General features: G+C 38.9%; 7 protein-coding genes across 7 annotated transcripts; 4 read left to right on the top strand and 3 right to left on the bottom strand.

The window, feature by feature from the left end:
• The first annotated feature begins 52,924 nt into the window (after positions 1–52,924).
• slc16a1a (solute carrier family 16 member 1a) lies at positions 52,925–59,523 on the top strand. Its single transcript, XM_080495801.1, has 5 exons — positions 52,925–52,960; positions 54,910–55,159; positions 57,516–57,659; positions 57,864–58,637; positions 58,754–59,523. The coding sequence occupies exons 2-5, from the start codon at positions 54,943–54,945 to the stop codon at positions 58,987–58,989; spliced, it is 1,371 nt and encodes a 456-aa protein (XP_080351927.1). The 5' UTR covers positions 52,925–52,960; positions 54,910–54,942; the 3' UTR covers positions 58,990–59,523.
• Positions 59,524–61,383: 1,860 nt separating this feature from the next.
• sycp1 (synaptonemal complex protein 1) lies at positions 61,384–67,851 on the top strand (the record flags this gene model as incomplete). Its single annotated transcript, XM_080495387.1, has 17 exons — positions 61,384–61,512; positions 62,019–62,183; positions 62,270–62,337; positions 62,414–62,487; positions 62,581–62,639; positions 62,725–62,791; positions 63,439–63,500; positions 63,859–63,929; positions 64,014–64,095; positions 64,831–64,941; positions 65,026–65,088; positions 65,192–65,266; positions 65,369–65,452; positions 65,534–65,680; positions 66,645–66,749; positions 67,537–67,602; positions 67,720–67,851. The coding sequence occupies 17 exons, from the start codon at positions 61,384–61,386 to the stop codon at positions 67,849–67,851; spliced, it is 1,560 nt and encodes a 519-aa protein (XP_080351513.1).
• A 2,252-nt stretch (positions 67,852–70,103) lies between these two features.
• Positions 70,104–75,360, bottom strand: slc5a8l (solute carrier family 5 member 8, like; the record flags this gene model as incomplete). Its single annotated transcript, XM_080495386.1, has 15 exons — positions 70,104–70,217; positions 70,310–70,395; positions 70,489–70,598; positions 70,738–70,928; positions 71,045–71,131; positions 71,235–71,302; positions 72,218–72,330; positions 72,501–72,589; positions 73,173–73,302; positions 73,379–73,519; positions 73,652–73,806; positions 74,081–74,148; positions 74,317–74,368; positions 74,637–74,702; positions 75,007–75,360. 15 exons carry the CDS (start codon positions 75,358–75,360, stop codon positions 70,104–70,106), a joined length of 1,824 nt encoding a protein of 607 aa, XP_080351512.1.
• A 2,243-nt stretch (positions 75,361–77,603) lies between these two features.
• tshba (thyroid stimulating hormone subunit beta a) lies at positions 77,604–78,711 on the top strand (the record flags this gene model as incomplete). The annotated part of the gene is made up of 2 exons (XM_080494526.1): positions 77,604–77,765; positions 78,430–78,711. 2 exons carry the CDS (start codon positions 77,604–77,606, stop codon positions 78,709–78,711), a joined length of 444 nt encoding a protein of 147 aa, XP_080350652.1.
• A 4,268-nt stretch (positions 78,712–82,979) lies between these two features.
• On the top strand, positions 82,980–87,991 carry slc25a55a (solute carrier family 25 member 55a). Its single transcript, XM_080495237.1, has 10 exons — positions 82,980–83,065; positions 83,762–83,869; positions 84,110–84,235; positions 84,569–84,624; positions 85,800–85,890; positions 85,981–86,099; positions 86,196–86,391; positions 86,524–86,678; positions 86,761–86,836; positions 86,924–87,991. The coding sequence occupies exons 2-10, from the start codon at positions 83,850–83,852 to the stop codon at positions 87,081–87,083; spliced, it is 999 nt and encodes a 332-aa protein (XP_080351363.1). The 5' UTR covers positions 82,980–83,065; positions 83,762–83,849; the 3' UTR covers positions 87,084–87,991.
• A 2,347-nt stretch (positions 87,992–90,338) lies between these two features.
• Positions 90,339–103,380, bottom strand: tspan2a (tetraspanin 2a). Its single transcript, XM_080495501.1, has 8 exons — positions 103,255–103,380; positions 99,843–99,945; positions 92,641–92,738; positions 92,321–92,395; positions 92,138–92,224; positions 91,981–92,052; positions 91,376–91,459; positions 90,339–91,277 (listed from the first exon to the last, which is right to left on the bottom strand). Exons 1-8 carry the CDS (start codon positions 103,321–103,323, stop codon positions 91,212–91,214), a joined length of 654 nt encoding a protein of 217 aa, XP_080351627.1. The 5' UTR covers positions 103,324–103,380; the 3' UTR covers positions 90,339–91,211.
• An 8,602-nt stretch (positions 103,381–111,982) lies between these two features.
• ngfb (nerve growth factor b (beta polypeptide)) lies at positions 111,983–112,588 on the bottom strand (the record flags this gene model as incomplete). The annotated part of the gene is made up of 1 exon (XM_080495645.1): positions 111,983–112,588. The coding sequence occupies one exon, from the start codon at positions 112,586–112,588 to the stop codon at positions 111,983–111,985; it is 606 nt and encodes a 201-aa protein (XP_080351771.1).
• Between the last annotated feature and the right edge of the window lie 31,591 nt (positions 112,589–144,179).

Here is a 144,179-nt window from a genome sequence, read left to right as displayed (position 1 = left end):
AATGCTGCATTATTACATAATAAGAGGACAGAACAATGGCGCAATATGTAATAAATGTTCCAAATATGTGAAAAGTTTGGAAGTTGACAGCAACGAAATTGGAACAGTGCTCCTTCGTTGTCTCTCCTCTATTCTCGCTTGCCCTGCATTTCAATGACTCCGCTCATGTGACAGCACAGAATTCAGCAGGAATGATCTGGGAGAGGTACACCTGTTGTATCCTCCTGCAAAGTCATTCTTGGAGGGCATCTGTAACACCGACTGAAATTCTCTTCCTGTGCTTTCGGAGCAGAGTGCCAAAATGGGCTCCAATAATTGCTTGATGGTTTGAAGTATAGGCAGTTTCTCAGTGGCCCCCCTACAGAATGTGGAGGGGCGGATGGAGAACAGGTATTAGCCCCATAGATCATGTAAAATTAGCAGCAGGAACTCCTGTCAGCCCAGACATTGGCACTTAATCTTGGACTTTTGGCAGACTGTTGCCTTAACAGGTCAAATGATATCTATAAATCAAGGATCCCCTGGCGGAGAGTGAGATTGAGCTGTGGAGAGCGGGTGAAACGCATAGAGCTGGCACTAAAACTCTAGGGAATTAAATCCTGGCTATAAAACCTAACCCAAGGAAATAATCCAGTCTATTTCATAAAGGATTAAAACCTTTAAAGAAGATTGATTGCCTCTTTTTCCTTTCCTAGCCGATGTAATCCTAGATTATGGATACCACCAGGGGTTGGATTTTAAAGAAATTTGCACAGGATTAATGGAGAGGAAAGCAACCATTCTTGAGATTGGCTTGTTGTTTTCTCATGGAAGTAGACGTTATTTCAAAAGGAAGGAATGTTTTTCCAAGCCGCTTTCTGTGTTTCAAGCACATTTCTTTAATTCTCCAGCCTTTTGGGATAAAGAGCACTTTTTCAATACAAGCTTTTTCTCAAGAATCTTACCCTGTCTCCATCAACAGCTTGTCTCAAACCTGTCAGATTAATCTGTCAATTACCATGGAATTAAACTCGACTCAAAAAGGTAAAAAGAAATTTTAAAAAAGGGGTTTGTTATTGTAATTGAATATGTTACACTGCTGCATACTTGGAACCATTTGAATTGAGTGCAGTTAAATGGCTTTTATTCGGATGTGAGAATTTGGATTCCTGAACATGGCGTCTCAATACAAACAAAGTGCCACATTTCTTTAACGGCCATGATTGCTGTTGACCAAAGATTTTAAAAAAAAGAATCCAGCAAGTTATTCTGTGTAAAAGATGGCAACATTTCTCATCAAAGCCTTGAGAAGATATTTTCAACAACACAAACAAGTTTTGAATAAATCTGAACAATATCCACTTTATTTATTTATTTATTAATGACCATGTAAAAAAAATTTAATAAAAAAGAAATGACTGAAAATAACTGAATTAAAAACAAAACAAAAGAAAATCATCCAAATGAGTCATGAAGAGTTCACATGACGCACAATCTAGTTTTCCAATGTGAGTGTTACATGTTCATAAAGGGACTAGGAAGCAGTTTAAGATGCGATTATATGAAGTGATTATTGTGAATATTCTGTTTTTTGTAAGAGATTGTCCGATCTGCATTATCATGAGTTCCTCGTAACCAAGGCCTCGTTTAAGGCTCACTTAGTATCTGCTGTATATGTATGCAAAAAATTTTCCCCACACGATGTAAAAGTACATCACATTGAAGAAGTGTTATGAGCAGCATAAAGAATGTCTGAATCTTTTGTTATTGTCAAACCTCTTGTACATTTGCACAACTATTTACTATATCCACAATGTGCCAGTCCATTATCAGTGTTTCAGAAAACTTCCACCTTTGAAGCCATTTTAAAAGAAAATGTTAAGTGAATCTGAGCACCACTGTCGTAAACGGACACACAAAGTGAAACCAAAGTTTTCTACTTTCACTTGAAAACACTGTGGCGTAAACAGGGCCTCAATGTGAAGCAGTTTTTATTGCTGATTAGGACCTGCAAGTCTGTGGAACTTAAAGCAGTTGGGAGGGTTACAATTCAGAGTGATGAGTGCAGTGAGGTGGACCAAAGACTCAACTAGTGAGGATTCTTTATATAATGGCCACCCACATTTAATTACAGAGAAAAAGACAAAGCTCTCTCACTTAAACTGCAGATGGTACTCTTGGTGAGGAAGTGTCGATCCGGGCATCTGATAAGGATGCCTCTTGGTCACCCTCCAGTGGAAGTGTGCCTGACACAGCCAAATGGGTGTCCACGTTTGGCCAAGGTCCGACTGGAGAGATTTTATCTCTTGGATGGGCTGTGAATGCCTTGGGGACAAACTGGAGAAAGATGCAACGTATGGTGATGTTTCAGCCTGTCTGCCTTCCAACTTGATCCGACAAGCCCATGTGGATTGAGCAGGAAAGGCAGATAAACTGATCTGCATGTCACATCTTTTGCTTTCAGTCATTATGAAGTTTATTTAGTGAACCAGGCTGAGATCTCTGCCAAACCTTGCAGAGGGCCATGGCCAGTTATGCCACCATCAAAAGTTATAGACAGGCTTGAGACAATCTAATAACAATGACTGCTGCAGGTGAACGAGTCAGCACTGTTTTGCAGTCTCGATAAATGAAGGTCATAATTATTGAAAGAACTGTAATTTAAAACAATAAGGTGTAAAAGCAATTACTATCAGCCACACTAAATGACAAAGGTGTACACTAAAATCCTGTGAAGCTGAACGTAGTTGTGCTTCTCCCGTGTGTAGACTGTCTGGTTTTCATGGGACAGGAGGAGTTGTGTGACAGACAGGCCAGAATATCAGGCGAAGAGGGACATTAATGATATGTAATCACAGGGTCTGGTTGGCAGTGGCAGCCAAAGCAGAGGAACTGGAGGTTGTGTGTGTGTGTGTGTGTGTGTGTGTGTGTGTGTGTGTGTGTGTGTGTGTGTGTGTGTAGACCAGACCTGAAGTGAAATGCTCCACCACCCATGGAACTAATTTAAAGTCCTCGTTTAGAGGCTGTCACACGAAGGGCTCTGATGACCACTGATCTCTACACATTTACCGGCACAGGCAGCTGTCAGGGGGTTGACAGACAGGACCCACTACTGACTGATTACATACAGGGCCAGAGTGAACTGTGATCTGGTGAACTTTATTTTCCCTGGCAGGTCCAACGTGCTGTGCATGCTTCAGTTTGGTGGCCATTCACAAGTCTGCTTCACTCTCCCATCTCCTCCATTAACACCACATACCCATTCGGTGAGAGGTCATAATTTATTAAATTTGATGATGGATGTTCTGCAACACCTTTGAAAATGAAAAAATAAACACGTGTGGGCACTTTTAGAGGCATCAGAGGTAAAAGCATGAAAAACTCTCCTCCATGCTCTTATCTGTGGCATTGACAGACTTTACATAGGCATTGGCACTATTAATTTTACTCACTTGTATTTTTAAAGTCTATATTCTATCCATATGAACCTTTGTGTGTTAAATGGGATTCATCATGCGACTGTGTCAGAAACTTTAAAATGTCAGAATGTTTGCCTGTGCTGTAGTGATGCTAGTCTGCGTGAGGGAGGATGGAGCAAGGCTATTTTAAGAATACTCAGATGCAGATTTGTCTGCCTGGGGATGGAATAATCTGAACTAATTTCAAGATTAATCAGTAATTACCTCAAAACTGCACACTTCCCAGGTGGGCGCACTTTAAGCGGATTCTCTCCAATCATTGAGCTGATTTCAAAGAGCCAGCAATCTGAGTTTGAAATAGAAAAACAGAAGTAATTGTAGAAATACCTTTTTAGAATACATTTTTCTTTGACAACCTTCAAGTTTGTTTTTTTCAATTTATGTTCTCTTCAAAATGCATTGACGCTTTGGTAAACACTTTATTAATCTAAATCAGTGTCCCCACGTCGCACTGTCAGGCAGGTTCAAGGACGGCTGTTGTCGTTATCTTGCGGTCAAAGATTTGTGATAAAATTCTGAGTGTCCGAAATTTTGGAGTGATCATGGCTGCTGCTGCGGCCTACGACAACTAACTAACCAATAGAAATGCAGTATGAAATGACTTGCTGGTCAGCGCGACGCTGGCTCGAAACCTAAAAAGATGCATTGCGACAACAAAGGCAAAACTCATCTAAAAAGTATGTCATGTAAACAAAAACTTTTGTAGGATTTCTCTCCAAACCCATACACAGGGACGAAGGCTCCGTTCATATTGCGCCATTTTCTTTTCCATGAATGGAAAAGTGCACACTTCTGATGTTTAATTCTTGCACAATCATGTCGGCTGCGATGTCGGCTTGAGTTTTCACCGTGCATTCGGCACACAGCAAACTTCATGTCGTGCCCCTGGAGTTGGGTAATCTTAAAGCTGCACAGCTCTCCTATGTCCTTTAAATGTGGGTAGTAACAAAGTGTGATCAACCTGGAGGAAATTAAATAATTTGCTAGTTTTATTTGACAAATCTTACTGAGCGAGTTCAATTTGTTCAGTTTCAAAATCGAACAAAAGTCATGTGTGTATGTTTAGTTTTTCCCCCCATTTTAACAGTCCTGTTTTCATATATAATTAATATGCCTGTCAACTGGTGATAGTTTCCATTTATCCATCTTTTTTTTAATATATATATAAAGTTATATCCCAGCTGACAAAGCGATAAGGAAGTGTGTGTGTCCCCCCCCAAAAAAAGGAAAAAAAAAACAATCTGTGATAACATCATTAACAAACATTTAACTTGGATGCTCCAGTGAGGCTGTTCACTCATTATAATCTAATCTAATCATCATCATCATCATTGTTATTCTAAACCAACATTCTCTACTTTCACTGGAGGTCAGAATAAATACAAATGCAACTTTCTTCATCTGTCACTGTGCAAAGGAGGCGGCTGACATCTCTCTCTGCCTGGAAAAAGAGAGCCATCAAATAAGAATTCCAGCCTGTCTACCTGAAAATCTCCCTCCATCTGTGGATTAGATTTAAGTCCTCCAAAATCTTGGGCTGGTGCTACATCAGAGGATGTGCGATGCTGGGGAAGTTACGTAACTCATTAAGACCTCACTGTTCTCTCCTGGGCTGCTTCCTTTATCCCTCTAAACTTGCAGTCTTTGAGCAAATAAAGCCACATAAGAACGTTGAACTATAAGACCCCCGCCAACTCTATAAAACTTTCTGATCTAACGACTCGAATTCAACTTGAGGGCAGCCTATTTGAACCGCGTCATTAAGCATCATTACACCCGTTGTTCTGCCTTTTAATTAGCAGTGTTATTCTCAGCCTATGCACTATAGATTAACAGTCAGTGAGAGAAATATTGGTGCCAGGAGGGCAGATGGAGATTGTCTTTATATAAAGAAAATATATATGTATATACTTACTGTATACACATATACTAATGCACTCTACGCGATACACTCGCTCACACACACATCAAAAAAACACCCTCTATGTACGGCATTACATTAATATCCAATAAAGCAAAAAAAAAAAAAAATGCATAAAGTGTGTAATTTCTCTACCAGTATTCATTTACATGAGCTTTTCTTTGTCCTTCTCAAGCATTTTGGACTTCCATTACCTGTCCTTCATACTGCACATTAGAACAACATTGCTATGATTGGCATTCTGCATTAGCCATCCCCTCTGTAGCCTTTTTTTTTTCCTATTGTCATTCCGCAGCAGTGCCGGGCTGCAATGTTCTCCCTCACTCTCTCTGAACTGCCATGACAACGTGCTGCAAAAAGCCTGACGAAGCCCGAAGGCCTCCTCAGTCAAGAGGGCTCTGCTCCCCTCTGCAGATGACTGCACGCTTTCATTTATTTTCATGAAGGAAAACAAAAAGCAAGATTGAACAGGGGATAAGGCAGCCACAGCTAAACACGCCTGAGAGACTGACCCCACATACCGTAGCTGGCGGCACACAATTTGCCACAGGAATCTGTGCTGTCTGCAGGGACCGGAGATGATAGAAATATTTCAGTGTGGGTTTAATTACAGCCTCGGCGTCGGTGGCAGAAGAGATGGTGCAGCTCATGAGCAAAACTGGCTAAAAGTTGCGTATCAAATCTCTAAAAGTGCATTTCTTTATCCATACTTGGGGAAATGCTGTCTTGCTGGAAAAGAGTTAGCGATTGTGTTTTTTTGGACTTTCAGGGAAAATGTTTGTCTTTTAATATGTGCTTATCAGTGTCGCCACAGTTACTTAAAAAACTCATCTGATTATTACTCCTTGAAAAAATTACTTGGTTACTTCACCGATTACTTGTTTTTAAAAGTAACTAAATCAGATTACAAGTTACTTTTTTAGTTGCTTTCAGCAGCTGCCGACACTACCCCCCCATCGTATGAACATAAAAATTACAACCAGTTTTGTCAAAAACCTAGTTCTGATCACTGCCTGGCCTCCTGCTGGTCCCCATTTTAACCTTTGACCTTCGTTCTTTGTTGCATCTGACTCACGGTTTTATTATTGGATTTTTTACTATTACTGGTATTAATTTATTTACCTTGTGGGACGATACAATAGTAACACACAGTGACTTGGACAAGTACGGTAACTTTAATATGATTAGTGGTTTGGAAACGGTAATGATTTAGATTACTCGTTACTGAAAAAAGGTCATATGAGAGTAACGTGTTACTATTTAACGCGTTGTCGGCATCACTGGCGCTTATGCATGATATAGTGAGATGAGAGGATCTATATGATTTTAAGTTTTATGTCTGTCTGTTCAGTGCGGGGCTAGAGCCAGCAGATGATTAGCAGGTAGTCTCATGTTCTTTGTATGTGCCATGAATTAGAAAAGTTTACTAGTGCTGGTTTTTATTACAGCATATGAATGCTCATTTTAGATCTAAAATCTTCTCCACATTTTCATCTGGATTGATCTTAATGTTGTACTTTGGCTGCTGTTCATCACTTAGAGCTTTTACAGTAACCGATAATGGATGGTTTGCCAGTTTTAGCCTATTTATAGGTACGTGATGGTTCACGCTCAATGGCACTTCAAAGAAACCTCAACATCACGATTTTCTGAAAATCCAATAACCAACAGAATACTGCTTAGATTGACTGCAAAAATGTCCACTTTCGTGGTGCACACTCAAACAGAGAACGTTGCAGCCGGTTGCCAGATATCCTTTGGAAGCGTTTGACCATTGTTTATCTTAGGGTGTAGGAATGAATTTAACATTGCGGAGGACACATTGGAAACCTGACAGATCCATAAATAGTTTACACAGAAATTTCAAAAATTAACTACATCGCAAACCACTAAAAAAACCCACTTGTCCCTCTTTCTCCACAACAAAATGGCTTGAGTCTTAAACAAAGCATAATGATTCTGTCAAGTTAAATATTTCAGTAGCACAAAGAAAAAAATTGCAGCACACATGTTAAATTCGATTGGAGTTTGCATGTTCTCCCTTTTTCTTTGTAGCTTTGTATTATTTTCTTAGATTTCTTTCATTTTTTTTATATTTTGTGAATTTAAATTACGGCTTATGGATTTCATTTAAATCAAATTGCATCGTGTTTAATGAAGTCAATTTTGAGTGTGCATCTTGTACATGTGCATCTTGTGACGCCTGTGAATATAAAGGATGAATACGGACAATTTAAGTCTGACCAAAAAGGCATCCTATTGCATTAAAATAAGGGCTAAAACAAAAATTCTTACTGGATATATTAAAGATTTGATAATAGCTTAGTTTTGTTGACGAGGTACTAATCTTGTGTGAAAATGTTTCACATGTGAGAATTTTCTGAATTATTTATGGGGCCTGCATCTATGTGTGTGTGTAGGACCTTGTATTTTTTGTCATATAAGACAGATGTATCTATTTTCCTAGAAAGAGCCCCATTAAAGGGAAAAAAAAAATGTGTTTGGACAAAGCAGCTTCATAACTTCAGTTGGTAACATATTTAATTTACAGAATCCACAGATCATACTCTTTATCAGCTCTTCTCTTCTGGTTTTGTCATTTTCGACGGTGCAACATAAATGATTCCCCTTTAACTTTTTTACCAAAACAAGAGTGAGATAAAAGAAGAGGTTGGAAAAACAGATGCAGAGGACGTGTGGATGTTACTGTCGATAATCTTGGGGATGTGGCTGCGAATGTGCTTTTAGTCAATGTACCCTCTGCCTCAACCTTGCCCGAAGCAAGCGTGGAGTTAGGGCAGCATGCCTGAGGCCTGGCCATGTCTGAGTGATTAGATAAAGCGAGAGAGGCCAAGCGGTGGGAGCCACAGCCAAGTTTATGCTGCACTGGCCACTCTGGAACCGACATCCCACCGCCGAGCAGCACGACAGGAGGAAGTCATTGCTTATAACCATCCACAACACCTGAAAAGAGGGCAAACACAGCGACTAATCATGTTGATTTGTGTAAACAATTTCATTTTCGTGATTCATTTACCAAAAGAAAGAGATTTTTGCACGTTTACGGCACTTGCATGGCCTCCACTATGAGCTACGACAGCCCAGCTGGCTGGGGGACACTGTTATAAATTTCATGCTGTGTAAGTGTGGCTTTTTCTCTTCCTGACTTTATGGTAATGAGATTCACTGAGGTGTCAAATACCGCTCAGGGCATATTCCCATCTCCCAGTTCAGGTCAGAAGAGACCTACGCTCTGACAGCTGCAGATGTAGCCATATCATGTTTGACATGACTGTGAGGTTTGAAAACACTGCAGCACAACAGTTTGGTCTTATATGCAAACAAAATGTCCTTTAAAGACAGGAAGGCAACATAAATGAAAATGGCTTCTCATTTAAAACGGGACAATTTTGTTCCATGCACATGAATCCATTGGGGCCATGTTATCTATCCATCCATTAAATCAACCCCTCGGGTGCTGAAAGGCGTTTGGGGGAAAAAAAAAAAATTTGCAAATCTTTGAAACAACAACAATATGCGGCACTGTTGCAACCACCAACTTATTTCCCTGAAAGCTGACTATCAAGCAGAGAGGAATGTTTTTTAATGGGATTCACACTGCACCAAATCAGCAGTCACGGGCCTCGGAGAGGTCCACAGTGGAAGCTCAGGGGACAGATAAGGGACGAGACGGCTCCTCGCCAAGGTTTCCTCTCTTCTCGATACGGTAGTTGCAGTGCAAATCTTTGTTGGTAGTCAAATGACTAAGTTTCCCCCGTGCGAATGTGAAGACATGCCGCTCTGTTCATGTGCAAATCCAAATGTATGCAGAATCCAGCATAATAAAAGTCGCAATTTCCTTTGGAGGACAACGAGACACAAGAAAGCTTTACCTTTGATGTAGTGGCGTATTTCTTTCACAGTTCAATGAAAAAAGATAACAAGCCCAATTGTCTTTCTGGGGGGTAAAAACCCAACGCTCCATGGATTTGAAACACAGTGTGTTTTGATATGACAATTGTGAAAAACAACATTTGTTACACAGATGCCCAGCTATTTTCAGACTAATTGACAAGTTATAATGATGGAAAGTTATTTCTTTGAATTACAGCCAAAGTGCAGCCACACTCTGATGCCCACAGCTAAAGTACCATCTGTACAGCATTTCATAAATGTTTCCCCATTTTCATTTTTAGACAAATGTGTTCTTGATGAGCAGGTTTTGTTTCATTATCTGCCTTAATTGGTCAAAAGGTTTTGTCCACCAGTTTAATGACATGTTCTTAGCAAGCTGTTGTTTCTATCTATATATCAATCTGTCTGTTTAGAAAGCATTCATCCATCAGGTGAAGGAAATGTGCCACATTCGGTTCCTAAGCCTCACCAATTCCAGGTCTTTTCCTTTGCAAATCTTTTCGGATTATGTTTTTAAAACGTAGCAACACTCCTTTTAATCCCCTTACCTTTCCCCCGGGCAGATGTTTGCTTTGGTTGGCTTGCATAGCGGTAATTTATTTCTCGTAGAAGCCATAATAGTGCTGAGCAGGTAAACAATATCTGCCTTTTGAAATGGCCAGCAGGAGCTGATCTAAGTTAGAAGGGTGGAGCAGAACGAAACGCAACGTCTACTTGTGATGCATTCATGGGCGAGTGTGTTTGTCATTGTGTGCTGTTGTCCTCATGAGAACCATAGCACGGACAGTGCTCCCTCTACTTCACAGATGGAGTTTGCAATTGGATACCTCCAGTGAATAATCTTCTCATTACTTATCATGATGAACTGTGGCATGCAAATATCAATAAGGGACTGTGGTGAAGCAATCCAATTAAGGCCCAAAACCAGGAGTCTCATTAGTGCTGAGTCTCTGATAATGCAAATGACATCGTACAAGTAATCAACCTTGAATATAGATGGCTTCGGCAAATCCACCGCTACAGGTGACTACCTGGATGTGATAAAAGATTCAGATCAGCAGAGCTATGTTTGAAAGTTTAGGATAAAAAAAAAAAATGCATTTCCACCCTATATAGTCTGGAGAAAAGCTGCCTGTAAGAAACTGGAAAATTCAGCCGTTGCCTCAATTATTTATTTATTTATTTATTTAAGACATTAAAGGCTGTTTGTTTTGTAATTAGTGCCTTCAGATGTATTGACATTTTCAATCCAGTTATCTGAAAGGGACATGATTGTTGATGATGATAATGCTAAAGCACAGATTATGTCCAGGGGAAAACAAGTATATCTTCTGGGTGCAACTGGTTTCAGAAGGAACGGAGGAAGGAGGGAAGGAAGGAAGGAGGGAGCTATAAGTGATATCAACATACAGAATGCATACAAGATTTATAATTGTTTTGCCTTTTAGATTACCATTAATTTACTGATCATCACAAAATGTAAAAATTTTAAAAACCTAATTTTCAAGTGAAACACAAAAGAAAACAGGGATGTGACTCAGGAATGATTTAAATAACTTGTGGCTACATAAAGATTTAGATTGGATGTAACATTTCTGTGACAAGTAACGTAAAATGCTATCAATATTTTGAAGGAGGGTGAATCAAATTAAATCTAACTATTTGTTTAGCACATTCAATTATGTTTTGACTTCCACATTCGTGCTTCATGTGTTTTTTGTATGATATGAACGCCACAGTGTTTTCAGGGTTTATGTGGATCTACACATTTCTTCATGTGGTGTGTGTGTGTGCGCATGGCATGGTGTATGGTGTATGGTGTGTGTTTGCATGTGCCTTCTCCCCTCCGTACTCCTTTTTCTGCGATCACCCTTCGAGTGCTTCCACCTGTGTCTCATCAAACCCTCCCTTCTGATGTGTCAGTATGTCCATGTGATATCTTGGAAAATTGGAAAATCTTTGTCAGTTGTTGAGGTAATAGGGCAAAACTTACATGAACCTTTGTTAAAGGGCAGAAGTTTAAGTTTTGCGCATGAACCAGTCTTTAACATCTATCCGACACACATCACTTCCAACAGAGAGCTCTTCTTACCGGGCCATATCACTTGACAATGAACACAAATCGTTTTGTGTGGAATCATCGGAGCTGAAGTAATTTCCAGGATACTGAGCTGCATCCTCCATTTAGGCCGAATTGGCTCGTCGCAAACTGCAACGGTGTTAACAATTGCTGCCTTCAGGTGTCAGCCCCTCCGTGTTTCCACTCCGTGATGATAAACGCAGCCGGCTCTCCAGTGCTCGCATTTTAACCGCAGCTCCTGTGAAGAAAACAAGAGTGTAAATGTCTCTTCGGTCGTCATTGGCTTTTAAACGGTTAATGGCATCATTTTATGGAGACTTAATGCAGTGAGGAGGATGGGTCAGCACAAGCAGCCTCTCAGTAAAGGGGCAAGAGAGACATGATGCAACAAAAATGCAACCTGACAGTGAGACCCTCGGAGCTATTGAAGTCTGCCTGGTGCTCCCTGTGGCCATTTCACGCCAGCTGTGGGGGCATCTCCAGCTTCCCGCTCAGACGGACATGATGGATACTTTCCACATTCTTAACAATTAACTGTCTGACATGGAATACACTGTGCAGTCTCGGGACTTGTTTAAATTCTCCACAGAACTTTGTGCACTTGTTTATTTACCATTTGTAACAGGCTTTTATGATATTTGCACATAAGCAAACTTTTTTTTTTCAAATTTCTTAAAGTTGTACTAGGCTGTCTATAATAGGGTTTTGTTTGTTAAGAAGAGCAGTTTGGTACACTAGAGATTTGAGTTGCTTGCCTGAAATGCATGACTTCTACCGAGTTAAGTTGCGTGTTCTCCACCAGTGATGTTCTTGTTTTAATTACGAGCTTGGTTTTGGACAGAGATTCGGGTAATCCCACCCATGTATTTGTTTTCACCAGTAATGAGCAACAGAATGGATATTCATTATTCAGTATTTATGTGATGTGGAAGTAGGAATTATTTTGGTGTTTAGTTACATATGTTATTTTATCCAGCATGTTGCCTTATCTACCTAATGACTAATGAGATAAATATTTGGCATTTAACTTGGACTTCACATAATTTACTTACATTACTCTTTGTTGTTAAATGTGTGAATAGTGTCTAATATAAAGTAGACAGTCATGATACCAGCAAATACTCTGAAATTGTTCACTTTTTGTGCTTTGTTAGAGTTGTCATTTTGGTCTAAATAAGCATTTAGAAATTTTGAAATCATGACAGTTTTAGAAATACAGACAGTGAATACCAGCAATAAACAAAGACTGCTTCAGAAATTCTTTTGTGATTTGCCATTATGGCTTATTTTCAGTGGATACATACAATAAGGGACGATAAGGTTATGTGTACAAACGTACACATAACATAAACCTGTCAAACTGCACAAACTGTTGCATCGCGGATAACATTTTGTGTACTCTCAGCAGACTACTTTCAGTAAAATGTGTTGTTTTTTTTGCTTTCAGCTCTGCTCTGACAAAGATCCCCAGAGGAGACGAGTCTTGCCAGCTGACGTCGTCCAGCAGAAGAAGTCTAGAGGCGTCTTTAGCAGTGAGGCTTCATTTTTCCTCCATAATGTCACAAACTGGACATTTTTGTTTATTACATTGCCTGTTTAATGTCGAATATTTCATACTTTGATCATAACCTTTATAGTAATTTTCTATACACTATAAAGTAGTTATGATTTGTGTATTTATCCCCCAAACTATTATAAGTTGTGGTTGTGTACAACAATAATTCTGATTTAGAAATGCACTTGACCGGATCCAACTGCACTAATATCCTATGACATGTAATATATTGCATATGTTCATCTGTCGTAACACTTCTTGTTTTTGGGACAGATAATATATGTAACATCAAAAATCTCACAACTTGAACGTTCACTGATATTAGGACAAGCAGGGAATTTTTCAATATGATCTCAATGATATTCGTTTTTTCTTAAAAATATTTAATAAACTACTTTATGTATATTATATTATATATTCAAATTGGCAGAATATAAAAAACACATTTGTCTTCCCTCAACATACCATGAAACAATAGATGCTCACTTGAAAGTCAATTTTAAACAAATCCTAGAGTCCCTCAATATTATGTATGTTGTCAAAATAGTAAAAAATAGGGGCTTCAGCCAAAAATGATAGCCTATTATTGATTATCACTGTCCACACTGTGAGTTTAGAGTTTCACTACCAATGTCAAAGTTTTATGTTGGTTTTATGAGACATTTATTTCCACTCCTGCAGGTTTAGCAGCTATGAAGGTGAAATTAAATCCCCGTACCCGACTCCACCATGCCAAATCTCACCTCTCTGCAGTTCAACAAACTCTAAACTCATATTTACTGATGCTCTGCAAACAGCTCACACACCACACTCCTCTGAATATTGTTACTCATGATGTTCATCATTTCATAATTTTACTGTACCAGTTTTCTAGGAGTTTCTTCCAGCAAAGTACCGTAAGCTTATTTATGTCATTCAAACACAAGGCAACTGACAGTCTTTTACAATGCGTCCGATAAGACAATAATAATATGAGGAAGAGAACTACATTAAAAAGGAAATAAGTGGGAAATGCATATAGAGCAGAATAAAAGTGCGGTTTTAATTATGGAAAAAAAAAAAAATCAAAAGGATATATTCTTATTTATTGGTCAATCTGAGTAAATGTTTTAAAAGAAGTGGGTGTGTTATCAGTCTTCGGATGTTCATGGAGGTTTCTCCACAGGTGAGTAACGTAGGAACTACAAACTGCTTCACCTTGTTTGCTTGTTCAGAGTGAAAATCACTCCGAGGACCTCAGGGCTCTGAATGTTTCATATTGTACAAGAGAATCAAAGGTGTTTTCCAGGACATGTGGGACATAACATTATAGAAAAGAAAAAGGCTGGGATGGTATTTTATTTCTAATAAAGCAGCAGTTCCCCAAACTAGCTACAACCAACAACAAGCTCTTCAAAGTGAGGTCAAGTTGCCACAAATGAAAAGAAAAGACAGTGGTACAAAGCCACATGGGAAAGAGGTCAAATGCAAGAAGCGCTTTAGCTGCAGTTTGTCTTTCAAAAAGGGTCTGAACACAATTCCTTCGTATTGCAGTTCAAAGTCAGCTCTTTTAAAATGCACCAAGGCCTGGCCAGCTCACAACTCCAAGAATTTCCAAGAGAGGGGAGCAGTCTAACCTGAAAACAGATGTATTTAGACCAGTGACCATTCAATGCTGTACAGACAAATAGTCAAATTTGAAAATCAATTCTTTGGCATACAAGCAGCTAGTACAGTAATTTGAGCACAGGTAATTCGAACAATATGCAAATATCACCATTCCATTTTACCCCCACTTACATCCTTAGTTTATCTGCCTGTTCCACATGAGCTTTTTAATGTGTTCTGTTATCAGTGTAATTACATGGGTTCATTGTATTTATTGTTGAATGTTCCTTTTGTGCCACCAGTAGAAGAAATATACAAATTTGCTAGTGATGATCTTATTAATGTGAGCCGACTGTTCCATGTGGGAACAGGAGCTGCTGGCTGCATTTTCCCATAATTCAAGAGTCCTCATCTTGAGTTGGTCTTTGAAGGCATTGTTGGTTTGTGCTATTTATGCAATGTATTCCTGCCAATTACTTATTTGATTTAAGGTTTGTGTTTTTCCTGTGTTAATGTTTGTGAAAGAAACTTTAATGCATAGTGACCACATTGACTTGTGAAAGAGGCATTGTTTTCTTCAATCAATCTTTATTTATATAGCACTTTTTTATACAGTGAAGTAATACAAAGTGCTTTAGACCTTAACATGACCCTTTTGGACAAAGAGTTTCTAAATTCCTTTACGTTAAGTTTAATGACTTTTAGGCCTACAAAACCCTGTATAAAGCATCCATTTCTTGGCAGCATGTATGCGTTTTCAGTTTTACCCAATGTCAATTGACGATATAAAGAGTGAAGCTAACCCTCTTCTAATCTGACAGTCAACTCCAGCAAGGCATTGCAGGTAGAGGATTTCTGAAGCACTTTTATTCTGTTTCCATATTTATGTTGTTCAATCTACCATACTTAATTAAAAGTGGTCAGATGGTGTCCATAATCAGCTCCGGTTCTCCTCACAGTACTTGGTGCCATCACTTCAAAATTACAGGCCAAAAACTAAACCACTATCTTCACTTTGTGCTTGTTTTTGAGTAAATGCCCTCTAATACAGAGAACTGTTTGAATGAATGGACTCATGGATTAATTGCAGCTCATTTCTTAGCAATGGTCATAGAGGGGTTGCCAGGCAACCATCATAGATGCTGTACAGAAGTGGTGGGCGAATGGATAAACCATTGTTCCTTCCAGATGAGTTAAATCGTGAATCTCTCTTGGAACTGCAGGATGTCATTACTTTCATATGCCGGGGGATTAGACAAACCATATGCAGGGTGTTTATTAGTCGGGTGAGAGATGCTGTAGATGTGTTCTTGACCTTTTGTCCAGTCCCAGGGTGGCTGGTTGCGCCGACCTAATGCAATGATTCCTGACATGATGCACAGATTCCTTTAAGAAATCACCTTCACTTTAATAAGAAGCACTAATACTGAGTGCTATCATTTACCTCCACTATTCTCACATTAAACCTCCTGTGCTTTTTTTTTTTTTTTTTTTTTTTGCACCTATGCTGTATTTTTACTTAAGAATTATTGTTGTCTGAAGCCAGGATCACGTCACGTTAGATAGTGACGTATGAAATCATGGATTTTTCCAGGAAAAGCTGGCATAACTGATGACCATTCTCTGTATTACAGTCTTTTGTATTCAGTAGATATAAAATAAAGCAAAGCTGCTATTTACACTCTTATTATTAGCCTGGTCCGTCCCTAATCCTGTGTCACACAGTAGTGTGGTGGATACATGACCTTCTTAATAACAACCTAATAGTATTTCCCAAGATGAATGAATAACATTGATTAACATTGAATAACAGTGACACAAAATAAATGTTGTTTTCCCGGTCCCAACAGATCAACTGATTTATCTATTGGAGGAGCACAAATGTGCACAGGGACAAATTAAGTACACTTTCAAAGTAATATTTGAACTGGATGAATATATTGACAGTTTACAAGAATTGTTATTTACACAGATACATTTGTTATTCCATTTTTGAATATCTATTGTTATTGAATATTTTTGTATCGACCCATGTTACACAATAAAAGCAGGTATAAAATTTATAAACTTCTCTTCTGCAGTGGAGTCTCTTGGCTCTGCCACGGGTCTTGGGAATACAGTGAATATAAATGCTCTTGAATACCTTTTGGTTCTACTCGCCTTCTTCTGCTCACTCTTACCCAGCTTCTCTCAAATGACTTGGGCCAGAAGACTCGACACCGGCACAAGCCAAACTACAGCCGTCAGGTTCGGTCTTTTAATGCAAACCATCACGAGGTGAAAGTTTTCTAGGATTTGGCAAGAGTGACATCAGAAAATCATCCCGCCAACAGCCGATGGGGGCGTAACACGGGAAGGAAGAAAATATATTTTGAACAAATCCCCACTCTGAGATTTCACATCAGCAGACATTGTCAAATTCTTGTGATTTTCTTTTTTTCCTTCATGTTCCCCAGTGCTGCAGGTATCTGAGTTTGACATTCCTGTGGTGCACTATCACCTAAACGCATGCTTCTGCTGCCCTGCCTGAGTGTGATTCAATGGTGTAAAATATAATTGTGATAAAACACAAGTCTCAGAGACCGCACTGTGGGAGAAATCACACTGCTGTAATAGTTCTTCATGTATTGCAGCATTAAAGCAATTTTCAAAGCACTTTAGATTGGTAACACTTCAGATTATAGCTACCTACTTTTGTAACTGCGGAACCGCCATCTGCTCAGACGTCAGCAGCATCAAGCAGAGATATGACTCCACTTCATACATCACCTTATTACACATGTTCATAACATCTTTAAAAATATCTTGTGCTGAAAAATGTCATCAGACTGTTTGAATTAATCTCAACAGATCAGTGTGTTATTTTCCTCCAAAGGTGGTGCTAAAATCAGTACTACACCAGCAGTGGCATATTCGGTATAAACTGCACTACGCACATAACCTGCCCTGTTTAGTGAACTTAATTTCTCTGTTTGGAAGTCTATGATCCTGTTTGTGTGTGTCGTTCTCTCTACAACTTGTAATGTAATTACATCATTCTTAAGGCAGGAAGTCATTTGCAGTCAATTTGCTCAACAATGAATTATTAATTATGTATATGGATGGGGGGGTGTTTACTCTTCATTAATACTTTACAAGAAATGGGAAAAGACTTCCACCCGGAAACGAGGAAAGTTTATGTTGCACAAGGAGGCTCTTATATCACTCTCCTCTCTGTCTGATGAATTTTCATGCGATCCAGCAAAGCTTGATGAAAACAGCTGTCAGTGACAGCATGTGACCAGACTATTAAATTATTCTTTATGCTAAAACTGTATATTTTGTAGAGGCCTCCAGTGGCGAGCCTTCAACACATGTTAGAAGCAAAGTGGAGCTCATTAGCATGATGTATTCTGAAGAGGAGCGATTCGAAGTGTCAGCTATAGGTGTTAACTTCTCAGGGTCTTCACATTTCATGCAGCCTGCAATTCTCCTCCGACCTGCGAAAGCTGGATCCTAACGGTTCTTGATTTTTCCTCCATGGCTGCATATAGCATCACTCTCTGGAGAAGCCTACTGTTTTCTCATTTCTGCTCCAGTAATGATTGCTGTTCTGCATACAAGACTCTCCAGTGTCCTTGCCAGTAAACAATGTGTCCGTGATTATTTTTTGTTTTTCTTTACAGGTATACAGACAACTTTTTTTTTTTTTTCCAGATGGCTGAAGTGACAGATAGCTAATTAAGCAAATTAGAGTTGGCTGATAATGCTCGAACTCTCCTGACTGACTAATTAGATTTCATGTGACTGGTTTCAAAACAAGACTTGTGCAAAAGTCAATATAACATAAATTATACAACACAAAAGGTTTAATGTCCAAAGTGGAGGGTAAGCTCATCCTGCAATTCATGGCAATTTATGACAATAAAAGTTAAGTTACATTTGCAATTTTTTATTTCTTTGAAAAACTAGTGCCTTAAATTAGCATCTTGCCAAAGGAGTCTAATGTTAGACTGTTCATATGCACACAGATGTCTCTGTCAAACCAGTTTTCACTTCAACGTCTTTGTTGTTTTGATCAGTGCTATCATGTCATGAGGTGAAATACTATATCAGTGTAACAAAGACAAATGTGATGAGATGACTCACACTCTGGTGTGGATAAACAAAAACGATTTGCCATACATACGGTATGTTGCATGCAGCATACTGAAGTTACTGTAAACCAGATGCACCACCTTTTTGTTTAACAAAGCTACTTTAGAGGAGAATTGCATAATTACATTATAACCCAGCCTATACACAGTAAAAGTAGTGGATTAAAACCAGGGTGTAATATAGCCAAGTATCAGTATTAGCATAGAAACGTGGTCATGTGGTTATAATCACGGTTAATTCTGCTTTGACTCAACTTTTTAGAGATGCTATTAAAACACATAACTCTTTAAAATGTTTAAGTATTGCATTTTGTGCCACGCACACCATTTCAACATATTGAAAAAAATCTGGTCTGCTAGAACTGGTTATTTTTTATGAAGACTAGACAGTCATCATTCAGTGTATGAGCACATATATCATTTATTTATGTATATATAATATAAAACAAAGCATGTAGAAATGATTGTATATGGTATATCAATAAAATTGAATTGAATGAATGAGTGAGCTGTCTATTGAGTGTTTAATGGTACTTAATAATGAGACCATTTGTCCCAGATTTGTTTCTTTGTGATAAGACACGTTCCCTCTCGTTCTACTCCTCCCCCCGTCTCTCATGTCTTCCATATAGCACTCACTGTACATACTGTGAATCCATTTAAATAGCTAAACCTCCTCCTGCTAAGGGTTTTCTATGATCGCACAGTCGCTGCAGTCTGACTTAAGTTATAGGCGGGCACCTGCAGAGGAGGCCATTTTTCACCAAGCTCACTCTCAAGATCAGTCGGCTTACAATCATTAATATGATAGTGGGCCAAGACTCCGAAAAGCTTTGAGCAGCCTTGAAGAAAATCCAATTATGATCTTTGATTCCTCTCCAGAAACAGATTACCTATCTCACTAATGACATTTTCCTTCCTATTCATGCCCTCTCTAAATGTGACGATTGAGAGACTGTGTGGGTGTTCCAAATGTGCAGGGATGATGATGATAATCTATTCCTTACAGGTCTATCAGATGGACAGCTCACATTATGTATAAATGCTTTTCTTGAGATTCCCAGCTGCATGAGATGAACTTTACAAGGATTATTCAGACCTCTCCACATATTAAGTGAGGGCAAAAAGGAAAAGACGGTTTCCTTTCTGTCTTTGTGAGCATGTTTAATCCGAATGAAATGAAACCCGAATGAATGACCAGAATAGTTTTTATTTAAAGCTGAAGGACTGATCATCAGCTGTTGCAAACGGCGCAATGTCTGTCTCTTCTTCAGAGCCACCGCTCGATGTTCTAGTGTCTCTTTATCTAAAAAAAAAAAAAAAAAAAAAGTAATTTGTATTTTAGTATGGTGTTATTTCAGTTTATAAAATAAATTTCAATCAAAACATATATTTATTTTTCGTATGGAGTTTCTTTTTGTAATTAAACATTTTTACTGCATTTTAAGTGATGAATAACCCATATCATCACAGCTTCTTTCAGTTACTAACAATTCGAAAACCCTCAGGGCATCACACTAATAATTAGATCCTGGAAAGCTGCTTTCACACTAATCATTCTGGGATCAAACACTGCAGAGTCGGGAAATGATCTTGAGCTTTTTGTTTCCTAACTATGCCGATTGCTTCAGTATTGACATCGGGTCAACCGAGGCTTCACAGAGCCACTTTCCAACTTCAGATAAATTACTTTTTTTTTTGTCCACATGCAGATTAAAGTCACTATCATTACATATTATTTTAAGGGCGAAACACATAGGTTAGTGGTTTTCTCTCTTGATATCCTGTTTCTTTCTGTGTTTCAGGTTATTCTATTCCGTGTGCAGTTTTCATGTTCTTCATTGTGGGTTTTTTTTTGGGGGGGGTTGGCTTTTTTTCCATAACTGAAGATGTGCCTGTGTTATCCTCCTGATGGTCTGGACTGATTGCCTTCTGATTGGATTGCCCTTAAAAAAAATCGATGATATGAAGTTTTGGGATAAAACTGAAAAAAAACCCCACCTTTTTTTGTTCAAAGTTTTCTGTTTTGTCTTTTGAGATTTCATGTGGCGTCACATGACGTTGCTGGAGGACAGCATGCCTCTCTCACTGTAGTCTACCAAAGTGTAACTGCTGCACCTGCACAGACTTCACTGCCAGTGCCCCTCTGATGCGACCACCGGAGCTCTGGCAGCGTTACGAGCGCATTGGCTCTCAGGTGGAGTTTTCACTGCCAACCATTAGAGCTGCACACCTGAGGCTAAGTGAGCAGCAGTCCCACAATCCCCTAAAGAACCAGCTCAGCTTTTCCAAGTGGAAGTGGATTGGCTTTTTTTTTTTTTTTTTCATTCAGACGACAGCAAATTACGTTTTTGTTTTTTTCATGCACTTCTATTTGCTTCTGCGTTGACTTTTGCATTGCAAAATACAGAGGGTTTGGTGTGCGACTGTACAGAAAATGTCAGCAGTATTTAGTAGCGATATCTCTAAAACATACACAAAGACGCGCATGCATGTAATTTCATGGGGGAATCCTGATGGTCAGAGGAAAAGATGGGGAGATGGATGGATGCAGAGGGCATGGTTACCTCCTTATTTCTTTTTTTTTCTTCCCCCGGTCCTCAATGATCAGAGCCTTCATTGGAATTCGACAACGTACACGACCGGGTAGTTAGCATGTCTCCAAGGTTAACATTTTTAATGCAAGACTGAGGGATTCAGAGAAGTGCTCCTTTGAAGTTTCTTGTTGAGTCAGAAGGGAGGCTGCGAGGCTGTTGAAGATTGTCTACGATATTGACATTAAAACTCAACACATAGAATGATGCCAATTGAAATTTCATAGTGTTCCCTTTGGGAAGCTGGGGAGTTGGGCATGCCAGTGTGAGATGAATAATGAAACTTCCCTCGCTTTGCTCATTTTTTATTTAATGTGGAACTCTCCTTTGTTGCTCCCCTGAAGCTCCACGGGAGCCGCCGTGCACGTAATACAGGTGTAGAGTCAAAAGAAAAGAGTCAAGTTCTTATTTTATATATGCATGAAATTGGGCATGAAGGTTAAATGATTATGAACAGTCTTTTGTTGGAGATTTATGGATCACCGGTGGCTTTCACTATTGTTTGTCATCACATAGAGTGGATGTGTAAAGCTGGTTTGGGAATTTGTTTTTTTCTTTTCTTTTCTAAAGCACTGACAAAGACACCTCAGGGTATGATTGAGTCATACCATTGAAAACACACAGCGAGATCGTGGCATGTAATTTTCCTCCATGTGTTTGCACGTTGAAAGCAGGTCACTTGGGGTTTCCCATTTACTTACTGCCAGTTTAGCCCACAGTTTAATGGATGTGGTGTCACTTGAGGTTGCCCACATTTAGCAGGAAGCGTGTTTGCCTCAGTCAGCAGGCACGGCACATCATCTCTCCAGTGGTAATGGCTGTCTTGACTTGCATTTTGACCACTTTAGCTTACTTAAATAATCTGTGAATATAGGGGATATAATGCCAGACAGATATACCTTGGGCATAGATCAGAGAAAACATTGATACCTCACTAACAAGCACCCTTTTAAAACGTAGTTCAGTAACAAGAATACCCATTGGCTCAGAATGCTACAAATATTAACATTAGACACAACTTCACAGCAGTGAATCTTTCATTGCATGTGTGCATGTTGGTATTTGCCAAAGGCCAGTTGCCCACACAATGTGGTGAATGTACGCCTATTTCAGATTTTTGGAAGAACTACCTTATAAATTGATTGCGCTGAACTTTTTTTCAACATAGATGACGAGATGACTTATTTTAGTATTTAGTAATCGGTTTCTACCGAGTGGGAGAGTGTAGGTAAAATAGGAAACTCTGGCGTAATTAAATACAGTTTGTTTCACAGTAAGAAAACCGATTCTTTTTGCATGTGCAGGTTTTGTTCCAAGTACTCTGGCCCCTCTCACGTCATCCAAAGACAGTAGCCCATGTCTGTGAAGTTAGCTGGTCACTTTAAATGGTTGCTGGCTGTGAATATGTGTCTGCGGTATCTTCTCTTTAATTGTATTTCCCTGTGGTGGACTGGGAAGCTGTTTAATGCTTGTAGCACCACATCATGTAATAATGGTGTGATATGTAAAGATGTAATACATTTCCAACTCATTGTGTAATAACTCTACATTTTGTAATAATCTGCCACATTTTGGAATAAAATTCTTGAATGCATTTTCTGACAAACTTTGCAGGATTTTGGAATAACTTGTTACAAATTGCAACAGTTACTACAAAATGTGGGTTAAATGAGTGACATAAAATTGTAGCCCAATTGAATCTTTTATCTTATTTTCTCTTATTATTAAACATAGAACCATCTATACAGATGAAGGTCAACAGTTATTATGTAATGCATCAGATTATTTCATTTTCTTAAAAAAAATAAAAGTGGAACACCCACATTTTGTAATAACTATTGCAATATGTATCAAGTTATTACAAAATGTGGTAAAGATTTGAGAATTTGATTACAAAATGTGGCAGATTACTACCGAGGGAGTTGAAAATGTGTGACATTATTAGATATTGCACCGTTATTACATAATGCAGCGTAACAAGGCCGCATCTTTCCACCTTCAGTATAGGAGACTTTAGATGGTACTTGGTTCCACAGATTTCTAGCCACTATCGGATAAGTATAACCATCATATTGGTCTTAAAGAAACAATTCTGGCAATTTAGTCGTAACTACAGTTGAAAATCTCAGTACGTGACTAATTTAGACTGGATGACTCAAGCACCACTTATAGATACAGAACATCAGTGTCTTTCTTCCTTTTCATCAAGGTCTTTCATCAGTTTTTCATCATTTATAAGCAGCTAACTATGAAATTAATTGCAGGGGATTCGATTAAGAATTAAATGTCCTTCCTCAGTTCTATTTGTTATTCTGACGATTCAGCTTTGATAAAATGAAAACGATTTAAAAAGTCCCACTCTCGTTTCCTTATTATGTTATCGCCTAACCGTCTTACCAGTTTCTTGTGTTTGTTCAGAGGAAATACAGCGGGATGACTTGGTGAAGCATCACTAAACCTCCTGAAAAATCAAAGAGCTTTTGCTGCATTAAAAGTGAGGCTGCAGCTCCTGCACAAGACGGATACACAGGTATTGATGTATGATACTAATATCTACCCTGACAAAGTTGCACATTTGTTTTTCATTCCTCCGTGAACACTTGTCTTTGGCTTTATGCATTCAGGCAGTGACACCAAGATTCAACCCAACAAGACTTTTTCAAACCTCCATTTGTCACAAACACCTGCCCTACCTGCTCTCCTCTCATCCACCCTTCCCTCTCTTCCTCGTTATATGGCCTCTGTTCCCTTTTCAGTACTGAGTCAGTATTGCAGTGCAGCCTCTGGGGACTCCATTCCCACCTCTGAATCATAGCTCACCTCCCAAAAGGTTAATAACCTAATGAAAAGTCAAGGGCATCTGTTTGAGTCGCGACACAGCTCAGTGCCGGGGAAATGAAAGAGGGGAGGGAAAAAAAAAAAACAGGAGAGAAACTGCCAGGGCATTGTATTGGATTTTGATTTAAGTAAACAAAAGTGTTCACCTATTTCAGCCTGAGGAAGGAGTGACTGTCGGAGCAGTGAAGCTTGGCGCTTTTTGGCTTTTGCCTCTTTTTTTTTTTTTTTTATGAGATCAGGAGTTCAAGGGGCAACAGGGTTGTTTGTGTCTCCCATTATGATATTGTCTCTGAAGTATTTGATGGCCGTGGAGGTGGTGTACGCTGCCACATATTAGGTGATATATGATTCCAGGCCATGCTGCCACATGACAAATGATTCTGTTAACCTTTTGTGATATGGACACAATTCTTCGCTCCCACTGGTGTTGGTCTTCTGCACGGTGCCACATCATGAGCCACTTTTCATTTCAGCTCCCAAAACTAAAAAAGCAGTTCTCACATTTAGCGGGAAAAAAAGGAATAAATTGGTATTAATTGAATTTTTCCCTTTTAAACCCTTCAAGAGAGTGAAAACGACCCACCTGTGAGACTGTGGAATCAGTGAGTCATGCTAATTAGTAATTACATCCACAATCACCCATGTTAATTCACTTAGCTGGAGGTCACTGTAATTCATTCTCATTTTTTCAGAAACCAGGACTGGCATCAAATTAATACACATGAAATAAGTGGTATTTAAGAAGTACAGGCTTGCACACACGGGGGCCGCCACACAAAGTTCCAACTAAATAATTGTATTCTTTCATTCAGTACCTACACTCACATTCACTTTTACGCTCTCTCTCTCTCTCTCCCTCCATTTGAATAGCTACCTCCAGCAAGCACTATTTTACTACAAATCTAATTTCTCTTCAGTAGAAAATACTCTGTCTATATCGGCATTGTTTCTTTTTTTGCCCTGTATCGCCTGCCTACACAATTGCAACCTTTAACATTTACATCCAATGTGATCTTCAGTAAAGGACAGAGTCAATATTATGAGTTGCGTAAAAGAAAGACAGCAGCTGACACACCATGCAGACTCTCATCCAGACTGTGAGAATAACAATTGTTGAGACATGAATACAGACTCACCTAAATGAGATTTACCACTATTACTCCTGTTCTATCATTGCTGGCAAGACTATATGCACATGTCTCATAACTAAAAATCCCAGACAGTTTGTCAAAAAACAAAATGTATATATATATATATATATATATATATAAAACTTTCAGTAAACAGAGAAATAGAGATTTAAACAATTAAGACTTTTGCATTACAGTATCTAATCACAAACAAGATTCACCAGCATGTCACATATTTGCAAAAACAAAAAGAGTTATATTTCCAAATGCTTTGGTTTGAACTTGTCTTGGGAATAAGAGTACATCATTTTTTGACAATTCAAGTCATTCAAAAATAAATAAATCCATGTGTCAAAGGAACAGGGTGTTTTCGAGGATATTTTTTAGTGTTTTTGAAACACATTTACTTTCTTACCAAGGACAACAATACGCCAACAAAAACGGGGAAGATTTATATTTCACTGACTTATCAAGATAGTATTGATTGCTCTAATTTAGAAAGAAAATGAGTAAACAAATAACCTGAAACATTCAGCAAGAGATAGTTGCTGAATCAATGTCATTTTCCATTTAAAATTGCTTATGAGACGACAAATTGCTTTGCCGACACTCAAGTAGTCCCACTTTATGCATTCACATTTTTCACAGAATTTAGCTGAAAATGTAATAAAACACCACTGTGATGCTTCACAATGAGCTGATGAATGCATCAAGCCAATGCACACCGTCACATAATTTGAAATAAATATGAGGAATTGCAACTTAAGAAGAAACAATCTCTCAAGATGTATGTTTTTTTCATAGTAGTGATGATACAGTTCAGCTTCATTTGATTTGCATAAAAAAGGCCAGAAAATAGTCACAAGATCCTAAATCAAAATCCGATGAAATATCTTTGGGGGAAACAAAGATTCCTTCTGTATATTCTTTGTCTATACCTAATCGCAAGGAGCAATTAAGAATAAATTCAGAGTGAAAAAAAGAACAGCATCCAATCCATCAAACTGTTCAGAGAGATTATCAAGAGATTCCTTGATAAGTTGCCCTGCCTAATCTGGTTAACATGGTAATTTTTCAGATTTTAACGAATCATTTCCTCAACAAAAGCCCCGTCCGTAGACACTCTTGCTTCAAAATAGCCACACTGATCATAGTCACATACAAATTACTCCTCATTGTGTGTGGGGAAACTATTGAGACAATTGAAGCATGCTGCAAATATTTGGTTATTTTAAACCAGTTAGTGTAATTATTGAATTATTGAAGCACACCCAAAACAGCACAGTGTCATTCACACACATCCTATGAATCTTCCCATCTGGGTTCGTAGATAAACAGAAAATCCAATCCACAAGCTTTTTTGCTTTTTAAGCCCAGAGTTCAATTCCAGCTGGCAGATTCTGAGGAGATTTTGTTTGCGACCTATGCTTTAACCATTAACCACAGAATGTGAACCAGCAACCCTGGTCATGGAGTAAATTGCACGAGATGCTATCATCAATCTCTATCTGTTGACATCGTGTCTCATAAACGTGCCAGAGCCGAGAGGCTGGAGTCGTGCAGTATCTCGGTCTCAGACGTCTCTCCACAAAGTCTTGTGTGACAGGCTGTGAAAGACCTCCGCAGCCCCGGGGGCGTTGATGTTTTCCAGGAGAAAAAAACAAAACAATGGAACAAACTACTGCAAAGTTAATTCGACTGTATTCTTCTTTGAGATTGTGTTGCTCTCTGAGAGCTAGGTGAGTTAGTCTGTCAACAAAAACATTATCATCAACGACTTGGATATATAGTAATCTTCATTTTAATGATGGAAGAATGAACCATTTTAGATTGATTTTGAAAAATAAAAGCACTTGTACATAAAATGATCTTTGAAAAGATAGTTTACCCTTGTGGTCTCTAGTACTGCAGTGGATCAGTAGAAGTGTCTGTCTACATAGAATAAAGTAAAAACCATCCAGACTGCTAACCAGACTGTTTTTGGTTTTATTTTAACATGCTGGTGTTGAAATGAATACATTAAACACAGAAAGTCCATCTATTGGCCGGGCTTTCAAATAATGATTGGTTCATTTTATTACTTTATCTTGTTTTAACAGTCTTAGGTTTCGTTACTTGAAAAAAAACAACCTCTTCCTTCATTGTCTGATCATTTATGTTGCATTGGGTTTTTTTCCTCTCGTTATCACTTCCTGTGAAGCACATTGATAAAAAAGAGTAGTTATTTGATGTTGTAGAAAGGATTCCACTGGTTGGGCGAATGCTGTCCATACTTTAAAAAAAATTGTTTCCTTCTCTGTACATGTTTATATTTGATTCTGACTTGATTTTATGGAGACACCAGTTATCACATTTTTATTCTGAAATGGTCAAAATGACCTTGCAATGTTAAGTTGTGGGTTGTTTTTTTTTGGTTTCTTTTAATGTTCATATATTTTCCTTTCAGTCAAGTTGGAACTCACTGTAACATCTGTTGAAGTCTACATTCATAAATATTTTATATGGGCTTTTTTTTTTTTTCTTCGATTCATTCATAATAAATCACTTACAGTGTTGTGAAAAACAGGTACGGTATGGTGTGTGTGTGTGTGTGTGTGTGTGTGTGTGTGTGTGTGTGTGTGTGTGTGTGTGTGTGTGTGTGTGTGTGTGTGTGCGTGCGTGCGTGCGTGCGTGTGCGTGTGTGTGTGTGATTCACCTGATCGGTTACGACACCAACATACATGGAACCTTTTTCTCCTCCTTTCCTTCAGCTTGGCAGTTTCTTATTTATATAACTTGTCATGTCTGAGAACATATAAGAAAGAAGAAAACAGTCATCGAGAGGGCTTCCAATCCGTTAAAACCTAACCACAGACTGCGTTGCAGTCAGGTAATTACATGATGCCACACTCTGCCGTATTCTTCTGGCGTTTGACAAAATTGGAGATTAGATGATTATTTGTTTCTTACAGCTTAAATTGCAAGGTTTCCTGAGATGTGTCATGTGCAAACAGCGGCTCTTTTCCAGACCCTTCATCCTCTCTCTACGTTACTTAAAAGCTACTTTGTGTCCATGTCAGCTTGACGGTTTAAAAACCTTAATCTTTGATCGACAATTATTTTTTTTTAAAGTTGGGGGGGGGGGGGGGGGGGGGGGTTAAGCCTTTGCTCTAAAGAACATAAAAAACAAAAAGAAACGAGCAGTCTTTTTAATCAGTCTGCTTTAAAAGCCCTTCACGGCTCCAAAACAGCTACCCGTAAATTCATTAATGATCTTCAACCGGCTGCCAGTGTTCAGGATTGCTCTATTTTAATCCCTCTTGATCTTTACACTTCTTCTGAGACGACTGATTGCTGCATTACGCTTGACAGAAAATGAGCGGACACCACTCTTCCAATGTTCATGCATATAGTACTATAAGGTGCCTTTTTCTACATCCTCGCAGTTTACATAATTTGGAAGTTTATCTGATAAAGTTAATTTACCTCTGAAATTAAATTTAAGCCACAGATATTTAGGCCTGGACTCAGGTACATTATTTGAAGATTTTATTTATTGATTTTATTTTCAAAGTATATAATAGCAGAAACTAAAATCATTTGTGCTAGTTATGCAACATTGTCTGGCTTTACAAAGAGTCTGCCCTCCTCATCTGCCTCAAAATGGTTTCATACCAGTGACTGTGGACCAATGGAAGTGTATCAGAGTGAATAGAGTGGTGTCTTTATATTTAGATTAATAATAAACCACATCAAAATTTTCCTCCCCCTTTTTTTTTTTTTTTTTTCCCCCAATCTTTAATGTCTGTCCTTTACGTGGTATGAGTGTGTGTGCGAATGTCTATGTTTGTATCGTAGGTTTGTGCCATGTGTCCAAGGTTATATGACCTGAGTGGGGTGGGTGGGTGAAGGGAGGGGGGCATGAGGGGCTTTACTATTTTTGAAATGTACCATTTCATTTACATTTGTTTTGAAAAATGTCAATAAAAAGAGTTGGAATAATAATAAACCACATCAACACTTCAACCAGACTGCATGTTCATCATGAGGCTGTAAAATTTTCTAGCAGCTGTACAGATTATGAAAATCAACACAGCTTACTGAATGTTTTCAGTTTACTATGCAACTTCCCGACCAATATTTAAAAAAAAAAAATCACATCCTTTTTTATATAGTGATTACAAAGTCCATTGTTAAATCTCGTGTCCTGTATAAAGCGTTGTTATTATGTGTTTAATTAACATGTATGAGTGTACACAACAAACTGCAACAATGACATGGAGTTCCTACCTTCATTACAACTGAGCAAGAACAATAGATCCGTCAACTGTTCAGTCAAAGGAATAGTGAATGGTGCAGACTTAATCATTGTATTTAATCATCAAATCTTTGATCTGTCAATTTTATGCCTTTTGTTTTGTCTGAAGTAATTATGAAACTGACAAGATGAAGTCTTCCCCAGCTTGAATGAAATAGTTTTTGTTTTTGGACTTTTTGCAATTCCCATTTGGAAACGTGAGTATCTTATTCGGACTGTAGTTCAGTCATTGATGGAATTATGGATGTCACTGGGATCATATGTATTCACTGAGGATACAAACTATGGAGCACTTTCTCAATTGTGGTTGTAAAAAATATTTCATTCCATTATTGGCTTCATTATACTCAAATTTGCCTCTTTTTTTAAAATACATTACTCACAGTAATTTTGTTATTGGTCATTAGTACATTAATGGCTGCTACTTAGCACACTTCATCTACATGGATTGAAGTTTCTCTATACAAGTTAAACAATGCAGTTCCATGTTATTTCCACAAGCGATAGAAAGTGCTCCATATGCGTCAGCATTTTCTGAAATGCATACTGTTATGCACAATTTCTGATCTGAACAGTGGTTTCTCATTATTTTTAATTAATCATTCAGCATTGATTTCCCTGGAATTCCCACAGAGTCCATCTGTGAGTTGAAGTCCGTATGAGTCTGGTATGCCTGGTGCCAGCACGCTGTGCTTTGGGCAGAGTTTTGGCACTCAAACGACCATGTGAATTCCACCAAGGCTGCCCTCGTGCTCGCTGTCGATGAAATGAGCCTCAGTTCAGCGGTTACTACCTGCTCCACGCCGTCATCCCTGAGAGGATCAATATCCAATTCAGACTACATCGGCTTTTGCAATAACCACCTTACAGACCGAATCACTTGTCTTTAAAAAAAAAAAAAAAGTATGTCACGCCGCACCCGTCTGTGAGTGCCCGGCCTAATGAGACATCTCTATGACAACACCAGCTCATGTGCCAGCACCGCCACCATAGTCATCGTCACTGTGCTGAGAAATAATAGTCACACAATCAAGGGCTAATATTTTTTTATGGCAATAGTAGCTTTTTACATGCAGTGAAGTAGTAATATTGCATTGAGGGCTGAAACTATTCCTGAGCAGGTTATTGGCTTCTTGAGGGTTTCACCAAAGAGGAAAGTGGCACTCCAGTAAAAATCTCTTAAAATTTCTTCAGACACTAAAAAAATGTGTGATAAAGTAATCATGAAAGAGAACAGTGTCTGTTCTAATAGCCTTAAATGTGTAGACATCATTCTGAATGTTATTAAAAAAAAATTACAGCAGTATGATGTAATGTTGTTGGAAGCTGATAAAATGCTTCAGCAATTGAGATCCCGACAATCAAATTCCCAGAAAAAATTATTTTTGATGAATAACACGTACACTCTGGAGTGCAGTCTTTGTCTCCATATATTTGTTCAATGCAATGCAAACGTCCCATGATGCTCTAAGGTAGTTCATGTATAAGATGTGGAAAATTCAGTCTATAACCATTTAAATCCATCAGAAATGTTTACTGTTTAAAGTTTCAAAGCATGAAAAGTGTGACATTAATGTGAGGGAGAATGCTTTTGTTTGTTAAGGGTCCTAATAATTTAATCAGTGTGAAGATACCTGAGAAACTCTTCTCCCAAAATGGAGCTGCTGAAAAAATATTGTGACAACAAAGTTGTATTACAGCACAAAAACCAAAAAAAGAGAACATTTGCCACCACACGAGGGAGACAGAGAGCCTCCTAAGTCTTAACCATGAACACCCATGCCCATCCAGCATGCTGAATATATTTTCACACCAAGATTGACAGCCAGGATTAGATTTCTGTACAATGTGAAGAGATCAGAGCGACAGCTAAGGCTGGTGAGACGTGGCTCTAGATGACAGGTTGAGATTGTTTGGACATGTGCTGAGGAGAGATAATTGATATATTGTACAAAGAAGGTTTTAGAATGAGCAGGAGGAGGAGGAGAAGAAGACCACAGAGAAGATCTCATGGATCAGGAGGACATTATGGTGGTTGAGGCCGGGGATAAAGGATGAGATGCCGTCTGATGATCCGTGGTCGCGACCCCTGAAGGGAGCAGTCGAAAGATCAAAATAGAAGTCACAATTCAAAGAGACTGGTTGTTGTTTTTATGTGCTGTTGGTGTATGCTTCCATTTTAATTGTATCTGGTGCCACTTTGGGAAAAAAAAAAGAAGAAAAAGTACTATATTCACTGAGCTGCTGTCTCTGGATTCCCCCTGCTATGACCCCTTCCCCGTCTGACAGATATCCTCATTAAAGTTATTAACTGTATGCTTTCACATTTGAGGTTTATATACAAATTAGTTCTACAGCAACAACATAGCGGCAGCTTGTTTGTACTGGGCTCACGGGAGCTGCAATTGCAAGACTGTATGCAAGTTTTACATCAGCACTGACATTTCTGGCCAGTGGTATATGACCTTTTAACTGAACTGCCTTTGGTTCTAAAACAAAGCCTGGAACAGAGGGTTGCCTACAGATTATGTCTAATTTATTTTGCTTTTCACCATTTGTTTTTCCTGTACTGATAACAAGTTTCGTGGTTACATAATGTTAGACGGTCTGAAATATCTTAACATATCCTTCTCACAAACAGTGAATAATGTATAATTAGGTTGGAAAACACAAACATGTACACAACTGTGTCTATGTGGATATAATCCAGACAAAACAGACATATTTCATGTATAAATTATTGTGTATTTTCTTGTTTACTTCTGATTTTCAGTGTCTTAGCTCATGCTCAGTATATTTCTGGTTATCTTTTTCCTTGTTGTTGGGTAAAGTTAGAAAAGTGAACCGACACTAAATGAATATAAACATAAAAAAAAAAAAAAAAATCTATTCTTAATGTCTCAAAAATATTCATACATCTTGAGCAATCAGAATTACAAATGGATCTCAAATGCGCGGTCTTGACTGTGAGAGGAAAACACACACACACGCAAACTCCACACAGCAAGGCCCTCAAAGAGATTCAAGTGTGGAATATCCTTGCTGTGAAACAAGAGCGCTAATAACTAACCCACTGTGCTGTCCTTTATATACACTTACCTTTAAAATCTAATTCCTGAACTTCCTGTGAGGACAAAAAAATAAAGATATCACAACTCCAGCGACAGGCGTCTTCCAAAGCTTTGACTCCATGATGCTGTCTTCACAGATGCTTGAAGTAAAAACTTGATGAGGCTAAAACCAAAAGTCAGTAACACTGGACGATTTTGAGGAATTCTTTGTTTTATTCACAGTTGTGTTCACCAGAGATTTCTTGTTTTTAATGCAGAATTCACCTAAACATGAATTATTGTGAGACAAAAATAAAAACGGGATAACAATATCATTAAGATACAGATCTCCTTGAAGGCTATTCGTGGGAGGACAAGTCATGTTTTTAGCTTCTGTTTTCCGGGTTCACCGTCTGAGACACTGATGATTCTCAACAGCAACAGAGATCATCTGGTCCCAGGTGTGTTGAGGATGCGAGGAGGACCTTTTGAGTCATTTTCACTCATCATATATTTATTTCCTTGATGGCAGCAGTGCACGCGACAGAGGCCCTGAGAAACCCCTTTAGGATGAACTCGGCCATCAAACCATTTTTTAAAGGGGAGTAACTCACCGTAAATGACCTTGGAGGAATTCACAGGCTCAGGGAAGATATCAACAATACATAAAGGACCCCCCCCCCCCCCCCCCCCCCCCCCCCCCCCCCCCATCCCCAGGACGTTGTTTTCAGAGTCTGGTCCAGGTGGACCCCCAACCTGCTGCCCTTTACATATTTCCTTATTTAACATCTAATTCAAATGAAAAGCTCATCATGGAGCACCGCCGAGGCCAGAGAATGGGCCATTTATTTGAGTCATGAGTATTGGAGCAGGGAGACTTTTGAAGCAAGGAAAGGAGTCTCCGAGGACCATGCAGGGTTTGGAAACGCTTTATGGAAAGGCATTCTTTTTCATTTTAAAAGACTATCTAATGCTGGAATTAAAATGTAAATTGATGGCATTTTCTGTTGCATATGACATGTAAAACAAAGATCATGGATGGAGGGATGAGGTTGATGGCTGGATCACACAAAAAAGCCTTTATTCAAGAGACTGGAGATGCTTTGAATGAATGCATGAATGAATGCATTTTTCATGTCATCCAAACAGCTGTTTCAACCTAGATTAGGATAATTTCTTCATTTTATGTAAATAAAAAAAAAAAAGGTTTATTATTGTAATATTTATAACAAATGTCAGAGTGTAGTCCTACCTACTCTTCATTCACAGGTGAAAGTAATGATTTCGTGTCATCCGGGAATAACTCTTCAGACTTTTTCTCTCTAGGATATTCACCTGTTTAACTGTAGTTTCTCCTCCACTGTCACATATTCATGGTCATGAAAATTTTATATTGCCATCTTTGAAACACTCTTAGGTGCTTTTTTTTGTCTTTCTTTTTTTTATTTCAATAAATAACATTGACTTGACTTTGATAGATGGATTATCAAGCTCACCATTGGGCATAATAGTGATTTAGCAATGACCAATGTGATTTGACTTTGAATAGGCTCACTATAAAAAATGTTGTTTTGGTTTATTGTTGACATTTTCTTGTTCCCAATTCACAAAGGAATGTTAAATATCAGTCTTTATGTGCAAACAATGTTGGCCAAGCTTCTAACATTGGTACGTGACATGTGCATGAATGTGTGTGTGTGAATGGGTCATTCTGGCAGATTGTGTCACGGCTTTGTGACTGTAGAAATAGTTAAAGTGGCTATTAGCGACGTTTGTTTACCATCAATCTCCATCTCATAGTCGACTGTTGATTTTTTTTTTCTGTGTGAACACTTGTTTAAGTTACAATACCTTGAAACTTTGAACACGCAGCATGTTGAACATGGAATACCAGATTGGTATACAAATGAGGGCTTTTTAGAAACCGCACATAGCAAAGAAGATTTAGTCTGTGGTGTGATGACAGTGGATTCTGAATGGATTTAAAGTCACAGTCACACTGTGATTATTCCTGCTGGAGGGAAACAATCACCTCATGCTGAAACAATCTCTAATATGACAAAAATGTAAAGTCTTTTGTTACCACCCCCCTTTTGTACAGTGACCTTTTCTGCTTTGGGTTCAATCAAATCCAATCCTCAGATCCGGCTCATCCACCTGATCTCAGCTAGCTGTGAAAAGTAGGAGTCATCATCTGACACCAGCACCGGAAAGCCGGATCCTGACATTTAAATAAAAGATGGTGCAATTCAGAAGAAAAGCCAGGCTTCATAGAAAATCTGATAACACGGAATAGCTCTTACCCTAGTTTCATAAAGAGGTCCTCACTTGAAGGAGGCATTATTTTTATCTTGTGTGCTACATTTCTGGGAAATTAAATATTCATGGGCTCCTTTCTCCATATTTACATACAATGTGTTTTATCTCAATAGGTGAGTGTTTTCCAAGAGCAATGTTTTTATCACAGTGATTCACTAACCTCTAATTTAATTGTACTGTTAAATTTCAAGTGTCTACTTTGCCTTGGTACTTGAGCGCTGAATGAAACAGAAATTATGTAAGATGAACCTGAACCTAGGATCAAACCACCATGTGGAGTTTCTATGTTAAGTTTGTACTTGAGGTGATACAAGTCCGAGATTGTCACTAACTCATAGCGATCTGTAAATGAAATTGTGTTGATGGCTGTTTTCTTCATGTTGAGCTCTTTCGGTTTTATCCTGCATTTAGTTAAATATCAGTGACTTCTGGATCCTTTACAACCCCATAAATGTGTTAATTGATGATGGATAAATTGGTGGATGGATGGAGCCAGTATCAAGCAGGCTTGTAAAGCCTCAGTGGTGATTTAGAAAAAGATCAAATGAAATAAGTTTGGCTTTATCGATCACAAAAAGAGAAGCAGAGGATTGTAACAAAGTAGCTGTGGGATAGTAGTTGATCCCAAATTTTCACGACTCACAGCACAAGTGCCATTAATAGTAGCGGCTGTCCAGATGCCCTGTGCACTCGTTTGGCTCATCCAGTATGTACGACACATACCGGACCGCATGGCCTGCATTCACTGCTGCCTTGCTTTGCACCAACACTGTCCTCCCCAGAGGCTCCTGTGGCATTATGAGGTATGAGAACCACGCCTCACAAGCCATTTGGCTTTTTGCAGAAAGGTTGCCTTTAAATCCGCCATGCACAGTCTGGAGAAGCTGTGAAGCATGCCAAGGTTTGAGATGAGATTTGTTGAAGTCATTGTTGTTGTTGTTGTTTTTCTGCCAAAAAATAAATTCTAAGGCTATGAGCTGTTGTCCCATGCATCTCTTTTTTTTTTCTCTTAATGAATATTGCATGGATTCCAACTTGACTGGCCAGCCACCCTTAATAAAATCACTGTGAAATAGTGAAGTAAATTATGCCATAACTGCAATGGCACCAGTTAATTATTCATGAGGAGGTTTTCAGGCAGTCCATGCCTGTGTACCTGTACTGACAATGTCTTTGACGACTGGGGAGAATTAGCATTCAGAGAAAGTTCTGTAATGCAGAATAAAGGATTGTATGTACCTGTCATGGAAACAAATGTATGAAATGCAAATGGTATTGTACTAAAGGTTTCTTCACCTCCTCAGATCTTTGTTTACTTGTGTAAAACAAAAAAAAAAGTAAATGAAAATTGTGAAATGATGGATGTGGCTGTGTTGCAAGCTCCCGCTCTTCATGTAAAGAGGACAGGCATATACAAAGCAGAAAGTGGTGCATATTTATGATATTTTTGTAGTAATACACTGAGCAAAAATATAAATACGACCGATGCTTCATGAGCTGAACTTCAAAGATCTAAGCCTTTTTTCTTGTTGTACACAAAAGGCCCATTTCTCTCAAATAGTCACTCACACCTGTGCAATATTCCTGCTGTCTGATTCTGACACACCTGTGAGGTGGATTTAGGATCCTGGCAAAGGCGAAGTGCTCAAGAACACAGATTTGGACAAACGTGTCAAAAATATAAATAAGAGAAATCAACCTTTTGTGCATACAGAGAGTCCAGCTCATGAAAAATGGAAGCAAAACAGAAATGTTTTTTTTTTTTGGGGGGGGGGGGTTTGTTCAGTGAACATCGATGCATTCAGGTTGTTAATCAAATAACTGCACAGTGGCGAAAGGCGTGGGCGATGAAAATCAAAAGCATTGTGGGAATTTGTTTATAAATCTCGAAGTTTTAAATCCAATTTACTGCAACTGCACACAAAACGTTTGCAAAGGAGAGTGCTGTCGCACTTCTGCCACACAATCACTTATTTTGCTCGAGCATGCACAGCAGTTTTTATGTCTCTGCAGGAAAGATGCTGCATCCTAAATTTCTCCACTCACTTCAGGACATTAATGAAAGCATGAACGCTGATGCTTTTTTTTTTATTTTCAGCATGGACGCTTGGGGGTTTCTTGTGTTGTTAAAAAAAAAAAAGGCGGGCATGCCGTACCTGCGCCACACTTTGCTGCGCCGTCTCTAACCATGTGTGTGCAAAGTGCTGCTACTTTGCATGGAGCAATTCTAAGTCAATTTTCCCAACTTCCTCAAGCGGAAAATGAGCCAAGCACAGATAAGATGCAAAAAAAAATGCATTGTCTACCATGTCGTATATCAGCTTTATGATGGCACACAGTGAAAATCCTGTAGACTATCAGCAGGGAGCCTGACGGCAACTTCAATCACATTACATAAATATCCCTGCAAAATCTCCACGGTGATGTATGTGGCTCAACCGACCATTTCAGGCTCTGGTTTGGTTTTGTTGTCCTTTCATTAGCTTTACTATATACAGCCCTGACAAAGCTATATAGTTACAAATTCATGGATAAATGGATTTACTAAAGTCGGAATAAATGCTTGTGATGCCGCCACACCATTGCAAAGAGACTAATGGATGCGGTTAATACCAACTCATGACTAGAATGAATGAGTCATTGATCCAAGCAGTCGCACAATGATGGCATTTGAATTATAATAAGAGCGGAAAGGTTTAAAACTGTACAGCAATTGGATCAGCAGTGCATCACTAAGATAGCTGCCAGGGAATTTAAAACACTCACATTATTTTTCAAAAACACCACCCATTGTCAGATTTTATTCCTATATTTTTAAGCCACACGAGCAGCAAGGCAATAAAAGAAGTTTGACAGGGAAATGGCTGTAAAATTTAGCACAGCCATTAATGGATCCCTGTTGATGAATCCTAATGAAGTTTGGTGATGCGCTGACCTTTTGTCTGCGGACACCAGCAGGTTGATTGTTTAGTTTGTCTTTTACAGACAATTGACAGCTGGCGGATGAATTAAAGAGAAATCAAGCACAAACATTTACGCCCCCGCAGATAGAAATTTGCAGATCCTTTAACATTTTATCTACCACCACGTTTGGGTCAATAGGTAAAACTTTATTGCACTTCACTTTATGACCAAATACCTGCTGGGTGTCTCATCCCCTGCCAATCTTAACTCTCTTTGGAGGCTTTGTCTGTTTCTTGTTCTCTCTTCAGATTTCTGTTGATTATTTTAGTTTCTTTCATCCATTCAAAGCATTGTTCTCACATGGATGCGAGCCTAAAGGTCAGATCTCTCCCAGACTTTATTCTTTTACTTACCTCTCATCATCTTTTCTTTCCTTCCCTCTGGTTCTTTCGGAAGTTTTTCTTTGGTTATCTTCCTAAATTTAGGCACTTTGTAGAGCTTGAATGGTAATACTTGACTGATCTCTGTGCCCCTGAACTTGAATTGTCTTCATTTAAGACACACTTATGCTTAATACTCTTAATTCATATCACAATATCAAAATGTTATAAGTGAATATGTTTCTAGTGACTTCTAACCAAATAAATAAATCCAAAACAAAAAAGTCACTGAGAGGCTGAAGATGGAATTGTGCACCGCTGGCTCGTTCCAACAAAGACACAACTTGCACTCTTTCTGATGTCCAGGTTTTATTTGGATCGTCATGCAAATAGGTAGGAAAAACGTCTCTTTCACAGTGCTGTCCAAATTATGATGATATGATTATATGAATTATACGATGATAGATAGGGTTACAACAAAATTATGCGATTCCAATTCACCCCCCCATAGCTGCTCTTCCTCTGTCACACATGTGAATATAAACCTTTCCAATAAACCAATAATGGCAACACCCACCTGACCACCCACAAGTGACATCACCAAAAACATAAACAAAAACATTGCAGGATACAGCTCCTAACAATGTTTATGTGTATAATAAGAAAATTCCGATTCAGAAAGTTCAAAATTGCTATTTTTATTTGACTGACAGCAAACAGAGGTGTTTCCTTTAAAATAATTGAACATATCTGGCAGTTTTTTACAGGACTCCACATTTATTTAAAGTTTTAGACACTCTGTGGCCATGCCCTTTGCTGTTCTTTTGCAGATATATTTACGAGTGGATCGCTGTCATATTTTCACCACTTTTTCCACCACTTTAGTACAGTGTGAATAGGGTCGATGATTAGGACGAGGACAACATGGCAAAATCCGTTCGTTGCGCAGTGTGAGCCGCTAATGGAGATAATGCAGAAGGTTTGACACACTAACAAATCCAATGAGCGACTCATCGACGCTGCCGCAGCTTCTAAATAGGGCACAGTGTGGACGGGCTGTTACATTTAGAAATACATGAAGCACACCATGTTGGCAGAGCAGATGTTTTAACGTCACTGGCTCGGCTAAAGAGGCTCCCGAGCCTGGCTTTTCTAAGGACTCTCTTACTGGCAAAGGACAGGTGGTCGAACCAGAGCATCAGCTACAGCCAAGCTGATGGTGTTGAACACAAAAACAGGCATTGCCTGAAATGAGAACGTCGGTCCTCACCCCTGCACCTGAACTCTCCTTACAAAACAGGAATGATGTACTCAATCCAAATAACAGTAGGGGCTATGCTGGGAGGGGGGAAAAAAGAAGCAATTTAAAACCCACTCAATGACCCCCAACACCAGTGCCAGAACAGTGGTCATAAAAGTCGATGCTCACTTTACACCCGAGAAGCACAAAGAGAAAAATGACCCATCACACATCTGATGCCCCAGACATCATTCTGATTGGAAGCTCAGTAACGAGACAAAAACATCTAACAGTGTCAAGTACCGGGGTATGTTGATCCCTGAAGATAGCAGCAGTTGCCAATGATCCTCTCTCCACAATTCAAGGATCAGTGTTTATTCTATGTTCTTTGACATTCTTTGAAGAAAAAAACTGATTCTTATGTCCTGAATAAAGACTTTTTCATTGCTCATTTAGAAAGTTACATTTTGCAGAAGTCTATGACACTAATGGCTGAAATCAGCTCGCATCACTCATGAGATTAATCGTCACACGATGGGTTTCATCTAAACAGCTTCCCATTAGTACAGTTTACTTGGGGACAAACCTACGTCAAACTCTCAGATAGCCAAACCAAAACAAGAATGGACTGATAAGGGTTGAAGATAAGTGGGGGGGACAGAGTCAGACAGCCTGAGCCACCACTCATCCTCCAGAGCCTTTTCTCCTCAACACTCAGAGGATGACTTCATCCAAGTCAGCAATTCGGTAATCCTCCACCGCAACCACCATAGAACCAGGTTGAGGAAATTACTTTAAGACAGACAGCATGCTGCTTCCCTCACACCTAATCGAGCAAGTGATCATATTCGCTCACTTCTGCATTTCTTCTTGTTTGTTTCAAACTAAAATGATGGCAGTCATGTAATAAAACATTCCATTCCTTTGCCTATTACAATGAGATAGGAGCTGCAGAAGTATGTATGTTTTGTCCCTTTGCTCCTTTAGAACATGTTTTCCTTCAAGTCAGTACACCTGATCGATGCATTTAATTTTAAAATCTAATCAATTGTGAAAAACTCTGTTTGAGGAAAGCACTGTCGAGGTCATCCTTTTTTTTTTCCCCATAGAGCCAAAGCATTTAGTATTTAGGGTAGTTTTGAAAATAACCAATAACCAATAACCATAACTGTGCCTGATTTAGAATCTTTTAAAGCTTAAGGCATTAAATGATGTGTGACTCTGGTCAGTGTAATGATGTTCAACATATTTTGTGTAAATGGCTAAATAAAGAACCTTGATTTTATGTGTTTCACCAACAGCTATAGAATTACTTCCCCCAAAGTTCTATTTTGCCGGATCAGTTAAAAACTTAAAAAGTGAGGCAACGCTCATTTAATCTCCTTTTAAGGATGATTAGGAGTGCAGGCTTTTAAGTATGGCGCAGTGCTGTTGGGCCCTTCATCGTATCAGTGACCATTTGCGTTGATAACCCCAAAAATGTCTGTGTGAGAATACTTTCCTATACCTTGGACATGTTTGGACTTTCACAGTAGGTGACACATCTCACACACAATAAGAAACACTTTTAAGGTATAATCATTTCCAAAAGCACAAGACCTCTGAGATGGTGGTGCATTGTCTTTTCTTTATTTTCATTTAAAATTTTTATCAGTATCGATTTCTTTAAAAATTGTTACCATCCCTGACACCAATAAAATAACAAATGCAATTACAAAACATCATGTAGTAATTTTCAGGTTTATTATGACGTCTATAGGAAAACACAAAAAAGAGAGTAAAAGACCTTATTTTTTCTCTGAGATCATCAACAAAACTATCAATGCATGTATGTATCAGCATCAGTCCCTGAACCAACATTTTTTCACAAACTAATTGGAGGAGTACCTTAGATATACTACCGAAAGTCTTTACACACATGTTTAAGTATAGCATCAGCTACACTACATGTAGTCATCTGTTCATCTTTAGTCGGGTCTTTTTTCTACCTGCAGTTTTATACTTGGAAGTCAACGCGCTCCACATGACCTGGTCCTCAACACATTATGTTACCAGCTCTGTTTGTCCATGGTGTTTTATTTTCATATTGACTTGCGGCTGAGGAAGAAAACTGCAGAACATCTGAACCAGGCTCAGTCTTGCCGGGGTGGTAGCCGGTGCAGGACGGAAAAAAAAATAATAATAATGAAGGGAATTCAAATGTTGAGCTGGAGTTATGTGCTTGTTCCAGCCTCAAATGAAGCCAGGACACAGGCCAAAGAGTCTCACGGTGTAACAGTGCTCTTGTCTCTCAAATTTTATCACGCAATAGACCTGCCATCTGGACAGTCTCAGAGGGGCAGAGAGACAGTGATCCAAAATAGAAGCAGTAATAGAAAAGGTCAGACACTGAGTAAAGGCATCTGTGACATTATTCTCTTGGCATTACAGTGTAACACAGTGACAGATTTAGTACAGATATTTAATGTGTGTTCCTATACAGGGGAGGAATATGCTTTGGTCACAAATGAGGGTGTTCATTTTTATTGCCCGTAATAATAACATTAATGCCTATATCCCCCAGATAATTGCATGTTCCATGTCCTTGATGTGTAACATAATTGGAAGGAACATTGTGAAATTGCCTCTTAAAAACCATTTGATTTGGACGGGAGCCAAAACGGGAAGGCCACAAATAGCCGGAGACAAATCCACTGATGCACGTTTTCCTGCATCACAAATCCTCTTGATTACACGCCCCTTGTATGTTTTGTCTGAATGATTTGTGAGGCTTGATCAGCGGCTCACTCATTCAAAAATGGATCTCTCCTAACCTCTTCACCATGAAGGCACGAACGGGCTTGAAAACTCTGATCTATGGTACTGCAGCAGGAATTGACCCTCATCGGATAAACCGCTCCAAATTGCCTCTCTGATATATAGCTAGCCCTTGTTACCGCTCTCCCCCCTGTCAATTCTCCCCATTCCCCTCAAGGTCAGCTCTCCGTGCTGTTGGACAAAGTAGCAGAGCAGCGCTGCTGTTATACTGCCAGCCCGCCGTACATGCAACTCTCCACCCCTCTGCCCCTCTGCTCCGGCCACATTTCAGATGCGCTAATGACTACAACCACCTTCCTGCAGCACCACAGGGGTTAGAGGGGAAAGAACATGTTGATGACACAAAATGGCCCCAAATTATGGAGGGGCAGTGGTGTTTAGAAACACTATTAAACCCTCAAGAAGTGAAATACACGTGATATCTCACAAGGTTAAAAAAAAACAACTAAATTGGGTAATGAAAAAAAGTGGTGACTGTCACTTTGTATTCCCATCTGGCTGTAATCACCTTGATGTAGACTTTATTTTTTCTTTATATGTCATGCTGCCACACCGGCACCTTCAATCGTCTTTGCTCGGTTGCTATATTATTTGTTTTTATATGAGAAACATGAGTTGCTATACATCTGACACAAATATTGCTTCTTTTTTTGTCAATTTCACTCTGAAGTATTTCTCCTTCAAAGCATCAATTCAAACATATCTACATATAACTGAATCCTGAAAGTTTTCTGTCTTGATCTAAACATCAAGGAATCAAAAATGGAGACACAAGCTTTTAAAGAGTGAATAACAAATGATGAGATCACTTAAATACAAGGTTTATGTCAGTGATGTTGCTTAAATATCCCAGATTGACTTCATTGTAATTTACAAGAATCATGTTAAGATGTTTGAATTAATTAGGCCCATTTATTTAATGCCTGATCAACAGAAAAATCATCCTCGTAATCACAAAGATTTTTATTTTGATTGTTGTGCCTGAATTTGTTTGTTTTTCAAAAATTTTAAAAAATGAAGAAACAAACAAGTAAGTTGCTTTCTTCTATTGATATGTTTCCATCAGCACTAAGAACACTTGATAATTAAACATTTCTATTTCTTATCCAGTATTTCTTTGTAAGAAACAAAGTGTTGCTTTGCCAGTGGTTTGGTGGTATATTATTTCCTCTTTCAGGTACGGTTGCATCCTGCAGTCTTCCTGATTTTTCTTTATCTTTTTTTTTTTCTCCTTGTGATTTCTCAGAGGCAAGAAATATTTCATCATGTAAACCCCTATGTAACAGCAATTTGCTGTGTTTACACTTTGCTTTGGGTTAATCAGATACAGGGTGTTAATTAGAGAGCTTCAGAGGTGCTGGTTGACCGATTCCCTGACCTTCAGATGAAGCTGGGCTCGCTGCTTTCTGTCTGTTTCCAGTCTTAATATTTAATGAGATTTAAATCCAACCATATTAAACACTATACTCACACAACAGAGGTGTCAATCTGCACATTTGACTCTTGGCAAGAAAGCTAATGACTGTATTCTCCACAACATGTCTTGGCAGCGATCAGAATTTATAATTGTATTTTGTTTAAATAATAATGTATGTATCTAATAGCATTTAATTGGACAATAAAGAATGATCTGATGTTTAATTGGCGCAATGATCATTCTCTCAAAAGCCACTTAAAGTTTGTCAAATGTCTTAATATAATGAAAGAAGCAATACATGTTTTTTTGAATGTGATGATGAGAATATCTTCTTTTTTTCTGCATTCTAAAGCTAAACACTCTCCTTTCAAGTGATTTATGACAATGCCAAAGAGCTCTGTTTGTATTGTTCAAAAACAAATCCCAATAATTTAGTCACAACATGAAAAGAAAGAGGAAACAAAAAATCAAAAGGGACTTTGTTGCCCTCAATTTACTTGATAGGCCGTCTGTTGTGGGGGTCCTCACTTCACTTCCTAAAATACTGCTTCATCAAACAATGGGACCCCTGCTTCGGCGGAACACACCACACCATAGTTTGTGCTTACACAGGAAGCTACTCAACAGTGTTTGATGTGCTCTGTAAAAATCTCCAGGAGGTTGTGTGCCCCCCCTCCAGAAACATGATAGGCCAAGTTTTTTTTTCAGATTTGAATGTTTTCTCTTTGAAAGTTTGCATGTTTTGATGTTTTTATTTAGATTCCATCATTTGGCTAGTTGAGTGAGAACTAATGAAATAGTCCCACAAAATTATTCCTTCATAATCTGCATAATGTAATGCATACATGTACAACTGTATATATCAGCAATAAAGTTATGCATCCATCCACTTGACTGTGTCCTTGAAGCGCATATGTCTGTTGAAGTAGACACATTTAAATTCCTCATACATTAAGATGTGCGGTTCCACATTATCCTACATGTCCTCCGATAATACTTGATCACTCATAAGGTCAAAACCAGCAATACTCTCTTATTAAATATTGATGGCTATCAAGAAGGCATTCACCAGAGACACTCTCTCCATGTAATAGCCTGAGAAACACAGATGAACTGTCAGACCTCTGCAACAGCTTTTTGTTTTCATCAGAAAGCTCTGCTGTGAGATACAATGCAAAGCATTTTTTGTTTGTTTTTCAATTCAAAATCTACTTAGATGATTACTACCGGTACTTTGGATTGCTTTAGACAAATGTCATTAAATGTCTAACTTGACATTTAATGCCATTTAAAAACAAAAAGAGGGACCACAAACAAAGCTCTGCCGTAAATAGCACTAATCACTTAAAACAAATCATATTTTCTTGTGACAACTACAAACACCCTCCATATGAATTGGTGTGCTACAAATCAAATGCAACTAACTATAATAAAATGAAAGAGGATACCGGGATCTGACATTTTCAAGCAGAAATCTGAACGCTTGTCTTTGTCTCAAAGGTTTAAAATGTGTATACATTTTACACTTCTCTACCAGGCGTTAAGCATTTTAGAGCTTTCTTTAAGAGTTAATTTTCAACCCTTGTTACTATAATTAGATTTTAGACTTCCAGTTCCATGGCAACCATTGTCAAAGCCATGCCCTCAACTGGCGTTATGATTAAGAGTCATCATGTGGCTGTGATGATGGCCGGTCTCTAATCCAACATATAAAGTTTGTCCAATCCAATATATATTTCAAAATTTAAGTGTGCCAATTTCCACAATAATTAGCACCCCCAAATTATCAAAATGCTCCACGAACCTGACGAGGTTTTTCACAAAAAACTATGTGTGTTCAAGCCCTCAAAAATGTAGTTTATTTTCGCAAAGTATCTAATCTAAAGCTAATAATCATCTGGAGAAGCATGTTGAATTGGTAGCAGAATGTTTTGATATTTGTTGTGGAGGAAGTTTACGACATGATTTGTCTGTTGAGTTGTCAACCAGGTGCATAAGGAGAAATATCCTCTCTGTTCCCTCACCACCTGTACTCACGTAGACCTTCACTTCCCCCTGCTACGCTGGGCTCTAAAGCCATTTTCACACTGATTCAACAACATACACAGGGTAGAGTGAGGCGGTCTTGTGATTTGAAAACCAAACATTCCTGTAAAATAGTTGATTTGTCACAGGCTCCAATCATTACAAAAATTTAGTTAACTGGTCAGTTTCAGTGTGAAAATGACATAAATGATTCTTTAGTAAATCGTTTCCAGACAGCTCAGTTGACAATACAACAGCTGTTGTGTAAAAATGGAGAATGGATTTCACTTACAGTATAGCACTTTTTCACAACTTTCACAACTTTCACAACTCACAACAAGAAGTCCTCAAAACACTTTACACTTAATCACATTCATCCATTCACACACACATGCCCACACTAATAAAAGCAGCTCCCACACAAGGCACTCAATCCATCCATTGGAATAAAAAAAATAACTGAATCGTAAGTGTAAGAAAAACACTGTTAATTGTGATTACTTCAATTAGCAGATCAAAACATTTAATTAGTTGACAGTTTGCATTTATTGATTATTTGAAATTGTCCCGGGGGACCACAAAGAATGTCTACAGAGAACACCAGTTGCCTTTCTCTATGGAAAAAAAAAACTGCATTACTTTTAATGCTAAAGTGTTAAATCGTCTTCAGCGTACTTTACTTAAGCCTAAGAAACTAATAATTACAGAAACCTGCAAGAACAATAATCCAGCTTAAAGTGACCCTGCAAACCTCCATGAGCATGCCTCCTCATGTATTTATGCAAATATGTAGTGGTTTTAAATCATGCTTTTGTTTCACAGTATATATTTATACCACTGGTTTTACTCTTTTCCAGCTGGGGACAGGGAAATAATCCCCCAAAAAACAAATTATTTTTACAGCATACAGATATATTTGCGAGACCTTTAGATTGTACTATCATTTTAACATTTTAAAAGAGAATCATCTGTTGTATGACATTGAGAAACCACCCCAAAAAAATATCATTCTTCAGATTGTGCTGGAAATGGCAGGTTTACAAACCAGTTCTGAGCAGAAGTGGGGGGGGGGGGGGGGGGGGAATGAAAATACAACACATAACTTAAAGTAAGATAGAAGTGAAACATTTATGACAGGAGGTATTGTGTAGCCAGATATCTGTCAACAAAAGGAGTCCTTGAAGTACACCTAAAGAGAGAATATATCGTTTGTGCATTTAACCTGCTTTTTGTGTACCACATACTTTAAAGAGTTTCAAATAATTAATAAGTTCAAGTTGACCATTAGGTTAAGTGGGTAATTCCGTTGTGATAGCTCAGGTCAGAGTGAAGGGTGAGGCAATGTCGAGGTCAATGAAGGGTGGACCCACGTAAAATGCAGCTCAAGTGTAATGCTTGCAATTCTCTCGTCGTGGGGTCAAATACTGGGAGCACAAGGCTGAGATGTGGTGACTCAGAGCTTTACATGTTTCTGTGGGCAGAGGTGTTACAGTTGAGCTTACAATTTGGTGACAGTTTGTCTGAAGGTTATAGTCAGAATTAAGGAAAACGCAAAGAAATATAATGTCGAGTGGGAAGCCCAGAGAAATGGAAAATGTGTCTCTGTGATGAAAGTAGAGGCAGCTTGTGAACAAAAGATGAAAACGAGGCTCGTGTGACGGAGGTATTTATCAGAAACCACTCTACAGCTGGACCTTCCGACCATTTCGCAGCCACTTCAGTGTGTGTCGCTGTCAACCATGTGCAGCTCCAGTTCTGCACGATAACATTGAAATGTGTTGTGACCAGGAACAATGCTTTCAAATTCGCACCACAATGCTTTGTAATCTGGTAAAACACCTCTGTGAGAGACGGTGAGGATTTGGCATGGACCTGTTTGTTCACATTAGGATGCATGGCCAAGCTGTTGTTGAGCAACACAACACAATAATACAAATGAGGAAGATTAAATTGTGTTCTGACATCAGGTGAGTCTAGAAAATAAATGACCGTTGTTCCTGTTATAATCATTACCCCAGATATGCAACACCAAACATGGACACTGTTGGCTGCTGAGATACACGATTCAGTTCATTGGAAGATAAATGTTGAGCACACCTGATTGTTTATTTTTATCTTATCTTAAAGTTTAAGGTTTGAAAATGGACAACACTATTAATCGTCAGAATTCCATACTGTTCAGGACAGTTGTTTCTTCTCAAAATTTGCACAATTCCCTTTGCGTACAGTTCCATTTTTTTTTCATACACTGTTTTCCCACACCCCTGAACCGCTATCTTGAGCAAATTATGTTTTTCCATCGAAGTCAGAACAGGCACATCTTTAGTTTCTTTCAAAACTGGGCGTCTCAGTGACTCTGTGGCTTGGCCTCGTTCCACTCTACGAAATATCTGCCAAATGTCTTGGGAGGTAGCAGATATCCCGGCAGGTATCACTGGGCTTTGAGGTGGGGGAAGATGCAAAGACTCGGACGGAGGTGCAAAAGGGACTTTTTGCACATTGTACCAGGTGAGAGCTTTCTTGTCACTGCAACTTGTATGTGTGAGCTAATTGGCTTTAGCAGCATAATGCCCTCACTGTGACCCTCATGAAAATCATGTTCACTCTCCCTTCACCAAGCCAAGATGGTCTCCACTTTAAACAGTGCCACTCTGCCTCTGCAAAATATAATTGCCTGTGACTTTTGACCTGTGAGTGTCAATTTTGTGGGCCACTGTAAATTCGACTTAGTCCCAGCGAAATTGGAGGTTCGATGGAACTAAATATGATTCCTAGTTATATTGTTGGTTTAAAAAAAAAAAAAGTGGCTTTTGAATGGCCGTCATTCGCTTGCTGTATGGTCAATCGTATTCATTATATAACATCTGAGTTAAAGCAAGACATAGCTGTTGTAAGCTTTTGGAATCTAGGACTGCAGTGACTAATGCTTAAAAACAAAAAGACAGCTGCTTCGCAAATCAGTCAAGTAATGAGCAAAGAGCGATGCCAGTGCAAGTTGACGTGCATGAGAATGTCCTCATTCGATGGAGAACTTACAGCCTTCTTACTGCAGCTTATATCATATTGGAACAGTGGTTCACATAGCTGCGCTAATAAATTTTAATCCCTGTGACAATGTATAAGGTCTTTCACAGGCAGCCATGGCTCCTAAACCTATGTCTTTGGACCTCAGAGCATTTTTTTGCAATGGAAAACATTGGGAAAAAATATACACTCAAACTATTATTTTTTGCCGATATCAGCTTTTGTTTTAATTTATCACCACTTTCCAATTCCCATCGAACTAACACACAACACCTTGAATTAAATAGGTCATGGCCATTCAACACCTTCCACTCAGATTCTTAAATCTGATATCCAAGGGGAAATTTGTTAGTTGTTCAAACATCTAAAATTCCCACAAAATGTTTTTCTTTCCAAAACATGCTCACTCCATGCCCCCACAGGTGTGAACAGCTATGTTCAGATAATAAAGAAAGCAGTTTCATTTCATTCCTGTAATTTTCTTTACCATTGTTAAAATAGTGATATCTACACTTATCAGTCTCACCACAGATATAAATGTTTTTCTATATGTTGTAGTACTTTTTTCATGGCTAATGTAACTTGCAAACTGTGATTAAAGAAATCCCCACCTCTCTTCCGGATTTAAAGCTTCTCTGCATCTTAAGTGCATGTACAATAGGATTAGAACAATTGATTGCAAGGCAACGACAGGTCCGACACGTAGACACAGACAGGCTGACAATCCAGGATGGGAAGGGAGAGAAGGTGACGTCATTGCCCCCGAATAGTTTTACACCAGAGAGTTGGCTCACAGAGTGATTATGCTGATGGAGTGAGCAGGTCGTAGACCTCCACATAGTTGCTGCATGATGGAAAAAAAGGTATTAATTCTTCAATGTGGCTGCAAAAGGAAACGAGACGGGCTCTGTTTTGACAATCACAGTTCATACAAAAGATATACTCGGGAGAACAAAGGAAAATCCTACTGAGGCGGTAAAGTTAAATCCGACAGAAACACTGGAGTCCTTGTTGGATCGGAAGCAGACACGTCAGTGAACAGTGACTGTGCATGCCGAAACAAGGCTGGAACTCCACAGTCATGCAAACAGCTCTGAGGGGCTGCAATATTGGGGCAGCAGTACTTTAATCCAAATACCAAAGGTAACATGTGCCCTCATGTTAGTGTGATGACTCTGAGCATACTGTGTACTTTTTGCTACTCCAGCATTGAGCAGGAAGTACAGCTGAAACTTGAAAGTCTCAAACCAAACCATCAGACATACTTGGGCTGGATGATAAAAAAAAAAAAATTGCCTGTGGAAGTAACATGACAGCAAAGCTGCTTGTAACAACCTCACAGGGTTTATTTGGAAATGTTGAGTTTTCAGTGTGATAAAGTTGATGATTAAACATTCTGGTCACCGTTGACCACCTTATTACCATAAATGAGAGGAACAGACAATGAGGAACACCTTTTGATTCAATGCTGTCTGTTGAATGAAATCAAAGCTGCATAGCGTTGAAAGCAAAGAGAAGGAAATTTTAGGCATGGTCCTCAGTTTCTCGTAACATTGAAGGATCACTCATCCATACTGACAGAGGCCAACATACTACAGATGTCTGTCCAACCTGCATCTTCAGCCAAGGTAAGACTTTAATGATAAAAAACCTCTATGAGCAAACAGACAACATGGTTTCTACTGTTTCTACTGCCAAGACATTTTGTACAGGAAAATATTTATGCTATAAAGAACTGTTGGGTTTATTATAAACCGTTGTATCTCGTCTCTGGATTCTGCAACAGCTTTTTTTCTAAAGCCACTGAGACCACTCCATGAAGAAAAACCTATATTTTGGGAGTTTTGTTTTCACTGCAAGTGTGTCACTGTTGGGACTTCCATGTAAACTATATTTCTGATGACTGCACCGATTGTTGATTTCTCTTTCAAAGATGTTTGTTATCCTTGAACTTGGGAATAAAGGATGTCCTACTTCCACTGATATTAGCAATTGTTATGAAAATGACAAATTATTATATTTCTGGGGAAAAAGTCAACTGTTTGGTGGGAATGGATTTATCTGAACCAAATGTTGAGCCTGCCTGTGAAGCGAAACATATTTCCTGTGAAAATTGTGATATACAACATAACACCGGGGGATTAACAGCTTAAATATTTTAAAAAAAACCTTTAATGTCTTTTAGATTGCTTGTTCATCTTAAAGTTAAATGACTTACAGATTTATAACTTGCAAATGACCATAGATTCAGCTCGATGGCCCTGTGTTTAGAAATTATTAAATTATTCATTGGTTGTCGAACGTGGCAGATTGTATGCATGCGTTCCTATAAGCATGCATGTGTTAGTCTGCAAATATGAATGCTTTTCCGACAAATCCATTTTCATGCCTCAAACTCTACCCTTGTGAATAAATGGCAGCCACGGAAAAATACATAAAATTGCATCCTCTGTTTGAAAAGCAATAAAAGCACCGGAGAAGAAAAAAAACGAGTCGAACAACATAAAACAGGCCAACATGAAGAAAAAAGTGTTCAAGGGTGTCAAGAATTTGAAGGCACTCTGCAAGTACATGCTGTTTGAATACCTCATGTACTCAGGCCTTTCCTTTCCCAAGCCCTGGTTCAGATTCATTAATAGTTCCTGAGGGACTTTTGGAGAAAGGCTCAACCAGGACTGACCCCTGAAATGTTCGAAAGTCTTTCTTTGAGGTATTTGAGCTGAACAATGTCCGTTGTTTCAATAAAACTAATTTTTTAAAGCTGTTACTTCCCATATTCAATTGAATAGCACTGATAAATCAGCTGAAACAGGAAATCAGCATCTCGCAAAGCATCTTATCTTTTACAGTGCAGGCATTTCTATATCCTCTTTCACCACTACGGTGTTGTGCAGTGAATTACTCTGACCTTGTGGGAGTGCTGTGCACATGACAGAGGGGTGGGGAATGTATTGTAGGGGCTTGGCACTCAGTCTCACACAGCCAATAAGAACTTGTCTGACCTCACTATTTTGCTCCACAGTGTCCAGATCGTCAACTTGTTTGATCTGGGCACTGAATGGACTCAACTTTTCAATTTTACTCAGCTGGAACATATGCAGTCTCGTGTGGAGGTGTCACTGGGAACCTTTAGACATAGAGCCGGTTTGTTAAGTATCTGTGAAACAAACCCAAGTCACATTCAGTGATGTCCGTGTTGTATTAGTGTGAAACTGAGACTGTCTACAGAGCTCACCTGTCCCTGTTCAAGAGCTCCTGCAAAGGTAAGATGCTTCACACAAACACCGAGTACATTGAACATTTGCCGGGCATCACTTTCAACCCTTTTCAAGTTGGGTATCGATAAAATATGCATTACTTTGTCAATGTTAAAATTAATCTTGTAATGACTGCATCATGATTCCATATGCAAATATTTATCTTATCTATAAATAATCAGACAAATCTGCGAGATTTACTCACAGATAAAAAGCCTTGGGATCAGGAGAGCCCCACAGCATTGCTGCAGGGAAAAATTAAGATGAAGGAAAAAAATTATTCAACAAAATGTTTGTAAAATGTGATGTTCTTATTGGTTTATTTAAGATACCTTTTAATGTGATGCGTGACTACTAGCACCATGTACAAATAGATATATCTAAATTCAGTAACCATGAAAAGTTGTAGCTGTGTTACTTCTCACAGATCGGATGTGTACTGATGATGCTCTGATGACGTATCCGTAAGATCAGCAGTGAAACCGGAGCATTTGGGGTTATTGCTGTAGGGTGGATTGTGTTTGCCAAACAAATATAAAGTAGCTCTGGTCTAACAATTCAGCTTTGTGACCTTTACGCATGGAATCTAGAATTTGTTGTACCTCTGCTGGGTCCACCATGTCTGGTATGTGCACTGTATGTTGTCAAGTGGCACTTTGAGGGCCGCCCACTTGGACTCCTTTATTTAGATGTTTACTCTGTGATAGCAGTTTGCCTTCATGCCTCTGCCCATCAGCTCAATTAATCTGTTGCTTTATCAAATGTAGATAAATTAAATTAACTTGCATTCAAACTGAAGTGTTTGGCACTTTGATCTCAAGCTCTTCTTGAATGAAGTTATCTTTTTTAATTAATTATTTCTGCAATTTTGCCATCTCACCTGAAGGTTCTTCCCCCACTAATGTTATAGAAACCTTGTCTCTGCTTTTGCTTACAGGCCTTCCCAAATCAGTGTCCTCAGAGAGTAAAGCAACAGTGGTGAAGTCCGGAACAGTCACGTATGCTTTCTATTAAAGGTGAGAACAAACCTCTTACATCTGTCAAGACTTTCATATAAAACCAGTGTGTCTCTATTGTAACCAGCCCTATTTTTAACGGCATCAATATCCAGTGAGAGTATCCTCCCTAAAGAAAACATACAAACATCATTGTCAAACAATGGCAGGATGTATATGTTGTTTCAAGGTTTGTTAAGACCATTAGGAAGCTGTAAACTTAAACCTCTGGGCATAGATGCTGATTGCTGAACAGCTTGATTAAAACAAATTATATCAGCTGAAGTATCTGTGTTCCACAAGAGTCTGCAACATGGTTCCCATTTTATAAAGAAATTGCTGATTGATGCTTGTTTTGCAATGACATGAAATCATTTTAACCAATATCAATCTGATCTACAAATATCTATTAATGTGCATTACAAATAACAGGCTGAAACAAATCAGTAGTGACTTTATGTGACAATGAGTAGAGTTGAGACCAGAAGATTTCAGCACTGAGCTCTCCTTTTTCTTAATTTCTTCTGATGTGTCGACGTTCCCAAAAGTGTTGTACATCAACAATCCCCTCAAAAGATTGTTTCATTTATGTGGTGACTGCAAAGTGAATCAATGCCACCGAAACAAATCTCAATCTTAAGTGATAACACTGACTAAAGTAAGAGATATAGCTACAGTTGTTTTTTTCCCCCCCTGTCATACCCCTCGATCGCCTATAGCAGCTGGAGAATAATGCAGGAGGCACATTTACAGCTGCACTGTAGCACCTAAAATCCCAGCTCAATAACAACAATTCCTTAATGCATTAAATATTCACTACTTTCTGAGCTTATCCAATAAGTTTTCAGAGCCCTAAACCAATTCATCAACCAAATCAAGTCCTCCTTGGCTAAAAAACATTATATCATCACCCACTCCAGAGCATAGCCCTGAGCTATTGAATTCAGCCTGTGTTCGTGGTCTGATCGATGTTCTCTCCGGACAGTCTCCCCTGTGTAAACAATACAGTAAGGTGTTTGACTGTGCAGATGGACTCTTATTCATCACCTCCAAGCTGAACTGTGTGAGCTCAGCAGGTGGGAGCTCAGTGATTACATGCACACAGTAATTCGCAGCTAAGCAACACCATAAATGACATCTTTATTTTTAAAGTTTGCGAGTACCGTAGGTTAGGGAAATATAAGTTTTAAAATCCTGTTCCCTTTTCATATTCACAGTAGGTAACATAAAAGCTTTGGATACTCATCACATTTTATTGGTTAGTCGAGAGGGCACACACTGACTTTCACATCGTGAAATACGATGAATTAGGCACAGAGTCTCTAGATGCCAGAAACACCAAAGTGGTTACTTCATACAGAGATCAGCATTGTGAAACAGCCATTGATTTATAGTTCATCTCCATAATGAGCAAAATATACAAAGCTGAAAGCCTGGGTCACAAGAGTATCTGTCAAAAAAAAAAAAAAAAGATGTTGTTTGCTGGTATGATTGAGAACTTAAGGAATGGAAAGTCTTACAATTTTGTTATTATTAATATTTATTCATCATCCATTTGATACAAACAGAAGAAGTTACAGTCGTAGGGGTTTTTAGCACACTAAAACTTTTATGCAGTACCCCCACATTTCAACCAATGATGAAATTAGGATGGGAAAACCAGCTTTTAAAAATAAACATTCAGTGTGCTGAAAACAGAACAGCTTTGCAGAAGCTGTGGTATTAGTGTATGATGGAATCTCTGAGGAGAGACTGTACCGCTACAGTTCAGACACGGCAAACAACAAAAATAAAGAGAAAAGCCAATACTTACAAAACTAGGTGTTTTACCACCTTTTGCATACTTGTAAGATTTCCTGTGAGATCCATTGCACATTATTGCTAGAACAGAAAGGGAGAAAAGAGTTCATCCATCTATTTGATCGTTAAACTGTAACTAAGCAAGTAATTGTCTTTGTTCCTTCCTGAAGGTTCTTACATCTGAATTTGAAGAAGAAAAATAAATGGCACCTGCTGTTGGTGGTCCTGTGGGCTACACCCCACCTGAGGGTGGCTGGGGATGGATGGTGGTGATTGGAGCCTTCATCTCTATCGGTTTCTCCTATGCATTTCCGAAGTCCATCACTGTGTTCTTCAAAGAGATTGAGGTGATCTTCAATGTGACAAGTAGCCAGGTGTCCTGGATCTCCTCCATCATGTTAGCTGTCATGTACGGTGGAGGTGAGCTACAACCTGAAAACACTGAATACACATTTGGTAACACTTGACATTTCACACGTTTACAAAACCCCCCAAAAAAAACACACAAAAAAAAAAATATATATATAATATCTTTTTTTTACTTTTGACTGAACTGTAAATAGATTTATCACTGCAGTGTTCTGGAAATCCATATGCTTTTTTGACGTACAGGCCTATAGACTTCCTTTTCAGACTGATTGTGTCAACGGGGAGGTCAAAGACTCACAGTCATTGTGTAGATTAACAGCTCCTGTACTATAACAACAATATGATTCCTCCTTGGAAGTGCTGTTGCAACGTTATCTGTCTCTGGAGATCACAAAATGGGATTTGGGGGCCGGGGTTTGTACTCTCAAGCATTGTTTTCCCATGCGCTTTGAGAGCGGGGGGACCACCAGGGGGTTTGGCTTGAGTGCCTGCACAGATGACATGAATGAGCTGATGTCACACGGGTCTGGCCAGTCAGGTGACGATAAACCTCTATTCATGTGCCTGATATTCAACACAAATCGAGCCCAGTTCAAAGAATCACTCCTCGTCCCTCAAGACCATCTGCTTTTGAATCAAAACACTGCCGCTCTCTTTACTCTAATGCATGATTAAACAGGAAACAATGATGACTGAGGCACCTGATTTTTAGAGATGTTTCCTGGAACTTACTTTAGTTTGCCAAATGTTTGCAGAGTAGAAAACAAAGCACTCTCTAAAAAAGATTTTCTGAAAAAAAGGCTGTTCTTTCATTTGTGTACAATCTCCAGATATTTCAAATGAAAGTAGAAATCTTTTCTTGTGAGTATTGGCACTCGCAATACTGCAAAACATGCTGCAGTTTACTTTATTTCCCGTTAAATCCTATAAATACAAGCTGCCGCACTTATACTCATTGACTTAAAACACCAATGCATACCAAAGGGGGGCAAAGCATCACCTCCAGCTTAAGCCAACATTACTGAACAAGGGAAGTATCGTGTTCCCTGTAAAGGAATCAATGCTGCCTATTGTTCCGAAACACATTCCCTTAACAAGTAGCTGTAGAATGACACGCAGGCAGTAGTTAATCTGACTTTCACTTTATAAGGTGTTCGTTAACACTTTTTCATCAGCAGTGTAAATAAGCTTTTTTGTTTGCAGCCTTTTTCTTGTCACCAAACTTGTATCATGTGGTCTCGTGATCTTTATACATGTTCAGGTACACTTTGTCTATTAATGCAAATTATTGCAAGTAAACACACAAAGAGGGAAATCAGCTCTGCAAATTAATTGAGATCAAGTGAGTAAATGTCTGCGCGTGTTGTGAGTAGATGTCAGTTGATTCTGTTGGTTGGCTATTCTGAGCACGTCAGCAGGAGAAGTTCATTACCAGCCTACTGTTGCGTACCTCTGTACTCCTTCAATTTTTGATTCATTACGTTCATAATATTCTACATTGGTTTGTCTCCAACCTTTTTATCCTAAGCAACCCTCCCAGCAAAGCAGAAGGAAAGAACTCATTGTTTGTGCGGAGACTGCCTGCATTACAATTTAAGAACCCTTTGTCTTGTACCATGCTGGCAAATGAGTCTCGACAACCTCTAAACAAAAACTGCCAGTTTCCATTTAGGTTCATTGGGGTGGGTGGGTGGGGGTGGGGATGGGGGGGGGGTGGTGTTGGGTTGGAAGCAAGGCAGATGTGTCTTCTTTGTGGATCCTCATACTCATTTATTAAGCTTGTTGTTCTATATGGTGATGGTGTTTTGTGACCTGAACCCACTATGCACCCCAGCCATTTGTCTGTGGGTTATTGCAATTTTCTTGAGCTGATGTTCAAACCTGCAAGTACTCATCTTAATAAGTGAATTTACTGTTGCCTAGTTCTGAAACCAAGTTCCAAGACAAAAGAAACAACAACAAAAAAAACCCCAGAGAAAATAAGTGTAGCAGGGTTTATTTTTTCCTCCTTTTTTTTTTTTTTTATCCCTCATACACATGCTAGTCAAAATACCCTCACAATAACACACTTATCCAAACTGACTTACTTCCAATAATCATGTGTCAGGAATAGATTAAAAAATCCCCACAGAGAAATTTTTCGACATTTTTTTTTTTTTTCAATCTCTGGACCTGATAGATTATTCTTTCATTGCAGCTTTTTGGGGGGGTAGTTTTTCTGACAAATCGCATTATTAATGGCACACGAACACATCCACTGCAGTGCAGCACTGACAAAAATGATTGCAGAAGTTTCCTGTATTTGCAGAGCCACAGCCGTCACAATGAAGCCCTCTGGTGGTTACATGTTGAACAGCGAAAGTCACTAATATCTGTGTATTTATTTGTGCATTTGTTTGTCCTTCAGGTCCTATCAGCAGCATCCTGGTAAATAAATATGGGAGTCGTCCTATTATGATGTTCGGTGGATGCCTGTCTGGAGCAGGCCTCATTGCTGCCTCTTTCTGCAATACTGTTCAAGCACTCTACTTCTGCATTGGTGTGGTGGGAGGTACCTAATTTCAAGTTTGGTCATGATTCATTCTTATTTGGACTGTGCACTGTTGCCATCTAGTGTTCCTAAAAAATATGGACACCAAAAAGCTATTTGTCCAAATGCTGTTTTAACCATAAATGTGGCCGTTTTATTTATTTAAAAAAAAATAATTTTTGTTTAAAATAAAAGAAACTTACACTTTTAAACTGATTGTTTTAGGTTTGGGATTGTCCTTCAACCTGAACCCGGCTCTCACAATGATTGGGAAGTACTTCTACAAGAAGCGGCCAATTGCCAATGGGCTTGCTATGGCTGGCAGCCCTGTATTTCTCTCCACCCTGGCTCCTATTAACACCTGGCTCTTCGACAAGTTTGGATGGAGAGGAAGTTTTTTAATCCTGGGTGGCCTTCTCTTCAATTGCTGTGTTGCTGGGTCCCTGATGCGACCAATAGGACCGAAACCCAAACCTCCAGAGAAGACAACTGAGAGGAGGACCGTTATGCAGACTATCAATAGCTTCATTGACCTCTCTTTGTTCAAGCACCGTGGCTTTTTGCTTTATATTACAGGCAATATTGTCATGTTTTTTGGTCTTTTTACACCTTTGGTGTTCCTCTCCAATTATGCCAAGAGCAAAGACATTCCCAAGGACAAGGCAGCCTTTTTATTATCCATTCTGGCTTTTGTTGACATGGTTGCACGACCCTCCATGGGCATCGTGGCCAACACCAAGTGGGTTAGGCCCAGAGTACAATACTTCTTTGCTGCCTCTGTGCTGCTTAATGGTGTGTGTCATGTTCTGGCACCAATATCTGTTGACTACAAAGGGTTTATTCTCTATGCCATCTTCTTTGGTTTTGCCTTTGGCTGGCTGAGCTCGGTGCTGTTTGAGACCTTGATGGACCTGGTGGGAGCTCAACGTTTCTCAAGTGCCGTTGGGCTCGTCACTATTGTGGAGTGTGGCCCTGTATTGCTCGGGCCCCCACTGCTTGGTGAGTGAAACCAGCTCATTTTCAATTTATGCTTATGCAGCTAAACCTAACAGGGCCCAACAGTTTTGTTTCCTCCCCCCCTAAAATGCCACTTTCTTTTTTCTTTTTCTTGACAGGAAAGTTCAAAGACATCTACAATGATTACAAGTACACATACCAAAGTTGTGGAATTCTCGTCATCGTCGCCAGTGTCTTCCTATTTCTAGGAATGGGACTCAACTATCGGCTGCTTGAAAAAGAAAGAAAGGAAGAGGAGAGGAAAGGCAGGATGGGTGTTCGAGAACAGAAGTCCAGCCGGGACAATGCTGTCAAGGAGGGTGCAGAGGCTAAGAACACAGAAGACACAGTCTAATGTTCTGTACCTTGTCGGCTTACATTTTTGTTCAATTTCATGCTGTCTGTGAGGTGCCCATTCATGAAACATTGATGCTTCTGTAAAAACATCAACATTTCTCCTCTCTTTCATAATGCATTTGTTTTTGGAGACTGCCATAGAAATCATTGCCTCACTTGCAGTTCAATATAAAATATTTAGATGCCTATTAAATCGCTTTAAGCTAATAAATAATCTACTCTTTTTTTTTAATCTCTTATATTCATGCTGAGGCTGATAAATGCCTTTCATAGACTGTTGAACTTAGCTGGGCCTTTTATGCCACTTAAATATATGTCATGACATTTATTTAAAGTCAGTTTATATCACAATAATGTCTACAAGGTTGCAGCACCATAATAATCCTATTCTGAGCTTGTAAAATGTATGTTATTTGACACCTTTATTCCCCTTGATGATACACGTTATCTGTCATGTCAAAACACGTTATGCACCTAACTTTGCTTGAGATGTAATTTCTGAAAGCTTTTTTTTAATAAACTTTATTCATCACAAGAACCGGTCAGCAAAAAGCAATTTACTAATGTCTTGAAAATGCTGTCATGGCATTATAGCCTTGTTTATTTTACAAATATATTCATACTAATTGTTTGTGAAACCTAATTTCATGGTCTGGTTTCATGGTTTTTTATGATGGATGGTGTCAGTTGACAATAATATCGAGGTTGTTAAAAACTTGTGTGTGATATTACCATAGAATATGTGTGTTTGATAAATCATTATCAAACACAGGTTTTGTTAATGAACAACCATTTGACAATAAGATCAGAGTTCACTGTTTTCAATTTTGGGATTAGCCTAGATGAAAGAAGTAAGTAATTCAATGACATTATTGATGATTGTATAGTAAGACAAATCCCTCCACAGTATGCAATCACTTTATCCCAAAATGGATAAAGTAGCATAAAGGATGGATGGGAGAAAACTGTTGAGATTACAATTCGAAGCATCCTTCCATCTTCTGTAAGGTTGTATTAAGGCCGGGTATAGACCCTGGAGGCCAGCCCATCACAGACAATCACACACTCAAATTAGTATCTGCAAGCAATTTAGGGTCACGAATTTTGTGATCAAACCAGTGTCCCTCGAACTTCCTGTTCAACTCACCAAGCCACAAGGCCACAATCTATGGCATTGACATCCTGAATTAAAAAAAAAAAAAGCACTAATAAACGCATCAGGGAATGTTTCTATAATGCTGGGAAAATAAGGCCACAGGGGATTTTTTTAATGTCTTTTTTGTGGGTATTTATTGGCATGGCTTGTTCCTTTTCTGTGTCACTAACAAGGTCAAAGAATTACGGTTAAATATACTACATAACATATATCCACCAAACACATATACCTCAAGATTCCTTTTTGACATCCATAACAAATAACTATGCACTCCTTTTAATCTCAATATTTTATTAGGCAAATTGTATATCCGTAAATGTTAATTTAAAAATTATACTATATTCTTTAGGCTGTTTCTGATTGGGGTCGATTATTATTTTGAGTCACTTGATGTAATAAAAAAAAAGTATGTCAATTATTAATCCCCACAAAGAGGTATTCTGATGTTTGTCTTTTGCCTCATGTTACACGAAATACCACAATGAAGTCTGCCACATTGATTTATTGTTGTTGTTTGATTTTTTGTTCTTCCTTTATCTGTGCTATTTTGTTTAAAAGAATATTGCTGCTGTTACAAAACCTTTTATAGTTCATTTATTCATTTATTTATTTTTTTAAAGGGCCACAATCTCAATATAGACCTGACTGTCAACCGAGACAAATCTTAACTTTTGTTTGTTTTTTGTTTTTTTGTTTTCAAATCTCACAAACCGATTGTGAGTGGTAAAGGTTCCGTTTGTATCTTTCACTTCCTACAACCGTAAAAGGCAAAAGCATCATGTCCGATAATGGAAGCACATTGATTGGACACAAGAAGTCCGATTCTCACGACCGTTAACTTTTTCAGAAGCTGCACGTGCTGTGCGAGCTGACAGCCGGCGGCGCTCTCCCTCAGTTATTACTGTGCAGTAAGTCCGACAGCGAGGTCCATACTCCCAAAAAAATACTTCAGGTATGTATTCAAGAGAAATTATGTCAGTCACAACCTGCTCTTTGGTTAATTTTCGTGAGGCTCTACCCTAAATTAACTTATAAACGATGCAGGTGTTCCCAAGCAGCTGCGGCTAATTTGCTAACTAGCATTAATAGCATTCACTTTATTTGATTCAATTGTGGAACCGCTTTCTTACATTTCCTCACACATTGTTTCCAGTATCCCTGAATTTTTCAATGGAGCATTTTTTATTTTTTTGTTTTACGAGTTAAAAGGGGCTATTATTACACTGCCATTTCAGAATGCAGAGAGACCATGGCTTTAGCTTCAAGCTGTGGATGCCACCCAGGGTGAATAACGGACAGACATCTGGAGAAAAACCCCAGGAAACAGCTGAGAACTGCAGTGATATTAACAGCATGCAGCAGCTGGTAAGTTATTGTGTAAAATCTTCTAATACAAAAAAAAGAATACGCTGCAGAAAGTTTTAATTGTAACTCGGATGACCTGAACTTACTATTGTGTGATGGCAATCATGAAAACATGAAGAGAATTTAAACATGATAGTATTGCTCTTTTCCACCAGGGTTACAGCAAATGTCATGAAAAAGAGCAAAACATGCCTTTTTCCAATACAAGCCTGGTTGCACCAACTAAACCAATCAGAGCAGGTAGGTTTTTTTTGTGTTTTTTTTAAGAAACTCTAATTTATTAAAACTACAGCTGAATGATTCCAAAACAAAAGTTTGCATCTAAATTTTCCATTTGTTGTTTTGTTTCCCCAAAAGACTTTGCCAAAACAAAAGTTGTTCCACCAATGGAAAAAGAGGTATTATTTCAATTGGGAAAACATTCATGAGGAATCACTTCACCACTGTAGGATTGGTGTATATTTTGATGCAGAGTGTAATTGATTGTCATTGTGAATATTTTGTAGATTGACTACACTTCCACTCAAGTTTATTTCAAGGTATTTGAAGAGGTGGAGAAGATGAAGTGTTGGAAGGTCAAAGTTGACTCTGACATTGCACAGAAGGACAGGAGGCTACAAGATAACAACAGAACAATTGAAAGCCAGCGCAAAGCCATCCGAGATTTACAGGTGTGTACTTCAGTGACTTCTTTGGCAGACTGTCAATAGCTTTTATTTTTAATTTTATGTGTGATTCTTTTCTTCTTTTGTTTCAGTTTGAAAATGAACGTCTGAGCACAAAACTGCTGGAACAGTTCAGTGAAAATGAGGATTTAAGGAACAGGTATTGGTTTTGTGTGACTGTTTTTTAAAAGCTAAACTTGACAATCCTGTAAATATTTTTAACCTTTCAAATGCAGAAACAACACAACAAGCAACTTGTGTGGTATCCTTAAAGAAACGTTTCAGCGATCAGCTGAGAAAATGCATTTATGTGAGTAAAAATCATCTTGGATGCTCCAAAAGTAACCAGCTTGGAATGTGCCGAAACATTTTTAACCGAACCGTTGTTTTTATTTATTTTTAGTTGAATCTGAAAGAGAAGAAACTCATCAACTCTCTGTGGAAAACAGTGACAATATTAAGGTGAAACGCAACTAAATTTCAATCATAAGAATGTATGGGTAAAAAACTTGGATGGGTGTTTGATTTTTTCTGCTTCTCTTTTTAGAAACTAATTGCAGCATTTGACACCCTTGGCATTAAAGCAGAAGACAATCAGCAACAGATGCAGAAAGGTACATACGATTATTTTAGAAGCTTCAAATGTTATAGTAGTTTTAAGGTTAAGACAAATTCTTCTGCCAGATTAGAAACAAAAAAAACAATATATACATGTCCACTAACAATAGAGCTGCTTTTATTATGTCTAAGTGAAAGAGGACTTGCTGCTTTATGAAGATTTAAAAGAGAAATATCAGCAAGAATATAAGATGAAAGAAGAAGAGGTTAGTTCAAAAAAACTTGTTTCCTTCTCAGGTGCTTTTCATTCGCAAACATGTTCCCACAAATAACTAAAGGGTCACTCCTGTTTTCACAGATTGCAATCCTTCAAAGAAACGTTGAAGACAAGGAAATCAAACTACAAAAAACCCTAGATGAGCTACATGAAACTAAGAAGCAATGCCAACAGCTACACGAGTCAACACGTAAGATTACTGTGAAAAGATCATGAATGGATAATTAGCTTCAGTCTGGGTATTTTTAGATTCCGGCATTTAAAAGATTTGACCTATTTAGTGTTTTGTTGAAATGTCATATAAAAAAGTTTCTTTTGTATAAATGAAAATACTCAATATGTAAAGCAAGTTGCATTGGTACGATATATGTAGATGTTTTATTTGATGCTTGTTCATAATCTGAAAAAAACTGTTTCACTGCACAGGAGAGGCCAGCGAACAGGCTGCAAAGAAAGATGAGCTGATTAATACCCTCAAAGATGAGCTGGTCAGGAACATTTTATTGTTTTTCCAAATAATTATTTTAATCAACCAATAAATACATTGTGAAGAGTACTGAATACGACTGTTGGGTTGTTTAAGGACATAAAATCTAAATCCATCAAATCTATTGAGGCTAAGATTGATGCCAGCGAAGACAAAATACTGGAACTTTCAGCTGAGCTGTCAAAGAAAACTGAGGAAATCCACAAATTACAGGTGATGAAATTTTTTTTTTTTTTTAATAAGATAGAAAAGTAAGGTCAAGCTTGGACGCGTAACAAATTTGACATAGTAGGCTATCTGTTAGGGTTCTCAATACCAAAAGTTAACATTTCTATATGAATGACAAATCTGAAACTCAGGTGAGTGAGGAGAAAGCAGCAGAGCTCCAGAAAGAATTTGCAAGATTGGAAAAAGAAAACCTGTGTTTACGGTGAGTTTACACAATTGACACCTACAACCATGTTGTTGTGCATTCTTTTGAGATTCATAAACTCCACATCTCTCTGTTTATTAGAGCGGAGTCAGATTCTGCTAAAGCCCAAATGCAAGCAACTTTTTTAGAAACTGAAAGAGTCCAGAAGAAAATTGAGAAAAATGTAAGTATGCCTTCAAAGTGGATACATCCAGAAACAAAAGGCTTTGATTGATTTGGCTCATGTAAAAGTGTGAAGTGAGGATTCCTCTTTTGCTTTTTGTTTACAGTTTGAGAATCTGCAGGAGGAAATGACAGAAAAAGAGAAGGGAATAAAAGCTGCAGAAACAAAGGTGACTGAGAAAACGGAGGAATCTTGAATGTTGGTGTTAATGTTTATTGTTTTCTAAATTTGACAAATTTGTTTTTCAGCTTTTTAAACTCAAAAATACATTTGAAGTGAAATTCGAAGCCCAGGAGGAGGAATACAAGAAAGAGGTTTGTAATGACAGTGAAGCTGTTTACATACAGTGTATTAAAAAGAATTCTGTTATTCCATGTTTTTTTTCTCCGTCTTGTTTTAGAATGAAATGCTAAAAAGAGAAATTGCACAAGAAACTGCAAAATCTCATGAGGTACAAATTAAGCTGAATTTCTTGATTATCGAAATAGATAAAGTACTATGTTAAACATCAATGCTCGTTTTGCCTTCAGATCAACTGTCTTTACGAAAAGTCCCTGAACTGTCAAAGACAAAAAGATGAAGATCTTCAGAAATTGCAAAAGGATCTTGAATCAAAATCAACCGTTTCCACTGAACTTGAGAAAGAGGTCACTTCTATCATTTAGACTGCAGTTTTATGACAAATGTTTACAGCTCCTGTGATTGGAAGAGAACAACCTCTTCTGTCTACTGCAGGTGCAAGAGCTCAAGTTCTCAGCAGCAGAGGCCAGTAAGGAGAAGGAAGACGCAGAACTCAAATGTCAGCACAAGATAGCAGATGTGTTGGCAGTGATGGAAAAACATCAGGTAAGATCATCAACTCTTTCTAACGATGTCTGGAAATGGTCTGATTATATGTTGCTTGGAAGCAAATTGAACTGCGTTCACCAGGGCCAGTGTGACCAGATGTTTAAGGAAAAAGATGCAGAGCTTGACGTGAACAAGAAACTGTTGGTATGATGATATCAAAAATAATTGTGTATAAATGTTTTAGAATAATTCTAACAATAATCACGTTACATACTTGCATTTTCTAAAACACATTTATTGAACACAGGAGTCGGATCTCTCAAAACTCGAGACACAAAAGGATGTGTTGGATAAACAGCTGATGATGGAAAAAGCAGAGAAGGTATGTCCTTGTTTAAATTAATGACGCTTAATATTTGGTGTTTCTCTCAAAGAGCTCGTGTGTTGTCTTCTCCGAGAAAGTCATCTTTGGTTTTATTTCCAGGAACATTTACAGAAAGAGCTCGATGACTTGAAGAAAGAATTGTCTTTGAAAATCAGTCAGCTGTCACAAGCAAACAACAAGCAGGTACAGGAAAGTCTGCAAATAACTTGACACTTAGTTTGTCTTCATTTTTGCTGAAACAAGAATTGTTTTGTAATATTCTAGCAGAGCGCTCCAAACAACAAACAAGAGGGATTCTCTGAGACTCCAGGAAAAAGCTCTTCAAAGAGTCGGATCTTTGATTTCTCCAGCACCTGGAAAACCCCATCTTATGGCAAAGATGATCGGATTACAGCAGTGATTAAGAAAGCTGTAAGTTTATTCTACCAATGCTTTTAAAACACAATGCTCATTACTTAAAAGTTAGAGATGACATGTTGAAGTCATTACATTTTTGCTTCACATTTACCAAAGGTAATGTATATAATAATTTTTTTTAGGTTTAAAGAAAAATAACAAATTAGAAATAGTGTGGAAACATGTGTTAGCCTGTCAACTTGTAACACTTATTTTTTTAAGACATTTTTGGTCATCTACCACAACTGACTGAAAAAGAGGTGAAGGATCGACTCAATAGTTTGAATGAAATGATTCATGAGAAGTGAAAGTAAAGCTGCTTTCAAATACAGTTGATTTATGCATTTATAAATTAATCATGTTCCACATAAACTATTAAAGTGACATTAGTAAATTGAGTTAATCTTAGAGGACTAAGAGCCCAGCTTGTCTTGTGTCACATGACATCAGTTCATGTCCAAGAAAAGGAAGCACAACAAAACAGGACTGTCCTAGTGGACTTTCATATGTATAAAAATTCATTGTGTCACAGCAGAGAATAGTGAACGCGCCATGAGGTCATTCCCGAAGGATTTTGACAAATTGTTCGGATGATATCAAGTCTCCAGGAAATAATTAACTGTGCAATAACAGCCTTTCTCTTCCTTCATTAAGGGAACTCCTGGTGAATCAATGAGAACTCCCTGTGGAACACTGAAGGCCAAGGTAGATGTCTACTTCATATGATAAACTACATGTTCTCTGTTCACAATGAAAGGCATAACTGTCACCAACTGGCATCATCAGATGTGGCTACAACACCATCTGACCATAACTTTATATTGTAGCACCTTTGCAGTGAAGATACAAAAACTCCAGGAAGTGTGACTAACAGGGTTGGCGGAACATCAAAAATCAAAGTAACCTACTCAAATCTTATCAAATTAGAGACGACATGAAGAATTTCTGTTGTTATGAACTGCTTAAATTCTTCTTTCAGGCCTACAGGGTGAAGACGCCGCCTGCTAAACCCACAACACTGTGGGGAAAGAGCAGCACCGACCTGGAACCAAAGACTGACAGCTCGGATGAAACGGATCTTCTCGTGAGTACTCTTGGTATTCGAAATATCTCATAAACCAGTGGTTCCCAACCTTTTTTGACCAGTGTACCCCTTGAGCTGGTTTCCATGTGAAAAGTACCCCCTCTCTCGTGTGTGATTATTCGCCTTAATGTGTACTTATATTTAACCCTTTGTCTTTCTATCTATCCAACTGCTCATTTAAATAAAACAATTATTGTGAGTGTAAAAACATACCTTTTAATGAGACACTTGCGCTTGCTTGTCTTTCATAAGTCTTTCATAATTCCTTTTTTCACTGGGCTCCCCTGTGCCTGCGTCCGAGGCGACGGTAGCAGTAGCGGTAGCTGGACGTTTACTCCTGCCTAGCCATGCATCCATGTTTACAGTCGGTATGCAGCTAGAGTTAGCTAGCTTTGCGAATCGTGCGCGCCCGCAGCAAGAACGTGAACCTTTTTTTTTTTTTTTTTAAAGCGTGCCACTTTATAGTCTTTTCATATTATGTGCATTGTAGTGTTACAATCACTGTGGATGAACTGCTACTCATGGAAAATAAACGTATGGCCTTACTAAAATTCATGATATAATACAATATAATATAGTATAATTTTTTTTTGTGTGTGTGTGGATACTGTAGGCTAATTTATAATCTTTCTGCGTACCCCCTGCAATACCCTCGCGTACCCCTAAGGGTCCGTGTACCCCCGGTTGGGAATCACTGTCATAAACCACTGTGGTTATATGAATATTTAGTTGTTCCTGTGAAACTTCAGAAGAGATAATTTTTGCCTTCTGTTTCTTGTCTTGCTAGAGTTTTGATAAAGTTCCCACAGCCAGTTTTTCTACTCCACACCGCAAAGTCAATCTCTCCAAAAAGGTAACCCAACATCTTGCTATGTAATCCCTTTGTTTGACGTCCAGTAGATGAAGATGACTCAAGCACTGGTCCCTTTCATTTCAAACAATCACATTTATTTTCCTATTTAACATTCAGAGTCCAGCTATTGAATCGCCAAGAAGCTCCTTAAAACTGGCTGCAATAAAAAGAATGAGAGCTGCTGGTTGGACTGCGGTTTTAGGCTCGGACAAAAAAAAGAGGAGGACCAATGAGAAGATCTTTGCCTGAGCAGTTCTGTTTCACACCATACATACCAGCTTGGCAATATTAATGCTAAAATACAAGCTTCCTTGATAGAAATAATTACTTAACATTCATTGATTACACTGTTTGGGGTTCAATTAACCAAAAACAATCAGTAAATTAACATGCAGAGGAAGTGTTTGCATAAGTTAAGTTAAACGGGTTCTGTAACATTATCAGAAGTTTGGCGTTATTGTTCTAACATTTTTAGTAAATGAGCATGCATAGGAAGTCTTATGTAAGTTTAGTTAAACAAATTTGGTTACAATTCCAAAAGTTTAGTGTTCTAACATTTTCATATGCTTGTTAACGAGTAATAGAAAAAATGGGTTTTGAATCGCACTTGATGCACTTTGGTTCAGTGCAGAAGATGTTTGCTGGGCGGCTGTTGTTTTGAGCAATTTCTCTCTTTTAGTGTTCATTAATTTCAGTCAAGTTTATATTGGTGTTGGGAAATGTGTAGTTGTTAGAAATAGCATAGTTGTATTGACAGTGATGTAGTGAAGGTATTGTTCAAATAAACCAGTTATTTGTGTTTAAATCGTGTGTTCATTATTTCTCATTCCCTTTTTAAAATAAAGTATATTTATTATTGTTTGATCATGTGTTTGTTAAGCAACAAACAAGATACTTTCTAAATGCAGATAATGAAGAAATCCAAGGCCAATTTGAGACTTCAGAAGGTGATGGTTCTTTTTATTGCAGAAGACATAGTGCCTGGATTATGTTAACTTTATCAGTTACAGAAGACAAGGGGGTTGAGTGAGAAACCTGAGAGTAACTTGTGACTTGAGCCAGGCTTGTGTTGGTATGCTGTGTCGTGCCCTCAGTCACATTTGGAGCAGCAGTTATATTTATAACGAACATTTACATTTGTTCAAACTCCTCTACGACTCCAGCGTACACCTGAGCACAATCCAAAACGACCAACAATTGCCTCCCTACTCAGGTTTTCTGTCGTTACACTAACAGAACCATGTACATTCCCTGTTTTCATACGGAACTTTGACCAAGCTGAGTGATGAGTACTGTTGACTGATTCATGAGAATCTAATTCACTTTTTGTCGGTGTGTGTTCAGTTCACTGTTTAAAGGGTCATTTTACTGGAACAGAGGCGGGTAAAAGTGGGCGTGGCTGGGTTTTGTAAACTTCCTGTATTGTCAAAGAGACAAAGGATATGGCTGTAACCCAGTCCAAAGCTCAGTTGATCTCTTATCAGGTTTGTTTTACTGCTCACTAGTATAACTCTCACAGTAACTTCACATTGAAGATAATTTTTATCTGTTGCCAATCCTCTCTTCCTTCTCGCATATGTTCACTGATTATCCATTCACTGACACTCCCTGTACTCATTTTGTATTTCACTGGATGTTTTTGTACCAGACTTGAACTTTGTGAGACAAGAGAAAAAAAACAACTTTATTGACAAATACAAATTACTTGAAATTAGGACAGGTGGGTCATACAAAGAGAACAATATGCATATAAAAACACCATGTGCATGTGCTATTCTTTCAGAACAGTAATGTAATTATGCAAACTGTTAAACAAAGACCAACAATAACATTCCAGTGCACCCCCGTGTGCATCGGTTTGAAATAAAGTACAATGTTCATTTAGAAAATAAAACTGCAATCCTGTATCAGCAACAAGTGAACAAAGTGCAATAAAAGTGAAACAATTGGAAAATGTGAGTAGCTTAATCTGTGGGAGAGATGTAGTGAGTAATTGTACAACATTTTCCTTTATTGCTTCCGCGATTGTTGTATTTCCTTGTGTAGACCTGTGTAAAAAACTTAGCAACTAAGTTTAAAATGTGTAAATAAAAGACAGAACCAGTGATGCTATTTATGTTAAAACGTGTCTAAAATACTGGTTAAAATAGGTTTAAAACTGTTGACCACCAAGTAAAAGCACTATATATATAGTGCGAAATTCCTCTATTCGGCATTGAACCTCCGCCCATCGGTGGGCGGCCACATCACAGCGCTAAGGGTCGAGGGTCTTGCTCAGGGAGCCACGGTGTTGACACGATGGCTGTGTACCCTCTCGTCCACCTCTACCCCATATGGAAGTTTTCTATCGATTTATCATTACTTTTCATGTATTTTTAGTAGTATCATAATTATACATTTGCATTTTACACACAAGTTTGATATACATCATATCAACATAAATGAGTAGGTGATGGTGTTACAGTAGTTGTTTGTGTCAGGTTTGTAGTGAAATGGAGGCATTACAACATAGTAGTGTGTACAACATTTTTCATCTCCACCTCAAAGTCTTTGTATGCGGAGTTGTTAACTCCCAGATCGACGTCTCCAGCAGGTTTTTCTGTCATGTCCACTTCCTGCAGGGGGATCAAAAACACGGTGGCAGCTTTACAAAGGGACCGAACTGCTCATAGCTTGATGAATGACAGTATTGGAGTCAGCAACTCACCTTTGATTCAGTGCAGAAGTTAAAGCAGAGAAAATCACTCCTCCTTATGAACAAGTTTGAGTTCAGCTTATCTTGCTTGCAACCGCCTGTGAAAACACAAGAAATGAAAATCCCTCTTTATCGTAGACCAGATCGTGTGTATTTGCAGTGAAAGTAGAGGTCAGGAGGTTAGAACTCACCTGTGATCATGCTCACCAGTAGACCACTCACTACTGTAACCAGGGTGGCCAAAACAGATAAGTAGAGGTAGGACAGAGAATACCAGCCGTCTGCCAGCGGTGGCCTCACACTGACACACAAAAACAGTTCATATACTCACACGGAACTTAATATTCAACTATTTGATGAGATAGTTTGTACACAGACGCAGCTTTTAAGGATACTGTGTGGTGGATTGATAGCAGGGGTGTCTTATGTGAATTACTTACTCCGCCAATGTGGTCAGAGTGATCGGGCTGGTGGAAGGAAAGGTTGGGGAAGGTTGGGGAAGTTTATTGGTGCAGTTGGCAGTGCTGAGTGGAAGAGGGTTTGTCTTGTCAGCAGTGGGCGGGTACAGCTGGGCTCCGATCCCCACCCACAGTGTCAACACCAGACCAGTCATCAAACCTACAAACCCTCCCTGGAAAGTAAACAGCACTGCAGTCAGACACATTGTTTATTTGAGCAACTCCCATGATGCAATTGTGCTCCTGGATGTTTGTCACAATAGAATAAAAAAATAAATAAAATACTCACAATTGAATTAGTTGTTCGGAAACAGATGCCCAGTAGATAAAGTCCCAGAAGAGGACCGCTGATCATGCCAAATATAGAAAGAGCTGCCTGCAAATAAGAAAGTGTCTTTCTCGTCATTCAGCTCACGGTGGTGCTGTTGAGCAATAAATGGCTGCAGTGCCCCCTGTGCATCCTATTAAAGAAAAGTCACCTGCAGAACGCTTCCCATCATTGAAGCAACTCCAGCCATCCCGATACACACCGCTCCAAAAAATACACCTGAAAGTTGATAGACTTTGGTTAAATTACCACAGCTTTGAAACTTTTTGAAATCTTTTCTTACTTTCTTTTTAAAGCCCTGCGATCACAATGTCTAGGTAATCTGCAACAGAGAAAACTAAACCAACAAAAACTTTGTTAGATATTTCTTGCCTCTAGAGCAGAGCTGTTGAACCAGTTTTCATTTCGGGAACTATTACAGCCCACGTGCTACTTCAGCATTATTTCCAACCAAAATGAAACTGATGACTTATTCCAGTGAATCAAATTGAAAAAGAATGGTCTTGCTTTTTGCCGCTTCACAGGTCTCTCACTCAAGTTCAATGGCCTCGCACCGCATATATATATATATTTTTAAAAAAATTCCTTTCTTTCACTCAATACAGCAATGTGCATTGCTACTTTGTAATTCTTCCACAAGGACTATTATTGAGGGATTTTTCAGGTTTGGCATGGGATACCAATGGCATACACACGTCAATAATTTAATGACATTATTTTTTTTCTGTCGAGCCAACAACTCATAATCTGTGTTTTACACAACTGGAACCATGTCATGACTCACATGGCCTGAAAGGAAGCATTTTAATGAGCTCCTAAAACTAACAAGATAAGATAATGTAGATTAGCAATATGTTGGTGCCTACTGGAGTCCTTTGATTTTCTTCAAGTCAGCAGGTACTGTGAGTTTTTCTTTGGACGAGACGTGATAAAATATGTTGTTTATTCAACTTAGACCAGGAAGTACTTCTGTGCTTTTGCTCATAAAAGGAGATGTCTTGTATCTAACAGGTAAGTACTTTTTTTTTTCTTTTTTTCTTTTTTTTGTGCTTTTTTTTGCTTAATATTATAAAGACAGAACACACGTTGTCTTCATTGACAAGGTTCAGTGGAAGCATATTATTTTCTGCTTACTCAGTCCCATGTTCATCCAGGTCACCTGCCTGGCTGTTAGGTTTTTGAAGACAGGAAAAATGAAGTCTTCCACTGTCACAGCGACAAGGGCATTAATGCTGGAAGACACCGTGCTGAAAAATAGACGACAATAAGCCTTGAAACTTTCATCACCCACATAACGCAATCTCCAAAAAGGCCCAGGTATTTTTGATTTTTTTTTTTCTTGATTACAACATCTTCTTCAGCATTCCTAACTGAGACCTTGGCAAGCTTTTCTTTATTTTTCCATCTCAGGCCTCACCTCAGTGTGCCACTGTACGCTGCAGCCACAAACAGGCCCGGGATCCCAGGATAGTCTGCCAGAATATCCATCACAAGGTAAGGCAACAGCTGGGTGATGAATAGAAACCAATTTATTGTTAACCGTGACCAAGGTTTGGAGGTATTTAAAGTTTTCAGGTTCTTGGACTTCATTCAATGCTACTTTTCTGACAGTATTTGAATTTTTTCTCTGAGTTTATCGTTTTATATCTTTGCAAAGCCAATGTCACCTTGGAAATGCAATCACTGTATAAACCGACACTGCATTTCACAGCTGAAATCTTATAACAAAAATGAAGTAAAGGACAACTAGGCAGAAAAAACAGGGGAAAGAACACCACCGTCAGCACTTGTATAACGAGCGTGATGTCTTTGATAAGTACAACTTGTACTGACAGGGAAGAAAGTGAAAAAGATTGAAAGTAAATGGAGCATCAAGATATTTCCACACCTGTGGCTTTTTTAGAGGGAAATGCTTGAGATTATTGCTCTGAGATTTTTTTCTCAGATTTATTTATTTTTTTCAAATTTACTTTACAAAGAGGACTCAGTACCTCGACTTAAAAAATATATCTGTGTATCTACTTCAGTGAAGGCGTGCTCTTTTTCCTTTTTTGATTATGAGTGAGGAGTAACATGCAGCTGTATTCACCTGGTCAGCAGTGTCTACATCATTGTTCGAAATCGGATCACAGTTCTTGTAAACTGAGTACATCGTGAGGCCAGTGACCATGGCCAGACTCACAGTGACACACAGGCCCACCATGTTAACATACAAAGACCTATGGGATGAAAGAAGACGAGTCAGGGCAGGAAGCATGTCTTCAGCCAACAAACTGTCATTTGCTGCCCTCTTACATTTTGGCGTGTCCCAGTGTTTTGCAGGAGATGTAGCGCTGCACCTGGGACTGATTGATGGAATAGATCGACACCCACATTATGCTGCCACCGATCACTATGCTCCAGAAGGTGTGTCTTTTGAGAGGGTCTGGATCAAAGCTGTGATGAAACGATATGGAAGACGACTGAAGGGCATTTGGCTACAACACGAGTTGATTATTTGGTGGAATTCAGGAAACAATGCAACTGTGCTTCTTGATTGCCTTGACGCAAACCTGCTTTTATACTTACTCAAATGTTTCGAGTCGGCCTCCGTTGTGCGCGTCTTCCCATATTTTATCGAGACCTCCCTGCAGCACAGCACCTCTCGCTATGACCGCCACAAAACCTACCAGCATGATCACCAGCTGCAGGACATCCGTCCAGATCACTGCTTTCAGACCGCCCTGAAACACAACCCGGCTTAGACTCCGCTCCACTTTCAAGTACTTTTCTATAATCTTTGCAATTTAGTGCTCGATGGTTCCGAAAAAAAAACTTCACATGAGCAAACAAGGTAAATTACATGATGAAATTCACTGTATTTATAAAAAATGAGAACAAGTGGCTATTACTGGTGTGAGATAGAAATATATTTCAAGGATTTCAGACTGTGTGCACAAACCACTCGCCTTGTTGTAGTACTACACAAAATACGTTTTGAAATGAGACATTTCCTACCAGAGTGCAGTAGATGATGCACACCACTCCTGTGGCCACCAGCACTCCCCACAGATCAAGTCCAGTTACTGTGTCGTGAAATAAGAGTCCACATCAACACTCATGGTCGTTTTAATTTTATGTCCAACAAGAAAAACTCAAATACTTAACTTGCTTAAGCAGTATGATGTAGGTCACTTTGACTAATAACAAAAAGTTAATGATATGTGTTTGAGCTTTTTCGTGTGTTGACTCACTTTGATTCAGTGCGAGCGCTGGGGCATAGATGACTAACCCGGTGTACAGAGCCTGAGAAGAGATGTCTCCTTTAGTTGATTAGATGGAAACTCAATAAGCATGTGATTCATATTCATGCTTTCTGGGAAGTAGTATCAACAATCAGTTTTACATAAAGTCAAAAAAGGAAGGGGGGAAAAAAGGCTGTCTCGTCTGTTGTTACATTTGCTGTTTTAGTCATTTTTATTAGATGCATTTTTGACTGTTTTATGCATATATTTTTTTCATTATGAAGGTAACAGAATATTTTCTAAACCTTTATACAAAAGCATGTTGTTACCGTCTGTGTGATGTACATTGACGTCCCAATAATCCGAATGGGGCGGCTGAAGCGCATCTCGAGGTACTGCAATATAAAAAAGAAATAAAAAAAAACTTACATTGGAAAAAAAGGAAGATTTAGTTTAATATATTGTACACTACATTTGCGACACATAAAATATCTTGTTAGATTATGTACTTCTCACAGTGATTCTATAATAGCTGCTCGCCTCTGTCAATAAATCATGACCTACATGAACGTCTTGCAGCCCTTGTATTGCCGACTACCTATAAAACATAGCTCCATGCAGTACTGATTTATTTCTGAAGTTGTTTTGATTTTTTTCCCTTGGCACCAATAAAATGATCAGAGATTATCTTTGTCTTACCTCATAGGCGCTGGTTATTCTCAACCGATAGAAAAGTGGAACAAAGATCTCTGCAGTGATGACGGACATGATGGCATAGGCAAACCCAAAGAGCCAGAAGGCTGTTCCAAACCGGTAAGCTTCAGCAGGTGTGCCAATGACGGTGACGCCAGACATGAAACTAGCAGTGAGCGACATGGCGACCGGTATCGCCGTCATTTGTCGCCCACCCAACAAATATTCTTCCGGGCTGTTCTCCTTGCGACTTCGGATGGCCTGAAAAAGTCCAATGCCCGCTGCCACCACAATTGTTCCAAAGAAAACGACATAATCCCACACAGAGAACGTAGCCACTGGTCCACCAGTGCCAACCATAGTTGTTTCTTTTTCTGTACTTAATAATGTGTCTATTCAGCTGGATTTCAAACTTTCTCTGATTTATTCTAACATTGCTAAAGCATTCACACCGAAAGCACGGACTCTGCCAAAAGATCCTCTTCAGTGCTGTTTTGTAATTCCTTCACTACACTTGTAAAGTTTTTATTTAAACCTTCAACAAAAAAGTAGATGTTTCCTTTAAAAAAAAAAAAAAAAGAAAAGTCCAGGTTTCAATCTTTTTTTCTTTTCTATTTTTCTGGTTTTGTTTTTGCTCCCAGGTTTCAAACTTTGACTTTCAGTGTCGTCCCTGCTACCGACTATAAAACAGTGAGATTCCGACTGAGGTCTCTTGCAAGTGACGGGAGTCTGGTTCACTCGGAAACTTGTAGCAAACTATAAAGGTTACTTCACTTTAGTTAATAATCCATCAAGGACATGAGACTCAGAAGCCATAATTAGCTGTGAAAAATGCATCATTTGTGCAACTTTAGATAGCAAGGATCCCAGTTTGCTTCTCAAATTTTCCTTTGATGGCTTTTAAATAACTTACTTCCATTAAGTGATTCTTTTCTTTTTTATAGTGACCTATTGGTACTTCCAGGGAAGCACTTTATAGAACCTGTAGTTACTCAGTACTTATTAGTTTGGTTAGGTATTGAGGAGGAGAAGGGCAGCTTGCATCTCCCGGGATTGGCTGCTGCATCTGCTGTTATATCATGTTCAAAACTGTCGACATAGTCATAATTGAATGACTTGGTGGGCCCTTTTTTTGGTTTGCTTATATATTTCAGCAATGATGCACACGTAGTCATTTCAAAAGTGTCAGCAGAAAAAAGAAAGAAAAAAACAGTGGTTTTAAAGACTTTGCCTCAGAAGAAGAAAACTTAGTAATACTAATTCAAAACTGAAGATCAAGCATTTTACTGTTGATTCATTTTGAGTTCATTAAATCTGTGAAATGTGATAAACATTATTTTAAAACTGGGACCATTGTTCATTTTAAGTTAGATTTGACCCAAGAAGGAGGTTTTACCAGATACGTTTTTGTTTTCTGGCCAATGTTCCTGGTCAGTGGGCCTTTTAGTGGAATATTTTATATACCAGACAATGTCACCTATATTCTAAGTTTTACTGCTGTTCACCTTTATTATTTGGGTAACCCCAGACTGACTGAAATAAAAGACACCTGTGTTTGACTGCGATGACTTATTGTGTCGGAGAGGCTTTGACTAACATGGACAATCATTAACCTAAATTCTAGATAAGAGAATCCTTGCAAGGGCAGCCTGGAACATCTGACGTATGGCAGTCTCGCGGTGGGATTGTTATTGTTCATTGTTACTCAAGGATTCTTTATTGTCATATCAAAGAAATGATACGAAATTTGGACTCAGGTCCCGGTGAGCCAGTAATAAAATATATAGTAATAAAATATATAGAGCGTAAAATATATACAAATATACAAGAGCAGAAATGTAAGTGTGAAGTGTTTGTAGTGCAGGAAGATGAGGGAGTCTATGGAACATGGCTGGAACATACTCAAAGCGCATGTTGCTCGGCGATAAAGCTGAGGCCTACCGCTGCACTTTTCAACAAACAAATCTGCTTTGAATGCCCTCTTGCTTTGTTCCATACCATTTTCAACTGTGATGACTTGTGACTCACCCACATTGCTGCCTGTTCCTCAGACTTGCTTTTTTTTTTTTTTTTTTTTTTTACACTTTCACCAAAACTCACACAAAAGCTCTTGCATCATTAACATCTTCATTTGATTTGTTTTGGAAAAGGATATAAAACTCAAATTGTAATTGTGGCTCCTTTCAAAATGTGGTTTATTTCAAGCTGAAATTAGGTTATGAAGTGTCTTGTGACATCTAGTGGTCATAGATTTAGTCATAGTTTTAGACCCCTTTTACCATAATCAGATGCATGAATTGTTCAAGAAGTCATCCACATAATGGCCTAAACAGTCAATAGATGCTTGTCACAGATAGTAGATAACGGTAAGTCTGGATAAATATGGATCATGAAATATGTGTATAAATACTCTTCAGCAGGGACGATCAAACTCAGAGCATTATCTCATCTGCAAGCATCCACGCCTATCAAACAGGTAACTTGGAACAAAAATAGATTTAACTGTCATTTTTAATGATTCATTGTCACAGCTTTTTGTTTGTTTTGTTTTTTTCTTCTTCCTTTGCAGGACCAAAGTTAATCGAGGAAAAACATTGCTTGACATGGAAACTGCAGCGTTCACCTGCTGGCTCCTGTTTCTGCTCTTCAGCCCAGCCGTTCCCATGTGTCTCCCTTCCGGATTCACCATGTATGTGGAGAAGCCCGAGTGTGACTTCTGTGTGGCGATCAACACAACAATCTGTATGGGATTTTGTCGTTCCTGGGTATGTGTTTTGTAACTTTAAATACCAAAATAAAATGGTATTCATAAAGAAAGACATCAATGGAGGGGTGGTGGCCTGGATTTTAGGTAAGGAAAAAAGAAGCGTGTCCCCTCACCCTCAAGTTGCAACAAAACAACACACCGTGCTGACTCCAGAAAGGTGAAACCTGTTGTTCTTCCCAAGAAGAAGAAAAAAAATCCATTGTAAAAGCTGTTCAACAAAATTACCTCATGTGACTGGCTGTAATCAGAATGATTAAAATGGGGAAAACATTAACTACAATTAAAAAAAATCCATTTCTAAGAAAGCTTTTTTTTTTTTTTTAATCCCCCAGGGGATAATCATTTCTCTACAATCAAGCTACCTTAATCAGGGAACCTTAGTGACACAATATTTTGGGAGTACAATATTCAGGGAGTACAGTAGTGACAGTTGTGGGATTTGAATGCAGGCCTCTGATCACAGGCTCACATTACCCAACCTCCAGGCCACTGTCTTGCTCTGTCTTAGCTGTATTTCACATGTAACTCAACATTTCTGTCACAAGAGTCAAGTGTTATTTTTGCCACACGTGTTTTACAGGTTGTGCTTTGGTTTCTTTTAACTAATCCTACAAAATGAGCACTAATTGTCGGTGTCGCCCATGTTTTTGTTTGATAACCAGGAGCGAAACTGGATCCGGGACTACGGGAGCCGCCGTTTCAAAAGCCAGAGTAGTTGTACTTATGACAAAGTGGAGTATCGCACGGTCCTTTTGCCCGGCTGTCCCATGGACTCCAACCCCATGTTCACCTACCCCGTGGCTCTCAGCTGCCACTGTGACTACTGCAAGACAAGCAGCAGCGAGTGCACACAGAGAGCGGGCACTGCTCGAGCCTGGTGTAACAAACCTGTCAGGCGCATGTACCCGTACTCTGGCCAGAACAGCTACATGATTCCTTTTTAATTCTTCTGCTTACTCATGCTGTACGCAATTTGTTGTTTGTTTTTTTTAAATACACAGAGCTCTGTATTACTTTGACTTGTGATTGACACCAGTGAAAGTCTCATGACCTAGATTGTTATCAGTCACACCAGCTTGTGCTTTGTGGTTTTCTTGTGCCATTCTTTGGTTCTGCTTCTCACGTTCAACAGGAATAAATACCCTTTTGTACATGTGTATTCCGGACTCTCAGATATATTGTGTTTACTCTTAGGCGGACACTGTGGATACATGTTAATTAAAGCTGAAGTCTCCAAATAGCTTCCTGACTAAGCTGTCCTCACCTTAATCACATCCTGTCACACCATCGCTTTCTGTTTACCACATAACAAACACAAGACCGTGACAGTCCACAATGTCACCTCAGACACTATATTTGCATCACAGGTCATTCTAGAAGGCACGTGATTGTTGACACAACTCATCTTATTAAATGGATTATCGGTGACGATGCTCAACTCTGAAAGATCTGCCCCATTGTTGACTGAGGAGTCACCCAACACCGAGCTTGATGTGGGAATTTGTTAACTCTGCCCGTGTCATCCATGTGTGTGCTTTCCCATTCACAAAAGGAATTTTAAGACAGCTGGAGCTTAAATATAGCTCAGCTGTTGCTAGTGGGTGGATGAGTCCATCACGAGGATCTCTGTGATGCTGCTTTCATCATCCAGTCTTTTATTTCATTGCCACAGAAATACAGCTTTCTTTTGTTTTGGTTAAAGTTTCTACATCAAGGTTTGGTGTTAATGTAAAAAGAGGAGAGAAAAAACCCACCCTCTTTTAAACGTTTTGTTGTATCTCTGACGTGAGTAGTCAGCGACAGGAGATAAACCAGGTTAGAAAACGGAGCAACCTATCAAGGTAGGCCTTGTGAACGTCATCTGATGAACTGGTGCATTGTGGGATATGTAGTTTTGTCACAGTATATGGCTGTATAATCTACACCAGGCGCTTTTCATCTAATCTAAATACATGATGAATTAGAAAAGTTCACTTTGATATTTGTTTACATATTTTGACAGGGTGCACGGTGGTGTAGTGCTTAGTTGCTGCTGTAGTTTCAGTCCAGGTTGGGGTCTTTCTGTGTGGAGTTTTCACGCAGGTTTGTGTGATTGTACCTGTGGTGGCAAATATCAACGGTCGACGGTCAACATTGTTTTATTTGGCCGTTCTTGTGTGTTGAGGCACTTTCATGGCCTCTGGACTATAAAATCAATGGCCTTGATATGACAAAATGGTCTGAATTTTCCAAGTTTAAAGTGTGTAGTGGTGCTTTGGAAACCCCAATCCCCTTTTGGATAAAGCAGTGGATGAAAGGGAATTTGCATGCATCAGCAGTTCAAGGGAACCAGCTACATAGTTCACATACCGATCACTCTTTCATTCAAACAGTGCCATTCTGTTTGTGTTGTGTTTATTCATCTAGAAAAAAAAAATGGGTGAAATTTTTTTGAGCCAGGGAGGCGGCCTGGCTCATTGGGTGGCAATGTTGGTGATGTGTTTGTCTCATTTTGTCAGAAAAACTTCAGATTTGAACCAACATGTGACAGTGTGCATGATCCTAAAGCCACTTTTTATACAATTGATCATCAGCTACGTATGCCACATCTGACATTTTAATATCGAGAGCAATTGGCAGTTATTTTGTATTCAGTAACATTTGCATATAAACAGACTCCTTATTGTGGAATGCATTTCATAATGCTGCACTGTTCTCTGTATTTATCAAAATTAGGATGCACAATCAGATATTGATAGTCCTAATTTCTTTAGTTCTTGCAAAATAGACATTTTCAAGAAGCTGTCTTTTGTTTGCGTAACATAGTCTTTTTATTTAAGGATTAATGCAACTCCTACAATTGAATTGGATGTACGGGTGAGAAAGTTTTGAGTTGGAAAGTTTGCATAGGAAAATAACAACCAGGCTGTACGGTAGTCCATACACAGACCGATGACATAATATCAACTAAAGCCTCTCTTGTCCCATTTAACCATTTGTTAGCCTGCGCCTTTTCAAAGATGCAGGTTAGGGAAGCAGAGTTAGGATCAGAAGTTCTCAGGTTCGAATCCCACATCTCATGTGTTACTACTGTGGGCCCCTGAGCATGACCGTCGTAGTGCCTGCACCTCTGTAGCCTCGAAATAGGATTGTTCAGCACAGGTAAAGGAATTTCCCTGAGGGGGTTAATAAAGCTTGGTTGGTTAGTTACTTAGTTAGCTAGCAGCATGATAACAAATGGGACATCTACTGATGTGCTTTAGAATATAAAATATAAACATCTGCAGGGTTGTTGTTACATGTGCATTGTAAAGCAACTTTGTTTAGGCTTAACAAAAGTCAAAACAAATATAGAAAATAACACTGAGTTGGTGCGTAAAACTGGTTTTTCTGTACTATATGTGTCGGAGGTAAAGGAGTGGTCCTCCTGCAGGCAGTACATCATGTCAATGTACTATGTTTCTACTGTGACTGCAGAGCATGAGCTTTTCATGACTTCAAGACTTTGCCAACTCTGCTACAGTACCCAGCAGAGCCAATCATTCTCACAGTTTTTTTGTTTTTGTTTGTTTGTTTAGTTTAAAAATTCGGGGCATTCAACTGTATTCCAGACTATGATGTTCATATAATCTCTGAGATCTGCTTTTCATCAAAGAGCACGCTAAGATGCAAACCTAAGATATGTCAGCACTTAACTCCCAGTTACGACCTCAAGGAGACATGAGCATGTTACCTGGTTCCTCCTATTTGTTTTAGCTTCTCGTCATTGGATGATCAAATAAAACAGAATGTGAACTTTTGGCACTGTAACATGTAACATACAAGTTATATAGGTCATAAAGCTGCTTTATAGAGAGATTTCATTTGATGCAATTGATTTATTCACTTGTACATATAGAAAGCAGGATGTATGCTTGGAGATTTGGTATGGATTACATAAGTAACGTTGTGAACCAAAAACCATAGGGATTTTAACTATGCAGTGCTCTTGTGTCTTGCATGCTTGCCTTGCAGGCTTCAGCATGTGCCGCCCACTGTTTCATAACTCCTGAGGTGCAGACGTCTTGGAATGGGTCCAAACATGTCAAAGCAACTTGTTACCTTTTGACACTTTAACCTGATTCCCCTCTCTTCATATTATGCCACATGTATATGGTCTATCTTAACACATGAAATATCCCCTTCCATCATTTGATCAGCTGTTTATAAGTCAGATTGTGCTCTCATGTAGCTCTCTGTGTGCTCTGCCTTACATCCACATGAGCCACAGCCACACCTAACATCTTTGATCTGCACTGTTAATGGTTCCAATTCACTGAGCACCTCAACAATGAGAATTGTCAGAATGAACATTTAATCTCACCATTGTGTTATTGATAAAAGACTGAACAGGAGTGATATGGGCATTCTATTTGGAATTTGAAAAAAATAATTCTGGGACTTGATAATATTACATGCATATTTGCTGGGGGGAAAACAAAAACGTTTTTATTGGTAAAATGTCCTGTATGAGATGTGTACCACAAATTAGATGTTTCGTTGTATTAAAATTAGGATTTTAACATGTGGACATTATCTGTATTAATGTTGGTTCACCTCAGACCAGACGACATGCAGTGCTGAGAGGTTTAATTAATTGTATGAACCGGTGGTATGGTTTGTATTTTAAGTATGAATGAGGTGAGAGAAAGCATGCAATGCAATTATAGGCTGGTGTAATCCTCATGTCCTACAATTTGTGTGACATCACACGAGATAGAAAGACCTAGAATGAAAGACAACGCAGTGGAATAGTACAGAATGATGACACTATGCAGGGGGGGGAGCCTATTATCTTAACACCGCCGGATCCTTCTGGTATTGAGGTCACGTGAACGTCCAAGGTCCTTTTGAAAGACGGCCAGAGACACATTTGTGAATCATGGGCTTACAATGTTAAAGTCATACGCTAAATGTTTAGCAACAAAAAATGTGGAATGTGTACTGACGACCCGCAGAACAATGGCTGTTCTGTATCCACACCCTAACGGAGCGCGTTCTGAGACTGTGATTGGTGGAGTACCTTGAGTGACAGGTACAACTACCAATGAATCAGAGGGAGTTGGTCTTAATCGACCAATAGAGTTCCAGTATTGCTGATGTTTTGAATGGTTTTATTGGGAAATGGGCGGGACTTGTTCTCATAGACTTTAAAATTCAGTGGAAATTTCCACTCAGTCAAGTCGTCTCTATATTAGCAGACAGGGCGGACCACAAGGTGCATTACCGGCTTCAGGCAAACTTCAGAGAACTACTACAATACTACTGTATTTTATTTGGGTGAGTAAAATGGCCTCGTAGCCTTCTATTTGCTTTATTGGATGCATTCGTGTAATCGCTTGTTCTTGCACTTTAGTTTTATTTGGTTTTCTGGACGGCATTGTTCTTGAATGGATGCATGTCTCCGCCTGCCAACCCACACTGTCTGTAACATTCTATTTGACTGAAAACTGTGTGATAGTTATCTACTAATATGTCGGATTTTTTCTTAGTCCTTTACTAGCGTCTCAACAACCAAATATGCCTTATAGATAATTTCGGGAGACTTTTTTTTTTTCTAAAAAGAAAATGTCCGGGTATCAAACATGCACGGTAATCTTTGCTTCAATGTTTTTGCCTGAATGTTATTTGCTAAAACTCGCTCAACAGTTACGTTTTTGTACACTTCCATTGTCTCTATGCCAACTTAAATGGAAATTTTACTTTCGCCGCTTGATCTCTTATCAAGACTAGAGAGAGTCGGGTAATGCCCATATATGGGGGTTCCGGTATGTGACGTGGCCACGCCCACGGGCGGTCGTCATAGTGAGAGTTTAGAGTTCGCGCATCATCGGTCACCCTGAGCCGCACAGATAACCTAAAGCCTGCTGTGGGTGGGATAATCTCAAGAGACGTACAAGTCTGAGAGCAGACACAACCCTGCCAGTATATTCTTAGTAACTTCTCCTCTTCTTCTACTTCTTCTTCCCCTTGTAGGACTCCATTGAATTTACTACAGCAACACTTGAATCTTCTTCACGTCGGTTTTATTTTTTGCAAATCCCGTCTCTCCACTTGTTTCATCATGTCTCAGAAGCAGATCAGGTAAGTGTTTTACCACTCGCTACCCACAAATTCTGTTCATTAACAAATACTTGACATTAATTTTCTAACTTCTCACCATCAAATCAATATTTTTATTGTATTACATGTAATCACATAAATCATAAACTATGTTGGCAATTGCTTTTAATTTCTGTTATATCCACAACAAAGCTATTACTATTACACAGTTCGTTGCCTGAGACACGTTTTAAAATAGTTTTATGTGTCTTCTCCTTTCAGCCTCCCAGCCAAGCTCATTAATGGAGGCATTGCTGGCATTGTTGGGGTCACATGTGTCTTCCCCATTGACCTGGCGAAGACCAGGTTGCAGAATCAGAGGCCAGGTCAACAGGTCTACAAAAGCATGTGAGTGTTTATTCATAGACATTGCTGTTTTACACCACAAACGCTTTTGTTTGCCCAATTTCTTGGCAATATTTCCCCACCATGCCCGTGTGTAATCCAGATCTAGTCTGACTAATCCCACAGTGATGCATCGTCATTATTGTGCAGGAATAGGGAACATTCTTGACTTGATCTACTGGACCCACATTTTTCTCATTCCTCAGCCGTGAGATGGTCCTTGTCCTTTAGCATGCCTTTACTGGCTGAAATTTTACTGCTTCAAATACCCGCCCAGTGTATACATTTCCCCCCAGCAGGCCACTCATTTTCACTTTGTTTATTTTCGTTTTGTAGGCTGGACTGCCTTGTCAAGACAGTTCGATCAGAGGGATACTTTGGAATGTACAGAGGTAAGATTTTCACATATCTGAGCAGTAGGCTGACACACGTAGAGGCACTACAAAAGAAGTAAATGTGGTTCAGGGTAAGATCTTGTCTGTGATGAGGCTGAACAATGTGATTATTGCTGGATGCATTTTATGTACTGAGGGTTCAGATGCGCTGCAGGTTTAGTGCAACTTGAATTTTTTTGGAAATGCATTATGATCATAAGGTTTTCAAATCGATCTCATTGCAATGAGTTGTATGTAGATATAGATATTTTTTTCTTTTTCACATTTCATTAAAACTACGTAAAGACATGAAGTAACACATACAAAAGGTGAATCTACAAAAGTGAGATCTTTTTAGTATGGGTCTCTGCTTGTGTGAGGAATGCTGTTTGTTTGCATCTGTGTTTTTCATATTACAGACTTGGGTCCCCTGGGATATTGAAGGCTAGCCGATAAGGCGCAGCCACGCTGGAGGCAAATCATTTAATGGTTCTTACAATATTGCTCTATTTAAAACTGTAGGCTCAAGTCCTTGTTTTACCATCTGTTTGTTCTGTAATTTGACTACTTGTCCGTAACTGCTCGACTATCTGTCCCTCCACTGTCCTGTCAACTTCTCGCTTTGTCTTTTTTTTTTTTTTTTCATTTTTTCTTTTTATAAAGACTATGAATTCTGTAACTGCAGACTTTGGTTGATCTTACAAATGACTAAGTGATTCATTCGGTTTGCCCAAAGTCTGCAAACGTAGTACATAGTCTGTCAGTCTGTCCTGTCACTAACATCTTTGTCCTTTTGTCTGGTTTTGACTTGTCGCCTTTCTGTAGACACAAAGATTTTCTTTTTTTGAAAGTTTTCCCCGTATTAAACACGGGCCCTGTTTTCATACACCGATTCACTCTGTCTCAGACTTTGTGTCATTCTCTGAATTTTGAGTCACTGTCTTCCTTCTGTGTAATCTTCTGTTTGTTTTCCACCTCTTTGTCTTTTTTAAATGTGTTTCTTCTTGACTTTATCCCCCTTTAATTGTTTCTACTGAGGCTTCTTTAAGCATTTTGTCTGTATATATTATTAACTCTATCCTTTAATTACATTGTCATGTTGTAATGATAATGGCAGGGGAATATTTCTGTACTTGTGCTGAATGAAACGCGATTGTGACTCGAGTGCCAACTGTGTGTTTGTTTCTCCTCAGGCGCCGCAGTCAATCTGACCTTGGTCACTCCCGAGAAGGCGATTAAGCTGGCCGCTAATGACTTCTTCCGACACCACCTCGCCAAGGATGGGTGAGTGCAATCGCTGTATGGAAGTGTCTTTTCTGGGAGGTGGAAGTAATCGCATCGGCTGACTTTCTTTTTCTGCTCCTCTGTCAACAGGAAGGGGCTCACGGTGGCCAAAGAGATGTTGGCAGGTTGTGGCGCTGGCATGTGTCAGGTGGTTGTCACTACGCCCATGGAAATGCTTAAAATCCAGCTCCAGGATGCAGGCAGACTTGGTAAGGGAAATGCAAAATTCCTGTTGAACGTCATGTTTGTAGTGACTCTGTGTAATTGATGTTTTTAATGACCACATTGTGTCTCTTCTCTTCAAGTGGCCCAGCAGCAAAAACCTGTTATAATGTCCTCCACAAAGATCTTGGCTGTCAACCCTCTGCTGACCCGCTCTTACAACTCGGTCGCAGCCTTGTCCACCCCACGGGCCGTGTCCGCCACGCAGATCGCTAAGGAGCTCCTCCACACACAGGGCATCCAGGGGCTCTACCGAGGGCTGGGGGCGACACTAATGAGGTATAACAACTGATTCCATCTTGATGAGGAACCAGTTTTGAACTCGTCAGACCAGTCGGGGGTTTTTTTTTTTTTTTTTTTTTTTAATCTAATACCAGAAGTAAATCTGAAACGACGCTTTGTCTCTTTCAGGGATGTTCCCTTTTCTATGGTTTATTTCCCCTTGTTTGCAAATCTAAACAAGCTGGGCAAACCCTCTCCTGACGAGTCGTCTCCATTTTACTGGGCGTTCCTGTCGGGCTGCGGCGCAGGGTCCATTGCCGCCGTGGCCGTCAACCCGTGCGATGGTGAGTTTCCTCATTTCCGTTGTCCGCGGTCCATCCTCTTGGTTGCAGCCTCGATGCTAACTTTTCTTTTTCTTTTCTCCAGTGGTGAAGACCAGGCTGCAGTCGCTGAATAAAGGTGCCAGTGAGGAGTCGTATAACGGCGTCATGGATTGCGTGAGGTGAGACAGTGAGCCTTTCATCGTGGCAGTTTCCTCGGTTCAGGCGTGCCTTAACACGAACTGACTTAATCTCCCGTGTCTCAACAGTAAAATCATGCGGAAGGAGGGGCCGTCCGCCTTCCTGAAAGGCGCGGGATGCCGTGCTCTGGTCATCGCCCCCCTCTTCGGAATTGCACAAGTGATGTACTTTGTTGGCGTCGGCGAATACATTCTGGACAACTCGCCCCTGGGCCTCCTGTCTGCGTGAGAGCATGGCCGCCCTGCTGGCCGACTATGCCCGGGAAACGAAAGGCAGCTACGTAACATCATCCGTTTACCACAACAAAACAAATAGGTGTTGTTCTTGACTTGCAGAAGGACCTTTTTGTAAGATTTCAACACATCTGACTGCTGTGTTGCACTTGAACACTTTTGTGACTTATTTCAGGGGGCTGTGGAAACTCGTTTGCACTTGAAGCCGTTGGCCTTACTGAGCTGTTGACTCTGCCATCGGTGTCCCTCAACATTCGTCTGTCGATTCCCTCTGTGAGGGAGGGGACGTAATCCTTCACAAACGGATCTATTTTGTAAAATAGTGTCAATATTTTGTACAAAGTAGATGTATTTTAAAGTGGTCTTTTTTTTTAATTATTATTATTATTGTGAATCAAATCCTGCAGTAATATTTTGGGGTGGTTTGTTACAAAATGTTCTCAATCTTCAATTTTGAACTAAAATTCAAAATGGATGATACACCAAGTTCCACATTTTATTGCAAAGAGTTTCACATTTTTCAGTAAGTGACTGAATCTCATCATGAAACCTACCTGTTGACATGGGACCACAAACTGTGTCCTCGTATTTCCTCACTGTTAAGTGATCTGTGACCTACTCTCTTTGTATCCAAGAAACTGCTAAAACTTGAGCTGCATCCATGCACATTATATACATATGTATGTGTTTGTCCACGTATTCTCACTTTGAAGTATTTACATATGCTAACCTCTCGCCCGAGACAAGCATTTTTTCAAAAAAATTTTTATGCCTTAACAGACTGACGTCTCTGTGAAACAAGCATTACTTACTGTTCAGAAAATGTTACCGTACTGTGACTGTGATGGCATTTTGTACATATTGTGTATAAATGTATATATTAAAATTTGCTATGCTAACCTTTCCATTTGTCATTGAGTTTTTGCTTTAATGAGAACAAAATGACCTCATAGATCAGAGGCTCACAAATTAGCTTTATACTAACAATGATAGTTTAGCTTCAGGTTTGTTTATGTGATGGTGTTTCCAAAATGGCTCCAGATGCCACAGGTCTATTCATAATATAAGTGCTGCACAAATCTCCAGGACCTCAATTAACTCTTACACTTAATACAGTGTTAACAGCTCTGACAGAAGTTCTTTTAATTCCTGCTCATATAAAAAGTATTTTGGAGAATATGAACATGAAATCATCTTGAGGGTTTAATAGTTTATATCATCCTGCAGCTTTCTTGTAAAGTAGAAAATGTTCTCTGCACTAAGAACCAATTGAGTTTTACGTCCCAGACTTTCCCAGCCTGTTACATGAGCCGTATGTTATATATGGACGTGTCTGCTGCTTGTTGAGGTCCTTTTGTTTGAACGTTAAACTTCAGCTTGTGGCATTGAGCAGCATTGAGTGTTGAGTAAAAACAAAAGCTTTTTCTTGGAGGTATATTATATAATACGATCTAATTTCAAACGTATTTAACCTTACATGAAGAATATTAACAGTCAAGTAAATGTGTATATCTTGCGTTTGTGTAATGAAATGCAATGAACAATCTATTTTTTTCAAAATCTAAACACCTTTATTGAATTCAGTTTTCACAGCTGATTCCTGTTTGTACAAATAGGATGATTGCAATAAACATGTTGATAATTTCTTTAGCTGATACCATGAACTTACTAATTTCTTTTAACACTTTTGTGTTTTTGTTATAGTTAATGTTTTGTATTTTCCTGTAACACTTTCACTGTTTCAGTTGCCCTGCTTAGTTATGTTTTAACCCCAAAGTTAATGTACACTTACAAGTTAAAGGCTTTATTTAGTGTGACGAAGAAAAAAGATGAAAAGCAAAAAGGTCAGGAGTGTTATACAGCTGACAAACATTCAGACAAAACCTGTCCTCGACATGATCTAATTCAGCTCCTGGTTTTAAAAATAAGGAAAACATCAACCTGACTTTCTTTAAACAAAACTAACTGCTGTTATTGATTTATTCACAACATTTTAGTGAGACTAGAGGACATAAAACCGTACTGAGACCTTATCACAGAGATCAATCCACCACACTGCTCCAGTAAATAGCTGTCTCCTCATAACCACACTGAAGGTCAAAACATGCCAGTCAAAGACTGCAAGAAGTCATGACTTAAGGGCACAATGGTAGATTTAGCTATAACCTGTTTAATTCAGTGTAATGTTGGGATTGCATTTTTTTTTTGCTTTGAAATATTCAATTTGATGCTTGTTTAAGATTTTACTCTTGTACTGTGGTTCATATATTAACTTTTGATGCTGCTGTATGTTTTATACAGCTGAAAATCCGGTCTGTTTCTTAAATTCACAATCATTTCCTGTAAAATGTGTTGTTTTCAAGTTTTAGTTCCTGCTCTGCGTGTGACTGCAGCTTGTTCTCAAGCCGACCCACACAGACGTGTTGAGGAAACCGTCTCACCACAAAGAGAGCAAGTTTAACGTCTCTAACATTGAGGGGACACGGGTCGTTGCGTATCTGTTGTTCAGCCACTCTGTGTCTTTTTATGTGTTTGACCCTGTTGTTTGTTCCTGGTTTTCATTTTATTCTGAACAAAGAGTGCCTCTATTGCAAAATATCACTAAAAAGTGACTTATTTTGTCAGTCATTTGTACTTCCCCAACATATAAGCTTCAAAGCTCCATGCATTATTACAATTACAATAAATAATAAAGAAACCCAGTAAAACCTGTTAAAAAACTTAAAGAAAATATATATTTTTTGTACATACAGCAGCATCAAAAGTTAATATATGAACCACAGTACAAGAGTAAAATCTTAAACAAGCAATTTATAGGAAAGATAAAGATTAAATTGAGATCAAAAGCTTGAAGTTAAGGAGTAAGAAAATCAAAAAGAAACAGGATGAAACATTTATAGACGATGATTATAAATCACAAATGCTGCGTAACACAGATGAAAGAGATTAAATTAATCACATTATCAGTCTGCCTTTGATGCTCAAAGGTTTTTCCATCCATTTGGAAAAAGTGGCAGTGTGTATTATGATTTTTTTTTCTTCAATGTAATTAATATTTCCCCTTTAAAAACCACCAGCTAACAGATATTCTACTTTTAAAATCAGACAACAACAATGATTCAGTGGTTCTACTTCTTTAGGAACTCCTTTAGGATCAATTTTGAAAAATGAAAGCCAAACCACTTTAAAAAAAACAAAAAACACAATGAACTAGACCCTGATAAGAGGCACATCAGAGACGAGAAACAGATTTTTTTTTAATTAAAAGCACCCAGAGTGTTTATTACGGTTAAAAGAATTACAGTAACTATATTACTCTATATTTCACATCTTATTGGCACACGCAACAAAATCTACATCCACAACAATTCACACAAAATGCAAACTAGCTCACAGTTACAGTTGAGAGACGCTCCAGCGCAAAGTGTTATGGACTTTCAGAGAAACATGTTGCGAGATTTACAAAGGGGGCAGTTTATCATCAGACCTTCCTAACCTTTTCGTCTTTGATACCATGGCTGCACGCGCTCTATTGTGCTTTGCAGGGGCAAATACTTGAGAGTGGCAGCAGGAGCCAGCACAGTCCTAATGCATGTATCAAATCACAAAGAGTCCAATAGCAAGAGGGGGACGCTGTCACGAAAAATAGGCACAGAAATGGAATATTTACTCTGCAAAAGGTAGGCTAGTCCTCAAAACACAGAAGCACACTATGACTGGCATTAGGCCTAAAAGGGTGAGAAAGTGCACAGAATAAATAAGGTTAACAGCGGGGTGTATAAAACAGGTGTATTTACAGCAATACTCCTCAGTCACAACATTCCTCAGTCGAAGAAGGCTTTGTGTGCTGTGTCGTAGCCTCTGTGGCGCACCGGTCTGGCGGAAACACGTTAAAAGTGTCATGGAGGTGTGTTAAGAGCGGAGCGTGTGTTACAAGGAAAGGACAGAAAGCAATCAGTGTTTTCAGTGCTGGTGGAGTCGAGGAGGACGGGTGTTTGTGAACATCCCCACCACATCAGTGTGAACTACGTGAACTGGCATCTAAATGTAACTTTGGCGTTCCCCTTCCGACGTGGCTGTCTGTGTGTGTGTAGTCTGTTTGGGGGGGGGGGGGAGTCACCATCTATATAACCTCTCTGCTGTTCCTGATGGCACAACAAAGCACCATGCTGAAGACCATTCCTATAATCTGAGAACAAACACATGTTCAGATGCATGTTAGAGCTTTCATAACATATAATATTCAGCATGTATCCTCCATTATTAAAATACCTGTAAAACACTCACCATGACTCCTGCGATACCGATCCCCACGAAACCGATGATGTGCAGCTTTTGGTCAAAAAATTCCGATATTGCAGTCAGACAGTCCTGAAACAAACAAGACAGACTTCATAGTGAGGATGAAATAATCAAACCAACACATTTATGTTGACTTTGATTCACAGCACTTATCGCATTTTCTCCTTGTCCAGGATAAGATAGGAACTATGGCAAATATAGAGACCCTGACATGCACACAAACTCACATTCACTTATTTGCAATGTGATCTCAACCTCATATGCATGTTTCCGGACTGAGAAAAGCATGTAACCATGGAAACAAAGCTCAATATGATGGAGTTATTTTGATTATACACCGCTTGATTGTGCTGCAGCTTTTCACCTCTCTTTATTTTTTCCATTTATTTCTCTAATTTGCTCTTTCTCCATCCTTCCCTCTTCTTCTCTCTGTTCATTGCAGTCTGGATAATGTCAACTAATTAAAAAATACAAAGGAGATTTCATAAAAGTAAAGAGAGGCCTCAATGTGCTGCATATGATTAAACGCTCATCTAAAAAAAGGACAAAGAAAACCCCAACCCTGCACTGCCCCCTGCTGGACAGTTTACCTGCGTGTCCTCCGAAGCGTCTTCACACAGAGCAGCAGTGGTTTCAGGGGAAGATCCTCCACAGCAGTTCAGCTGAGCATTTCAAAGTAAAATGACTTCATGTCAGTAGCAGTTGTGACAATCATTCTGAAGAAAGTCACTCAGAACATTTACTCACTATTTGGTGATAAACGGCTACAGTGCCGTTTGAATTGTTGGCTTCTGCAATGGAGCTGCTATAAAACTTTTGAACTTCCTCAGAAATCTGTTACCGGAGGTGGATAATAAAAAAGAAGAGTTAAACAACAATGGGAATACATTATTTTGTGTAAATCAACACTGAATGGATGGCCGACTCTACCTTCTCCTTGTTTAAGAATCCAAACACACCGGCAGTGATTTCTGCTCCAAATATTATCAGGAGGCAAGCAAAGAACTGTAAAACATAAACTCATTTATTTCAGGGAACTGAAATGCCCTAATTAAGAGACTGAAAAATGCACTTAGTCCAGAAATAGCTTTTTTTGGGGTTCATAGGAACAAGAAGGGAAATAAAATTAATCTCCTCCTAAACATAAGAATCACATTATATTTCACTACTTTTTTTTTCTCTCGAGGAAACTTCCTTTACAATATCAACAGTGCAGCATCGATCTGTTTTTTTCAAGCACCCAAACACACCGATGCAAGAAGACACTGAGACTCTCGTACGGCCCCGAAACAACCGAAGAACCCGACGATCATCATCAACGCGCCTGCTCCGAGGAGGATGTAGACGGCTGGGGAGAGGGATATAAAGAGGGAGATCACATGGAAAATCCAAAAAATAAATGAACAGTCCGTGATAAAAACTGAATGAAAACTTGAGATAAAGCTCACAGAATCAATCTTAACTGACAAACATTTACTTTAACTCTGATGTTGGAACCTAAAGGCCTAAAAAAAAAAGAAAGTTTGACATTATGTTCCTTTCTCGACTGAGATATGACTTCTTACACATATTCTATGAGTGAATCAGACTTTTTATTTTTATTTGTTCATGAAATGAAATATAATGTTAGCACCTTATTTAATCTGGGCATCTATTAATAAATTGATTTATCTATTAATTCATTAACAGTTGTGTTTGGGTTTTTATTTGTTTGAAATAAAGCTGCAGTGATTGTGTTTGAGTTGTAAAAGATGGAGGAGGTAGCAAAAGTTTGAATTGATTCAGTTCCGCTCACAAATAAAATAAAAAGACAAGAAAAGAAAAGCATAGCTATTTGTTGGTTTGTCTGCCTTGTGAATGAGCCTGTGTTAATTGTTTGTGTTGTATAGGAGGAATTCGTGCAAATGTTATTAAATCTTGGAAATATAAGTTAAAACAATAATTATAAATATAATACACTCACCTTTGTGTTTATTATGAAATCACAGACTGAACAGTTCATGTTAAATCAATTGATGCTTTTATGTTTTTGTGACATGACTGCACTTCCCAATACCACCTGCAGATGGCAGTGTGAGCCCAGTGTCTTTATATAAAGCGTTTCAGTGGGGGTTTTTTAATGCCAGAAGGAAAGAGGTGGCGGTGGAAACTTAATTAGTTGCCTAAAACCTCCGAATCTGCTCTCACAATAAAGTGTTATCATCGGCCTACACTTTTACTTTAACGCTTTGAATAAATATTAAAGAAATGTGAAAGAAACGCTGCTCACCAACCAAATCAAGAAGGTATTATAGCGGCTTAATTTCAAATAAGCAATTGTAGAATTGGTGTACAAATTGTGCCTATGCTGCCCTGTCTCAATACACGAAGTGAGAAAGCGCCAATAAAATTGTTAATTTAAAATGTCAAGTCAACAAGGGAAAGAACCGCAGCCACCTGTGGAAGGAACAATGCAGTGTTGGATTGTTTCCTGCTTCACACTTCACACTGCCACACGATGTGAATAGATTCTTCTTGAGGCTGCGTGTTCAGCGTGTGGCTGCAGAGTCTGTACAGAATCATGACAGAGTCTGTAAAGCTGATGGAGCTGGAAAGTCTACTGAGGGTCACGGTTTTATGTTTTAACTCTGTTTCCCGTTACTCAGACTTTGTCTGTCTGCGGTCCTGCGGGGCAAAGGCAGTGAAAGCGATGCCATCTGTCTCATAAAATCTAAATTTTGGGGAGAGGTTTGATTGCTGCTGAATGCCACCATCACAGCTTCCCTCGGGCCTGGCTGATGTCATCTACCACTACTTTTTGCTCTCCCAGCCCTGATGACTGCCTGAGACCTTTCCACTGTAACTGTACACCGGGCTGGTCCCCGAGGTCCACGCTAAGGGGCCTAATCAGTGACATAGACAGCAACCATGGCAGCAATTTAATTAATCCACATGGGGCGGACGCAAGCTGTTGTTTTTCCTGCTCGGGAACAAAAGAGGAGGTAAAGATGAGTTGAATCGACTGCTGAGCTGAAGGGAGTTGGAAGCAAGGGATAAGTGGCTTCAAAGCAGATTCTCGGCTACGGCAGTGGAAAGTACAATGCGCCCAGAGAAGCTTCTGTATATACCGACTGTCCGCAATGAACTGATCCAGGCTCCTTAATTTTCCATCACTTCATCACTGACCCTAATATTTTTACTGTCGTGCCGATAACCAGCAGACGACTGCCAAATGTACTTCCTAATTTTTTAAGTAGCATGTCAGCAGGCATCAGGAACATCTGTAAAATCTCCCTGTTTAACCCCGTCCCTATCTTATATACACGTGTGACGGTTGTTTACATGCAAGACAAGAGTGGAAAGTAAAACCACCTTCAGGGAACGCTGCTAGTTTGCCTTATTATGGTATGCATTGTTTTGTCTCTTTGCTGGAGGGAGGTGTTGGCTGTGAAGCTCCATATTTCTGCTCAGGAAGCCCCTGATACGATTTGCGCAGCTGCAAACGCCCTGACTGATCCTCTGCAAGATCGCTTCAATGTGCAGACATCGAGATTCACAGAGTTCACAACTGAGTGGAGGTTTATACGTCCTCCAATTAGAATGGATTGCATATTATTTGACAAATCCCCTCCCACAGTTATTAACCTACTTACTCACTACTACTTACTGTGAATTTCCAAGTAGGTGCAGCAATAATCGTAGGTAGAGATTAGTTTATTATTAATTGCTTACTTTTATAAATGAACAGGCTTATTTAAAGAGCCAACATTAAAACAGCTGTGGGCAAATCAATGTTTAATTAGGTTTTATTTCCCAATTATTAAGGTTTGCAGATATTTACAGTTCTGGTAAGACAAAAAATAAATATAACGTTTAAAATAAAACCATACATATAACCATTCTCTAAATTAACATTTAGAATAAAGTTGTATAAGAGATGAATAGTTTTCTTGCATTGGGGATCTCTTTGGGCTTCTGCAGAAATAAAAATATGATAAATGGAAGAGAATGTGTTCCCTACAAACAAATGAAGAGCATGTTCTGAAATTATGAAAACATGCCTTAAGATATTATATGGTGAATAAAACATGGTTTTTAATATCAAAAACAATTTCTGCTAATAATTGCACATAAATAAAACATATCTAGAGTTGTAGTATTTCATATATAATGGTCTACTTCCTTCCCTGTCCAGGATTCTGATAATGTCACAGAAACCAGTGAGTGAGTGCACATATTGGTCAAAATTTAGGCAAGGCAAGGTAAATTCATTACATAGCACCATTTATACACATATAAATCTGCTGCAACAGATAACAGTTTGGGAGGAACTCATGATGAGGGATTACTGTCCACTACACTAAACACTAAAAGTATGTGCATTATTACTGTTTTTGGTGAAGAAGGACTGTCTGTCCTTTTTCAGTTCTAAGTCATGTATTCAAAGTGTTTCTTTTTAGATGTACTAATGAACATGGAGCTTTAGATTTTTACCACCTGCATTCTGTCTGTCTGCAATCTTCTTTTCCCCCCCGAGCTTTTACCAGTGTGATGGTTTTTTCTCCTACCGCAGATAAACCACCAAACAAAACACTTAACCTAATAGTTGCTGAGTCTTGGACTGGGACGGAGACATGATTGTCATTCTTTGGCTGATCTGGAGGAAAGGCTCTGTTTACTGTCCTTGGTGCCTATCACCCTGCGCCTCTTTGACCGACTTATCCCGGGGGGCATGATGTATGTTGGCGCCAAGCAGTCTGGATCCAGGGATATTTGGGCAGTTTGAAGCGGTCCTTACAGTTACAAACGCTGTTGAAGTTGTCAATGTACTTCATCCCATTGGAGATGCAAACTAAAACCAGCCACATATTCAGGGCTAAAAGGCGAGAGACGGGTTAATTTCTTTTTTTGCCAGGGTTGGAATGGGGCCTGAAATGAAAACGTTTTGCGACTTCCAGTCCTTCAATGTCTCCATTAGTAGGGAAAAGAACTTTTGTCAGGACCTCAGAGCCCGTCTCACTCTGCAGTCAGTTAAAGGAGTCAATGTGAATGACAATGTTTTTGTTGCTGGGATGTGCAGACAAAACAGTGAGTAACATCACTGTCAGCTCCGGCAACGTTGTGTCGGCCACAGTTAAATGTTCAGTCCGTCACATTCTGACTTGCCTGGTGATGCAGTCCACAATCAAAACGAAACAAAACGAATTTCCCATTTCTAACCCACGCAATGCAATGTGTGTCTGTTCAGTTACATTTTTGACATGTACACTAGTTGCAGTAGAGTCAAAGAACTCCATACTTTCACATATTTCATTCAATCTTCTCTTCAAGCAGCTTTACCTTTTCATCCAGTTTCTCACGGTCCTTGCAGCTGGGTGACATTCTTTCAGCCTGTACCCGTTGAACTCCTCAGGAGTTTTGTTCAGTATCAGTTGTATCAGTTCCACTAAATATGTTTATGTCAACAAAGTATTTCTTGAAAAAAGTTATTTTGTGTGTAAAAAATTATCACGAGAGAAGCAGGTGAAGAATTAAAGGCACAAAAAGAGCAAATAATCCACTAGACAAAGTAAAGCTTTGTGTTTAATCATATTGTGGATGAGACTGTCGCTGCACTTGCCCTGTGATGGATGGATGGATGGATGGATGGATGGATGGATGGATGCATGGATGGATGGACAGACAGTAGGAAGCACCTCTGTAGGTTAAATTTGTATGTTTTAGCTGTGGGTGTGTGGACTTTCTCTTGGTACTCCTGCCCCCTCACATGGTCTGTATGCACGCTCGTGAAGTTATCGAAATACTCTAAATTGCCCAAAGACATATGTGAGCAGGTGTGAGGGATTTGTCTGTGCTTCTGTGTTTGACCCGCAGTGACCTGTCATGAATGTGTTCTTCCCCTCTCAGGGATCACTGGGATTGCCTCTGAATATCAAAATAGTACCTTGGATAAAGTGTTTATTAAAAATAAAAATAGATGGATACACATGAACTCAGTTTACATACCACTTTTACAAATCACATCAGCAAACTGAATAAGAAGATAATCGCACCTCCTGAACCTTGCATAGACAGATAAACTAAAGTAATATTTAAGCAGCCCTGAAGACTAGTGATTTGTTCAAGCTGTTGTTGGTTCTGTTTGTTTTTATTGGAAACTGAAATGTGTGTTATTTTGTTCAGTTTTGCATATATTTGGATGTAATTGTGTATTTCTACACTGGATTTCAAGTGTAGAAATATCCTGCAATAGCACTTTGACATTCAAATGGTTAGAAATTCTTACGAAGACAGACTTTTGTGTGTTTGTGTGTGTGTCCTATAGATGGCACTAAGTCAGGGAGGTTGTGAGGTTTTGAATAGTACTCAAGAGTAAAGTTTGGAGTGAAAAATCGAGACAACAACGTGTGTGGGGTATCATTGAGGGGAGTGGGTGTGGGGGCGGACATCGCCCCCACACCCACTCCCTCTCCCCTTCCTTATGTGCACAAGCTGGATCACGATCCAAACAATGGCCTCAAAACAAAAAAAAACAAAAGACACGTTTATGTAAGTTAACATCATTACTATTTCGACAACCACAAGGTTGCCTCCTGCCACCTGCCCCACCCAACTTGCAACATATGTCCTGAGGGATCCAGCTCCATGGCAGCACAGCCGAGAGCTGATGAAGTGAAGTCACCATTTTAGGTCATGGTCTAAAGGGGTGTAGCAAGAATAGGCTTCATTCTCGTTGTGTGCTCCTACGCAGGGAAACACAGAGAGGGCCTATTGTATAGAGTGCTGAACACTGAAGGCTGTTTGTCTCCTCTACTGTATGTTTTAATAATCTAGTCTGTGTTTTACTTGGGGCTTTACAGAGAAACTCTTCCTTCGGCATCAATGAAAGAGGAATGCCAGTTGTGAAAACTTGCAGCAAAAACACAGATGTTTTTATTCAGCTATCACAGGAGCCATTTGTCTTCCTTTGACCGACTCCGATTGTCACATTTATTACTTCAGGAAAAAAGTAATTAAATCAGTGTTTATGAGTACAACATAAATCTCCAACAGCTGGAGACCCCAAGCACAAACACTGAAGATGCATTTGCGTCACTCTTTGACATTTCCTTATCCACTCGTCAACCAGCCCACGGCACTGAGAGCAGCCATTTAAAGAGTGAGTGGGCAGGATGAGAGGACCGCAAATGGGAAACCACTTAGCTGTCAAATGGGCCTAATAGTTGAAGAGAGAATGGATGATTAAAAAATACTTCCAGCATGCTTTGTGCAGAAGACGTGAGAAAACATCACGTTGCATTGAAGACAACATGCGGCTGTAAGGCACTCATGCCTGTCCTGCCACACCTGTGGCCCCTGAAAACTCCCTCAGTCAAAATGGCAGTGTGGCGTCCCTCAGGGAAGATAACAAGGGCATTTAAAATGGTTATCACAACGCATCACTAACACCACATTAAACAGCCTTGAGTTATACCTGACAGTGTGTGTCCCTATCCAGATATAGTGAATATATTTTTTTTAATGATTATTGTTAAAATATTGACCGGAGCAGAAGAATTAATGATGAAAAGCACGACCACATTTGAGAGAGCAAAGTAAAAAAAGAAATTAGGGGGCTGATTAAATTCACTTGTGACTTGTTCCTGCTGCATATTCAGAATTATGCAGAGTTACAGCTCTTGAAACACAGACAGCATTAAGTGATCAGCACAGTTTTACAGAAAAATCACCAGAAATGACTGAAAACAAAACTCATAAACTCACTCCTTGATGAGATAATGGACTGATCCATGACACCTTAACTCATAGATAATATAATAATCTGCATATTGTCAAAACCCTGCTGCCTTAGCAGGCCTGAATTTAACAATTCGACTTTAGAAAATGGAGTTTAGTTGCCAGTACAAAGCATTTGACTGCTTCATCAGTCTAAACACTCTTCAAACAGTTACTCACATTCACCCATCACACAGTCTTTCACACACTCACAGAATAATACCAATTGTAATGCTGCCATGCAAAGGTGCTCATATACCATGTTGTGAAAGTTGGGGTTCAGTGTCTTGCCTAAAGATACTTCAGCATATGGTCATGGCTAGATGGGAGATCAAACCATCTTATATTAAACCTGATAAAGTATTTCCTTACAGTCAGACGTGATGAAGCAGGAGCAGAGCAAACTCGTACAGGACTGTGGCCCTGCAGGTCAAACTGTACTCACCTCTACCCTGAAACACTTGATCAGTTGTGATGATATAGGTTTAGCCAGCTGGAGGACCTCATCACACTGAATTAAACTTTGCTCTTTTGTTCAATCTTCATGCATTTATATGTCACAAATCCATGTCAGTAACTTTGTGTGCTCATGTTTTTGTCTCAGCAAGAGCTCTGTGATGACTACATTGTAATTATATTTGTTGAAAGCAAAATCTGAGGCCGATGTGAAGTGAAGGTGTGGAAATGGGGGACGTACCAATGAAGAAGGTGGAGGGGGCTTCATCATCCGTCAGGAGCTTCACTATTTCAGGGTCGAACCTGAGCCACAGTCCCACTGCCAGCACCAACAAGCCTGACAGCTAAAGAGGGGGAAAAAAATTATCATATTAACATTCACGCCAGAGATTCACACTCTATCTGGGTAAACAATGCTGTTAAAAAACAGATTCACACATTTCAGAGTCTTGTGAAGCTTCTTTGAATTAAATAACGTCAGTGGTGACAGCTCCTCTCAAGCCATTTGTCCAGAAATCCCTTCAGGCCTCAGCAGCACGGCCTCCTTTATATGTTTTGTTTTTTTCTTTATCTGTCTTGTATCATCAGTTAATTAACATTCCGCAGATGACGTTCTCCTCTTTGTCTCTTCTGTAAAAGTGTCCACCAATGCTCAGAGGTAGTTTCTTTTTCCCATCTCGTTATTCAAAGCAAGCTCCTGCCAGAGATGTTAATGCTTCACTTCTGCAATAGCTGAAGGCCTTTTTAAAAGAAATCTTCTCTGTGAAGCATCACTCCTCCTTCCTGAGAAACCACAGCCAGAAATAAACAAATCAATTCAGGTCAAGTGTCACTCTGAGAAAAGGAATACATCTGACTTTTCATACAAACCCAAGAAGCACTTTTTTTTTTTAAACTTTAGTTTTATTTATTTCAATGTAGTTTAGTTTGTTATTGTTCTATTGTTCCAAGAAGAGAGTGAGAAAACTAGCATAGTGTGAGCTAGTTCAGCTTAACTTTGTTAATTTACTTTCAGGTTTTTGTTTTGTCAACGAGGAAACTATAAGATAGGGTTGAGGGTTTAAGTCCAGTTTAGTTCCTGCTCAGCAGGAGAAAAACGTGAGATAAGGTCAGATGGTCAGTTAATACATGTAGTTAGTTTATTTGCTTCTAATTTGGAGAAGAAAATCAATATTTTTAGGGGATTTGTTGAGGAGTGACTAGCCTTGACAATATTTGAGTTGATCTTTTGTTTCTACAACCTGGAATATGGACCAGAAAAGGTGGGCTGTACTACATATGCATTCGTCCATCAGTGAATAGACATTGCTATAGTTTGGAATCCTTCAAAACAAATGCAAATGTAAACAAAAAAAGCCATTTAGAGTGCATACATAGAGTGCAATGTTTTCTTTTAAAATGATTCAAACTTTGGAAATTCATGAAGAATCATCAACCCTAAACATTGTAACAGTATAAAGAAATTGAATCCCACCGGACAAGCAAGACTTAGTGGACTTCTTATTCTGAAACTCTTTTCGTTGTCTGTTCCTTGTACTCAAAAAGCCTACGAACGATCAAAAAATAGTTTGTAAAAGTCAAACTGAGACTTTTGCAACTCTCATGTCCACATGGAGCGTGAAAGTATCACGCCTGAACACCACCACCGGCGTCGGTGCTCCATCTGCCCATGGTGGGTTTCAGCCACAGGCTGTGCCAGTCTCACGGTGCCTGGGTGATGTAACTCACGCTGGCATGGGCCGCTTGTTGGCTCTGCACCCCAAAATGACAGCGTACTGTACGCCTTTTTTGGCTCCGACCACAACGGGTGTGCTTTCAGTCCCCAAAACTGCCAAACAAAGAAGCCGCTGTCACTTTATTCGACACAAGTGATCTTCTTACGGAGCACAGATAAGTCAATGCAGCCGTCTTAAAGCAAATATACTCAGCAGTCAAATATCAGTACCCATCACCAACTACTGAAAGGGTCTGAAAGGGTCTGAAACAACAAGCCAGCACTTTGCATTTCTGTGACACTCTCCCATAAACTTGTTTGTCATCCTTTGTATTCACTTCATTAAAGACCCACACAACATCTAAACAGAAATGCAGCTTCTGTTCACGATTTAACAAGAGTCTTCTTATCTTACAATCTGAAGAAGGATCTGCTGATCTATTACAAACCAAGAATTTATCATCGGAGGTGCTTTTGCAGGATGTGAAGCACAGGATGAGAAAACAGAAGGAAAGGCTTTATACTGCACAGTGCAGTGTCTGTTATTGAATGATTCACCTTGTTAAGACTTCTTGGGTTATTTCATAAAATTGCAGTGCAGCTCTGTGTCTCAACATGTGTTTGTGCACATCTGTGTACACGTACACACGTGTAGATGTGCATATAGCTTTGCACATGCAAATATTTTCAGTTAAAGTGTTTTTCAAATGCCATCTGAAAAGTTCTATACAAATATAGATTGATTTGATTAATCCAATCCCAAGTAAGCATAAGCCAAGCTTATTAAAACATTTTTTTAATAAATAAAGAGGGAAAAAACTTTAAAAAGAGAACCACAAATAACATTATCTTGATTCCGGCTTTTAAAAAAAAAGCTTTAGTTATACTTTTGACATATGCTACTATATTTTCAGTTCCATTTTGTTATTATATCAGAGGCCAGCAACACCAGAAAATGACCTGGACAAAAAATTCACATTTTGGTCAATAAGTGCAATTGTCAGCTAAATAATCTCAACACGTTTGCATATTAAATCCTAACAGTTGTGGAACAGCTTTTTCTAACCCTAAAGTATTAAAGTCCCTTGCTCTAAATCATACATTGAGATGTCACACACGTCACTGCAGAGAAAACCAAAACTAAATCCACCATGAAAAAGAGTTGCTTGTACATTTGCACCAAAAGCAAGCCAAAAGAAACAAAATAAATAAACCACACATTGTTCCCAAAACAAATAAATCCTGTCGATGAAAAAATTAAAAAAAAAAAATTCCTTCCCCCATACTTTCAGACCTGCAGCAGGGAAGTCACAGCATGATGCCAACTGATGAGTGTGTGTTGGAAACGTAGCAACATACTGCAGCTCTGGACGACACAAGATAAATCATCATGAATGTTAAACGGTTTAGTGGCTTACAAGCCCAGATTGGACTCACTCATTAATTACTAAACAGAGGTTCGTAGAGGCAGTTTCAGAGGCTATCGTTTTTTGTTTAAGCAGCTTGGAATGGACTGAAATGAAAAGATAATTGATCCTATAAATCTGGATGAGTTTAGGGATGTTGGGTGTTGGGGGGGGGGGGGGGGGGGGTCTGGAGTTGGAGAAAGTGTGAACAGTGCAGTTCGAAAGAGGGAATCTGCTGCATCCACAGTTTCCCGCTGCATAATGAGCCCGGCTCATTATAAATAAATTAATTAATTAATTAAAATCAACCAATGTGTGCAGGATCAATGTGAGGCATGTAAACAACAGTGAGGTGGAGCATCACAATAACAGGATGAACCCCATGAAAACAAATCTAGTTGCTTACTTATATAAATCACGTTATTTAAGTTGACAATAATGAAAGCAGTGACGTTGATTAAAAAAAACAGAGAGGGATTTTAAAATTAGAAACATTGTTTCCATGCTTGCTGCACGCGCGGCGGAGGACTTACCCAGAAGATGAAGTTAAAAACGAAGAGCAGATATTTCACGCATTTCATCCCACCCTGCACTTTGCCCATGATGCCCCCTGGTCCGACGCGTTCTCCGATCCGCAGCGCGATGCCCTCTTCTTTTGCAAATCCTCGCAGCCGCGCGTCAACCCCATGCAAGTGATGGTGAAGACTTGCGCCGCCCGTCGTCACACCATCCGCGCGCCAAAGCATGCGCACAAGCGTGGCACAGTCCCTCTCCCTCTCGCGCCGCCCATTACGCGTGAGCACAAGGTGGGTTTTTCTTTTTTCTTTTCTTTTTTTTCAGGGACCCCCTGAGGGAGGAAGAGGTTCATTACAGCGCGCGAGGTCGATGCTGGGGTTTGACGCTTTGTGAAAAACAACGGGGGACAAAGAAAAGGGGCAACTGCATGAGAGCGATCTTCCAAACTGGAGCACACTTAATCACGTTTTGTCCATTTAACTTCACCTGTAAAGGAAATTAGTTTGTAGATTTCATTTAATCGATTTATTAGTTTTTGTTCCTTTCATGAAAGCAAATAAATCTTTACAACAGTACGCCCCAAATGATCAGAAAAACCTCCACAACCTCCATTTGTACAACAACAATTGATATACATATTGCTGCTTAAAATCAAATCCTCCCCTATGATTTTCAATTTCTAATGTGAACACATGACTAAATACAAAGTTATATAACATTATGTGCAGCTGGGCCCGCAGCCCCCCTTTTTTCCTACCATCCTCTGTGAATATATTGACTTTATACTTAATTTTACAAAAATCTGTGACCTCATGTCTAATAAAGACAAACAAAGCAGAAAATCAGTGTTCCTTGTACTTCCATTTTAGACCTTTCATATGACCTTTACATTCAAAGTTTAACAAGAGTTCACAATTCACATTTCTTTGTATACCACTGTTGATCATTGTTTATTATGAAAAAATGGGCTTTTGTGTGCACCAAAAACCCCCAAAACACCTGAAACAAATTATACAGTTGTATCGTGATGCAGCAGGGTCACAGAAAGGATTTATAGTGTAAGAACTGCCTAATTTATTTCCATGTAGATTGTATTCAATGATCAAAGTAGAAATCCTTGAACCATCTTGGATGTCTAGAGTTTGTGAGAGGAGTATATGAACGTGACTGACGGTATAATAGAGTCTGCATGCCTTTTAAGGACAATTTCAAACACTGTGGATGTTCTGGCCTTTTGGTTTGTTCATCAATAGTAAGCAAGTAAGTAAGTCAATTTCATTTATTTAACACCTTTCTCAGATATATGGATCACAATGTGCTTTATAGCACGAGTGACAGAAAATAATAAAACAAAACTAAAATAGATAAGCTCAATAAATATCCATCCATCCATCCATATATTCAATAAGAGAAATTAAGAGTCACAAAATGACCTAACAAACCAGAAACACCAGGGAAATAAACCTTGCAGAAGATTAAGTTGGAACCAGGGACATTCTTCCTATGTGGAGACAGTTTTTACCAGTGTGCTATTCCTTGCTTTTTAATATCTGAGGTTGCACACATCATTGATGGTCACCCCTATATCATTTCAGCTCAGGAACCAATGAGTTCATCGTACAGGACATACAAAGTGCAATGTAGAAGATTTAACTGTAAAACCAGTTAGAAGAACCAACAATACAAATCACTACTGTGATTACTGTCAACACACCCCACACAATGAGATGACCCTGGCTTGAGTTTGGGTCTGGGAGCCTTTATATGGGGGTTTGCGTGTTCACTCCCAGTGGTTTCCTCCTTCAATTTGAAAATATATGTTTAAGGTTAATTTGAGATTCAAAAAAATTCTAGGAGGTCTGAAAGTGAGTGTGTAGTTGTCTATACCTCAATCCATAGTGGAACCTGCCTTCAGGTAACAATCTGCTGGGACCAGCTCCAGATCTGAACAAGTCTAAGTTAGATAAAGAGGTCGCTATAGAAGATGGATGGACGGACTAAGACATTGGTCAAAATGATTAGACGATGCATTAAGCTGTGAAATTTCAGACCCCTGACAGAATTCATGACACACCAGAGAGAAACAGTCACTTTAATAATTGTGTCTTATTAAATCATAATAAACTTGTGTTGTAAACTTGCTCCACATGACCAGAGCACCTTCGAAAAATATTGAAGTAGGACGACTACTGACATAGGCTACACATGAGTCTTAATATGTCACCAGTTAACAGTTCAGCTCTTCCCACTGACTGTTTTGACCGCATATTTAATTCTCAGAGAACAAACATGTTGTTAAAGGTCATCCCACACCACTCACCACTTAATAAACTCACTGTCTGTCGTATGTCATCTTAAGAGGTTCCCCCTAAATATTTATATCAACATTAGATGTCTGGATGAACCTTATGGAACATTGAAACTTCACCCAACATTCACCTCTGAACTGGCCTTTTCAGTTCATATGAATAGGACATTTGTTCCAATTTAGGCCCATGAGTGTTTGTATTTTTCTTCTATGTTACAATCTTTGGTCATATATTGATATAAAATATGAATGTAAAACGTATTTTACGCTCTGATCTAGAATGGGCCAGACCAGTAAAATGAGTGCATGATAATCTATGATTCTCAGAAATGTGTACATACATCTGATAAAAATACATGATAAAAACATTCTTTATCTGAATAAATATATTGTTTGCATAAACTCGTGAACTGTTTTAAAGAAACATAAGTGCAATTCTAACATTATTGCATTCAGAACAATGCATTACATGTCTTTAATGTGACCTTTTTACACCGAGACCAAACTGCAACATAAAGACCTGTCGATTTGTCAAGGAGAAAGATTTCTTTCTGCAGGGTATTTTTTTTACAGTCTCACTCTTACATGATGGCTCTGGTGCTACTGCTGCTCACAATGTGGAAATGAGATGACGCGATGTCACTGCTATATCACTCTTCGTCTCAGCACTCAATGTTGCTATGTTAACTGAAAATAAAAGACAATCATTTTTGCCATTTTCACACTTTCCCAGGCTGTCCCATTTTTGGCTCATGAGCCATATTTTTTGGCAACCTTTAATCATCACATTTGTTTTCAAATCAGGAAGGTTGCTTGATTGATATATTTTGGTATTGATGTGAAAAACTGAGTTTTGTTTTTTTCACAGCTTGTGGTTGTGACTACACAATTGCACCAGTCATGGTATTCCTATAAACATAGAGGCATAAAATCTGGCACGTTTTGGAAGTTAGATTACAGTATTTTGTTCATTGCACCACTATACTCACCCACAAGATCAGTGTATTAGTCTGGCACAAATGAAAATTATATATATATATATATAAATGCGTGTCCTACATTTAGATATAATGTAAATTCAATATGTAGTTGTATATCTGTATATATGAAGCCCTGTGAATGTGGAGTGAATGCGGCGTGTCACCAGAGCTCCTCTGCAGGCTGCAGGGAGGTCAGCTCGGGTTCAATCACTCTGACATTCAAGCTCCTCGTCTTTGAGTGGCTTTTGTTTGCTGCGCTGATGTGGGAGGGAAACAGCGACTCCCTGTTTCACTATCAGCCGGGATCAGTCCGAGGAGATCACGAGACACATCGCATCACGGCCTACTTCCTCTTCCCTCTGTCAGAACATGAAGAGAGTCATTTACTTCATAGATAGATAGCGAGATAGCTAGATAGATAGCTAGCTAGCTAGCTAGCTAGATAGATAGATAGCTAGATAGATAGATAGATAGATAGATAGATAGATAGATAGATAGATAGATAGATAGATAGATAGATAGATAGATAGATAGATAGATAGATAGATAGATAGATAGATCTTAAATGATTAATAGTTTCAATGTGACTCAGAACAGGATCACATTACTGACTTGCATCAATGTTAACCTAATTTGAGTTTGGCTTCCTTATCCTGACATGAATTTACAGCTGTAATCTTCACTGTGGAAGTACACCCAAACTGAAACCATATCCTCTGGGTATAATAGAGTCAAAATCTTATTATTCGTCCACAGCCAGCTCCCGTGCTTCCTCCAGACCCTCCTCTACTGTGCTTCATATGTAAATCAGGTGTGATATTGTAACCCGATCTCCGTATGGTGCGGCTATGAGTCATCCTTATGATCGCAGAGGTGAGGAGGCAATGTGGATTTGGCAAAATAAGAACTGGGTGGAGCAGGCCTAAAGCTCTGCTAATAAGAAAAGGATTGGACTCAGTGAAACATTTTGAAACACATGATTCTGATCACCGTCAGAATGTCATCAAGTTCAGGGCCTGTGAGCAATAAATCAATTATATCACAGTATGTATCAACATCTGAGCCAACTAAGATTATGAGATGCACTCATATTATCTGTAACAGTACAATAGATGTGAAACTACACGTACAGAAGTTGTTCATTGTCACCATCTAGTGGCCAAGGTGAAAAATGTCCACACAGACCGTTGCTCTGTTTTGAATTCAAAAGTACTTTATTGACCACCGCTATAGACATAAAAGTCTAACTCGATTAGCTGGTTTCATTGGTTTTCTAAGTTCTCTGACAACATAATCTTGAGTATACTTTCTTAACATTATCATGGGATAACAGTTTTAGCGCATGAAAAGAATTAATTAATTAAAAAACTCCAGCTGGTTTGATTTTGAAACAAAAGTTCCCCAATACCTTGAAGATACAAGTATATTTAACTTCACGACTTCAACTTCAATATTAAAGTGGCAGTCAGAGATGTGTGTTGGTTGGAGTTTGGGTTGGGAGCTTTAGGTATTGAGATTGCATGTTTAGCCTTCTCAGCTACCTCAGGTTGTCTTTCACTGCTCCTCAAGAATCATTTGAACTGAATGTAAGTAAATGTAACAGTACATATTAAAAATAAAAAATATAAATTCTAACATAATATCAGTTAGACTCCAATCGGTCAGTTTGACTTTTCTGGAAGCAGTTTGCCAGACCCGCAAACATGAATATCATCTCATATTAAAAACCAAGCTAATCTCCATAATTTATTGCTGGGCTTCTTCTTGATGTGTGGTGGCCACTTTATGGCCTTTTTAGCTCAATATCATAGTTTAATTTCACTTTCTTTTCTGACAAAATGACTGAGTCATTTTCAAAATTACTATGGACATTTTAAGATATAAACCAAACAGATGATGACACACAGTACTGCAATTGTCGCGAAAAGTCCATGTCTGGGGTTAAACTGTATATGAATATTGTTTTATTCATAAAAGGGTATTTATTTTTTGCATGCCAGGCTGTTTTTAACTAAATGAAACCGTAAAAGGGGAAAGCAGTCATTCCTTTGTATAATATCAATCTTATATTTTCATCATATTACATTTAGGATTTTACATTAAGTGAGGAAATAAAATTGCGTGTCTTGTTCATCAAGTATTTGACGCAGATGTTGAGTTTCTCTCCTTTTTAGTCAAACGTTAGACGTCTTACATAATCTTCCAGCTTGTGTCCTCTAGAGGGCGGTGTTGCATTTTGTTTGGGAGGAGTGAAACGAGGCCTCAGCCTGAGACAAACAAATCTGCACGGAACAAAATAAACAAGGCAGTGTCATGATCCACCGCAGACAGGTTGACAGCTCAGCGGGCAAAATTTCTCTTAAAACTTTATTGCCTAGAAAACTAATCTCAGCGGCTGGTCTTTGTTTCTGTTTCCACTTTGGCTCCAACCCCTCTGAGTCACATCAGACATCCTAAATGCCAGCTGCGATACAGAATTGGGCCCCAAGCCTAAAAATAAATAAATAAATAAATAAATAAATCACCACTGATACTGTCTAAATGCCTGGAGTGTAATTTGTTTTGTGCTGACGTGAACCAAAATGTCAGTGCCAAAGCAAAGAAAATGGCAAGCCATGATATTATCAGCCAGAGTTCACCTCATGAATCACATTCAGCCTTGTTTATATCTGTGTCTTTTCCCTCGTTTTCTTAACATCTACTGTGGAAATGACGAGCAGCAGAAAAACACAAAGTCAAGCCAAAACAGCAATTTAATGGCAGAGAAATTAAGCCCTCTGGGTCAGTGTTTTATCTGAGCCAAACCAAAAGAAAATTCATTTTTGACGTTTGGGGGGGGTCACTTCATTGCTCAAAGAAACACATACACACACACACACACACACACACACACACACACACACACACACACACACACACACACACACACACACACACACACACACACACACACACACACACACACACACACACAGCGCTTGAATGTAAGTGTTTAATAAATAACAATATCAACGACAACATCTTAACAAAAGTTTTGCTTATATCAGGCCTGGGTCAAACGGTATTTGTGAAGTTACCTGGGTGCCTCAGTCTACTTCAGTGAGGAAAGTACGTTAAGTAGCTTAATAATGTTGTTGTGCCAAAACTCCCGGAGGCTGTCGCTCTGTCACTGGCTTAGCCGCAGTTTAAGATTAAGACAGGTTTAAGCCTGCGCTGTGTGAAAGTGGATCACATGGAGGTTTTGTTTTTTTTTGGGAGGAGGGGGCTTCTACTGCTGTGTTTTTGAAAGTTATTTTCTCCAAAACCCATTATTGTGTCTAGTGGATGGCGGCTAAATGCCAAGAATCAAGCCTACACTCAAGACTGAAAATAGAGCGCATGATTAAGTTCAGGGTGAATTTACCAGAACCAAACGAAATTGTTTTATTCGGATTCACAAAGTTTATGTCGAACAACAACGAGGACTTTTCGTTTCATTCATTTATAAACAGCAGACTTCTAACACTTCCCCATTTGACCACTGAACATGAACATTTTGAAATATGTTGCCTATTTATGCACATACAAAGTAAAATGGATGAACTAATGTGTGTGAAGACAAGTTAGACACTTTTTCTTCTTCTTCTATGCCTTGAATCTGGATACAATGAGAAAAAGGTATAAAAAAAAAAAAGGTTCATGGTCCCTCTTCGCTTTAATCCTCAGGACACAGTGCAAATTGTTTTGAATTTAGACTCAAATGACCATCCAACATATTTCCCACTTTGCCTCCCACTATTATTTTCATTGTGTTCATATGTGGCTGTATTTCAGTTTCGTCTTGAATTGATGGACTATATTGTGAACCTTGATCATAGACAGCGATTGCATCCAACATCAACATTCCACCACAGAATTTCACAAATGGGTGAACACCAGCCCATCTTTTAACACAATTCTAACACTATTTTTACATTTTGCGCAAGACAGCTGTAAGATACTCCTCCAGCTATTTTATTCAGTATCGCTTTTTCTTTTTAAGGACATATGTCTGCAATCAAACTTAAAACAAACCAGCATTTATCAAGAAACATAAGAAGTCTCACTTGACAACCTACTTCTTTCAACATGTAATTACAGGTTGGTTTTTTTTAGACAAAGTCTTTGTATTTATGAAAAATCATCTATAAAATAGACTTAAAACAATGTTTTTCTAAAGAGTAACTATGCTACAAATGATCAAAAACTTGCTGTTTATCGTGTCTGAGGAATTTCTAAATTCTTGTCTGAGCAGTCAGTAGTAATCAAGGGAAAATCAGACGGCTCAAACCGTTTTCCTAAATTATAATTTTCCGAATGTGAATCACTGTTGGCTGTTTGGGGAGGATCTTTATAATCATCGTACAGCTTGTTAAGATGCAGCTTAGCTGCGGTTCAGCTGGAGTGAGACCTGTATTTACTCAACTTATAAAACTGAAATTTTGCTGGTGAAAGATGAAAGTTAAAAACTCTGCCCTTTTTTTTCGTCACCAACCTGAACATAAGGAAATAAATACATTAAAGTCAAAAGTCGATACTTCACTTATTTAAATAAAAGTGGTTTATGTTGGTAAAAGTGAGGCAGACATAAAATAAATGTGTTGAGGAGAACTAAATGTACATGAAATTGGTCCATCCATCCATCCATCCATCCATCCTTGAAATTGTAAAAATGTTTGTATTTTACCTTCCTCACTTTTTTTAATGCTGCTCTTCTTTAACTTGGTTTTCCTTTATTTTTATTTATAGCAGGTCCCTCTTGATTTGATCTGGATTTAAAAATTTCTCGTAATAAAGTTATTGTGTCTATTCAGCCATTTCCGTCAGAGTGGGATTGACCGAGCAGGTGATAGCAAATAGAAATATGCACTTGGTTCATTTTTCCACCCTCGACGCTCTCTCTGATTTGAACCTGGATCCTCCACACCACACAGGTCAATACTTAACCACTGCTGGAATACAACAGACTGCTCTTTTGGGTGATATCATGGGTTTGTTTGATGTGATGAGCTGTTTCTAATCGTTACTCCTAAAACTGCGTGTGGGCGAATGTTACAAAAACTTATTTAATCATTTTTGTCAAAACATTTTTCTCAAATGTTCAAATAAATAAGGATCCTGTACCATCATGTTTACTTCAGCGTATAAACCGGGCTTATTTTTAAACCCAAGCTAAAACGGAGACAAAGTAAAAGCCTTTCAATCCTCGGGACTGAAAACAAGTAAAAAAGAAGAGATTTTGAGATACATTTTGACCCAGGTCTGGTGGTTATACATGCAGTCCTGATATTTTTGACAAATACTAATAATTTACTTTGTGCAGAGAGTGAAACGTCTTTGGTGATAAGTTATGCGAGGAAAGTCACGGCCGTCTGCAGGTTCGCGCTGGTATGTCCTGTGTACGTGCTGTACTCGGGCCTGTGCGTGCAGGTAAAGTCTTCACTGCCGCCACGACTTGCGGCTGAGCACGCACACACAGGCCACGTTGATGCGTATGAGCCTCCACGCCACCAGGTTCTTGAATGAAGTCAGCGCTCGTACAAAAGTGTGTGAGTTTGTACAGTAGGAGTTCCAGTGCCTGGCGTCGATCCCTAAACAGCCCGGGCTGCCCGGCCGGGAGCTGTGACACGTCGTCTCGAAGAAGTACTGCTTCTTGTTGACGTTGTTGATGTTTACATCGGGGAGAACTGTCACCTCGTTGCCCGAGATGTCCGTAGCTTTGGTTTTGTTGCCCACCCAGACGCTGACGCTCTCACATACCGAGTACACCCCGCGGTGCTGAGGCTGCCCTGCTCGCCTCCGGGTCCTTCTACTCGCGCCCGCTGACCCCTTTGGCTCTGCATCGGGGGGCTGGGAGCTAAAAAGCACCCGGGGGGAGAGGTGGTGGCGCTTCTTGAAGAGTTTGGGGTCCACTACAGGGACGGAGATGTGGTCGTCGCTGGGATCCCTCCGATGTGCCGTTGTGGCAGTGCAGGAGTCCCCTCTGATGGCGGCCAGAGCCTGGGCACTGAAGAAGAGGAACAGGGCCAGCATAGACGACCTCATGAGCACACAACCTGAGGTTGTCAACAAGAGAAACACTTCTGTTAGGGCACATATTGCAACACGTTCACACGGTCTACAAAAGGGGATCTAATGAAGCTTAAAGTGTGAGATCAATAAGGAATATGACCAAGTGATCATTCTCTCCTGGCAGTTTTTAAAGGTTATACTTTATTTCGCTGCCTAATGCTCCAAGTCACTCCCTCTTTCTGTTCAATTCAAACCAATTCAGTTTTACTTCGACACCACCGATTACAGCACGGTCCTCACATGGAACATTTACTGATAAGCAGGGATGACAGTAGAGTGGAAAAAGTCTTTGATGAATAAATCTCTGCATAACTCAACTCGGAAATTACCGATTTTATGCTGTGCCGGGCAGTTTGTGACACATAAATCACCTGACTGTCAATTTCAAACTACTCTTACCCAAAGAGCTTTCTGCCAGCACATCCAGAGTCAATCAGTTACGCTCAATATAATTTAAAATTCAACGTATCCCTTAATACTGTTTTCCATAACCGTAAATACACAAGCCACTCCTGTGTACCTTCAACAGCTTGGTTGTTACATATGATACCTCTCTGACACATGACTTCACATCAACAGCTTCCAGACTCCAGGGATCATATCAGCATCAGCATCCACAATGTTACTGTTGTCACTGATGATAAAACTAAATAATTCAATCAGGATTCATGGCTCGTAAGATTTGTGCAAAACTGAACATGCAGATCATGATCTGACCGGCTGTGGCGATTCCAAAATGGAGCCGATGAAACTCTCAATAGCGTTGCTACTCGCTTCCTGCTTTCTAAAAAATCCTGAAAAAACTGCAAACTGAAAAATCCAGATAAGAACTACAATTCTATATACTGCCCTGTGGAGGTGTGGAGGAAGGTTTGAGATCAGGGATACTGTGGCTGCATCACTGAAATCAAGAACTTTTAGTTAAATATTTTTTATTGTAATTCATAAATATGAAGTGCTTTTCAAATTTTAGTCAATACTTATTCAGCTTTTTTTTTTTTCAAACATATGCATTCAGCAATGACCTATGTGAGCTTCTTGTTCTTTAAGAAAACTGTTCTGAGATAGTAAAGGAAAATAAAGAGTGTTTAAACAAGGGATTAAAGCAGTGTGTTTCAATAACCTGCATTCTTTCATTCCAGTGAAGTTTTTTGAGTGCAGATCTTCTTATATCGTCCCTTTTACATTTCAAAATATGTCGAACAGGGAGCTTAATGTCATTTAGGTGCATGTCGCAGTTCATATTTATGGCCCTGAACACTAAGCGCATGACAGCTACACACTTCACAAGTGGAGTGCGTGAAAAATTGTATTTGGCATGGCAAAGGTTTAAGTCTGCAAATCCAAACTAAACAGATAAGGTACTGAAATGAGAAGAAACCAAACTAATTTATACATCTACAAACACTGGGAGGAAGCCATAATGTTGGCTATTTACATATTTACATTATCATCCATGATGAAGACAATTACATTCCAAGCTTTATGTATTATTCATATTATGTGTAATCCATTATCTTTTTATGTTATAGTTGATATTTAAAAATGTTTCTGAATTTGCAGTAAAAGGTTTTAAAGGTGAATAAAGAAATCATTCAGTGTGCATCACATTTAAAAAATTTTTTTTATCACTACTTCCTGAAGGTGTCAGCAATATTATCAAAGTATTAAAGAAGATTTGTAAAACGTATACTGTGTTTAAAAAAAAAAAAAAAGGAAAGTCACAATGCTTAAAAATGCTGCCACAGGTGGTTCATGTCTTCCAAGAGAAAATGAAAGAGATCAGTCTGGTTGGTGCAGACGGACAGGTCAAATTTAAATGAAACTTTAGATTTTAAACACATTAGTGTGCTCAATTGCTTCTTTCTTCTTTTTTTACAGACTGAATGGTTTTTTTAGTCACGCTTGCGTCATAGTGAGTCAAACCTCGCCGTGTGGTTTTTGCATATTCTCCTTGTATTTTCTTTTTTGTCCTCGGCACTGTATGCACTATGTGTGCGACTGTATTTTTGTATTTAACCTGGTCGACCTCCAATTGGATGAAGTGATATAGAAAATGGATGGATGGATGGATGTTATTCGACTAGTATTGTGATGAATAGAAAATTTCTTTTCACACACTGGTTTAAACATACAGACGCATCTCCTGGATTTTAGTAATTTGATTTCCTGGTTAAAATGTCAAATACTGCACTAAAACATCAACAATCATCTCTTTATCATTCAAATCACACAAGTGTCTGATTTGGAGAACAAGGGGAAAAAAAACAAGAATCCATGAATTGACAAATAAAAAAACAAAACAAAACATATAATTATCCAATAACACAGATGAATTCCTTTTGCAACAATAACAAACATTATATGCAAAGTAAATCCATAAAAAACAGGTGTCACGTTACCTATAACTGGTAGTGTTATGACAATCCATCCGCTTGATATCATTTTCTTTTCATCACGTGGTGACTCACATCACATTGCACACCACAGAACATCTGTCCTCACTGTCTTGCGTAAATTGACGTTCTATGAACTGTATTTAATACAGTTCACCAGGAATCACAGGCGTGTTATCACCTGCGACGGCTCTGCCGTTCAGGCTCTGTCAGGAAGGTTTATTGCACGCAGTGTTCGCCCCCGGGTGTCAGGGCGAATGCTCGCGGATTAAAATTGTTGGCACAACAAATCAAATGCAAAATCATAGCCTGTACAGACGTACGTAATGTGAACTATGATTACACTAACGAACGCTTGTGAGGTCTGGTCATTATAGGAGGGCATCTCCCCTCTCACCTCGCCCCCTCGCCGCTCTGCCTTCCTGCATGTAAGGGAACATTTGAATGTGATCAAATCATTACAGCGTCAGGTTTAAGATTAGTATAATTACTATAAACAGACAAGACCACTGGAGAGAAGACGGCCCTTTATCTTTGCACTGTGTGCTAATTGAAATCGCTGTAGGACAGACAGGAAGGTTGTTTTTAACAGCAGGAAGGAGAAAAAAAAACACTAATTCATTGGAAAACTTAAGATGTTAGAGGCATAAAAGAAATGGAAGAAAAACCCAAAGGAAATGAGTGCGCAACTTTCTTAATGGTGGTATTTGTTGCGGGAAATGAAGAAGACTGAATCAATATTAGGATACAATCACTAATAATACAAGAATGATTGTGCTCATCCATGTGACATGCTGTTGAAGTGATATGAGAAATTCTGTTTTTCCTGCTCCTTTCTGGGGCAGCTACCGCAGATCATGTGATGCACATGTGTGATGTGGCTCAAGCTTTACCCCAGATGCCCTTCCTCACGTCACTTTAGCAGTTGGGGGTTTAGGGCCTCGCTCAGAGAGTTACGGGCATGACCATTCAGCAGATTAGGACCACTGAACTTCTGCCCTTGATGTTATACTAAAGTCCTCACTAAAACGAATAGAACACTTGTCATTAATATATTAAAAACAATGTATATCAGTGAATTTACTGCAGATACAGGGAGACAAAACTTATAACAGAAAGGCATAGGTGTAAAAAAAATACTTCCATAATTGGCGAAATGTATATACAGTAAATGACCCAAGCACAACATGCAAGTGTAAATAAACTCATTCAGCTTTGGGCCTTTCCGTCCATTCATAGGGGAATAAACCTAAACCGATCGCCACTCCATCACAGGGGAAACACAGCGAGACAGTCACACTCACTCACATCCGCGGTTTTCGGTTGATAGGAGGAAAACAAAAAAAGAGTAGCAAGAACTGAAAACATCCAAACACAGAAACGCCTCCCAAGTCACAGCTGAACTCGCACACAGGACTTCCATTCTATCTGGGTGGAAGGTGTTAGTTAACCCTTGCTTTTCTATTGGTTCTATTGTCACATTACAATTTACTCATAGTGACAGGTATGGATTAAATAAATAATAAAGAAGACATTGGGTGCTGTTTTGAAGATTTTCGGACAAGGCCCAGTGTTATTAATACACTCAATGGGAAAATGTTTAGCTTTGAGGTGCCCTTTTATTTTTGTTTTAGATTTTCAGAGTTTAAAGTCTTGAATTACAGAAAACTCATTTAAATTGCTCATTCAATGTGATAAATTCCTCCATGACTAACATTATGTTTGGGAAAGTCGATTTCACACCACATCCATCTAAAAAGGAAGACGCACACAAATGTTACATCTGGTATTTTATGGGTGAAAGAACATTCTGTATACGAGTCGTTTACATTTCTCAGGCAACTGAAGCATCTGTGACTTTCATTTGCATTATTGAGAACCTTCTGGGATTTATTTATTCTTTTGAAAGAAATTTAAATTAGTCTTTTCAGACTTTTAGGCAAAGGACATAAGTAAAGAATCCCCTCAGTGTTAAACAGGGAGTAATGTCACATGGTTAAGTAGAAATGCTGCTCTCAGTGATGGTTCCTACAGAACTGTAAGGACAGAGTTAGGCATTGTTAGCGGAATGTTTTCCATCTTATACAAAATAAATTTTTTTCCCCACTATATGTATGGCAAAAACTGTGAAAACGAATTTAATTCTCTTTTCTTACATTCTGGTGTGCCTCATCTTCCCTCACTGCCAGGTTTTATGTAGTCAGTTTCTTATTTCATTGCTATTTGTGTGTGCTTCTATATGTTATGTATGTATTTTATTATGCAGACTTAACTTTTGAGAGTTTGAGAAAGAAAAATTAAACTGAGCTGAATTTCTGTATAATTTAATTTCCTTTCACTTGAGTGAACTGCATTTTCACAGATATATGTCTCTATGACAAAAGTGATTAATTGAGGATGTGGGAAAGGAATGTAAACTGAGGAACATTCAAACAGGATTTGACAGACTGGGCTTCATGCTTTTGCTGAAATCAATCCATTTTGATACCTTTTTAGTGTCTCCGCATGAACTGTACCACCTCCGTGGTTCCTAGAGGATGTTGTTAGAGTTCAGTGTGTTGTGGACGCCTCCTCCCATCAGGCCTGGCTGTGGCCTCATCCATCCAGCACACCTCTGAACTTCTCTGCGATTCAGCCCCGCTGAAAGACAAGCAGAGAAAGCGTCTCATAAAGCCACTGTAAACACATTCTTTGTGAGGTGAATACAGGAAGAGAAACTTAATATGTTTAACTGGAAGTGGTAGCTGGACTGTCACATACTGAACATACCAAAATGAAGCAGACCTGCACACTGGAGATCGACCACGGGGGAAATACGCTGCATTTAATTAACTTTTTTTTTTTTTTTTGCATTCTCAAACAAACAAAAGCACATCTGCATCTTTAAAGCAGGAGAGAAAAATACTTAAAAGAGTATTTTAGCAACAAGTTCAAAGCAGCTCATATTTGGAATTTGGTTATTCGTATATGAAGCCACACATAACAGGTCAGCCGAGAGAAATGTCAACAATCCATAACACTGTCTTAAATCAAGACATGGCGGTACAATGTCTGCTTTCCCTCTCAATTCAACTACAACAGCAGATTTTAATTCCAGTCAATAACATTATTTATTCTTGTGCCGTGATAAAGCACAGTTGGGAGTGTCAATTAAAGTTAACCTGAAACATGAGCTTTGAAAACATTTTAAACTATTGTTATGTCACTGTGCCCGTGACCCAACAAGTGTGCTAATTTTAGCTCATTTAGTGACAAAAATCAAATAAGGAAACCCATTAATAGGAATTCTGAATTCTCTAAAAAATATATTAAAATTTATATTTGAAACCCTAGGATATTAAAATACTGCAGTCACTGCTAACGAGAGCAAGCCGGACACAGCGAGCTGGCAGGAATGTAAGCGACATATAAACAGAAGCAAATGAGCTGTTAATCCAAATGACTGCAGTGTATTCCTGTTAAAAAAAGAAGAAGAAAAAAACAGCAGGCCAGGAAACACTCACATGCTCAGCATAGGTGGTCTCTCCCTGTCACAACTTCCAAACCAGAAAACCTGGTTTTAAACTTTGGTTAAATAATAATCAAATACATAAATACCCAGGGAAGCTTCAATATAGTCATAAATGTTAATAAATATTTTTCATCCTTTCTATAAGTAGTCTAAAAGGCTGAAAGGCCAGTTGACCTTTGCCAGTCGGCAATCCACACATCCAGATGTGTCACTCAAAAGGAAATCATATCTCCAAAGGTCCACACCAATAAGAAAGCTCTTTAGTCCTGGACTACAGTCCAGGAATAAGCGAGTCTAAACACCATTATATTCACCTGTGCCCCTCTGTGTGAGCAGCTTTTTGTAAACATATTATGCGTACACATATAAAACAGGTTTGTGTTTGGACCTTTGAAACCCAGGAGATTTGAAATTCTTTAGTAAGAAAATATTAGTTTGCACAAACATTAGGATATATCATCAAAATGCATACATGCTCAACTATAAGTTCTACAGCCAGGACAAAAAAAAAAAAAAGGCACAATTTTGCATATAATGGCAGAACATTTGGACAAATTAAATTAAACTGTTTTCACAAGGTGAGAAGAAGCTCCAGTTAAGAAGAGAGAAAATTAAAAAAAATGTTTACTCACTCAACAATAATGGAAAGCTAAGTATTGTCACTACTGTTATGGTGTGTAAAATTGATAGTGTTCTCAAATTCAGCGTCTTTTGCACATTCAGGTAGAAATGCTGACAAGCTGTAAAGCTCCCGTCACAGTTTGACTCCAAGGAACAGGAAATGACAGGAAATATGATGCTAAATGTGAAGGTGTCAGACTACGCTGCGCTCAAAAGTGATCTTGGTTTTGTGGTGTGAAACTGCACTCAGTTAAAGAAGGCAGGTTAAATAATATCAGTGTAAATCTATATTTTTCCTTTGACCCTTTGGCTGATCCTAAGATTTATACTGACGATACCAAAAAAATTTCAAGTTGCATTAAAGTAGAGAAAAAAAATAAGTACGGGCGGATGTAGTCTGTATTGTATTACTGCAGCTTTTTATGTTTGAAGAGTAAAAAGGAAAATGTCAGGATTTACTCAGACTTCAACTTAAAATGTATAGTAATAATATATAATATTAATGGGATGATATAATTTCTTAAATTTCTTATACATGTGGAAAACAGTGATTGCACTGATAAAAACCACATGTGCCTGCTATTTAGAGGATTTACTCTTGGCTCATGGTGCAAAGCTTTGACCAGCTACTGGAGGGGTTGAGAAACATGTAGCCACGGGATAATGGCAAAAACGGTGGGCTAAAATGTGCACATAACATTAGTGTGCATCAGGGCATTGCACATTACACTGCTCGTCCAGCCTTGAAGCAGATGGGCTGCAGCAGCTCACGATCGCGTCGTGTCGCTGAGACTCATCCGCCACCTGACGACTGAGCGTTAAAAACTTTTACTTCGACTGTTGATATAGACGCTGAAACAGTGAAGGAAATTGCATTTCTCCGTGCACCTTGCACTCTCGGCACAAATGACTTTTAGCTGAATTATGGTCGTGAAGCGGGCTGCGTGTTGAGTGTTGTGCTAGTTTGGATATCACTGGAGTTCTTCGAAAAACACATAACAGTTCCGAGATCTTATCTGATAAAAAACAACAGTGGGGGTGCTTCCAAGCGCAATGTGCCTGCGGAAAGGCGACCGGAAATTGTATTGAGTCAGCATGATTCAAAATCCTTGTGGAAAATGCCCAAAAATGTTATTAGCTGTAAAGCTCGGGCTTGTTTACGGGGGTCATGCTCTCAGCCCTCAAAAGAAAAGAAGGGAAAGTTAGCACTGTTACCTGGATGTATGCTTGATACAAGATTTCTGAGGTTTATATGTATTATTCTTGTGATGTTTTTTCAGATCTTTTGGACAATTTGTTTACTGAGATTCGCACAGTTTTTGTTTTTTCCCCAGATTTCTTTATTTTCCAACAAACTCGTCAACTTTTTAATTTGAATTCATATCAACACAATATGGTACAGAGAAGAGGTGGACTAACAACTATTCTTTGATATTCCTTAACTTTTTTTTCTGTCATGATAAAGTACAACTTTGAAATATTTTGTCATAATTGAATTACACTCGCTCTAAATGACAAAAGAAAGACCAAAACATATATTAATGAATTCAGACACATTTGAATTAATTACATATTGTTTGATTAATTATCCAAAAACTATACTTTCTGTTCTGATTAACAAGTTAACAAGTCTCCATACCAACCTCAGCTGTGATTTATGTGTAATGTATTAGGATTATAAGGAGTTTGTGAAATCAGTACAAACACGGATTAGAAGTAATATAAAGTCAATAAATAATTGATAATTATGTATGAGACTGTTTTTGTTAATATAGTTAGGAGCACCATAGATGAACAACAAAAAGCTTAAAATGGAAGGTTTTAGTGTTACAGTTAAACTTCTTTTACTTGCTATCAATAACTTTATTACTATGTCTGTAGACGCCTTAAATTTACATTTATTTCTACTTTCTAATGTTTCTGACCTCTTCTAATATAACTTGCACTGCATTGGGTTCCGTGTCTCTTTGTGCTCGAGTTTGCGCTTCATGCAAAAGTTTTGTTTCTGTGCCTCAGTTGTTTTCTGATTCCTGTCTGTGATTTTCTCTTTAAACATTTTTCATTAAGATATAGACGTTTAAATGTTTTTGTTTTTTTGTCTTATTGGTCAATTTATTGATCTGTAGTACAGTAGTGGTCGACATTCTTGACTCGTTAGAAAGTTTCCTGTTCAAGTCTGGGTTGTGTTAAATGTTGAGTTTTCTCTTTGTCTGTGACAGGGTTTGTGAGTTACTCCCACAATCCAAAAACATGCAGATGAATATTTATTTTCTGTCTTTCCGTGGGTATCCTGCTTTTGCCCAGAGTCAGCTGGGATCAGCTCCAGCAATCCTAAATTACATAAACCAGCATAAAGGATGGATGATTCACATAATTTTAAATTCTTTTGGTTTTTAATAAACCCTTTATTTAACCAGTCACAAGGAAGAAATATGTATTTAGAATGACAACCTTTGAAAGTACTTGAATTAATACAAAGTTAAGATTAACAAGACTTTACGTAAACAACTTTAATCATAAAGTTGTTTACATAAGTAACAGTGAAATCACAATGTACAAACAGTTAAGAAATCCAGCAACGGAAAGTTAGTGGGTACTTGTAGAACTTGCATGTATCAGTGAGAATGCTCTTAATTTTATAAAATGTTTTGTTTAGTCTCTGGTCATTTTGTTTATTTCATTCCTATTTGTGCTGGTTCTGCAACTCTTTCAACCATTTCTCTGTCTGTAGTTGTTTGTGGGCTTCTTGACAACTTAAACTCCTCAGCATGTACCTGGTTGGCTCATACATTTGTCTTCCTGGACAAGCAGAAGATCATTTTCTCGATTATAAAGTCTGGCAGCATATTTAATATAGAGAAAAACCCAACTCGAAACGTTTTATGCGTTTGTGAACTAGTGTTCACACTCCTGTTGCTCTAAACGCCCTGCAACCTCAAGTCTCGCTGCTTATTTAACTCTGGAGCTGTGAAGCCAACCTGGACCACAGCCTAGACTAACCAATGCTTTTCTTGCCTTTTTAAAAGGGGCTGTCGCTGGCTTTAACTGAGTCCATCTCAGTTTACTGGGCACTATGTTCCCTCAGAGTAGCTGCCTTCGCTCTGTGGTCTGGCCAGCGGCCAGGCACTCGCACTCCATTCTTTTCCCATTTTTATATTTCGAACATTGTCGGCTTCCCATAATAGCTGGTGCCTGCTCCTGTGTTTAATGAGGTTTAGGTGGTGTCATTAGTGCTGCTCAGTCTGCTCTGCTCTGAGGCTGATGTATGCTTGGAGGAAGTGACCGGATCAGCGCTAAATGCCTGCTCCTGTTTTCACATCAGACACCAGTTTTATTGGGCTACTTCATTTCTTTGCAAAGCTTTTGTGTTGCAACCACAAATGCAGAAGCTAACCTGAATAACCTTAATCCAAATTGCGGTTTTTCCAACAAAAATGATTTATTCCCCAGTATCCACAAGTGAGTTATCCAACAATATCAAACAATGTCTGTCTGCTTTTCTCTGGACAACGTTTGGAAAAGGCAACTTAACCTCCCCGTCATTTCGCACAATTCCTGGATGCCCATAGTATGATTGTATTATTTCAACCCACTGACAAACAACAGTAAATCTAAAAGCTGTAACATTCCTTTAACATAACCTCAGATTGCTCAAAAAGGATCTGCCTTAGGATCTCGCTGTCTGCTCCTCATTCTAGGAAAGTGGTAAAACATTGATTCAGTGAAGTATTCAGAAGACAAAGTGAGCTCCTTTTGACAACTAATGTGAAGATGTGAAGTTATTTCACTTTCATTCGCAGAGGCTTCGAGATTGTTGGCGACGTCATGGTGAGGCCCGCAGACCTCAGAGAAATGGAGGATTGCTGCTTATCCTGAGTGGAGACATCTTTATACCAACAAAATATCTCCTTCATATTGTTGGTCTGCAGCATTTGGCAGCCATGACCTCTCCTGTCGTTAGAATACCTTGAGGCTGCCATATACTCAGGCATTCAGCGAAGCAGACAAGGCACTTCTTCCTTTTGTCAGTGTGAATTAACCAAATCAGCAAGCCAATCAGTTATGTGGTCTGTTACTCCCGAATGGAGAGGCCACCCATAACCACAGACCTACAACTCATTAGCTCTAATGGAGTCGGTTTAATGAACCCTGTCTTGGTTGACTGACAGGCAGCCTGGGGTGGCACACAATCCAGTCTGCAGCTCCAGAGGCAATCTACCTCCCTCTCAAAAAAAAAAAAAAAATGGCAGTGGCTTCATTCATATGGTAAAAGTCACACAGCCCCCGTGGTAACCTGATCCACCAGGGCTGGCTCTCATTCAAAGAGAGAAGGGAGGTACATGTGACTGTATCTGAAAAGCAACCAATGGTCTTTCAATGACAGTTTGTGGCTTGACGTCCTCAATAAACCTCGGGAACATTCGGAGTATATCAATATTGTCTTTGCAATAAGGATGATGGAAGGTTGTCTGGTTGTTTAACAGTCTTTTATTCAGGTTTTTTTTTTCTTTTCTTCTTTTTTACTTTGAACAACCTTCAGGCCTTAATGGATTTCAATAATGGCCATTTCCACCACGAGAAGACCTTCGGAGAGCATTCAATCTGGAATAAATGTCATATTAAATGGAATTTGTGCAATTACCTTGTGAAGTTTGTATAAAATGCCTACCTGAATGAGACTATTGGAACTCCTGCCAGTCTGCAGTTTGTTGAGATTTTACCAGAAATATGCACATCGTGATTTGACTGTCAATTTATGAAATATTTGAAGAGAAGACTTGTAGTGGCGACCGCTGTAAAGAATTCATGGATCAGCTTGGGAAGAATACACTTCTTTGTTATTTATTAGAAATACATGCTTGATTATACTTGTGATTGTCATTAATAGAAATCACTACATATATAATCTTTAATTGGAATGTAAAACAATTGATCACTTCAACCAATCAGGTATTATGGTTATGAAGTTTAATGTTATACATTTGATGAAAAACTTTCAAGCAATTCTTTATTAATTACACAAAGCTGCTGTGTGCTATAATCAAAAATATAGTACAGTCTACATAGGAAAAGCTATTGTATCTATGGAAGCTTGAGAGCAAGATTTTTAAATGGTGTTTCCTGACTTGTTCGTATATCATGATACGGCTGTGGCATCAACCAAAACCTTTTCTCCTCAGCAGAAGTTGACGTTTGTCCTGCCTTTTGAGAAATGTTATTGGCAAATGGGGATTCCCTTAATGATCTCTGCATGCTGCTTTTCTGTGGTGATTTCATTGATACACAGAAGAGAGGGAAGCAGACACTGCAATCACTGTATTTGCACATCTCTTAACTTGTGCAGAACTTTGAGATGAAGGTAAATCGGGCATAATTTTGTTGCTATGGTGACGGTACCATATAGTCCCTCCCCGAGGTTATTTTGTTTGAGCGAGTCGATGCACAGGAGTACTGAGGGGTGTACAATGGGGGAAGAAATGTCAAAACCAAGTAAGAAAACACAACGAAAAACACAATAAGCACTGACGTATTAAAGACACTTTTATCTGATATGTGTCCTGATATGTGTCCTGCAAGTGCGTACATGTATGTGAGTGTGTGTGTGTGTGTGTGTGTATACACACACACACACATACATGCACGCAAACTGGGAAATAGAACAAGAAGTATTTAAAACAATCATTTTGGTTTGTTCATAATGATCAAAATGGTTGTTGACTGCCGTCCAGCTGAAAAAAGGTGAAAGAGAGTTCACTGCTGTGTTCTCATTGATACTCCCTTTAGTGTATTGGCTCTTCTCTGAGAATACACATCTTGCATCAGGCCGCCCACCGTGTATTTAAATTGGAGTCTCTTTGACAAAATCCAGCACACCCACACGCCGACACACAGCAGCAGCGGCAACATCAGTAAGTCATGACCGGCAACAAACTAGAGACAGTAACAAATATGTCTGAGAGATTATCTGCTGAGAGCTCTGTCAGTGTCAGTCACGAAGAAAACGATCTAATTTACATTATAAAGTTTGCCGTTGTGGCATTTCTGGATGCTGGTAAACCTTCTAAGAAGAAAACTGCAGCTTTGATTTCTAAATGGGATCAATACGTGCCAGTTGAGGAAACTGTAAACATTTTACGTTTTAACGAGTGTCTGCTTTTCAGTAAAGCTGCACATCAACTTGGAGTACGGTTGTGCAGCTTCCTCCACCGCAAAAAATAATACAAAAAAATACAACGATGACATGGTATTATATCTAAAATAAAATAAAAAGTTTTTAAATTCATTGTTTTTCTCCTCAGCCAGGCTGAAAACACGTGTTTCTTAATCCATATGACCATATTCAAGGATGCGCATTAAATACATTTAAGGTTACAGTGAATTTTGTCTACCCTTGCAAACCTGCCTCAGCCTGTCTACAAATCGTAAGGAAGTGAAACGTTCTTTTTTTCCCCATTTTTTTTTTTTTTTAGTTTTCTTTTGGCAACAAGTCAAAGGAAACATGTTAAGAAGGATAATGGCATGCGATTGAAGCCCATAATTTCCAATTTCTCCCGACTGCTGTCCTGTTGCATCTAGTTGGGGCAATTTTCTGCTTTACTGTTATCAGACAACTATGTGGGAAACCGTTTCAAACGCAGCATGACCTCAGGTTGGGGAACAGGGCCTCCGCTGGCAGTGAGCTGTGATTTAAGGCAGATGTGTGGAAGTCTGAGACCCAGAAGACCCCTTCAGGTCCGAATGGGAGACCGAGAGTCAAGCAAAACCCGGACTCGAGCTTTCATCTAAAGAGTTTAGTGATGGAACTGATAAAAGCTTTTGAAGTTGGAACAGCATCCGGACGACAATAACAACCTATTGTTTATTCCCATGTGATAAGACACCGTTTTTCAGAAATGCATATTGGATCTTCGTGACTTTGTGTTTACAAGCAATGCAGTGTGCACAACACTGAGAACACACTTCCTGCTGACCGCTGAGATTCTACAGCGCATCTCGTATCTGCACACGCATGCATCAAATCGTGTCGTCAAGCATAAGTGAAAACAGCTCCAGAAAGAATGCATTGTAAACTCTGCAGCATCTTTTTTTTTTTTTTATGATTCCCAAATGGCATGAAAAACAATTGAAGACCACAACCACAAGAGAATGGTAAATGGCAGATTTTACAAGGACAGTTTCATTACTCACTGATGGTCGTGTTTGGTCTCACTGCGCTGAGGAAACGCAGCTGACCCCAGTCTCTATACACAAGTGGAACTAAACACATTGTGCCAAGAGGCAGACACTGTTCAAGACCTACAGATTGTAGGTTGACTACACGGCAACAATGTTGGGAAGGATGTTGGGAGGCATATGTGTTGTTTTTATCATCTCCCAGCATACACTCAACGACGCGGGGGGAATGTTTGTCCGGGCACTTTCCGCTAAATTCTTGGCAGAGCTCGTTAGCCTGAGATGAACTTTATAGTCAAGCAACATCATCAAAATCCACGTTTAAATGAACTTATAGCCTCATCATGCCTCAGTGTTATCGAGCTGTTTCCATGTTATTATATACATTTTTGCAGTCTCAATTATCAAAGGACATCGACGTAGCAAATGCCAGATCAGATTAACACAGAACGGCTGCTTTCATTTGTCTCTTCACTTAAAAAACCCCCCCAAAAGCTGTTTAGCCAGACTTTACATCCACTGTCCACATGCTGTTGAGTCTATACCTGTCAAAATAGACGTTATGCAGATCCTGTGAAATACAGTGCCAGACACTTTTTTTTTTATGACATTTTAGGATGTTTGCTGGAAAATATTGACCACAGTGTTTTGCTGGACCAATATTTACTTGCTGATGTTTGTTTCAGTTTGTGTCTGTCAGCAGAATTATTGAGGGAAGCGCTTCAAGTCTCAGATTGCATGTTGATTTTTAGCGGTCATGTCTGCCTGACAATGTTATCCAAAATATGTTTTATTATTAAAACAATCCAGCAATCCATGTGTCCTTTAGACGTATGTTCAACTGTGATCTTAAATGAACTACGAGGCAGCATAATGTTAATTTGAAACATCAGTATGGATTCACACCTTATGCAAAAGTGATTCTTTTTCCTATTCTGGCTTTTGTTTCCAGCTTTGCTTTGACATTCTGTGCCGAACTCTTTCCGAAGTGATTGTTTCAAACCTTGGTTCACTAAGGGTCTGCACATCAAACAGCTTTTCACATCCTCTCCGACACTCCTGTGGTTCTTTTGCAGCAGACTTCTATTTCATCACTGCAGTTTTCTGTATCCCCACATTATGGTTGCGTCTCCTCTAAATAAATTCACCTCACCGTTATACAGGCTAAAAATAAAAGGACACCACGAAAGCAGTGGTGTGTAAGTGAAAATGCACATATGATGCTGTGTTTGACTTTGTCTTTTCAGGCTAATTTAGCTGTTTGTATATTGATGCTTTTTCTGGTCCTTTTGGGTTTTGCTTTATTTGTTTTTCCCGTTTAAACCAAAGGCAATTCTGCCTTGCAAAATCAGACTATACTTGATGTGAGCCAATTTGAAAGCTTGAAAAACTAGTACTACCAGTCAGAGAATACAAATTGGACAAGGCCATTTGTCTGTAGTAGCAGATTTTGGAAATAGTCATGATTGCTATCACTTCTGGGCTTTCTCTTTGTTTGTTTGTTTATAAAAAAAATTAAAAAACCAATATATATATATATATATATATAAATTTTACATTCCTTGAGCATGTTGACATCAAGGGGACTTTAAAAGAGCAAAAGTCACTGATTGATAGACGGATTAAGGAGTTGGGTTGTAGTTGACATGCTGGTTGAGGAGATTGAGTCACACTTTGCACGTGTGTGTGTGAGCGTGCCTGTGTGTGTGTGTGTGTGTGTGTGTGTGTGTGTGTGTGTGTGTGTGTGTGTGTGTGTGTGTGTGTGTGTGTGTGTGTGTGTGTGTGTGTGTGTGTGTGTGGCCTGACTGTAACTTACTCTCTGAGAAGTTGAGGTACTCCTGCTTGCAGGGCCACTTCACTGTGGAGAGGCACTAGAGCTCGATCACAGGCACAGGCCTGTTGTAACTCTCCCACTCAGCTCCACATATTCCTTGCTACATTGTTTTATATTCTATTCCAATGCACTGTTTCCACCTATAAATTCTTAATTTGAAGCTGTGGCATGTGATATCATAGGGAGGTGCATCTCCTTCCTGAGGTATTAGCAGAGATAATTGTCTGCATATGGCAAAAGTAGCCTATGTTTTATTTTCTGAGAGTTGGTACCATGTTCCTTGAACTCTGCCTGAGGCTGCAAAAGATGATGAGACATGTCTGCATGGAAGGATAGATGCTGATACAATTATATATGAAAGGTGGTTAATCAGGTTTGGTGCCAGCAAGGGAGGAATAACACAGGCTTCTGTACGGGCAGACAATTGCAGTCATCCTCTTTTTAGGGATTTTTTAGAAGAGGATTACTGAAAGATTCATGTTCATATGATTCCTATAAATGAACCACAATTATGATTTGAAGTACAAACTTTATTGTTCTTAAACACTGTACCATCATTCAGTTATTGAGACTTTTGTAAAAATAAGACTAACAAGAAGAGCTCCATTGATTTTTAAAGTTATTCTTTGCATAACGTCTTATGTAATGTGGCAATCCTCAGCTGGTAACACTCTATTCTGATAAAATGCTTGGTTTGGAGAGAAATTCCCATAACTGAAGTTCGTAGCACCCTGAGAAAACTGTAGCTATATCTGCATATCCCTGGGATTAGAGCGTTGCACCATGTTTGAAAGCAATTGTGAATCATTTTCTTGTTGCTTCATGAAGTTGTTGCTTGGTGAGTATTTTGATGCATATTTTCTTCGTTACACACGACTGTGGAGACAGGATGTGGAATTCCGACAAAAGTCAAGTGATTGCAGGGTTTACATTGCCAAAATGTTCAGTATCTCCAGGAGTAAGTCTGTTTTTCTGAAATGAGAAAGTCCTATTGGCCGGCCCTAACTTGAATTCACTAAGTTCAGCTGATATCTGAGGTGATCTTTGATCGGAGTTTGACACAAAATTGTCAGTCCTTCACAAAGTGTGTTTAGTTGGATTCTGGCATTGATAGCAGGACAAGTTTTTTTTTTTGTACTCTCTGACTTCTTGGATTTACAGTAAGTTTGCTTCCCTGAATGGCAGAATGGAAATTTTAAATGTTGATTGTTTATATTTTAAAGTGGTCTGCATTCCTCTATTTTTTATTTATTTAGGCTTTGTGGTGCTCTCTAGTCTTTTCATTGCTGGGCACAAACTGTTGACTCTCTTATGTTTGATTTAAAACCAACATTTCAGAGAAACACTTAAACTGCAGTCTCTGTTGTGTAATTTTAATTTTCCCCCTAAAAGGTCAATATTAGTCACTCTGAATCGGGGGGGGGGGGGGGGGGGGGCAAACAACTGCATGACATTCAATCTGATGCAAAGCAAAACTTAAATCCAGGAAGGTGTCTTTTTATCACATTAGCTTTCTATAGGTGACACATTTATGTAATTTCTTTATTGAGGCTGAGTGATTGGTCATCGTAGATTTGATTTGGTTTTAGTCATGTGGAAACCTTTCCACTCCAATTCTCCTCAGATGGTCCATACAGCATCTGTAACCTGTCTTAAATAGTTTTCGGATGAACTCCCAAACCCATTTCCATCCACCTGTGGAACATATTGTTCACCAAGTAAGAATTCCAGCTGGTTTCCAGCTGCATACCAACAGATAGAAAAAAAAGACAAAGATGGCAAAAGGAAGAAGCGTCAACTTGACCTCCTCCACTACAACTGTCAGTCAGAGGCGTCTGTCATGTCATCTTTCCACTGCACACATTTCCCCGTCACTCGTGAGATATTTTATGGATGTCCTGCAGATAAGCACTTGGACAACATTAAAGGAACTACATGAAGTAGTCAAAAGTATGTTGATTCACATTCTCAAGAATGATAACGTTTTATTATCGGGCCAAGCTGACAGCTGTTGAGTCACTTTTGTTTTCCCTCCAAAAGAGGAATGTTAGAATTAGTAACAGCGCGCAAACTTTCTGGATAAAGAAGCAATTGCGGCATATCACATTGGCGGCGGTGAGTCTGTGAGTTTTCTGCTTCCGAGAGGTTCCGGGCCAAGGATGTTTTGATATAGAAAGTATTTTTCTAGCTTCCAAGTCAAAGTGCGATAATTAAGAATCTTGTGACTTTTGTGGATTCACATGTGATGTAAATATTGCACTAAATATTTCACATTTAAAATATCTAAACATGGATGCATATGCAATTGTGTGGCTTTTAGGGGAACAATGTTTAATAACAACATTGAATTAAACAGGTATCCTACTCTACATTAAGAGTCACATATTTAGCATACTTCACATCCTCCTGCAGATATATTGTTTCTCAGCAGGCATCCAACTCAATTTCCCAGTTTCATTGAGGTGCAGCTTATGTGTCGCTCCAGGGAGCGAAGTCTGCATCTTTAATTTCTCTGGCTTTATCGTTTAGATAATGCAAAATCTTTCATGCTTACATAATGAGGACCAGGAGCCTGGTGCGATTCCTCCTTTTCATTCACCCAGTGTAATTTTGACCACAAGTGTACTGTGTGTTCAGTGTCTAATGGCAATAGAAAACGTTTCTTTTGGAAGCAGCATTGAGGATCAGCTCCATAGAAAAAGCAAAGATTCATCAAAAAGAAAAGAAACCAAAAGAAATGAACTTCATCACAAAGCTAAATATTTATATAAAGTTGTCATTGATGAAGAACATGAACATGATGTAAAGGGCTTTGGTTCTTTCTTCTCCTTAGCTAATGAAATTACTTAAACACAGAGTCCAACATCCTATAGCCCACCCCTTTCTGATTTCATCACTCCCTTTGTCATTGTAAGATGACTACTGCTTCTATTGTTCCAGTGCAGAGAAGCCTCTGTCATTTTTGCTTTTTGCTTTTCAAACTAGTTGTTCACAACATGTTGTACTGTTTACCTGAATCAATCTTGCATGTGTGCTACAGTGTGCAGAGGAACCTGCTCATGCTCTTAAAAAAAACTATTAAAAATACATTCTATATGCTATGAAACTCTCCAATACTTTACCCATTTAGGTATCTACAAGAAGTTTGAGTCATTGACCCCTGCAATGAATGGCTTTAGTAGAGGAGAGTGCAAACCAGTTCATGCATATGCCCCCAAAATATGCCATGTGCACAGTTACAAAGGTCTGTCTGACTTTTTTGAATCGACTTTACATCAAAATCGCAAAGCAAGTCTTCTCGAGTTTAATCACCTGCCATTATGTCAAGAATGCAATAATTTGTCTTTACCCAGTGGTACACATCATTTTGGAAAAGTACCCTGCAGCTAGTTCCTTGTTTCCAACCCAACATACCATACAAATACACACAACTCTGCAGGAATGCTTTGAGAACATTACCTAGCCCAAGGAGACGGGTGCAGGTCTGATCGCTGCCATTGTAACCTGATGAGGTTAAGCTTCAACAGTTTCAGAGGGGATGGAGTAGTAGATGATCTGGTATCTATTAGGTCTGATCTCCCACCCAAAACCCTCGCAGGACTTAAAGCAATGTATTTTTTACTAGAAGTCCTCCACAGGAAATTAATAGAAATTATAGAGTATAAAAATGTCCCAGTCCTGCATGTACAAGCTTATCTATATAAAAACTTTCTCTCCTCACCAACTTTAAGTTTGTGCATTTAATACGGTTTAGTAACACAGAGAATTCATGTTCTCTCTCTAAAAATGTATTTACTGTGACGATCAAGTACTATGGAATTCTTTATACAAATGCAGATGAAGGAGTATGAAGGTAAAATAGTTCCTCTACCTTTGGAAAAAGCTCTATCTTCTCTCACTGACGCAAGACTCCTGAGGTTCACTTAAATATATCCCAGTTAGTGTCCAACTCCAGAGGATGCCAAGGAGGGGCAGAATTAATTCTTTTTTTTTAATTGTCCCAAACAGTCCTTTCTGAGTCTTGCACTTGTTTGAAAATTTGTTGAGAAAGTAAGTGAGAAGTGTCTGCGGGGCTGCAGGCTGTGTGTGGCTGTGGAGAGCTGCAGGTCCTAGTGCCTGCTACACCCAGCCACCAGCTGTGCCTGATAATTCGCATGTGTAAAGTGTGGTGGCTCACATTCAGACAAGCTCTCATACACACATCAACGCTACAGCTGTCACAGTCACGACGCATTCGGAAGTCGTGTCTTCCTGAGGAAAGATCACCAGACTGTTTGCAGTGAATAGTTTTTCTCAGCGTTTCAGACTCATTGCACCGCTGATATCTGTGCATGCTTTGCAAATACTTTTTGTGTGACTCAAGGCATGATGGCATCGTGCCGTAGAGCACAAACTATTGAATGGATTGCTGTTATAATTTGTAAACAGTGATTCAAGATTATTCTTGTGTCTTACTGACACTTTCATTGTGTAGAGTGCTTTTGAGCGATTTGCGCCATTTACCAACTCCGCTGCTCGAATAATTGACCTGTTGTTTGTGCAAAGATCCATCGATTGCGGTGCCTATCCCGAATCCTAACCCTAACACCTAACCCTTAATGCCGCATGATCGACCAATATTTGCACTAAGGATCCATCACTTGTGCATCCCAATGGGTAAATCACACCCACCACTCAAAAGCACTGGACACCGGTACCAATCAATTGACTGTTCGGTCTCTTATTTGCCATCTACTTAGCCAGTGTTTTCCTTATCTAGAGAAATGTCTTCAAGATACATTTGTTTGATGTCAATTTAACAGCAAATGTTTGCACACTAAACTTAGGTTAGGATTGATTGCTTTCTTGTGAAGTGTCATTGTACACACTCATACCCTTTAATTAATCAATGACTAATTTTAAAGTGCTTTTTTAAATTGTAAGTCGAGAAAGATTTCCACTGTCTCACATAGTTCTTTTAGATTATCAAATTATAATACACTTCCTGGTTAGTAATAATTTCTACAAATAATAGGGACTCTTGTCTTGGTTTATTTTACTTTCTAGAGAACAACTGAGTTTTCCAGCTCTGGTGCCCCTTGACGTGACAGCGTCACATCATGAGGCTGCATAGTCATCTTTTTCTCCCGTATTGTGATGCATAATAAAAAACTATAAACATGAAAAAAATATGAAACCGTTTTTCTGTCTACATGCAGTTTCCAACATGCATTGTTAAAGCCAAGGTAGTTTAGTGTTGTTCTTCTCCAGCAGATCTCACAGATGGTATGGTACAAACTTCTTTCTGCCAATAACTTCATACAACAGTATCCAGTTCTTTCATTATTAACGTATTCATTTGGATAATATTGTGGCCAATGCCTCTGGACTTGCCAAATGCCGGATGTGCCAAACATGTTGCTCGTAAGAATGTGGGGAATTAATTGAACCATCATTGCCTGTGCTTGCGTTCTCCCAGTTGTTAAATTGGTGAAATCGTTTGACTTTCTTTAAGCTGATGTAATTGTCGACGCCGGCTCAAGGGATAGAGTTGCAGAGTATATCATGTTTGAAGCTCTCTGAGTGTGTGAGTGAATGGTGCTAATGTTTCAAGAGATTTAAGCTTCGAAGTGAGACAGCATAAGCTAATCCAGGTGTGGGAAAAGTACATATGTGGCTGTGAGGGTTTCTTTGGATCTATGAGCCTTTTCACTCCCATCTCTCCCCGACGAGTTTAACCCAAGGTCAATGGAGAGCCTGCTTTAAGTTCTTTCCGCCCTTTGTCATCATAAATGGTCGAGATTTTTGTTTTTTTAAATAAAGCCCACACTGTGTTCGTGTTTATGTCACTACCACCCTGGCACATCTGGATCATAATAAGAACACATGGAGAAAAAATCTGCTTACTATATTACACAAAGATTACCTTCTGGCTTTGATTATTGGGACAAGCCTTTTAAGAGTGATCACGATCAACATGTTTTAAAAAGCTTTAGCACAGATCTGGAGGAGCCTCCGCATTTCTCCTTTGTCCCATATATGGGATTAGACCCAATTAGTCATCTAATGACATTATAGTTAGTCTCCCCTTCAGGAAATCTGAATGACCAGACACTGATGAAAGATGAGTTCGATCAGTGGCTTCTTCCTGCTTTGGTGCTTTGGGGATTTGAGTCCTGGCCTCTCGCTGATATCCTGTGAAACTCATTTACAGGAACCTATTTAGTCACTAGCCAGACCAGATTCTTCTGCTCTTTATCACGGATTTTGGACATCTTCAGACATGCCTGGGAATTAACATAAAAGACGAAGCATTATGGCCCATAATGACAGGAAACTGTTATTTTAAGGAGTCTTTTGTACCTTTAAGTTCTTTAGTCTTTATCTAAAGGTCAACACCAGCATGCAACACGAATTCCGCAAAAACGGATAAAAAGGATCTACAGATGCTCAGTTCTCGTTAACCCAACTATTACACACACATTATCGGATTACAATATAGATAGCATCTAAGATATTCTACGTATCTTAATATTTAATGAAAATATTGGCCTATTTAGAATCTGATGGCAACACAACATTTTGAAATGTTGGGAGCACCTGAACAGAAAATTAAATCACACAAGCAAGATTAGTTGGATTTTTTTTCTAGAAAATCGGAACATTTATATCTTTAAATTGTTGAACATTTTTCAGAAAACAATGTTACTCTGAAGTTTTTGCTTGTGCCTGATACTGTGAACTAATTTTCATCTCACAGTAATTTGCATAAGCATATAATAATAATAACAATAATAATAATGATGATGATGATGATGATAATACATTTTATTTGTATAGTGCTTTTTAAGAAACTCAGAGACATTTTACATCATCATATAATTTTTTTAAAAAGTCCCAAAAATCACCTCCGACTCAGGTCATTTCAATACTGCCGAAAAGACGATCCTTCTTACCACTACAACACTCTCTTAAAATTCAAATTACACTAATTGATTTGGTTCTGACATTTTTTCTATAGTTATAGTAGTCAAATCAAATCAGTAAATTTTGTTTAGTTATTTTACACCAACCTTTTTCAAATTTGAGTTTTCCTTGTATTATTTTTTGGAATATTTTATATCATTGTAACTTGAACATCCAGATTCATTGTTATGCATGGGAAACGTGCATATATGATAGTTCCATGTGTGCACAGTCGATGATGGGAACAGATTGATGTCTCATGTTTGCAGTAGCTTCAGCGAGGGGGTGATGGGGGTTTGTGGTGAAAGGAAAACAATCTTTCTGTTATTCCAACCACTATTCTCAGAGTATGATAGAAACACCGTTTGTGTGAAAAGCAAATATTCAACAGTGTGAAAACCATTATTAACTTGGCATCTGGTCGAATGCATGTGTCCTTTCCATGATCCCGATAGATAGACATTTTCCTGGTGAAGAAATAAAATCCGGCTATGAGAACACTATATATATATGTGGTAAAAGTAAAATATCACTCCCAAACCTCAAACCGACTGTTGCCTATTACTATTCATACTACCAGTGACATGAGTGTCTCTTCATGCTCAGCAACTGACGTGTTTGTCTATTGCTAAAGCATCACAGTAACTCTCAATTTCTCCCAGGAAGGAGAACGTGTACGCTGCTGCACTCCACATCTGGCCCTCATCAGCCACATCAACTCAGACCCAGCGTTTGAAAAAGACAGCTGACTTTGTTGAACCGAGCAGGAAGTAAGGGCTTAATCTAGATTCTATGAAACATTCAGATTTGATTACCGCAAAGACCTAGCAGAGCACGGTGTTGCACAGGTCATCTTTCTCAGCCAGCGTGAGCTTTCCCGGGCAACAACGTCCCTATACTCGCTGGAGCTCAGCAGCATCCCGTTCAATCTTCAACTGTGCATGAAGAAAATGAAGAGCGGTCAATTTACTTCTGGCAGTTTATACATGCAGCTCCTTCTAGAAACACATTTAGGGAGAGGCTGCAGCTCAGCTGATATAAACCCACTGTATTTCTCACATGAATTGTACTTGCGTATAATTTGCATCTTCAGTGTTGTCAAGGTTGCATCTATTTTCCTGTGGCCAGATGTAACTGCACTGTTAATACGTTTCGGGAAACAGCTGCTGTTCCAGAACCATCTGCAGATTTGTTCTTCCAGCTCTGGATGTCTTGATTTTACCTCAAGATCGGCCTTCTTTGTTTTCTCATCATGGTAGCAGTCTCTCTCTGCTTTTCAACAGTCCCTCACAAGTTTCTCTGACACCCAGAACTCTCTTCCTATTGCTCTTTGTTTTTTCCATTTTGCAATATAATTTTTAGTTTAATTTTGTCGCCTGGCCTTTTCTTTTGCATTGTCAAATACTAAAGTACAGTGGTAAAGTAGCGGCATTCTTCTGTCATACAGCGCCCTCTCGTGGTTCAATCTGTTAAGTACCAGTATATTTTGATGTATAAGTTGTTTCTGAAAACAACCAACCACACAACTCCCAAGAAAGTGCAACTTATACTTTGAAAAATACAGAAAAAAAAAAAAAAGGATTTTCAAATGAAATGTGAGTTCTTTCAACTGATTTCCTGGAGCAAATTGAGCACCTGACCTAAGTAGTGATCTAAAGGATTGGTGGTCAGACCACCAGCCCACACCAGGCCAAGCATGTGCCCTGTGACCTCCTCGGGGTCCAGCCCAGATTAGCCTGGGGCCACAAGGCAGATAGCCTTTCAGGCAGGGCTCCATGACTTCAGAGGACAATGGCTGTGTTGTCTGTGTCAGAACAGACCATTTCTACATTGGATTAAATTTCTCATGGAGTGGAGGAATTTAAAACATTCCATCCCCTATTCTATGTAATTTCATATCAGGCTGGTGAAATCTGGATGGCAGCAGAATAATGGCTCTTGAATTCACCTCTGCAGCTGATCTGTTTGACAGCTGTATTGTAAACTTTCATCTTTTATTCCAAAATATGTGGATGTAAATGATTTTTTTTTATGGACGAGTCTGCACATATGTGCATGTGATGCACTCAAGAGTCCACTCCACTTTCTCTCCAGCCCTGGCCGTTTCTGTTACATGACATGATTCTCACCACATCTGTGTTTACAGCTGTGAGATGATGATGATAGGGGAATCTATTCTCTATTGTTAGTGTTTGTTTAGAAAGAGTTTTGGTGTGTGGGGTGGGGTGGGGCGGGTGTTTGTGTCGTCCTGTGAGAACTGACTGCTGACAGATGAGCACTCATTTAGAGCACATGTCAAAAGGATGTGCCGAAAGTCCAAAGTATCAACATTCGCATTTGGTCATTGGCGCTTTCCCCGAAGGTAGGATGAAACGTCTTTGTGTCACACAGTCAACCTAAACATGTTGTGAAACTCCTTCAAAGCAATATAGAGTTAAACCTTTATATATATCATGTTTACCCTTGTGTAAAACTTGGTATTTGCCTCTTATGCAAGCTAAGCCTTTTAAGTTTCCAATAGGATCAATATGTCACTACTTTACTTTTCAAAGTTTGATTTAGCATGCTTTAAGGTTGTCTCGTGAGATCATAATGCAGCTTGTGATGAGAAACAGTTTTCAAAGCATTAAAAAGTGTGTAAGTTTTTACATTTTGTAAATTTGTTCCTCATACCTGCATGCCCGTATTGCTATAATACCATTTTTTTTTCAAACAGCTGCACTAAAAATGTAACATAGCATGGAGAATACAAACATTGTTGACTCTTCTCAAGTCTTAAGCGTCAAAGGAATGCTGCCCTGAAGGAAGAAACAATCTCAGACTCATACCTCGGAAAACTCACAGCTCGAGGACGGAAAGTGAAATCTCTGTCTGTCATGCCGTAATTGCAGAATACTCAGTGATTTCTGCGAGCTCTCAGTGTGACAGAATGTGCGTCAGTCAAAGTGGCGGTCTGTGACAATAAGGGCTTGTGATGTAGTCTCTGCTGTATCTCCAGGCTGACTCAATTCCTCCACTGATGCCCTGCGGCGTTGATCGAGTGTCGCTGCCCGCCAGTTCTCCACTGAGGGGTGATGTACAGGATCAGTGGACGCCACAGTGTGACAGAGGGCTCTGCTGTTACATACACAAGGATTTCTACATGAATCATCCGCTTGGAATGTTTCCCCATGTCAAATGTACAGTTTGACTGTAATATGTGTTGCTATATCCAAATACACTGAAAAAAGGAAAATGGTTGCAAATAGTTGGACCAACTTAACGAAACTGCTTCAATTGACAACTTGTAAATAAATCAAGTTCTTTACACTCAATCTGTCATTAACTTCATTAACTTAACTTAAGCAAATTAATTAGATTAAGTTTGAAGAATTGATTCATTTAGATGTTACCAATTGCAGCAATTCAGTTAAGTTAGTCTAACTATTTTCTTTTTTCAGTGTATTGAGCATATTTGTACTTTTTAATTGCCAGTCACTTCATCTCAAAGACACCAGGGACCAAATCATGCAAGTGTTTTTAAACTGTTTTAGCTACACATAAGTTCAATGTTCATCATTGGTCTTTAACTGGTCTTTCTTCCACCGGTGAATTGCACTTACTTACTTACTTACTAAAAATCGTATGAAAGCTCACAATCAATATTTCTGAATGCCCAATTTATTTAAATGTTTTGCTACCAGAAACAGAGTAAAGCCAAAGCAACGGAAGCAAATTTCTATCAATGTGTCATTATTATTATAATTTTTTCCTCTTGTATTCTCAAATTTCCTCTTTCCCTCCTGCTTTTTGTTACTCTGAGTGTCTTTGATGTGAAACATGAACTCATCAAACCTAGAGCCAGTCACATTAATTGTACATTATTTGTTAGAAACTCTATCAACTACAATATCGGTTTGACGGCGAAAAGTGTGGAAAAACCAAATGAAAAGGACACAGGCACAGTTATCCTTGTGCTCGCCTGTCCAGAACCCATCAAATCAAAAACTGGCCCTTGAAATCAAATATGGCTGATCTGCTTGTCCAGGAGCCGGAGGGGTTTTGGCCTCTGGTGTGAGTTTGTGGCAATTATACCATTGCCCCAGGGGTCTCCTCTCTACCACACACACACACACACACACACACACACACACACACACACACACACACACACACACACACACACACACACACACACACACACACACACACACACACACACACACACTCAGGATCAGGTAACCCTCTGACTGTTGAAACCTTGTATGTGATCAAACCTTCCGCCTCTGCTAAGTGAGTGAAACAGACCTGTGTGTCCCGAAAGGGAATTTTCCTGTCTCATCATGTTGTGGTTACACATACTTGGATGGGATAAATACAGTAAGCTCTGGAGGTGGAGGACCAACAAAGTGTCCTTGTTTTATTTCTCTCATGGCCTCTCACACAGACATAAAGATAAAGATAATATTTTCTCAGCAATAACAATGGATGAATCCAACTTGGAATGAATTTTTAAAACGTAAAAGTATACTTTTTTCCTTATCTGTCCCGTCTGTCTTGGCTTTTTGAAGATTTCCTCTAATTAGCTCTCCGTCTTTTGGCTGTAAGGGTAGACGTGTCTTTGATTTGCTGGAAAAGGTTCATCTTGTGTTTGTGAACAACTTCTTATGTAACAGACAGGGATATGTGCTTAATTCAGTAGTATGAGTTGCTCCAGTTTCATCCTCTGTTTGTCAGGGATCCAAGGATTCTTATACATATTGCATAAACCATGCATCAGACCTATATGTAGTGAGACAGATCGGAAGGATCTATGAAATCTATCATTAATAAGGGTTTCACTCATTTTACCTGAACACACTGCATCTTAAAGGATTATTTGCCACAACCTAATGTTGAATCATGATATTTAGAAGACATATCTCATAGTGGCGTGTGAATTGATCTCGAATCTGCTTCTTTGAGGATCATCGTGTTTCAAGATTATTCTTGACACAGTATTTCGCTTGTGATTTGTCCACCAAACGGATTTTGATATTTAGAAGTTTTATTCTTACTGATTGACTGGATTTTGTTTACATGTGTCCTAGAAATGTGCAAGGGTGCGACAGTTCTTGCATACAAACACTGATATTGGTGATGTCATCTTTGGTTTTCCTTTGTATCAGAGAGGGGGGAAAAACTGTGATATCGCACACCACTGTAATCAATATCATCATCATTAAAAATAAGGTCAAAAATACATTTCATGAAAAGACATACCTAACTGGGAGATGAGTACAATTTAGAGTTTTAAGGCTCAATTAGTTCCAAATGTCCCTACACATCAGAGACCGAACTTACAGGATTATGTGAAATGTTTTTTTCTTAAGGTACAATATGTGATACTTTTGTTTTTGAAGCAATGACTTGGGATTGCGAGCGAACAGACGAGTTCCAGTTTGTTCAGTCTTGCAATTTCAATTTGTACCACAAAACTGTGTGAGGCACTAACATTTTTAGGTAAAACAGTAAACTCAACAATTGCTGATAGTATTGAAGGCTTGTAACTTCATAACAAACTGGCTGGAGGCAACCGTGACTCAAACTCGTCCCAAAATGCAAAATAAAAAAGCAAATAGTGTATTTTCAATCACTGGGACGAGGTCAGGGTTTGAGCTGTTTATTAAAATTCAGATTTCGGAACTTTTCTAATCTGAGATGTTATGCAGCAGTTCTCATTGAGCATACATGGAAACATCTCACCAAAAAAAAAATCCTCTCAACTCATGCTTTAGCACCAGAGTGTCGAACTCATTTCAGTTCAGGAACCATATAAAACCCTAGTTCATCTATTGATTTTAGGCTGGACCAGTAAAATGGCAGCATAATTAACGATAAATAATCTGTCAACAAAAAAAAACAAAACGATTTTTCCTCACAAAACCTGAAAAAGTTTAGATAAAAATTGTAACATTTGCCCATAATCCCATTATAGCGATAATCGCTCGTGTAAGATTTGGTTCCAGTTTAAAATGTAATAACTTACGCTGGAAAGTCTGCTCACCTGGTAATACTGAGTATTTCACACCCCTGATTTAGCGTTTGCTTGTTTGTTTTTAATGATGCAATAACTCTTAAGAGTATTTTGATATAACATGGCTTGAAATGTGACAGAAAGTAGGATGTGTTAGTATTCTCTTAGAAAAACAAACAGACCTCTATTCCTAGTTAAGCAATATAAAACCATTTTGGCTGTGACATACCACTCATGCCTATATTGTATTTCATTCTGATGATGTACAATTCTTTCATGCACACCTGCCCAGGTCTTGTGCAAGTGAAGTTAATTTGGCCCGCTTGTAGCATGAAAACTAAACATGCAAGATGGCTCCCAAAACTTTTGGCAATCTGGACACCAGATGTGTCCACTCTATATCACATGATTCCCAACGTGGCTGCACTCAAACACACCCTGAATTACATGTCTGAAAAAAAGCCAACGTGCTGCATATGATTTATGGGAAATCATTTACCCATGTTCGCTGTATGGAATTTAAAGTGTCCCAGTGGTCATGAATGTAAATGAAATGTGTGACTTTATTTTTTTCTACTGCAGTACCACCATCTAGACCCTAAATAGCTCTCTGACAGGTGCTACTACTCACTCTGTATCAATTGTACATATATATATTATGTGAAAATGTGTGCTCCCTCTGCAATATGGGACCTTCAGCGGTGGTTTAGTCTAATGAGTGAGACCTTTTGGTGCACAACGGTTAACAGCACAGTTGTGTCCTTGACTCCGGAGACCCTGAGGTCTGAGACTGCAGTGAGCTTGTGATTTTCACTTTAAACAACGATAATCCACTCCGGAGTGGCGGGTCAGTGTGCCACCTGAGAGGGTTAGGAAACAAAACATTACGGAGCTTTTGCTGTCATTTTCAATTAATCAGCCTGCTGTCTGTTTCAGTGCAACAGAGGTGCTGCTGAAGGTTCACAGGATTGAAACAAGATGGCTAAAAAAAAGAAAGAAAAGAAAAGAAAAAGCTTCACTCATGTTGCCAGCAGTGTTGAATTAGTCAAATCTATCTGCTGCCCTCCTGTGGATTCACGGTGACATTATTTATCTTACGTGATTGCAGCCTAATTGTTTCCACATAAATACGGCTTTTTCTGAATTATCCAGATATTTTCAGTTTATCTATCTTTTATATTTCTATTGTTTTTCTGACATCTTAATATAACTAAAATGTTTTTAAAATGTGGAACAAAACATGCTTTTAAAAAAACGTGAATAAAAGTCCTCTGTCACTTAGATGTTCAAAGCAGTGGCGATATAGTGTGTTTCTCTCTTTTGCAGCCTGCCAGAAGATGTGTAACACGTCTTGTTTTTATTGTCTATATCCTCAGAGGAGCGGCGACAGGGCAGGTACTGTATGCCCATCCAACTGCTCATTAGAAGAAAGAGCAAATTAATTCTCCCAGGGATCCTATCTCTGTGCAAGGGAAAACAACAACAGATGCAGAGATTGGCTTGCAGAAGACTCTAAACTACTTGTTAATTGAGCTGTATTTGCGAAGAAAGGTTTGCCTAGATCATATCGTGACATCTCGTGGAAGTAGACAAAATGTCATCAGCAGTAACAGCAGCAGCATGGCATACAGAGAAAAAAACCCTCAAGGCATGAGTGACTTCATCTCTGTGACAGTCCACCAGTGGAATATATTATAGTCTGACTAGAGGGAGACATGATCGAGGACTACATCAGATGATGATGGGTGACTATTCAGAAATGGACTGCAGTGTTACAGGAAACTACACTGGAACAAATGCTTTATGCATGCTCATGCATAAGATAGTCCTGCATAATAATGATTACTATATATAGAGAGGAAATGTGTATTTTATGCTGCACGGAGCCGTAGAGGAGCGTAATGTAGGCTGTAGTATGTAGTATGCAGCGTGGTGACCGTAAACATCAGTAGATCAAATGGTTTCTCATGGTGGTGTGGTGGTTACTTTGCATCTTTCTGTTTGTAAAATCACAGATTCTACTGTAGATTGTATACTATTTGAAAAAGAGCCTTCAAATTCTGATTTAATTGTGAATTAAACATTTATTTTCATACCCCAAAGTTACCAAAATAGTACATAAAATCACAAGATTGTTAGGATTTTTTGGGGGGAAACAATATGTTCCTACTTGTTTTCTTAAGAAAAACACTTAAGTGTTGAGGGTTTCTTGGTTTTTCATGAAATCTACTTAAGATGCCTCACATATGCTGTGTGTCCTCTCTTCTGTCATCACAGCTTAGTGTTAGTGTGACTGCATTTAGATAAAATGCAGACCGGCTGCCTTGGCTGGTTGTGTCAGCCGTTCAGTGCATCCTTCAATTTCTCATAAGATCAAGCCATAAATCTTACACTCTAAATTACAATACAAGTGGACGTGGTAGTACAGTGGCAGATTTTACTGCAGAGTAACTTGTTTTGTTCCTCATGGGAATTCTCATAAAAAGAACAAAAAAAAAACCCCAACAACAAAATGTGCCGTCGTGTTGGCTTGGCAATGTGCCCGGCTGGATCAGGTGTAGGTCGGAGTTACCGTCCATACCAATACATCACATGCTGTATATGTTGCTTTCAGCTTGGGCACTGGATATTCAACAAACAGTGCCTCGTCATGGTTAAACAGTTTTAAAAAGCAACACAGATTGAGGACCCTGATGGTTCGGAAAAAGAATACAAACACCTGGCACTCGGTGTGTTTATTCCGATCATTTCTCATCATTTATTAGAGATGGTGCGCCGCCTCATTCCAGCATAGCTCCGGTGCTGCATGCTCCTTGTGTCACATCACCTGAAGCCGAGACAAAATGGTCTGGTCTCCTTCTGACTGGTCAGAATATTTATATCTGTGTCCCATCTGTGCACAGATTGTTCTCCTTTTCATAAATCATTGAGCTAAGGCAATTGCACAGGCAGGAAGGAGCGAGACCTCCCTTTGGTGTGGCATGAGCAGCCACTGGGCCCAATATCTCTTACTTGTTTGTTTAGTGAGATGTGCCGGGAGAACAAATGTGAGCGCTATCAAACGTGACACATTTCGGAGTCGGAGTCGG

Source organism: Blennius ocellaris (genome assembly GCF_963422515.1).
Source record: "Blennius ocellaris genome assembly, chromosome: 4".
NCBI classification, from domain to species: domain Eukaryota; kingdom Metazoa; phylum Chordata; class Actinopteri; order Blenniiformes; family Blenniidae; genus Blennius; species Blennius ocellaris.
This window is presented reverse-complemented; position numbering and strand designations above follow the sequence as displayed.

Bases quoted from the DNA above. Each gene is read 5' to 3' on its own strand.
- tspan2a (XM_080495501.1), bottom strand. From the start codon at position 103,323: ATGGGCAAAGTGCAGGGTGGGATGAAATGCGTGAAATATCTGCTCTTC. The intron at 99,946-103,254 runs GTAAGTCCTCCG...CCCCCTCTTTAG, and splicing joins TTTTTAACTTCATCTTCTGG to CTGTCAGGCTTGTTGGTGCT. The intron at 91,460-91,980 runs GTAAACTGTCCA...TGTTTGTTTCAG, and splicing joins ACGCTTCGGAGGACACGCAG to GACTGTCTGACTGCAATATC.
- slc16a1a (XM_080495801.1), top strand. From the start codon at position 54,943: ATGGCACCTGCTGTTGGTGGTCCTGTGGGCTACACCCCACCTGAGGGT. The intron at 57,660-57,863 runs GTACCTAATTTC...TGATTGTTTTAG, and splicing joins CTGCATTGGTGTGGTGGGAG to GTTTGGGATTGTCCTTCAAC. The intron at 58,638-58,753 runs GTGAGTGAAACC...TTTTCTTGACAG, and splicing joins GCTCGGGCCCCCACTGCTTG to GAAAGTTCAAAGACATCTAC.
- slc25a55a (XM_080495237.1), top strand. From the start codon at position 83,850: ATGTCTCAGAAGCAGATCAG. The intron at 83,870-84,109 runs GTAAGTGTTTTA...TTCTCCTTTCAG, and splicing joins ATGTCTCAGAAGCAGATCAG to CCTCCCAGCCAAGCTCATTA. The intron at 86,100-86,195 runs GTAAGGGAAATG...CTTCTCTTCAAG, and splicing joins CCAGGATGCAGGCAGACTTG to TGGCCCAGCAGCAAAAACCT.